Raw genomic sequence first — 127,096 nt, 5'->3', positions numbered from 1 at the left:
CCCTTTTATTTAAAAAAGCCAGGAAATATTAAGTGTAGCTTCAAAACGGTTGGGGGGGGGGGGGGGGGGGCGTAAAGTGAAAAGTATATTTGCCCTGGGTGGGGGGCGGTGGGCGTGGGTGGGATGGGGGGGTAAAACTAGGAGCCGGACAATCTGTTCCATATGCTCTGCCCACTCGTGCCCTTTCCGATATAATTGAATCACCGCTGTACAAATATGGAGACGTGTAACGGCGAGACGTTCGGAGCCCGCCGCTAGCCGGAGTGTGTGGAGGAATGAGAAAACAAACCAGTGTGTATGTGTGTGTGTCCTCTCTGGCGTGCTCCACGTCTCCAGCTTCCCTCTGGTCCGCGCCTGGATGTCCGACAAGAGTCCAACACATGGTTTCCCGGTGCAGCGGTTAGCTTAGCGCTTGGCGGCGAGAAGGTCCCGTGTTCTCCATGGGGGCTCCTCAGGGTTGCCCGGGTTCCTCCAAAAAGCAGGAGTCGTCCAGATGTGTGAATGAGAGGTTGAAAAGTCAGCTGTCTCTATTTGACATGTGAATGCGTGACTGAGTTTCTGTCAGTGAACGGTTGCGCGTCTCTATAACAGGCTCTGTGATTGGTCGGGGGTGAACACTTACCCAATCACAATCACTGCATACCATTTCTACCACCCTGAGTGCAGATAGATAAACAATAAATGAACGAAAGAATGCCATGCCAACAGTCTGAACCGGATTGTCTCACCCACACACACACACACACACACACACACACACACACACCTGTTAAGGCCATCACACACCTCATCCCCAAACAAAGGGGCCCTTCAACAAAAAACATCGACCACCCCTGGGGTTTGAGTTAAGCCATAAAACCCGATGGGCTGCACAAACTCTTGTTTGATGCCCCCCCCACACACACACACACACACACACACACACACTTCCACAGGAGCCCTAATTGAGCGAAGGATTAGCTCTTTGAAACGACGGGACGCAGGATGACGGATGGAGTGAGGGTTCAAATCCCTCCTCCGCCATTATCCCCTGCTCATTGAATGAGGAGGCGAAACAATGGCGGGGGTTTGATTTGCCCTCAGTGTTCCTGCCCCGTGGAGGGGGGCCAGGGGGCAAAGGGGACAAAAGCACAGGTGTCTGCAGGTGTGGAGGGTCGGAGAATGCGGACCAACCCAGGAGGGCCCGGGGCCACGAACGGAGATAAGCTTTTGAAGCAGAAGGGGAAAAAGGCAGGGCGACCCCAGTGACCCTTGGAGGAGGGGGGGCCAGGAGGAAACAGATAAGAAAGGTCAAGAGGTGGACAGGTCAACCTCCTGAAGACAGGCTCCACGTCTGCTCCTTGTCATTGGGAAGCCAGAATTGCGTCGGGAAGCGGAGGACACCCACCGCGGAGCTGCCGCTCGCCCGACCCCGTCTGCGCCGCTTGCATCAGCAGCAGCTCGCCGGGCCACGGCGGCGGCGGGGGAAGGGGCGTCTTTTAATGTTTAAAGGGAGTCCTCCCTCGCGGCCCGACGCACCGAACCCGGCTCTAAATGAGGCCATTTTGTTTATAGGGACTGTGGGAGGGTTGCGGGTGCCTCTGCGCCCCTTTAAAAAGATAATGTGCTTCCCATTTAATGGCCTCCGGATGACAAATTACTTCCAGGGGAAAATGAAGTGGAGAAAAAACGGCTAAGTGGAACACGCCGGCGCAAATCGACTCCCGACGTCCGCCGGCCAATTAGGCGGGGCGCTACCGAGGTGACACCGGGATTTCGTGTGTGCGTCCGTATTTGCCCGCGGAACATGAAGGGCGTTAGCGCTTAGAGGTCCTCGGTGTGGTTCCAGGCTAGCTCCCGCGGACCAGATATCACCTATATCTGGTTCATCTATCCCGACACGTGAATGAGAGGGTGAATGGTTGTCGGCCTCGACGTGTCTTGCGAACAGTTGAATATCTAAACTGGGCGTGTGAATGAGAGTGAATAGTTGTGCAACTATATATAGAATTTGAATGCGAGAATAAAAGGGTGAATCGGTTGTATGTCTGTATAAAGTTTGAATAGGCTGGTGAATGAGTGAGGGAGAGGGTGATGGTTTTGTATCCACTGTCTATGACGTGTGAATGAGAGAGTGAATAGTTGTAAGTTTCTCTAAGGCCTGCGAATGAAAGGGTGAATGCTTGTTGCATTTCGTCTATATTAGTGTGTGAATGAGCAAGTGAATGTATGTCCACATATGGCAGTGAATGATTTATATAACATGTAAATGAGTGAATGGTTGTTTGTTTATATATGACATGTGAATGACAGGATGAATGGTTGTATGTCTCTACATGTGAATGAATGAATGAATGAATGAATGAATGAACGTGAGGGGGTAAAAATGAACAACTTTCCCTTTCCTTTCAGATTGGAGTCAAAACCGACGACACAACGGAAAAAACCCAGTGTTTGTTTTCTGTGTTCCCTGTTGGGTAAAGCCCTAGGGCTCTTACACGTGGTCGCTAATGTCAAGCTAACGCTTGCACATCTCCAGCCCCAGTGTCACCTCCCGTCCGAGAAATCAGCGTCAAGCACACGATCACGCGTGAAAACAGAAACTCGCAGCTCTCGGGAGAAACCCCAGTGTCTGTGAAATCTTCCTCCGAAGGCACTATCTTGACGGTATTCCTGCTGACACAAAGCCCCAAATTGGTCTTGTTTTCTTTCTTTCCTTTTCCCTCCCTCTCTCTCTCTCTCTCTCTCTTTCTCTTTTTCTTCAAGCTTAAGCCACAAAATACTTCCTTGGAACATTTTAAGCGAAGAAAAAAAAAACAAAAAAAAACAAAAAAAAAAGAAAAGGATTTCAGCAAGCCCCGTCGCGGAGGAAAAGGAGGGGTGGGTGTAAAAAACTGCAAAAAAAAAAAAAAAAAAAAGGCCTCGCGGAGGAAAAGGTAGAGTAAACACAATCAGCCGGGGCCTTCGCCTGGAAGAGCGCGGGGTGAGAAGCCGGGAGAAGAGGCCAAACGGCAATTTGGATCAATTGAGTGAATACGGGAGCCGGGGGTTGGGGGGGAGGAAGAGGAGAAGATTTGGGTTGGAAGCCGGAGCAGGGAGCTAGGGTTGGCAGGGGTTTGGTGGAGGAGTGTGGTGGTTCAGAAGTCCTCCAGCGAGAGGCGCCAGTGTGTCCGGCGGGGGCCCTGACCATGAGCAGCCTCACCCCCCCTGAGCCACGGCCACAAACCCCCCTCTCGCTCCTTCCTCCTCCTCCTCCCTTCACCACCAGCACCGCCACCCATCCAACCCAAAACCCACTGGCAGGCAGCGCTTCACTATGGCTGCTGCTGCATGTTTATTTAATATTCTGAAGAAATATCTTTGCGGGTTAACACACATACATACACCATTACATATCACTCACCCACCCAGAACACACACACACACGCATGCACACGCACGCACACACACACACACACACACACACACATATGCCGCAATATATAAATAAATAAAAGTGGAGCAATAACGTTTTCTTGATCCGGGTCCAAGAATAGAGTCGGAGAAAATCTTTTTCGAATGATGTTTTCGGAGGCGGGTCCACGTCTGACGTTGCGTGTTTCCTGCGCGGGTTCGACTCCCCGCGGCGGTAGGGTTAGCTCCATGGAAGGGCATTCAATGTAATAACTGCGCAATATATAGTAGAACCCGGGCGTACGAACGCCCTTAACCCACTGATAAATCAGCCTAAGAACAGAGTTAGCGATCAAATTTAGAGTGGAGCTGGGAACACAGAAGAACTCTCCGTTCTGTGGCATTGTAGCATAGCGGCAGTCGTGCGTGCTATTCCGCATTGTTTACATCGTTCATTGTTCATTGTAACCGTATCCTCAGTAAGCTAGCCCTCATTATGGCTCCCAAAAAGCGAAACATGCTAGTGCTGGCCAACCATCTGTACCATCTTGAAGAGCAAAAATAGGTTAAAGATGGCTGACGTGGCTGAAGGGGCGACTATACTAACTTAGCAAAGGTCTCAGGTCTTGGAAGAAGTAGAAAACTGATTGTTAGCTTGGATGAATGAAAGACAGCTTGCTGGAGATAGCGTTAGCGAGGGTCTCATATGCGAGAAGGCTTTACTTTTGATGATTTAGTGACGGAAACGCAGAGTACAAGAGCTGGCAAGAAGAGAAAGAACAGCAGAAACACAGCAGTAATTAAGTTTATCTTATTCCTTTCTTTATTTTTGCCACAAATAAAACCATGACAAAGTTTCCAAAGTTTTTGGGGCTGGAGAACAGACTGGAATGGAGCTTACATTTATTTCAACGGGAAAAAGTCGGGGTTCTCCTGTACTGTATACCCATTTGCTGATGACACTGTGCTCTGTGTTCATGTGTGTCGTGAGCGCGTAGCAAAGCGCGACGCGTTTCCAATCGTTGCAAAGCAATTCAGACACCAGTGTCTAAAACGGCCCCTTTTTTAGGGGGTGAGGGGGTGTATGCTTCCCCTCCTCCTCCTCCTCCTCCATCTCCACCTCCAGTCTCCTCTCTCTCTGCCGCGGTGGCCACCAAACCGCCGCTGCTGCCAAAAATAATACAGGAGCGCCACTCGAACCCGCGCCTCGCCGCGGCGCAGCGCCGCCGCAGCGCAGGGATCAAAACACACACAAAAAAGGAAACACATCATATTGTGGAAGGAGGGAGAAGGGCGGAGGAGGAGGGGTGGAAGCGCACTCATCCGGCCCCACGCTTGAAGATGACTTTGGCAACATAGGAACCACACGTACTAATGCACACACACACACACATACACAAACACACACACACACGCGCGCTTGTGTGTGTTTGGACGTTTTTGGATCCTATTTGTTCCCGATTTTAACTCATTATCACGTTAGGTTTCAGCAAATTATAGGCTTCGGCTGACAAAGGGGTGGCGGTGGCGGGGGTGGTGGGTGGCGGGGGACTATGGTAACTGATAAATCACGATGCTGAGATGAATGGGGTGGGGGGGGGGGTCAAATGTGAGACCTACACACCCCCACCCCCGAACCCCACCCTCCTTGTCACGGCCGGTTAATCCTGTGTTGCACTTGGCGCGTCGCTCCTTCCAATGGAGTCCAGGCTCCGGTTCAGCGGCGTCCAGTGGGTTTCTTCTTTTTTTTTTTTTTTTTTTTTTTTTTTTTTACTACTAAACCATCACGGGATTCATTGCGCGACCACAGGCCCGGTGGGGAGGAAATGATGGAAAGGTGGAAAATGTACTGAGATCTTTTATGGAAGGGGCTGCTACACGAATTTGGACCAGGAGGCTCTGACCGTTACGGGTCCCCTGGGGGGGAATATTCCCCAAGTGAGCTGGGCCTCGAGTCGGCCATTCAATCTACTTGGAAAGAAACAGAACAATAATATTGAAATGTTCAGAAAAGCAATAAGAAAAGCCTGCAGAAATAAGCCTCACATGAAAATAAAATTTGAATGCCACTCTTCCAACTGTTTAAAAGGTTTAATAGTATTAATTTAGGAAACACTCGAGCGACTTCTTTCATTTCCAATGCAGTTTAATCACCACTTTCATGTGGTTTCGGTTGCTTCTCGCAAAGATTTATTTTCATTTTTTTATTGTGGAATATAAAAGGGGATTCAACGTCCGTTTTCATGACCGTGACGCCATTTCCGAGGGGGTTTTTTCCCTTTTTTTTTTTTATTTTCGCAGGCCGATGATTTGTAGTCATTTTCTCAGCCGTAAATCCCTCGTAAATATGTGTGATGAAGATGACAGGTGGCCCCCGCTCTTAGTCGGCCGGGGCCCCCTTAGTGACTGACGGACGCCCTCTCCTGGATCGGATCCATCACTAAAACCCGGTCTCTGCCACGGCAGAAAACCTGGATGGCTGTTTGTCTGGTTTTTATTTGTTATGCAAAACGCCACTATTTAAATTTGTGTTTTATTCCGATGTCGCCTGTAGACAGTAAACACCAGAACTCACAGAGGCAGCAGCACCAACTGCTTTGTTGGGATTTTTAAAAGTGATTTTTAAATGATTGAAAATCAGTTGAGATATAAATTTTTAACGTCTTGTGGTGGAAACTGGAAAACATAAATCTGTTTTATTTTCACCACTTGTGTGGTTTTTGGCGAGGAAGTTAATTTTTATTTGTGCCTTGTGATGTTTTGGTTTTAAAATAAATCACAGAGGGGAAAACTAATTTGCTTGTTTTATGTGCAATACTGGAAATAAATACATCGTTACCCGTTACTAGTTTTACTTGAAACTAGTTTAGTTTGTGTCAACGCAAAACAACGTTTCTGTTGTTTTTTTTTTAAACATAAAACAACGTCCGCGCCTCCGCGTCGACGTGATGACGTCGTTAAACGTCCGGGTCGCGTTTAACCAATCAGCCGCAACCCTGGAAATCGATTTCGGCCAATGGGAGCTCGGGGATGAGCGAACGGACGCCGTACGTCATAAGTGTGCTGCGGGCGAGCGCGGATCCACGGCCCGGTCCAGCCCCCTCCCGCCGCGTCCAGAGCAGTCGGAGCGGACGGAACTCGGCGCTCTTCACATGTCTCTTCCCCGTTGTTCGTCCGCGAAAGCACCGTCTAATGAAAGCTGTTTCCGGCGGGGGGGGGGGGACGGCGGATTTTTTTTTTATTTTGTTTTATGTTATTTTCCCTTTTTTATTCCCCCCCCATACGAAATCGACCGACCGGCTCCGTCTGCGTGAGATAGGGAATGAACGACGAGACAGCATCGGACAGCTGGAAGAGAAACTCCGGGTGCTCCAGGTAGACGCTGTCGTCGGCACGGAGCCTTGTTTTCACGCATTTTGTTTGATTTCCAGCTTTGTTTCTCACTAAAATGCGGGGGGTACTATTTCATCCCGTAGCTAGCTCGACGAAACGTTTTTTCTCGGTTAGCCCAAAACAGCTAGCATCCCTGTTTGCGTTGAAACACCATCCTCTGCTGTGCTAACTCCAAAATAGGACGAATGACAAGAAAATTAGCATTTATATCAGCTTCTAGCCAAACGGTTCAGTTAATAAACTCATGTTGGTGTCTTAGAAGCAGCCCTCCATCAGAAGTATTTCCTGTAATTACTCAAAAACGTTATCGTCGTCCTCCGTTATAGTGATGTGGGAGTCGTGAACGAATCGTTCAAAACAACAATTTTAATGACTCACGATTCCTCGTCTGATGACTCGCTCCTGCGAGCCTGTTCACTGCAATTAAGGTGCCAGACAATATGTAAAATACTGTCCTCACTGTGTTTGTGTAATTATATTAAGTTAATAACTGTATTAGCCCTGTGGGAAGAGCATCATTTTTGTTTCAACTCATGTCCCCCCTTTGGCTTTTTCAATATGAGCTGAAGAAACACACTACGCCCCCCTTTTTTAACAACATGAACGATTCCCTCAGTAACTCGAATCACTAGGTATCTCAGAGCAGTCTATCTGGTCAGAAACAAGATTCAAAACGTTCCTTGTCATATGTACAGTGTGGAAATGTGTTTCCCCCTTCTACTGAAATTCTTACTTTACAAACACGTCTGCCGCGGAGGGCGTCATGTTGTGTAAGAAAAGAGAGGAAAGGGGGAAGGAGAGGGGGAAAAGCCACTCCCAAACTAGTCTCCTGTAGAGGAGCGCAGTGTGGGATTAGGAAAAAAAAGCCTCAGCACATTAGAAACAAAGTAATACAGTACAAATAAGACATTACAACAGTACTGAAGATTTACACGTGTAGGTGGGGGGTGGCCAGGTGTTGCAGCACAGACACTGGAGGCCATGCATGCTGCCTAACAGGTGTTCGCACTGGCCTCCTTATTGTCAAAGAAGGAAAGGGAAAGAGAGGGGGAGGGAGCCAAGAAGGTGTTGAATTGAGAGGGTGTCTGCATTATGTGTCTTCGTGTGCATGTATAAGTGAGCCCACGGACTTCAGTCTCCATTCAGTCCCTCCCAATTGCCTGCTGCCCGACAGTGATGCAGAAGACGCGGCCGTTGCCGTGGAGACGATTTCGGAGGGTTCTGATTCAGAGACAAAGTTCGCAGGTTGAGGGGTATGGAGGCGGTTGGGCATCTTTTCTGCGTAACATCAACGTCAACTTCTCCCAAGTTGGCATCCGTCCTCAAAACGTCCATCCTGTCTTCAACAGTGCTTGCTTATCATTTGAATCGGAGTGTTGACAGCCTTGCACATTACATCAAAATTTTGCGATAAATCAGGAAACCGCTAGCTCCAAACAGCAGCATACCTCCGGTTATGTAGGATGTCTTTAGTGTCCTCCACGGAATGGATCGACAGGCACACGATCCTCCACTTCCCCAGGAGTCCATCGTGTATCTGGCTATAAACGCTCCGTCCGCGTACGAGGACTCACTTTTACCCTGTCCACACGTGAAGAAAATTTGGTCAATTACATTGAGAGACCAGTTGATGAATTCCAAACAAGGTGACTGACTCAGTGACTCAATCAATACCAAAACACTATTCTCTTTGGTGGCTTGTTTTAAATCTTTAACTGTAAAAAGAATCAAGTTAGCGCATTAAAAATGAGGGGGAGTCCTCCTTCGAATGACCTCAGGCATGTGACAGCCCCATCTTAATTTACTGACATGAATGTACTGAGAAAATTGTGTTGTTTTCCTAAATGATGTGCTGGGATTCTTTCCACCATTTTGGAGAATCACCAGCGACTCACTGAACTGCGTGTTGTTGTGCTTTTCTTGTCCTACTCAGTATTGAGCAAATGCTGGCTGTGAATCCCGGAAAGACGCCGATCAGTCTGCTGCAGGAGTATGGAACGCGGATAGGCAAGACCCCAGTTTATGACCTGCTGAAGGCAGAGGGACAGGCCCACCAGCCCAACTTCACGTTCCGCGTCTCCGTCGGAGAGATCAGCTGCACCGGCCAGGGGCCCAGCAAGAAGGCAGCCAAGCACAAAGCAGCGGAGGCTGCTCTGAAGATGCTCAAAGGGGGCCTGGGGGGTCCTGCCGGAGTTGGAGTAGACTGCTTCACTGGGGTCGACGTGCCGACCGATGGAGACGGGTCAGTTTTTAAATTTTTCTCAACGTTGATGTTGCTAGAGGAAACAGATTTAGCTCCACATTCCAGTCTAGCAGCAGTTATCTGTCAGTACAGTGTCTTAGTTTCCTGTTATCACATACGATTGTCCTTTATTAGGCCCACCATGGGGCGGAAACCCAAATATAATCATAGTAATGATAAGCAGCAAGTGAAGAAGCAGCATGTACATCAGGAATTTTAAACTGAAGTGCCAAAAATATCAGCAGACATGCATCTTTGTTGACATAAACAGCGAATGATCTATGTTGGTGAAGTAAAGAAAGGTGCGTGCAGGTCGTTTACAGTTCACATCTCCATGTCTTTTGTCTTCTCACCATCCATGCAGCTCCCAGCCAGAGATGAAGACCTCTGGCAGCTCGCAGCAGTCTGAGTGTAACCCAGTGGGAGCTCTGCAGGTGATGAGGCAGAGCTTGAAGGGCCGGGACGAATGTCCAAACGCATGTATTCCTGCTGCCGATTCGCTGTTCTGTCCCATCGCAGCGGCGCTCAAGGCTTCCCTCTTTTCTGCCGCCCTTGCAGGAGCTGGTGGTGCAGAAAGGGTGGCGTCTGCCGGAGTACACGGTAACACAGGAGTCCGGGCCGGCTCATCGCAAGGAGTTCACCATGACCTGCAGGGTGGAGAGATTCATGGAAATTGGTAGAGCACATCTCGTCGGTTCCTCTCCCGGAGAGGGAGAGGGACGAGTTTTATCTCTGTTTAAGTGTCTAAATGTGATGGTGGCAGGACCGGTGATTTCCCATCTCTGCCCAGGCAGCGGCACGTCCAAGAAGCTGGCCAAGAGGAACGCGGCGGCCAAGATGTTATCGCGCATCCACGACGTCCCCGTGGACCTGAGGACCAGCAACGACGCCGACGCAGAAGACGACACATTTGCCATGGTGAGCTGTCGATAGTCGCTGTGGAAAATCCCGCATCGGGATCGCTCTTGTAGAACCCTGATTGATTTGTTCCCAGGTCCTGAAAGCCGATCGAAGCATGAGCGACGCTGAAATGTCAGATCTTATCTGTTGAAGTAGAAGGTGAAGATTGATAAAATGCTCTCAGCTGCAATGAAAAGTGAGCAAATAAGGGCTACTAAAGCTACGCTAGAATGCGGTCAGATTCCCACTTTTCTGCGTGGAGTCTTCCCTCGGATGCTTGGGGTTCCTCCCCCTGTGCAAACACATGCAGGAGGTTCTTTGGAGGCCCTACATTGTGAGAGGGTGAATGGTTGTATGTCTCCATGTGACATATGAATGAGTGAGTGAACAGTAATTAAACACGTCTTTGGTCCAAAGAGCTGCTAGCAAGTGAGGAGGATCTGCTGGTATTTGAAGAACAAAGCAGACAAATGGAAGGTAAATAAATTGACCATCCGGTGCCGTCATTCCGCCTCCCTTCCAGCACACGGGAAGCCGGGCAGAGTCTGGGAAGAGCAAAGGCTTCAGCTGCACGTGGGACTCTCTGCGGAACTCGGCCGGCGAGAAAATCCTGCAGCTCCGCAGCAGTCCGCTGGGCACGCCGTTCGACTCCAACTTCTGCTCGCTGCTCAGCGACCTCTCCGCCGAGCAGTGCTTCGACGTCAGCTATCTGGACCTGGGTGAGTTGACGCGCCAGCAGTAGCGGCGTTCCCAAGAAAAGCTGCCTTCCAAGAGCCAATCGGGAGTTTGCGGCGTAATTCAAATGTAAATGAACGCGTGATCAAACTTCACACTAACTTCTCCATGGAGACAGACTCCATTTTACTAAACCTTAGAATGAAATACGGAGGAACCTTGACTTACGTGCGCATCAACTTACGAGATTTCCAAGATCTGAGCTGCGTCAGTGGATTTTATCTTTGTGATTCGAGCTCAGATCAGAGTTCAGAGCGAGCGGGATGAGCATTTGACACCGATATGTCGGTCACTGTCCATAAAGTAGCGTTAAAAAAAAAAACGACAGACGCACCTGTAAATACTCCTGTGAAAATCATCAAAAAACACAAGCGAAGTATGCGTGGTGGGAAGAGACGGAGAAGGAGTGAGATACGGTGAGGAAGAGTATCGTCTGTGAGAAGGCAGGAGACATGGATGGGGCATTCGGTGCAGTGGACGAGACGTCGAAAGAGTCGTTCACAGCCGGTTGGGGACGGTTTGATGGTTTTAAAAAGAGGAGCCCTCCATCAATATATGGCAGTTTAGACATAAAGTGTAGAAAAGTGTGCGAGCTACATTGTAGCATTAAGTGTGTAGCCAGTAAGTTAAGGTAAGCGATTGAGGACCAAATGAAAGCTCCTCTCCCCATCTCACGTTGAACCAAGTAAAGTCGTAAGTCAAGATTTTCCCCTAATAGCCTAATTGGGGACAAAAAAAAGACGTTTCCCGAGTCTGCCGTATGACGGTATGTCCGACCGGACCGGATCATCTTCTTAACGGGTTGTTGTTCCTGCTCGTTCCAGAAGAACGCAGTCTCAGCGGTCTGTGTCAGTGTCTGGTGGAGCTTTCCACGCAGCCCGTCACCGTGTGCCACGGCTTCGCGACCAGCGCCGACGCCGCCCGGGCCAATGCGGCGCACAATGCCCTGCAGTACCTCAAAATCATGGCGGGGGGGAAGTGACGGCCGGCCGCCACCGCCGTGGTTAACTTCCTGCACACGGACTGCGACGTCGCGCAGCTGCTAAAGGCCGTCGTGAGTTCCATCACCTGAATTACCTCAACCCTTCGAAATGAAGACTTGTTTGTTTTTACCGTCCCCGAATCGACCCCGCGAGCCCCGAATATTTTTATCGATAAAGCCTCCGCACTTCTTAGCGCTGTACCTAGAAATACAACATCTAGCCAGAGCTGAAGCAGCCCTTTCACGGGGGAGGAGGAACTTCCGGCCTGGCTGCTCACAGGTGGAGAGACAAGGACTCTCGGCTAAATCCCGGTTTTTACCTCTGAAATTAATAGTCGTTACAAACAACGGGTCTTTAAATATACATTTTATCGTCTAAATGATGTTCAATTAGATCATATTAATCCCTTTTTTTTTTTTCTAAAATGTGAATGAATTTTGCTGGATGCTCTCAGAGTGTCCGATTTTAACCCCCCCTTCCCTTCAAGTTGCTGTGAAATGTCCGTGATTACAAAAATAAAGAGTTAAAAATCGCCCGGTGAAACACCTGACATGAATACTTCCCATGATGTGTCTTCTGTCTCTGTTTTCTTTCTCCTGTCCAGGGTTCATTAGTTAGATGAGTCTCTATAACCTAGCAGTTAGCGCTTCCTCCTCACAGCGAGAAGGTCCTGGGTTGGATTCACACGTGGGGGGGGTTCTGTGTGGAATGCCCATGTTCTCCCCGTGTCTGGATGGGGTTCCTCAGGGTTCTTCAGGTTCCCCCCACAGTACAGAAATATACAGGAGATTCATTGGCGACACTGAATTCTCCAGGTGTGGGAATGAGAGAATGAATGGATGGATCTCTGTTTATGACCTGAATGATGTATGTCTATGACGTGTTTTTATATAACTTGAAGGAGAGAGTCCGCGTTATGTGCCTCTACGACATGAATAAGAGGGTGAATGGTTGCATGTTTATATGACATGTTTGTGAGCGTTGTTTCGCTATAACTTGAATGAAAGAGTCAATGTTATGTGTCTGCATGCAGGTGAATGAGAGCCAGAATGGTTGTATGTCTACATGAGGGTTTACTGAGAGTGAATGTCATGTCTCAAGGATGTGTGAAAATAAATGATTAAGTGCCTCCGTTTGACGTGTAAATGAGAGGGTGAATGGCTGTAGGTCTCTACGGTGTGAGTGAGACACTCAATTTTTGCTTGTCTTATGCATAAATGAGAGGATGAACAGTTTTGTGTCTGTGTGACATGAGTGAGAGTGAATGGTTGCATGTTTCTGATGTGTGAATGAGTGAATGTCGTGTGTCTTAAAAAGTACGAGTGCAAATGCTTTATTTCAATATGACATGTGAGTGACAGAGCGAATGAGGTCACAGTTGATGTTTCGTGGCATGACCGCGGAGAAGTAACCCCTGTTCAAATCAAAATGTTCAGCCCTTCATCTTCAACGCACTCATGAGAACATGAAAATAAAATATTGACTTCTAACCAGAACTAATGAGATCCCGGGCGAAAATAAATTTGATGGATGTTCTTCTGATAACGTTGGTGGTTTTGATCCAGAGACCTCTTCGGCAGGGAATGGGTTTGTTTGACTTTGCGGTTCCAGGTTCTAAGTGGGTTCTTAACCAGTGCCAACTGTCCTCGGTTGGAGGGACGTGTTCTTCACTTCACCTCCTACTTTGTTTCTGGAGCGTGAGCAGGTGCCTTCAAAAAAACCTGTGTTTCTCCATGAGTTCTCTGCTTGAAAAGAGTCCACATTTTATTTTGAACATTAATTCAGAAGCACCACAGAATTGATGCTTTACTTTGAAGTCTTCCAGAAGAATCCAACCTCCAACCCTTCCATCGAGGCTTTCATTCCTTCTGGAAGTTCAGCCCATTGTCAGGGAAGCAGATGTTCCTTCACATGGGCTATCAGTCCTGGTTCTTTCAGCCGGAGTTCTTCAACCATGTACCTCCTGCACGCCGTCACCTGGGAGAAGAAAAGTCCCCCTTTAGTTTTCTTTAGAACCTTCACTTAGTATTTTAGGTTCTCATAATGTTGACGGAGAACATCGGAACAGATAGACATTCTACCTTTGCACAGCTGGTTGATGGGAACCAGCGAAGTTCTCGTTCTCGCAGCCTCTGGTTGACCGGAATCGGATTCGCCGGCACTCTGCACCTGCTGCAGTACACAGATGATTAGATGATTGATCTGTGAGGGTCAGACAACTAAGGTAGAACCCTAAGCAAATGAACATGGACAGAACCCAGTTGGGAGAACCTTGAGAGAACACACAGGGAGACTCCAAGGAGAGCATTGAGAACCCAGGCAGGAGAACGTTGAGAGAACCCCATTGAGAGTATGTCGAGAGAACACTCATTGAGACCCCCAAGGAGAACATGAAGAACCAAACCTTGCTGCGGGGCGACAACAGGTCCTTTCGGTCCTGCCGTCGGCCAATGGTCACCTTTGGGCCGAGAGCTGAGATTCCATGTAACCATAGGAACGGGCTCGGGATAATCTGCTGAGTCACCCCCCTGCAGGCGCGAGTCCAAATCTTGGTTTAGCGCAAGTTGGCGGCGGTCCATCCCGGTCTTGCTTCCCGCCAATAATGGTGAGGCTCCAAGTGACACGCTGGGGTTCCCATCACCATTTTGTCCAGTGTCTCCAATCTTTGTAACCTTCTTGAAAGCTCCTTCGGTGTCTGTTCTCTCATCGCCGCAAGCTGAGCCTGACTCTGTTGCCGCTTTCGCCAGGCAGCCCTCGGCGCCATTAGTACTGCTCAGCACTGCCTCAACCACATCCGGGAGGGTGGACCTCCTCCTTGGCGAGGGCTGGGGCGAGTTGGAGTCCGACCCCCGCGGCGACCCCGTATAGAGGCACATTTTTGACACAGTGTCCTTCAGCCGCTCAACGGGGGAGCGCGGCTCGGCTTGGGTGTTCCTGAAGCGCTCCATCCGGTCCACCGGCGAGGAGGTGAGCGTGAACTCGGGTGCGGCTAGCTTCTGGAGCGGTGTGCGGGACACGTGCGAGTACAGGGAGTACAGGGCGTTGGCCATCGCTGTCAGCGCTTCCACCTGCTTGAAACGACCTGTCCGGATGACAAGCATACAAGTTATCAGATCCTTTTTGGTGCCATAATCCAAGCTTACAACTGGGTGCAGACAGAGGAATTATGGTATTGTATGAGGAAGTCTGGAATGGCAGAGAAGTATGTTAGACTGGTGCAGGACATGTATGCAAGCTGTGAGGCAGTGCTGAGGTGTGCTGTAGGTGTGACAGAGGAGTTGAAGGTTGAGATGGGACATCAGGGATCAGCTCTTAGCCCCTTCTTGTTTGCAAGGGTGAAAGACTGGCAGTGAGGAGGTTAGACAGCAATCTCCATGAACCAGTGTTTGCAGATGGCATTGGGATCTAGTGAGAGAACAGGGGACAGGTGAAGGAAAATCTAGAGAGGTGGAGGTACGCTCTGGAAAGGAGAGGAAGCCTCAGCAAGACAGAATATACATTATATGAGCAAAAGTATTGGCTCACCCATCCAAATAATCATAATCAGCTGTTCCAATCACTTCCAAGGCCACAGGTGTATAAAATCAAGCACCCGGGCATGCAGACCGTTTTTACAAACATTTGTGAAAGAATGGGTCACTCTCAGGAGCTCCTTGAATTCTAGTGTGGAACTGTTAGAGGATGCCACCTGTGCAATAAATCCAGTCGTGAAATGTCCTCGTTCCTAAATATTCCACAGTCAACTGACAGCTCGATTATAAGAACAGGGAAGTGTTTAGGAACAACAGCAAGTCAGCCACAAAGGGGTAGGACACGTAACCTGACAGTGGGGTCAGCGGATGCTGAGGTGCGTAGGGTGAAGAGGTTGCCAACTTTCTTCACTTCATCTCCACAAGCAGTGGAGAAAAAGAAAGTGGAGGGTTTTAAGTGATCAGTGTCAACAGTCCAGAGCAATGGAGAATGTGGAAGAGGTGAAGAGACGGGTTCAAGCAGGTTGGAACTGGAGGAGAAAAGTATCAGGCATGATGTTTGATCAAAACATATCAGGCAGAATGGAAGGAAAGGTGTAGAGGACAGGGGGCGAACCAGCTATGCTGTATGGTCTGGAGGCCGTGGCACTGGAGGGAAGATAGGAAGCAGAGATGGAGTTAGCAAAGATGACGATGTTAAGGTTTTCAGTTTGGGGTGACGAGGATGGACAGGATCAGGAATGAGTCCATCAGAGGGACAGCAGATGTTATATTTTTCGGAGAGAAGGTCGAAGAAGCAAGACTGCGTTGGTTGGGTCATGTACAGAGGAGGGACGGTGAATATATTGGTAGACGGATGCTGAGGTCTGAGCTGCCAAGCAGGAGGTCTAGAGGAGGGCCAAAGAGAAGATCTGTGGATTCAGTGAAAGAGAACATGGAGTGAGAGAAGAGATGTTAGATGGAGGAGGTTGATTTGCTGTAGCCTTAAGGAAAAGACGCCCGCCGTTGATCTTACTGGCAATGGACAGACGAGGATCTTCCTCTCGGATCCGCCGCAACTGCGCGTCCAGGAATAGACGAAAGTTGATGCCTTGAGCCTGCGAGGGGAAGTTGAAGAAGCGCAGCGGGATGCGTACGGCGGGTTGCGGCTCCTCCCGGCCGAAACCCAGCTCGTACAGGGTCTCCTCGGCGTCCTCTGTGCGCAGCTGCAGCACCTCGCACACACTGCTCCTCACACACACACACACACACACACACACACACACACACACAATGATCCTGTCATAAACCAGACTTAAGGTGGTCACCTCCTGCATAACACTGTAATCCCTGCAAACTGGGCGGTGCCACCGGAAGGCGTCAGGGTATGCTCTGCAGCGGTATGCTCAACCAACAGAAGGAACTGAGGAAGGCAACATGGCGCTAGTACAACCAGGAAGAATTCTCTGTCCACATGCCGCCACGGCGTCACCTCATTCTGGGTATTTAAATAATCACCAGCTCCTCCATGGCCACCATGTTTTTTTATTAGTAGCTCCCTGACAGAACAGTTCTAGAAATTAGCCTCGTCCTCCATGGGTACCTCTTATTTCTGCATTCCTGCAGTTGGCAAGACACCATGGAAGGGACCATAGTGTGCACCTCAAGCGCAGCAAGAGGAAGATGACATGAACAACGTAGAGGCGGAAGCTTCCACAGCGTTCATGTTCTCCATGGTGGGAATAAGAACTGTGGATTATCAGATGGGTGGAAGAGTTTTATCCTCTCCTTGCACCACGAAGAACACATGACTCATTCAAAGATGGCGATCCAGAAGAAGTGACTGGTAACGGGCAGGGCTGATTAGCTTATTAGCCAACTTGGACTCATTTAAGAATGGCAGTCCATAAAAAGTGCCTGGTAAGTGGGCGGGGTTTATGAGATCCACAAGCACCCTGCCTCAAAGTAGAAGCTTAGATGGTTCTAGAAACTTAAGGCTTACGGTCCGCTGTCCCCGTGTTGTCCAACTGCAGAGAAGGAACGGACTGCTTCTTGAGAGGCTTCCAAGAACTGCGAGAAGTTCCTCCAGCATGAACGGGTCCATTCTCTGAAAGTGAACTCTGCACTGTCCTCTAGTGGACGTACTGGCGATGAAGCGCACGCATTGAAAGTAGAGTGTTCTCACCCTTTTTGCGAGTGACGTTCCAAGAGACGTGATAATTTTGATGGTATTTGCAGATATGTTAACCCTCAACGAACCGCACTCAACCCTTTACTAACTGTTATTAACCCAACATTGACTGAAGTATTACTGTCGTATTTCGCTTCCCACACTCTTATACGGTACGCTAATCACTTTTGGATAATTGTAACGTACAATAAACATTGAAACACAACACAAAATTTACAGTCATTAAGTAAATTAAGAATCATAAAAATGTAAAAGTAATTATTTATGGAAATAAATCACATTTTATATTTTTAATAAATCATTTTATAGGGTACTCACCATTGGAAATAATTTGCTGCGCCGATACTTGAATGATGATGAATTTGCTTTGCTACACGGCCAAAGCAATTTCAATTTTTACAATTAATTCCCCACCCCCCTCCAAAAAAAAAAACTACAAACAAAAAAAACTAAGAAATTAATGTTTGTATGTATATAGTTCTGAGATGGCTATTTGGTAGAGTGGTCACTTCTGATTTCCAACTACTGGTACTTTGGATCTTTGGTGACTGAATTGCACTTTTTGGGAGTCGCTTTGGATAACAGCGTCTGCCAAATGACTAATTTAATTTAATGTAATAAATCGTGAGAACCGAATTACAAAAAAAATCCGCAAAGTAGCGAGGGCACGAAAGCCCAACGGCAAAGTAGCCAAGGTCCACTGCATCACGGCAGTAACATAAGCATGAATGAGCCTTAAGACAGTCCCAAATCCACGGGTGTGTTTATATTTATCTATATATTTCTATCTCCTTTTGGGACGGCGAGGCCATCGTCACCTTGTGCTTTTGGACTCTGAGGACAGGAAGCTGGAACTCAGACTGCGGTCGGCGCTCAGGGACGGCGGGCGCAGCTTGGGACACGGCGTCCTGTCGGGAGCAGCCGGACGTCAGCGCTCGAGCGAAGACAGTTAAATCGCGGCGGCCATGTTTGTAGTCCCAGCTCACCCTACTCCCGTTGACGCCGTCCCAGATCTCAGCGTCGACGCTGGAGAAGAAATAAATAGTTGTAGGTGAGTCTTGGCGTTCCTCTCCGTCCAAACAGGGTGTGAACTAACCCTTTCATGATGTCATGGGTTTTTTTTTGGTTTTTTTTCATTAGTCCACATTCATGTCCGATCATTACGCTGATGCGCTAGTGATGGAGCGCGGCACTGACGCCCGGTGGCTGAGTGTGGCAGCGCAGCTCGATTTCGCCCAGAGGTCCAACATCCTGCTTGGCTTATTTACTTATTATCGTTATTACTATACATTTGAAAAATCACCATTCGGCTGAAGGTCGTAGGTATAGATGTACTTATCAGAGCTTGAAGGCCAAACAACATTTTGCCAGCAACACTCAAACTCGTAAAGTAGTCATTTTTACGTTTTCGGGCTCATCCATATTTACAAATGTTTATATGGAGTGCAAAAATATAAAGGGAACACTTAAACAACACAATGTAATTCAAAGTGTTCCCTTTATTTTTTTTTTAGAAAAATATATCATTTGACTCCAATCATAAATCTTTTTTACTACTGTAGAATTAAACACGAATGTGGATTAATTGGTTGGATTGATTCATCTAAATGTATCCACTATGATTAATCTGATTTAGAAAATATAATCATATATAGATATACATAATTACATATGTGTGTGTGTGTGTGTGTGTGTGTGTGTGTGTATATATATATGTGTACACATACGTAACTATATATATATATATAGTTCTGGCATATGTATATATGTATGTATATATTCTGATGGATAAGAGGGTGAAGTAAAGCTGTAAGATTGTGTGTGTGTGTGTGTGTGTGTGTGCCTGCAATTCCGTTAAAGTTAAAGGATGAAAAATTTGTGTTTCCTTACCGTCAGCACCGAGGCTCAGCTCATCCTCAAAACTGTTGGCTTTCTGCATGAGATCTGAAGAATGCACACACACAAACACACACACACACACTAAAACTTCATAAAAAATCATAAACATAAGTGCTTTTACTTTGAAATCCACTTGACTCTTATTATATTAACCTTATTATTACTTTATGCCATCAAAAAAAAACACGCTCTCCAATTTCACCCTGAACCCGTGTGACGAGGTTGTCGGCGGCAGACGGATCCAAGAAGGTCACATGGGACAAATCGGGGGGACATTTCACTGATCATTCGATTGATAATCCAGACAATGTCGCCTTTGTGATTGTGTGTGTGTGTGTGTGTGTATGTGTGTGTGTGTGTGTGCGGCCAAGAAATCTTGAAAAGCCTTGTCAGTCTCACGCGCAGGACTGGATTTGCACTAATTACATGTTAATAATGCTGTAATAACATAGTATTTACTATTTTGGGTCATACGTACCCAAAGCCCACTGGCCGCCGGCGTTCTCCGGCCCGGCCTCCTTCCTGCAAGACATGTGCGTGACATGAGTACAGGCCCGATGCACGTTCAAGTTCAACCCGTCCCGATCAGAAAGGGAGAGTCGCTCGGCCGCTCCGGCGCAACTTCCTCCTCGTGCGAACTCCCCGATCAAGATAAACACGGCCGATCTGATCGTCGTCGCGATTCTAGGAATTTTCCGACGCTTCGTGCTTACACGAACTAAGTTGACCTTACTTGAAAAAAAAAAAAAAAACAGCAATTGAGCGCCGCCGCCGGAGGAGGATATCAGAATTATCTGCTCGTCTTGGGTTTCCTGCGAAGAAGACGGAGCCTTTATCACAGTTTGCATGAAGGAGCTGAGGGGAAACGCTAAAATAAAAAATAAAAAGAAAAGGCTATCTGAGAGCAGCGGCCACTTTGTCATTTCGCCGTTTTGTTTTATTTCTGCAGCACCTCTAAAGCTGAAGAACAACTCCGCGCTTTTGTTTCTACTTTCCCGCTCACGTCGCAACCCAGATAGCATTTGTTTGTCCGATGCTTTCTTTTCAACCATTCATTCATTCATTCGTTCTCTTTCCCAGTTTTCCTGCGGCTTCGGGCTGCGAGGGGCGGAGCCTAACCCAGCGCTCGTTGGCTCGGAGACGGATAGAGACGTGCAACAATTCACCCTCTCATTCACACATCATTTAAAAATTCAATTCATCCTGTCACTTCCACATCACTTGGAGAGATACAACTATTCATCCTTTTGTTCGCATATTATATTCACCCTCTCATCCATACAGCGATGATTTCGGCATACAACCCTTCACCCAGTCATTCACGTGTTGTTTTGAAATTACAACTATTCACCCTTTCATTCATATATCAGATAGGGTGAACAAGGGCGGGCAATTATTTTGGCTGTTTTTGATTAATTTTTATGCACGGGCCAACTAGTTAATATTGAAAATTGCAATTGAAATATTGAAATTTTAGGGCATATTATTTCAACTTTAAAATCAATAATAATCATTTAAATGTACCGGCATTATTTTGTATGTAATCATCCATACAAAATTTAAAAAAAGGAAAAAATAAGGATTTTTTACAATTCAAACTGATTGAAAATACTTATTAAAATATTCAAAGAAAATAGTTCGGCGGGCCGGATAAAAAAGCAAAATGGGCCGTAAAACGCCCAGGTCTGATCGAGACACACTACAATTCACCCTGTCATCCGTACGTCGATCATATCGACACACAGCCCTTCAACAAATCATTCCCACGTCGCTCTTTCTTCCTCTTCACTGGAAACATAACAGCTGGTCCGAGGCGTCCGTCCCCTTCCACGAACCCCCAGACTTTCCCCCTTCAGGTCTTTGGGGTGTCTGAGCTTAAACCTGCGGCACAGCGAGGCGCGGTGACTCACCCGCAGCTCTGAAGCCAGCTCTCGATCTTCCCCGGGACGCATCCTGTGGTGGTCACAAACGCCTACTTCACTTTTGAGTCACCGCAAACGCTCAGGAAACATATGTACTGTTTTTATAAATGTCTCCAGAGCGGGTGGCGTTCACACTAACCCTCTACGAAGACGTCGTCGTCGGCCACGGAGGCCGAGCCCAGGCCGCACTCGGGCGCCCCGAGGTCCGGGCCCTGGAGCGAGGGCCACCGTCTGCAGCTGTTGATCCAGGCACGCCGCCTCACCGCTGAGGACGGGCTATCCATCGCGGTGTCCGCACAGAATCGCGTTCAGATCCGGGACCGGGAGGCCTGGGGGAGCGAGACGGTCTGCTCCTGCACAGCGGAAAGCAGGGCCTTATCAACGTTCCGCAGGGGGCACGTGCGCATGCGCACGTGTGGTAATATTCATTGTAAATGTCATGCATGCGGGACGCAAAAGAACCTCAGCTTACGGACTGAAGTCATTCTTTGACTCCGTTCGCAAACCGAATCCATTTTTCCCGTTGGAATCAATGGAAGCCCCATTGATCCGTTTTCGAGCACCAAAAACTTTTTTTAGTCGAGTATTTCTTCTATAAATTATCAAAATGTTGTGTAATGCAAATGCATACAGTACATACATGTATGTATATATAGATTTATATGTGTATTCATATAGAATCGTGTGTGTGCACATAAAAAAGTGCATGTATATAGCCATTATTATATCTATGGTTACTGCCATATATCTCTATCTATACCATATCTTTGGTTATGGAATATGTATACATATTCATGTATACATACACATTTATACGTGTGTGTGTGTGTGTGTGTGTGTGTGTGTGTGTGTGTGTGTGTGTGTGTGTTGTATAGATGTTCTATCACTGGTGATTAACATACATGCACATAAATGTGTATATTGACATGACATATATTTGACATGTATAGTCAAATATATTTGTATATAAATTGATGCACAACATTCGTAATTATACATATATATTACATAAATGCATTTTAAGCTTCATAAACATATGTGCATATACAGTAGATTTTACATATTTATATTAACATGAGTTTGTAAGTGTATATGCTCATTGTACACATGCAAAAATATGTACTTGTGGATGAATCCAATGTGTGTGTTTAATCACACACATATATATATATATAAAACGACAGTCATTGAAGAGTGATATACATGATATGTTGTACATATACAGTTGTATTCAAAATAATAGCAGTTCAACATGACTAACAATCACTGTTTTTAGTATAATCATATTGTTTCATGGTAAATAATTTAGCATTGAGTGTAGCAGAGTCAGCATCTTGGTTGCAGACCAACAAAATGAAGGTTATGGAGTGGCCGGCCCAATCCCCAGACCTGAATCCAATAGAAAACTCATGGGGTGACATCAAAAATGCTGTGTCTGAGGTAAAACCAAAAAATGCAGAGAAATTGTGGAAGGTTGTTAAATAATCCTGTGCTGGAAAACCTGTTCAGTCCATGCAACACAGATGTGAAGCAGTTCTCAAAAACAACTAATAGTACTTTAGTGATTCACAAGAATGCTGAATCTTAATGTTTTTGTTTTTTGTTTATTGAGTAAATATTTGACTTCTAATGAAAAATCCAGACACTGTAATTTTTTTGAACGGCTCAATATCATGTGTTCCTTTATTTTCTGTAAAACAATTAAAATAGGGATACTTTTTTTCTTCATGTGTTGATGTCAAATATAACGTGCAGTGTTCCCTATGAATGGAAATAACAAATATAAGGATTTTGTGCTTTACTCACATTAAAAAAAAACACTATAGCTGTTATTGCTAACTGCTGTTATTTTGAGCACAACTGTATATATTTAATAAAGATCATTTGTTTATATGCTCATAGTAAAGCCACACACACATACTGTGTATTCACATATTAGTCCATTTATGTATTGCATGTATACATATATTTATATAAAGATAATCGCTGAAGAGTGATATATCTATATATACATACGCGCACACACACATCTGTATAATGACGTATCACGGACGTGTTTTGTGCAAACAGCGGAAGCTGCACGGTGAAGAAAATAAAAAAATCAAATAAGAAATGAAAAGAAGCATCTGAGGAGGTGCGTTCAGGTGGAGACCCGCGTGGACGCGACAATGACGGCTTCCGCTTTTGAGGGATTAAAAACTCACTCTTTGTATTTATTAGTTTTTTTAAAGTCGAATAATAAGAGGCGGGAAACTTTTAGATGGGATATGGAAGAGGAAGAAGAAGTTTTACCTTCATCGTCTTTGCTTTCACTTCGGGTTTCCGGTTGGTCGTCTCGTCTGCAGGTGCTCTTCCGCTTCTGCGTCCAAGCATCCACGCGTCCACGCGTCCACGCGTCCTCCTCCCCCTCCTCCCCCCACGGCCGCTCGCCCCGGCCGCCTCGATGGCGCGCGGAGCATTGCGTGGGCGCGACAAAAATGCGGGAAGTGACTGCGCATCTCTGGTGACACGCACGGCGTAGAAAACTGCGTGGGACGCGCATCCTGCGGGGAGGGGGAGGGGTGAGGCAGGTCCGCGCACTGCCTCACCTGCAATTATTTGCAATTTGAAGTCACATTTCATGACATATGTGGTTCTCCTATAAGTACTACTAGTAGTAGTAGTACTACAACTACTAGTAATACTAGTGCTATTACTGCTACTACTACTGGTAATGATGAACTGTTGTTATTGTGTAATACCACCAATATTGTGTAATATGAGTGCAAAATCATTTTCTGGGTTTTCCCATTTCACTGCACAGTAATCTCCACTTTATTGACATTTTAACCACAAAAAAAGAAATATATGAAAAAATACACAATGTAGCATTTTAGTCAAGGAAACACCCGGGTGACAGTAAAACGTCTTTTTAATGAGCAATAGCTGTTGTTGGCCATATGAGCCTGCAATACAACTAAATGCTCCAGCTCATTTCATGGTTAAAAAAAAAACCAGAATTCATTCACCCCAAACCAGACTCCAAAATTCCAAGCAACCCCAAAATCACACAGAAAACAAGCATCAACATAAAACCCAACATTCGTGACTCACTACAATATTATATATATGTGTATATATGTATATATGTATGTATATGTGTATATGTTTGTGTGTGTATACATAAATATAAGCATACGTGTATATATTTAAAATTTATATAATATATATTAAATATGTATGTACTCGATATATAAATATAAACTATATGGCCAAAAGTATTGGCTCACCCATCCAAATAATGGGAATCAGGTGTTCCGATCACTTCCGAGGCCACAGGTGTATAAAATCAAACAGTCAGGCATGCAGACTGTTTTTTACAGACATTTGTGAAAGAATGGGTTGCTTTCAGGAGCTCAGTGACGTCCAGCATGGAACTGTGATAGGATGCCACCCGTGCAACAAATCCAGTTGTGAAATTTCTTCGCACCTAAATATTCCACAATCAACTGTCAGCTGGATTATAAGAACATGGAGGTGTTTGAGGACGACAGCAACTCAGCCACGAAGTGATAGGATACCTAAACTGACGGTCAGCGGATGCTGAGGCGCATAGTGCACAGAGGTCCCCAACTTTCTGCAGAGTCAATCGCTACAGACCTCCAAACTTCATGTGTCCTTCAGATTATCTCCAGAACAGTGCGCAGAGAGCTTCATAGAATGGGTTTCCATGGCCGAGCAGCTCCATCCAAGCCGCACATCACAGTGTGCCATGCAAAATTGTCTGAAGGTGTGAATGACATTAGGTGCAGCCCCTGTGATTGGTGGAGGTGGAGGTCACTTGTTGCTTCATACACCTCATAGCACTGCTTCCAATGGATACGGGCACTGGCTATTTACTGGAACGAAGCTGCAGCTAACCCCCACCCCTATCTAATGTGTGTGTGTGTGTGTGTGTGTGTGTGTGTGTGCGCAAGGACTGCTAGCTTTCCTTTTAAGCAAATTTACCCACTTTGATCGTAGCTTCGCTTTTGCTTTGTAAATATTTGAATTTGTTAAAACTCTCTTTTCAGGCACCCAGGCAAACATAAATGGAAGATTTATGAAATAAAGAAACAGTAATGGAAGTAATAGTCATAATTGATTATAATAACAATTTGAAAAATCCCCCAAAATCTTTGATTAAAATTCAAGAAAATTCCCCTCAAATCTATTTTTCTTGATGACGTGGATCAACGACATGTAAAGCACTTAAGCCTTTGCACTTTCTAAATAATAATAACAATAATAATAATAACTGGGTGTCTGCTCTTATTGGGGTTGGCCGTAATATGTGACAATATGTGTGTGGAAGTCCATCAGAGCGACAGCAGACACTAAATGTTCAGGAGATAAAGTCACACTGAGATGGTTTGGACGCAGACAAGTGGTGAAGATCAGGGTAGAAGGATGCTGAAGTTGGAGGACATGGAGAAGAAGACCAGAGGTTTAGAACCAGGAGGTCCAAGGATGAAGGGACAGAGGACAGGAAGTTAGTTAGCGTGAGAGGAGAGGGAGGTAGCTGATTGGCTAGGGGTCAGGTGGAGGCAGCTGATTGGCTGGGGGTCAGGTGGAGGCAGCTGATTTGCTGCGGAGACCCCTGAATTTGTGTTTATTTGTGCAAAACATACCTCATACAATCTGGGAAACCTTATATTATACATATTATATACCTTGTATCGTCAGTGTTTGCATTTCACTGCAGTTTCTCCACAGTGAATCCATCGAGGCAGATATTAATCTTATAAACAGGTCAAGGGTGTGCAGATAGAAAGAAAGTACTTCATTTCCGCTGAGGCCTGCATTCAGGTGGTTCTTTGGTTGATTTATTGAGATAAGATAGACTTTAATGATCCCTCAGCACGGAAATTCACTTGCACAGAAACATTTTAAATAGTGCAAATGGTAATAACTGATTAAAAAGTGTGCAAGTAGGGATAAAGATGCAAATTAATCGGGCTCTGTACGATATAAATAGGAGGGAAAAAAATAACTACATGATATACTCTCGTAAAAAAAACGTATTACTGTCGAATTAATTTACCTGACGATGAAGTTTTAAAAATGTGATTTAATTATTTCTCCAATTGTTTTTAAAAAGTCGGATACGAGGCCACGGCCGGAGCCCGGACGCACCACCGCTCCGACGTGATCCCTCCGCCGGCGGGGCGCGTTGGTTAGTCCCCCTGCCGCGTCTTGCCGCCGCGGAGGTTTCCCGCGGAGCCGGGCGGATGGAAGTCGGGCTCCACCCTCCGTGCTGTTTACATGGGCACATGTGCGGCTCCACTGACAGCCCCCTCGTACATCCCCGATGAATACCCTCCCACACCCGGGCCATTTTCTCCTCCCCGATCTCGCTCGGCGGGCTCCGTGTGGCTCTCCGGCCCCGCCGCCTCCGCCCGCCTCCCCGCCGTTTCCCAGCCCACAAGGCGCCACCAGGGAGTGGCCAGCGGCCACGGAGGCAAGACTTCCAACACCAAGCCCGCCTTCCAGAACATTGTAAATACATGAGAATGGGCGGGATGCCTCCGTATTATCAAAATAAGGGAGAAATATCCGGGGAAATGAGGGGGATTTGAACGTTTGCGCAAGGGGAGTTTATACAAATGGCGCCTTTTAAGCGGAAAACAGATAACCGGACGTCAATCATGCTCAGGGCTGCAACCTAGCTTCGCTCAGCCCCGCCCCCTTTTTCGCTGTGGACCATTGAGCGAGCGGATCTGGCGCTCGAGGGCGTAAAGGGCCGCTCCCATTGGAGGAAAACCGAAATCCTGTGCAGGCCGCTCTCGAAATGGTGCGCTCCATTTTGACGCCGGGCTGCCCCGGCAAGATCCGCCGGCGTGGACGTCTGTTGGTCGGGTGCGCGGATAGATCATGGTCACTTAAAGGTGACCGGACCGATACTGAGTGTAAAATTGATGAAATTAAATTCATTATGTGTGCTTTTTCACTTATGCCCTCAAATGCAATCGCATAATCGAGCCACACGTCCGCATTACAAATAGGACCGGTACAGGAATTTCGCCGTCTTATTCAACTCCGCAAAAACCCGCAAACGGCGCCACTCCGTCAGTCAAGAGCGACTTGTTCCACCCCTTTTACCCGTCCAGGGTGGTCGTTGGGGGGGGGCGGTTCCGGGCCGGGCGGTGCAGCAAACCGAACGCTACCTCCCGTCTTCTTCACAGGGGGAGCTCGTCAAGTTTGTGTGAAGTTGTGAAAAGTTGTCAAGCCCGAAAAAAGAAAGGGAAGAAACTCCTCCCGTCTTCAAATTATGAGCAGTAAGTCAACTTTTTTAAACACGGCCGTACGCCGAGCAGACTAACCCGCTCGCGGTTGAGTCGATGTGCGCTGTATTGAAGGTATCCTCCGCGGAAGGAGCATGTTGGCTCGGCGGGGTCCCGCGGCTCCCGTCCGGGGCAGTTTAAAAAAGTAACGTCGCCAAGTTATTTAACCGCTAACGATAATTGTCGCGCATTTAGCTTACTCAATCTCAGGTTAGCCCGCTAGCACAAGCTAGCTTACTCGCTCGCCGGAACGTATGTTGTACTTGACACCGCCGGCCAGTGTGTAGGTATCAAAACCCCTTTTTTAGTTTATCGCACCCCCGTAAGTTTTATTAATTAATATTAAAGAGTTCCCGGGAAGCTCCCTCCCTCTCCGGTCACGTCGAGGATGCGGGTTTTTTTGAGTGATTCCGCCTTAGCTTAGCCGGCAGCTAACAAGTACCTGTGGCACGGGAGTATGTTTTTTTTTAGTTAGTTTTTTTTTTTTTTTGTGATTCGAAATACTTTTGTTTACTTCCTTTTCTGCGCGGCTTGAGCTGAACGTCAAACCCGGTTGTATGAAGAAAGTTTTTTTTTACTTTTCTCTAAGTCCCCCCCCCTTCTTCTCCTCTTCCCACGTAAAGAGAAGTGATCTTGTGGCTCTCTTTCCGCAGACCAGCAGCAGAGTGAAATGGCCGCTGCAGAGAGCAACAGCAGCGGCGGCGGTGGCTTCAGTCAAAAGCGAAACACAAACACACAAGTAGGTCAAACCGGACACAACTCCTCGAGTTATCCCCCCCTTTGGAGGTGTGTGTATGTGTGTGTCGGGGGACGACAACCGTGGACCTCGTTTTCCCTCCTCCGCCCCGGTGATCGAGGGGTGGGAGGACCGGGAGTTTGTTGATTTCCCTCTCCGAGCACATGTCGCTTGGGTGGGGAAAAGGGCAGGTAGAGATGGCCCACACGGGGTGTTGCCTGCGAAACCGTCGCTCGGCCCATTTGGCTGGCACCGGAGGGGGTGGGCCGGAGGAGTGTGCGAGTTTTATAGGGCAGGGATAAAGTGTGGGAGGGGAGGTAGGTGGGTGGGTTTGGGGGGAGGGGAAGGCGGTGCAGCGGGCGTCCCTCCCCTTCCTCTCCCACCCTGCACACAGACACCAGCCCCGATCCTAGATATGTCAAACATGCTTTGTTTAACACTTTGCAACTTTGTTTTACACATAAACGCTCTTACGCCATGGGATTTTCGCAGTCGCAAACTTGAGAGTTTTACTGGAGTTGTGGCTCACGTCATCTTGGTCATTAAGTACCAGATGCTAATCTGAGTCTTGGGATTACAACAATATCAAACTCTTATTAAAATCATCTCGTCATGGCAACTGGACTTAAAGTTCTGAGGAAGCCTCTGGGGGAGGGGAGAACATCTTTAAGTGAAGACATTTAAGTCCAGTTGCCAAGACAAGAAAAGTTCGACAAGAATTCATCATGACCTGGATGACAGAGAACCTCCGCAGACACGGCAATATCCAACGTGTTTGATACTGCAAGTCTGTCAGTCTTTACAGTGACATAACACAATTAACAACCTGGTGGACAAACAATACCAGAGATGGTATTTGTCTCCGGTCTGGGTGAACAGGAACGGGAAGGGCGTCCTGGTCAGTGTGAAGTGACCAGGAAGAGGAGCGGGTGGTGGAGTTGTGGACAGAACAGCCCGGCTTGGACAATGTCAACCCTCCGGCGTATCACAGATAATTGCTCAGCCTAGTCTAAGACGACTCCAAACTCCAAACTATATTTTAAATGTAAGCGTGTGTGAGATGATGGTTTTCCACGAGTCTTTTCAAAGTTTTTAGATGTAAGGGTGGTATTTGTCAAGGAGGAAACATCCTCCTCTTCAACGTCAAGTCCTGATTTGCCCCAACAAAACTGCACTCAACGTCAAGACCATGAAGAGTTTCTTCTAAAATGACAATACACTTTGAATCTTCTTCTCTAGTCTGCTGCCTTCAGAGATTCATCGTTGCACTTTCTTCTTCTTTGCACTTCCACTTAGACGCTAAACTGCATTTTGTTGCCCTGTGCTTGTACATGTAAAGTAGAGATACTTTACTGATCCCAAAGGGAATTAAGGAAATTAATGTGTTTTGACAACATTGAATCTCATCTTCCTCCATCCAAACCTCACCTCTCACACTAACTTACTTTTTCCCCACATTCCCTCATCCATATCTTGCTCAACAGCACTCAGCCTGTGGAGGTGTTGTTGAGCAAGGCACCGAACCCCATCTTCTCAGTAGCTGCCACTGCTCAGTAGCCGCCGCCCTCCCTCCTCTGCCCATGTCCAAACCATCTCCAAAACATCTTCACACCTGCTGTACCCTCTGATCCTCCTCATTCTCCAAAGAACCTCCACATTGTCATCCCTGCTGCCTCCTGTCTTCTCCTCAGTGTCTCAGTTCTCACCTTTCACCTCAGTCCTCCACATGTTTCCTTTCCTGGTGCTCTTCTCTCACCCCTGAGACTTTCCTCCAACCTTTCGCCGATCAAATCAGCTTTGACGTTTGCTACGTCGTGACGCTCGCCAATGTGTTAACGTTTGACTTCTCCCTGTACCTCCTTCCAGGATTCACAGCAGCCTTCCCCCCTCGCCTTGCTGGCCGCCACATGCAGCAGAATTGACACCCCCGGAGAGAACGACTCATCCACTGATCCCCAGCAAAACCAGCAGCAGCAGCTGGATATGAACCCAGGCGTTTTCACCACCGGCGCCAACGGCTGGCAGGTCGTGCCCGTGAACGTTCAAGGCTCGTCCTGCACCAGCACCGTGACCACTGACTCCCCGGAGGGGATGGGCGGCGGGGACGCGGGCAAAGGCAGACAGGTGCTGTCGCCGTCGGCGGCCGCCGTGAGCACTCAGGGACAGCAGCAGCAGGCTCAGCAATACGTGGTGGCTCAAGCGCCATCGCTGCCGGGTCAACAGATGCTCACCGCCATCTCAGGTGTGATGCCCAACATCCAGTACCAGGTCATCCCTCAGTTCCAGACGGTAGATGGCCAGCCCCTGCAGTTTGCACATGCTCAGCAGGATACCAGCGCCGCCGCTGCCACCGCAGCACCGGGCCAGCAGTTTCAGATCGTGTCCTCCCCCAACGGCCAGCAGATCATTGCTGCCACTAACAGAGGCAGCGCAGCGGGCAACATCATCACTATGCCCAGCCTCATTCAGGGTGCCATTCCCATTCAGAATATCAGCCTGGGCAATGGCTTAATACAAAACCAGCCACAGTTCCTGGCAAATATGCCTGTGTCCATAAACGGCAACATCACTCTGTTGCCTGTCAGCACCGGAGCGGGTGGCGCTGCGGGAGAAGCCAACGGTGCAGGGGATTCTGGAGGGAATCAGCTCCTGCAGCAGCAACAGCAGCAGCAGCCGGTGTCTTCAAACGCCGGAGCCGCTTACATGACCAGCGTGTCCACGGTCACAACACCGACGTCCTCCTCTTACGGATTGGCTCAGGGACAGAACGGAGGCGGCGGAGTGCCGGCGACCTTCCAGCAGACCGCGGCATCTTCTCTGGGCGTCCCGATCCAGCCGCAGCCAGACAACAGAGACGGGCAGCAGCCGCAGCAGATCCTCATTCAGCCGCAGCAGGTCCTCCAAGGAGGAACGCCCCTGCAGACCATCCAGGCCGGCACTGTCACGACTGCGGGCGGTCAGGTGTTTGCCGCCCCCACCCTCAGCCAAGAGGGGCTTCAGAATCTACAGATCATGCCAAACGCAGGTCCCATCCTGCTGCGCACAGTCGCACCCAACGGCCAGGTGAGCTGGCAGACCATCCAGATCCAAAGTCCGACCGGGGCGCAGATCACCTTGGCCCCCGTGCAATCTCTCCCTCAGCTGGGCCAGACTCAGAGAGCCCCTGCTCCCGGAGGGGTGTCCGTCAACACCGTGCAGATCCCGGGCATCCAGACCATCAACCTCAACAGCCTGAGCAGCTCAGGGCTGCAGATGCACCAGCTGCAGAGTGTTCCCATCACCATCGCCAGCTCGGCAGGTCAGTCCGCCACGGCTTGAAACGCATGCGCGATGAAATAAACTGGTGTTGCCTCACATATTGAGCTGCGCACGAAGAAAGGTGCTCACAGGCCATGTTGGCGCTTATAGATGGATCGATTTATTCTAGAGGTTGAGTAAAGAGGGCTCATTTATTTTGTTTGAGAAGAAAACGGGGTTGAAAGAAAAAATCAGACCGTAGCAGTACTCCAGGTCGCATCTTGCAGTATGTCAGCATGTCTAGGTGTTTCCAGAATAAGGTATGTACGAACACCTTGGAGTTGTTTTCTTATTTCCCTCCCACTCCGAGCTTCTCCCTGTAAAGCAGACTGACCTGAATATCTGGACTCGACCCCTTTAAGAGTGTGTGTGTGTGTGTGTGTGTGTGTGTGTGTGTGTGTGTGTGTGTGTGTGTGTGTGTGTGTGTGTGTGTGTGTGTGTGTGTGTGTGTGTGTGTGTGGTGTGTGTGTGGTGTGTGTGTGGTGTGTGTGTGTGTGTGTGTGTCGGACGTGCACAACTGGTTCAGCCAGCTCCACTTGCTTAGGGTTTCCCAAAGTTGTAAACTTAACCTGAGGCCGCTGGCAAACCTGCCCAGTCTGTTTGATTGGCGTCTGTCTGATGTGTGTGTGTGTTCTGTCAAATGCTAATATTTGTGAGAATTAGGCTCCCCCCTTTCATCGGGAAACAATGCACAGAATTATCATTTATGTTGTACAATCTGGATTTCTACTTTCTGCGTGTGTGTATGCTTTCTTTTTTGTGGAATCAACATAAGTCTGGATAAAGGACAAAGGATTGATGACAGTTTTTCCTCGCGGCCTCCTATCTTCTCCCAATAGGGGACCAGACGTTGCAGACGGGTGGCGAGAGTCTGGACGACAGCACGGCCATGGACGACGAGGACATCAGCCCGCCACAGCAAGGCCGACGCAACCGTCGGGAAGCCTGCACCTGCCCCTTCTGCAAGGAAGGCGAGGGACGGTGAGTTACCTGACCGCGACGACCCTTCAGGGGGCAAGCGGGCTCCAGCAAGCCCTCGCCACTGAAATCAGAGTTTGAACGGCGGCGGCAGTTAACTCTGAAATTTAGTTTCATCCAAAGGTGTTTGCGGCGGATGCTTTCATAACCTTGTCAACAGTTGGAGCTGCTGCTGTGATGATGTCGTGTTACACGTTTGCGGGCTGATGCCACCTGACTGACTAGATCGTCAACAGAGCGTGGTGCGCACCCATCAACGCACGCTGAGAGCCTGGGGGGCGTCTGACATCTGACAGTCTTTGTTAACTTAGTTTGTATGGAACACAGCAGGTCTCTGACCGTCTGAAGTTAACCACCCGGGTCAGTTCCTCCATTACCTGGCAGGGCCTCGTCGTGGCTTCGTGTCCTTCCGAGTAAAAAGGAAGTGTCGATCAGCAGCGTGAGCAGAAGTCATGTTCTTCCTGTGGTGTTTATGAACAGTTCACACCACCAAAGTCATGCCAGCCACAGATGTGTGGGCGGCTGGAGATCCAGAAGACCTCCCGGTCTTTGTCAGTCGACATGCAGCACCTCGCGGTGAAGGGAGGTGTGAACATCCGGTGTGCTGCCAGCTGCAGGTTGCAATGTCAGATTACGCCTTCATGGAACTTTTATTTACTATATTTAAAAAGTCAGAAGGGCACAATGTATGAGGCACGACATGTTGCGTTCAGCTGAGAGTCCAAACGAGATCTTTGCCCTTCCAACCTCACAATGTCCTTCTCCCAGTAGGTGCTGCTTCCAGAAAGTGAGCGATTTTGTTGTTCCTAGTCGTTAGGTGGTGTTTGCGTGGCTGCTGATAGAAAAAACACACGATGCAGCTGAGAATGTGCAGACCAGCTTTCCTTCTCAGGCTTCCTCGTGCATGTCGGTCGTCTTCCCTGTTCCCCCCGACACAGTTCAGAGGCGAAGCTTCTCCACCTTGTACCACGTGACCACCGACCTGCACAGGTGGGGTCAGCGCCTCAGTGAGAGGCGGGTTTGCCCTGGTTGCTGGTGGCTCACATGTCTGCAGGATTCAGGGTCTCCAAAGGACCCTGGCGTGTTTTTGGCCGGTGGGAGGAGCCCCATGGAGACTCCACACAGAGAGGCCCTCCTTTGGGAATCCACATTTGAAAGAGAATCTGGCTTCCCGGTGTTTGGTCTGTGTCGGATTCATGAACGGGCTTTAGGTTATTGAGCCTTATTAAGATGAAAGGGTTGCAGCCCAAAGCTGTCCCGGATCCATCTTATCGTCAAGATAAGGGTCAGCATGCTGCTTCTTTGATCAGCTGCTCCAGGAATGTGCGGGGGCTGTCTGATTCTTGCAGGAGGTGATTTGTCCCTGCCGTCCGCCTTTGACCATCCTCACCTCAGGGCGAATCTGGTTTTTGTGCATCTAGCAGCGACCCGTCCAAGAAGAAGCAGCACATCTGCCACATCTCTGGATGTGGCAAGATCTACGGCAAGACGTCCCACCTCAGAGCCCACCTACGCTGGCACACCGGAGAGCGGCCCTTCGTCTGCGGCTGGTCCTTCTGCGGCAAGCGCTTCACCCGCTCCGACGAGCTGCAGCGCCACAAAAGAACGCACACAGGTAGCGCTAGCGGCCGCTCTCGAGATTCAGCGATCTGACATTTCCCGGTGGCGTGCAAGACCTTTCTGTTCCAACACTTTCCTGCTTCTGTGTCCCCACCCTTCCAGGCGAGAAGAAGTTTGTGTGCACGGAGTGTCCGAAACGTTTCATGCGCAGCGACCACCTCTCCAAGCACATCAAGACCCACTTCAACAAAAAGACGGCGGCCGGCAACAGCGCCGTCGCCGCCGACACCTCCTCCCCTGCGGCAGGAACAGACGCCAGCGCCGAGGGGGTGTCGGCCTCCGACCAGCACACCATCGTCACCATGGAGACCTTGTCCGCAGAGAGCATAGCCCGGCTGGCCAGCAGCGGGATCAACATGGTGCAGGTGGACCTCCACCACATCAACGGCGGCAGCTACTAGCAGGCGGGAAGATGGCGGCGGCGGATGTTGCGTTCAGGCGTCGGAGGGGTTAAAGAGGACGCGTCTTGACTGGCGGGAGGAAGAGGCGTCCGAAGGCTCCGGGCAGCTGAGGGGGTCCACGAATGCAACACGAGAGACACGTCTAATCCCAGAACTGATGCCGGAGCACAGGTTTGCCCCACCGGCGCCACAGCCACGCCATCTGTGGACGAGGTATAATTTGCAGGGAAGGATCCTGGAATTCGCCCTGTTTTGGAATCCTCAGCACACTAATGAACATCCTTCCCGAATCAACAGCCAATCAGACTTGATCACGAAGTGGCAATAAATGCTTCAGACTCGACGGCGAATGGTAAATCATCTTCGGGAGCGAGCGTCCCATCTCCGTCGGCCCGCTCGCCCTTTCCAATGCGATCCTGCGTCTCCGCAGCCGCGCCCTCCTCCATAAACCGCCACGCCGAGTGGCGGGGTGGGACCTATTCTCCGTGGAGGGGGATATGTAGGACTCCCGCGTTCTTTTCCCAGGAGAAACCTGGAAGGAGGGGCTCTGCCATCCAGAGAGGAAAAGTGTGTGTCCTGCACGCACACACACACACAAGCCATCATGCTCTTTCATAGCAAGCAAAAAAAAATTTTTTTTTTTTTATTGTGTAAATATATTTGGTAAAATATAAAAGGCTGGAGAATCTTTGCGTCGTCCAGATTGACCCGATCCAGGAGAACCAGTCTTAATCTTATGGTATCACTTTTATATATGTAGATTAACAAGAGCCTTTGTCCTAGAATCCTGTTGTATAGTCTCCATCCCAGTACTCCTCTTCTTTGTGGTACAAAATACTTTTTGCCTTGCAGTTTTGTTTTTTTCTTTCAACGCAATTTTTTTTCCGTTTTATCTTTATTTTTTCTCGGGAGTGAGATGTTCAGTCACGGCTCAAACCAAAGGTTCGCTCTGTCGGTAAATACAAACAAACTTGGAATGGTCATACATACTCGTGTGTGTGTGTGTGTTGAAATTGTAACTGGAAACTCCATTGGATGCGTGTCACTTTTTAAAAAAAAAATTACTCAAGGAAAAAGGCTGTCCTAGGGAAAGAAAAGGAAAAAAAAAAAAAAAAAAGGTCAAGGTTAATTTTTTTTGTAAGATGTCTCCGCTCCTTTCAAACAAAGTCATTTTGACAGAAGTGCTCTTAACGGCCGGTTTTTATATTGTAAACCACTGCAGACGCCAACAGCTGGATTAAAACCATGAAATGGACCCTCTGGTGTTTCCTTTTCCACGCCACTGGCTCTTGGATAAAAAGCTTTATTTTTAATTAGATAAAACAATTTCAGTTTAAAAACATCAAGCGTGTTTGTGTGTCCGGGTCACGTCTCTTCATCGCCATCCTCGCTCTTCAGTTTGTTTCGGAGGCTTTGGAAGGGACAAACTGGTTAAAATACACCAGATTTTCAAAATAAAAGTTCATGTGTACTTTTAGTACATTTACTCCTGTATTGTACTCAGAGGGCAGTTTTACATACCAAGGTCACTCCAGTTGGCACGCTATACTTCAGTTGTACGTGTGTCAAGTACTTCCAAATTCTGCACTAACTGCTCATAATCATTTCTCGAAATCTAAGAGTTGAAGTATTTTTTAGTCTAGAATTATTATTTTAGTCTAGATTAATTGGATGCACTTAGATTAGATGCATTTAAACTGCGAAGTACCTTTCAGTCATTTTTTTATTGTACTAAAACTTCCACTTAGGTGTTTTAGTTAAACCTGTTGTGCCCTTGAGACACAGTGGTGCGTTCACTGACCTCTGTGGGGAAAGTAGTAGTAATTTTTGACAAAAATCGAGAAACAGCGGGCGTACGTGTTTTTGCACCGCCATTGGACGGCGCCTAAACGCACCTGCTCAGGTAGGCGTGCACGTCGGAGAAGCCGTGGTGCTGGGCCAGCGGGAAAAGGATGCCGGTTGGGCAGCGGCCCTCGCGCTGCCGGCAGAAACTGCAATTGCAGATGCCCCGGCAGGGGGGGCAACGCCATTCCTGGGAGAAACCAAAAGGAAATGTTACACATCCGGACCCTTTCAAAGAATGGCAAAGGAGCAAACAGGTAGGCGACCTCATACTTTAAACTAAAATGCCGGTCAGCCACCCACAGGGGGTGCTGTTTGAGTATGCAGATCTGAGCATGACGCGAGTGAATGGTTGCATGTCTCCTTACATGTCCTGGTTGAACCCCTCAGTGACAGAAAGGCCGAAATAGGCTCCAGCCCCGCTTCTTACCGGATCGAGCAGCGCCTTCTTGACGTCCTCGCCGTAGCGATTTCTCAGGCACGGCCCGCAGAACTGGCCCTGGATGCCACGGCAGCTGTCGTTACGGCAACAGGTCTTTGTGTCGACGGTCTTCTGCCGGCACTGGTGGCAAGTAGAACCCTGAAAAATAAATTACTCAAACTATAAGAGGGGAGATAGTGTCCAGTGTGACCAGCAGAGACTTCCTAAAGGGATGCGAGATGTTGAGAGAAGATAGGCTGCCCCCCTGTGGTGACCAGAGGTTATGGAAGTTGTTGCCAGTAATGACGAAATTATGTGATTAAAAAGCAAATGGCGGACACGCCAACAAAGCTTATAAACCGGACCTACAGTCACTCGGTCGTAGACTTTATCCGTCATGTTCTCTGCGACCAGTAGCAGCTCGTCCTGAGTGATTTCCTCCACTGTCCGGATCACATGGGGTTTCCCGGGATTGGATCGTGGGGCGGCGCGGCACGACGGCGCGCGTCGCACCTGGTGGGGTTACCGAAACAGATGCGGTAAAAATCGGATCCGTGCAGAACCTGAAAGCTCGGACCCGATCTCACCTGCAGGAGCTCCTCCTCCAGGCTGAGCTCCAGCTCTGCCTCGCCCGCCGTGGGAGGGGTTTCTCCTCCACCCATGGAGCGGGTCACCCTCCTGGAGGCCCTCTCCGGGTTCCTCCTAGTCCCCTCAACCACAGAGCGCGGTGGACGCTGCTGGAGACGACAAACCCCGGAGTCCGCCAGAACGTGAGCCTGCAGACCTGTCCGAGTCCAAGCCAGGACAAGTCTCCCAAGTTTTACTCACAGATCCTTTCTTTTTGGGCGGCTTTGCCGGCTGTTTCTTCAAAAGGCCAGCACCTCCTCCAGGCATGTTCTGCAAGTCAGCCATCAGCTGGGCCAGCTGTGGGTGGAGAGAGGAGAACCATCAAAACTGGGGAAGAGCTGATCTGCTCTTTAGACCCCTGGGGGTCAACCATGTCTCCATGGAGGATGCGTCAGAATTTAGACCCAGAGCAGACATCTGGGGTTCCTCCTCCGGGGTCACCAGCCCCAGCGTCTGATGTTTACCATCGCTTTGTTGGCCCTGATGTTCTGTTCCCTCTTGGCCAGGAAAGAAGAGGAAGCATCTTCAGCCAAATCTGATCCACGCTCCTCAGGTGGAGAGAGCAGCAGCACCTCCTCCTCCTCCTCCTCCTCCTCTTCTTCTTCTTCATCTTCATCTTCCTCTTTGTCCTCCTCCTCCTCCTCCTGGAGGTGACTCCTCCGCCTCCCCCGAGCCACCTTCCTCACCGCTCTCTCGTGCTTCCTGTCTTCCTCTGGCGCCGAGCCCTCGTCTTCCCCAGCCGGCTGGGCAGGGCGAAGCATCACCCTCAGCCTAAAGGCGCGGGCAAAAAGTCCGGGTACAGGGTTTGGCCGGTGCTGGGCCTCGCGCTCGTCTTCATCCGATGCATTTTCAGAGCTTCTGCACTGAAACGACGTGAAATGTTCAGGAAATGGAGCTAGGCTACATCTGCGTTAACTAGAAAAGCCCCATCGACTGACAATGGGAAGCAAAAAAACAAAAGTTTGAAGATGGATCAGAGATATTGAAGTCACCTCCCGGCCGGAGTCACTGAGGTCACTGTCAGAGAAGCCGTGAAACGTCCGGTCGCCGTCGGACTCCTCGGCGAAGACCTCGGCCAGCTCCCTGGAGAAGAAGCCAGCTCCCTCTCCTTGCGGCGCAGCTGCTCGGCGGCGCGCCATACCGGACTGGGAGGCGGAATAGCGCGGGGACGTAGCCAATTAGCCTGATTGAACTCCGGGGCCTGCGCTGATTTTTAAACTCCACCCTCTGCCCTGATGGGCCGGGTATGACGCCTGGGTGGGTCCATGTGCAGCAGCTGTGGAAATCCCTGATTGGACCGAAGAGCCGAGCGAGGAGGGCACTTGTCTGCAGAAGAGACTACAAAAACAAACAAGAAGACCTTGTTGTGGGAGCGAGAACTTTAGGAATCTTGGCTAATGCTACCCTTATGTCAGGAGACTCATGGAGACACAAGTTTTTAGAGTTTTAAATGTCAGACTCAGATCTTACAAAGACGGGGAATTTTTTAAACCGTTCAATGTTTTCCCCGGTTATCTGCAAAGCCTCTGCTGTTTCGCTCCATGGCTTCATCGCTCCACTCGTTGGTGATACTTTGGAGATACCTACCGCCGACAAACACCGTCTTTTGCGGCACACACCTGCCTCTCTTGCCACTCTTGTCAAGATGCGTGTACTTACGCTTCTTTTGATTTAAATCAAGGCGGTGCGATGGAAACTTGCTTAGCGCCTCCACCTCACAGCAAGAAGGTCCCTGGTTGGATTCCGACAGGGAGCGTTTCTGTTCGGAGTCTCCTCGTATCTGTGCAGGGTTCCTCCAGGTTCCAAAACAGTGAATGGTTGCATGTGTCTATATGACGTGTGAATGAGAGGGTGAACAGTTTTGTCTATTTCAGGCGTGAATGAGAGGGTGAACGGTTGAATGTCTCTATCTGTGGCCCTGTGATGGATCCAGGGGGAACCTTGCCGTCCACTCACACCTGGGATAGGCCCCCAATCCTGAGCGCAGGGTTAGCAGTGTAGAAAATGAATAAATGACTGAATGACAAGATGAATATGCTCACGCATTCACATTGCAGAAAACATGTCATCACCCCAAGCTCACGGGTCGTACCTTCTCCGACTACATTCCCTCATCGGACCAGTTGGGGCAGGTTACCAGGGGCGACGGGAAGGACTGGAACATAAACAAAGCTGTGACGAGAGGAGATTTTCCGAATCCACCCATAAACACACAAGTGAGAGGTGATTCATGGGTTCTTCTTCCCTGGATCCATCACAGGGTCACTTATAGAGACATTCACCCTCTCATTCAAATGTCATATGAAAATGAACAGTCACTCTTTCATCCACGTCACGTAGAGATATACAACCTTTCACTCATTCATTCACGTCATCATCCAGACATACAACCATTCATCCTGTCATTCACCCGTCACACGAACAAACAACCATTCACTCATTCATCCAGACTTTACTTATAGAAACTCAACCATTCAGCCTCTCATTCACACATCTGGACAGTTCAGGTTCTCCTGCATGTGTGAGGAACCCAGAGAACCCTGAGCCTCCACACAGAGAGGACACCTGTGGGAATTGAACCAGGGACCTTCTCACTCAAACGCAGAATCCCAAACCATCATGCGAATCATTATTATTATTATTATTGTTATTACTATTAGTTGTAGTAGTCACAGTAGTATTACCCAACATGGCTCCTGTCAACAAACAATGGCGCCTCTTATCATATTTCCTCGACAGTACGGCGCATGCGCACCCCCCTCAGGGCGTGCACTGTAAACAGTTTCCTTTGCGTATGCAAAAAAAAGGTGCGTATCCTTTAAAGGCGGGCGTGTCTTCCTGCCATATTCTGCGACGCGGAAGTGCCTCTGCGTCCCAGGACAAGCTTCTCCAGCTTCTCCTCCAGCTTCTTCTCCAGCTTCTCCTCAAAGTTGTCCTCCGGCTTCTCCTCCAGAGGTCAGTCCCTCCGCTGCCTTCGACGGGAACCGGAAACCTACGCTTGTTTTGTTTTTATTATTTCCTTTTTTTGTTTGTTTGTTTATTTCTATGACACTTTTATTATGAAGGCGCTGTCAGATTAAGTTCCGGATGGCCCGTTTTGTGGGTTTCCTCCGTGGCGTCTCCGGGGGGCCCCAGATGTTTCGACTTCACTAACTTTTTTAACGTGTGTGTGTGTGTGTGTGTGTGTGTGTGTGTGTGTGTGTGTGTGTGTGTGTGTGTTAACCCTTTCGTGCCACTGGCTCTCAGAGCCGTGCTGTGACTTGTGTACATTTACTTCACAGTGTATTCTAAGTTTTGTTTTTTTTTGCTGCATCCACTCCATTCCCCCTGAAGTAACTAGTTACTCACTTTGATTACAATACTCCAGTACCCTGTAGATCTTGACAGTGACCCCGGCATTGTCCCCTAAACCGCAGCCACCTGCTGTAGCACTGCATCCCAAAAGTATTTCATGTTTGAGTAAAACACAAAGAGGAAATTGAACTAACTGACAAAAAAAGGAAAAAAACAAGTAATTCCCACAGTTTTCACTCTTGTTAAGAAACACTGCGGGATGAAGAAATGACAGACAGGTTTGTGAGTTTGTAGCTCCTCTCCATGATTATGCGCCACGACAATATTACATCCATCTCTTTCCTTATTTTGTCAATATATTTGACAATCAATTAAGTTCAATTGTGAAATTGATTTTTTTTTTCCCCAGTCGGTGTATTAGTTAACCTTCACATCGATTATTGACTGACTGTTTTCCAAGATTTGAAGTGCACACGTTGCCGTCCATGCATGTATAACACAATAATATGCAGCCACTCACCATTTAAGAGCGTTTGAATGGAATATGAATGGAAAAACTACATCTTCACATCCTGCTGAGCTTTTTCTGAATGTTTTTCCAGGATTCTGCGTGACGTCCGAGGTCTTTCCCGAGGGAAAGGAGTCATCATGTGGCCAAATCAAGGTGGGATCTATTGCCATCAGACTTACGCTGATACTTACATGTTCATAATGTGTGTTTGGCAGAATTTAATAGGTAAAAATGTGTGTGTGCGGATTAGGTCCCCCGCCAATGGGTGTACAGAATCCTGCTTACCCTCCGGGCTACAACCCCGCCTATCCAGCCCCCCCTGTGGCAGGCGCGTATCCCCATCCGCCGCCGCCGCCGGGCTACCCGGCCGGCCAGTATCCAGCCATGGTGCCCAATGCCCCCCCGGGGGCGATGCCTTACAGGGCCCCGGGGCTACATCCCTATCCCGCAGCCCCGGGCGCGTACCCTGGAGCCCCTCCTGCTGGTATGCACCCGGGTCCTTACCCACATTCTCCAAAAGCAGGCCACCATAAGGGCCACCACAAAGGTCATCATAAAGGCGGCAAGCATTCCATGCCTGGGGCGGTGTGTGGGGGTTTGGGGGGGATGGCAATGGGGCTGGTGGGACACAAGACCCACAAAAAGATGAAGAAGATGAAGAAGAAGGGGCACAAGCATGGACACCACAAACATGGCGGCAAGGTGAGGTGGGGTGTTCAAGCACCTCCTGTTTTTGAAATGAACAAATGGTTTGGTCTGGTTGCAGTTTGGTAAGAAAGGCTATCACACTTTTTGCTAAGCTAACGAACAGGTTGACCCATTTCATGGTGAAGCCGTAAATGCACACATGCTAATATACCCATGCACGTCCTGTCTCCACAGTCCTCCAGCAGTAGCAGCAGCAGCAGCAGCAGCAGCAGCAGCGACTGAGGCTGGAGGCCCTCACAAGTGCAACTGCACAACTTTACAAGGGACGACGGGCAACCTGATCAATGTCATTGTCACATGTCATTCCTTTATGTACCCAGGTTATTTAGATCTGGGATGACTTGCTTTGTTTTATCGTTAGATAAAATCGAATGCATGATTACATCCATGGTCAAGCCTTAAGGCTTTATTACTCTGCTTGATTTTAAATTGCATCCTTTTTCGGTGTTTGTGGAGGATTTATATGAAATAGAGCACTTTCAGATGGGACAGAAACACGATAGTGTCTTAATGTATAAGCCCAGATGTTTAGCGGACCTAGCACATTAGCATTCCTGCTTATCTAAACATCTGTATGTTACTCACACTTCAGTCTTTCCTGTATTAAACTGTGCTGCAGTACAATTGGTGTCCACTGGTGGTCATAAGACTCGGTAAATAAGCAGGGTAGTAGAAACAAATATTACATTTATACCGTGCGGACTGTGATGTTTATGTTAGCTCTCAATAAATAACTTATCTGATCGTGGCCTCCTGGCAGATAGAAAAGTAAAAAGAAAACGACCTTTTTTTTATTTACAGTACAACTTGCTTATATTTGCCAACATCGCGTCTCATAAAGTTGAGTAATACTTTTTATTTCATTTTTAATTTTGTGGGGGGGTTCTTTTTTCGGGAGGCGATGTGGGGGTCACGCGCAGGCTCGGGGGTGAAAGGCTAAAGTTCAGAGGTCACGGTGTTGTTGTCTTTGTGTAAAGGAGTCGAGCTCGATCTCACATCACTCTTCCCTCCTCCTCCCCGAGTCCTCTCTAAACTCTCCCCCGGGTTTCTACCCTCCCGAACCTCTCCCCTTCTACCCTCACAACCCCAACCCTCCCCCCGGTCTCTCCGCGGCGCTGGGATCGGGTAAGTTTCGCCGAGGCGGACCGGCGTTGTTACATTTGTTGTGGTGATCCGAAGTAGCGGAGAGAAAATTGCGCCCAAGCTAGGAGCCGCCAGCCCAGCATGCTAACAGGCCGCACGATGGTGAGCACGCAGTCTCCGTTCAGTATCTCCTAGCCGTGTTAGCATGGCTAGTCAATGGGTGGGGGGGCTTTCCAGTGTTTCCCGCTTTCCTTTTTAACTCTCCGCCGAGTTTCGTTTGACGCCCGTCTCCGTGAGGTGGAAGAAACCGCGTTCGGACGCGCGTTTCCGCCCCTCGGCTTACTTTAGTTCGTAATGCTAACAAGCTAGCCGCGCCGAAGCAGCGCACGCATGCCTCATTCATTTCCTCGGGATCGGCTAGCTAGCGGCATGATAACTCAGAGCTAGCTATATGCTAACTCGGAGGTAGCGTAAGTAGTTAACGTACTCTCTAAAACTAAAACTCAAACATCAATTGAAGTCGATCCCTGTTATTCAAGTCGAATGGATCTGTAGACAACAATTGAAGACCGAGGTTTCTATTTTTACCCATTAGGTAATTTTATACGTACATCTGCCTAAAACTTGACTCAGCTACTGATGACGGGTACTTTAGCCGATAAGCTAACGGTCCACACAGTGGCCACCTAAAGGCATCAGAGATTGATTTATTGGACCAAATCTTGTTGTTAATCTGGAAACACAAGTCAGAGAGTTAGCCATAATGAGATAAAACTCTCCGCTTTGCCTCTGATTTGTCTAAAACTCTGCCATTTGGCTCTTTTTTCCACGTTAGCGTAGGCTGTAATTCCTTTTCCTCATTTAGCACTCCCATCCTCGTGGACAACCATACACACCGTCATGGTGAGGCGTTGTTGTAGTGCGATCCACCATCTGGTAACATACACTCGAAATGGGTGTTTTTTTAGCGTAAAGATCAATAGCAATTTACCGGAAATGTGGACATTTTGGTTCCCGTAGTGGCGTTTAAACCTAACACGGATTTGTGAGTCATGTAAATATTGTCAATATGCGGAAAGCCTCTTTAACCTATATGTGCCTTCTTAATCTGTTGCCCCCCCACCCCACCCCCACCACCACCACCACCAGCAGCACAGTTCAGTCATGTTACAATTTCATCATGATAAGAAACTCAACTTTTATTGTCTCCCACTTCTAGACCCACCTCTGTGACCAAATCCCCCAGCTTCTTGAAGACCACTACGATTCAGTCGCAGTGATGGACTCCGGTGTGATCGAAGGAGGACTCAACGTTACCCTAACCATTCGGCTGCTCATGCACGGCAAGGTGACGTCACCCGTCTGGGTTGTGTGTGACGCTGTGTTTGCGGCCATCGGGTTCCCCGGGGAATTCGGATTTGAAGGCCCCGAGCGAGAGTATCGACATGGTGATCGGATCCCGCGTCTCTGCTTTACAGCGTCTCTTCCCCGGCACGCTTGCGGGAGACCTCATATTTAAATAATTTATGTCTCAAGATAGACTCAACATGCTTAAATATTTACAACCTTATCGTGACTATTTAGGCTTGTCAGATGTGATGCTTGTCAGTGACAGCGTCTGCTCCCATCCAACTGATGGTGGTGTCGGTTATGCTTTCAAAACATTGGAGGTTTTCAATTGTCCTGAAGCTGGAGGAGAGATGTTGAATAAACGTGGTGCCATTTCTACAGCACTTCTTCAGCCACTGATCAACCCCTTGTGGACAAATTAAGCTTTTGTTGTCCAGGGTTCATGTCTTGATTATTATTTTACAGGGGGTTTTGTTCATCTTCTTTGACACCAAGGCGCCTTTCTATCATAGTTCCCCCTTTCGGTGCGGAGCCTCCTGCGTCCAGCATTGACCCCGCAGAGTGTGCCAGAGGCCTGTGGCAAAAAACACTTTTTTTTTTTTTGCATTTGACGCAAACAGCGGCAGAGGGCTCGAGCCCACGCACAAGCGATGCTCGAACCGGTGCTAACAAAGGGAGCTCGCTCCGCGATTAAAGCAAAGTGCCTGCGGCGCTGACACGCCAGCCCCCCGTCCCCGTAAAAGAATTTTGAGCGGTCAGTGAGAGCTCCCGCTTGCTCTGAGCCACGATGGTGTTCTCTCATTGTTCATTTGACACCTGTCAAAACGTGCGTTTACTGTGCGTTATTTGCTAAATAAGTAAAATGTTCCCTTTTTAATGTAATTAGTAAATGCCCCTTCAGTTTGGCGCACAATCTTATCTAAGGCTGTAAGAGGAAAGGATGAATTTCAGCTTCCTGATGAAACCTCAAGTCGAAATTGAAGCCATAATGAGTCACGGGCACTGGTATTTCATAACACCCCCCGAACAGTCTGCCGACTGATATGTAATACATGATGGTCGCATCCCAAAAAAGCCTTAACCGTCCACAGCGTTTTCAACCACATCCTGCATCCCTGTGGTCGTCCGGCGCCGGCTCATGTCAGCGAAATTCCACTGAAACAAAATGTTTCCGTTATCTGGCGGTGAGGGTGGGAGTATTTTCCCAGCGCGTTCCCTAAATTTGCTTTGAATTTCCACAATAAACATGGGTAATACTTACATAATGTTATCCAAATAATTAAAGGAGATTTCTTATAACGTGATTTTTTTTTTTCATGTTTTCAGGAAGTTGGCAGTATAATTGGAAAGGTAAATAAAGTCTCGTAACTTTTTTTTTTATTGTCAAAGCATACCTGTCTCCCAAGTGATGACCTTGCTCTTCCTCCCTGTCAGAAAGGAGAATCTGTGAAGAAGATGAGAGAAGAGGTGAGACCCAGACCTTTGTTTTTGTTTTGCTGACACTGGTGCGATTGAACCGTCGTTGACCTCCCCCATCCTGCGCAGAGCGGGGCTCGCATCAACATCTCCGAGGGCAACTGTCCGGAGAGGATCATCACTTTGGCGGGGCCGACAACCGCCATCTTCAAAGCCTTCTCCATGATCATCGAGAAGCTGGAGGAGGTGGGTCCGCGGCCCGATGCCGGATAGTTCTGCGGGATGGGCTCGCCGAGCCTCATCCCCCGTGCTTTTTTTTTGTCGGCCCTTCCAGGATATCAGCAGCTCGATGACGAACAGCACGGCCACCAGCAAGCCCCCGGTGACCCTCCGCATCGTGGTGCCTGCCAGCCAGTGCGGCTCCCTTATCGGCAAGGGCGGCTGCAAAATCAAGGAAATCAGAGAGGTGCGTATTCGCTGCGGTGCGGTGAGGAGAACCTCCCAAGAAGATCCTGCCATCATCCTTGTGTGTGTGTCCTCCTTCCAGTCAACCGGTGCTCAGGTACAAGTGGCAGGAGACATGCTCCCCAACTCCACGGAGCGCGCCATCACTATAGCCGGCACTCCGCAGTCCATAATCGAGTGTGTGAAGCAGATCTGCGTGGTGATGCTCGAGGTAAGTCTCCCGCACCCCCCCCCCACGACCCTGGGGGGGTCTGACTGGTGACATAATGGCTCGTTAATATTATAATGGCGTCGCGCTTGGCCCGTCCTAGTTTTGCTCCAGATGAAGATAATTATAGAGCATCACATGTAAGAGGAGCAGCTGTCTTGATACTTGCCTCTGCAAGTTCTGCACTAGCGCAAAGTGCTTGCAGTACGAATATACTGACCTGACTAATAGCTGCTTCCCCCTCCATATGTCCCATGCAGTCTCCCCCGAAGGGCGTCACGATCCCCTACCGACCCAAGCCATCAGGATCTCCCGTCATCTTCGCAGGCGGACAGGTACGGCCAGCAATGTGTTTGTTCATACTGTGATACAGCCTGTGTGTGTTTAAAAGAGAGAAAAGCTGCAAGAAGCTCATTTTTAGGTAGCCAGTTCCAAGTTTTATCATTTCCCTCGCTGTGCCGCCGTGCGCTCCACGTTCAGACTCCTGGTCGCAGGTACTCTCCTGCAGGTATCCCCATCACTTCACCATGACGTCTGTAAAGATCTCCTTTGTTTTTCTGTAAAACCTGGCAGACTTTGGTTGCGCCGTCTGCTTCGGCGTGATTTGAATGTTTGTATTGTGGCTCAGAAGTCTATCCAACACAGACAGCCCACGAAAGCTCTGTTCTTATTTGTTCCAGGCATATGCCGTACAAGGACAGCACGCCATTCCACAGCCAGATGTGAGTGCAGATGCCATCTTTGCACAATCTCCTTTCCCCGACCATGCTCAAAGCTAACCCCCTTTGTAGCCCCAACGTTAACGCCAGGGTTATAGAAATCAGCCAGCAATATCAATATTTACAACAACCATGTCCCAAAATATAGCCCAGGTGTACCCTTTCTTGCTAGCACTTCCTGCCGAGATGAATCTCGTCATGCCAACACGTGAGCCAAAAGTTTTGCTAGATGCCCAACACATCTTCCTACATCAGCACAATTACTGTAATAGACTCACCCGCAGTTATAACTCTGTTGTGTCCCAAATATAGACGGTTTATAAAATGGTCCAGCTGTAATTTGGTCACAGGAATTAGCCTCCTGCTCTCAGGGAACCTTTCAGCTTAGCATTCCCACAGGCAGCGGGGGAACCACGGTAGGGTTCGTGATGCTAGTGCTGCTACATGCACTTTTATCTCCACGCTTAAAAACAAACCTCCAAAGACGGAGAAGAGAAAAGACGCCATGGACAACATGGAGGTGGAAGCTGCCACGGCGTTCATGGACTAACAACCGTGGACTAGCCGATGGTTGAAGTGTTTTTATCCTTTCCCTGCACTGTGTGAAGACCCCCCTCTTAGCCGTTAGCTAACGCCACACTTATTTTGGCTAAAATGTAGATGTTCTTCTGTGAGCCCTGGAAACCCCTCTGAGGCGTAGCAGGCCAGAAGAGCTTGGACCTGTTCGTCGCTCCATTTCTCCCTGCTTCTGTCTATTTTGTCCCCAGAAAACATCTGACCATTGACAGCAGTGGGTTTTAAAAAGGTTTCCACAAGGAGTATCCAGTAATGGGCATGGTTTAGGCGTTCCGCAAGTCACCTATGAGTTCCCATGGAACCATACAAACCCTGCCTCAGAGTAGGAGCTCAGATGGTTCTAGGAGTTGAGGTTAACTGTCCCTGGTTCCTCTGCTGTTCCAATGCACGAAGGAACAGACTACTTCCTGGAACGGAGCTGCAGAAGTTCCTGCGTTGAGAAAGAGACAATCAAACGCAGCTTTTTTCGCCGTTTTTATTTTCACCGCATGTTTTCGCTCCTGCTCTTTCACTAACTATCTGGAGAACATCCCAGAGATGTTTGCCATCAAGGGGTCAAGTCGAGCGTGATCATCACACACACACACCTGTCAATCTGATGAATCTAAACCTCCTATAATTGTATCTCTTAGTCCTTCTGCTGCAAGCTGACTGATTTGTTTTTGTTCTCTCTCTCGCAGTCTTCCTCTGCTGCTATCTCCCCACAGCTCACCAAGCTCCACCAGCTGGCCATGCAGCAGAGCCCCTTCCCCATCGCCCCCAGCAACCAGGGATTCACTGGTACGTGGCGGGGCGGGGCTTCCTGGGCGCTCAATCAGGAAAGGGCGCTATTTCTTAGCAAACACCCGACGGTGCAGGTTTTAACGGCGTCTGCGGCGCGCAGAGGAACAAGAGGATTCCTGGTTCGGTTCTCCCAAGCTCTCCCGTCCGTCGTGATTGTTAAGCTCCGCCTCCATCAGCTACAATTCTGTTGCGTGCTCATGTAACGTTACATAATTGGGAAGTTTCACGGAAGAGACCTGCAAACTTGTGGAGACGCCGCCATCGTGCACCCGCTGCTGTGTGACTCCGTCTCTCTCTGCTCCCCAGGGATCGACACCCCGGCCCAGAACAGCTCTCACGAGATGACCATTCCGAACGATGTAAACCTGGCTTTTATTTGTTTTTATTTCTTCTTGTGATTTTACAAAAAAAAAAAAAAAAAAAGGCTCCTCACCTCCACCCTCCCCTCCCCCCCGCAGCTGATTGGGTGCATCATTGGCCGCCAGGGGTCCAAGATCAACGAGATCAGGCAAATGTCGGGCGCCCAGATCAAGATCGCGAACCCGGTGGACGGATCGACCAACCGGCAGGTCACCATCACGGGCTCGCCGGCCAGCGTCAGCCTGGCAGAGTACCTCATCAACGCCAGGTGAGCGCGGCATACGCACACACCCACATACATACACACACACACACACACACACACTAACCATTGCTGGTCGATTGCGGTGTTGACACACTTACGAGAGGATGTTAAAATAGTAATGCCCCTCCCCCACCCCCTCTCCCCCGAGCTTTTCGCCTTTCTGCTATTACTGCTAGCAACTAGCAGCTACCGCTATTTCCGGCCTCCATCTCCGCTCCTCCTCCCCCTCCCCACTAGAAAGATGTGCATTTCTACTTAAAAGTTATCGTCCTGTGTTTTAACCAAACCCCCCCCCCACCCACCCACCCCGAGCGACCCTCCCCCCCACCCGACCCTTGACCCCTAACCCACCCCCCCATTGCTGCCCTGTGACCCACCCCGACTGTGTTGTCCCTCTCTCCTTGTCTCTTCTCTCTCTGCAGTGTAGAGTCCTCTAAACCTCCTCCCTCCTCCTCCTCCTTGAACTCTGAACAGAGCAGCCCGTGCCCCTCCTCCACCTCTACTACTACTACTACCACTACTACTACTACTACTACTACCACCACCTCCTCTGCTGCTACCTCCTCCTTCTCTTCCTCCTCCTCCTCCTCTTCCTCTTCCTCCTGTGTGGTGCCCCCCTCAGCCTCCATCCCCCTGTCCTTGTTGGCTCCAGGGCCTCCTCCCTCCACCTCCTCCTCCTCCTCCTCCGCCGCCGACCCCCCGCTCCCCAGCTCAGCCGCCTGCGTGTCGAGCCTCCTCAGTCTCAAGCCGCTCCCCCTGCTGGCCCTCCACGTCGTGGGCGGGGCCAGTAACCCCGCCCACCCGCTCCCGCCCGAGCCCAAGCTCGCCACCGAGCTGGGCTCCAAGTCCAAACGGCGGCGGCTGTCCCCTTATTAGCGGCGTACGCGACGGCCGGGAGGGGAGGGCCGGGGGTTCCTCGCCGGGCGCCGCGCTCGCTTCGCAAAAACAAAAAAACGATAACGCGCCGCCGCCGCCGGGCGCCGCCCGTCCTCCGTGTTTGCAGCCGCCTCAGCATGGCGCCCCCCCTAGGCTCCGCTCAGGACGCCGCTCCTCTCTGATGTCACGCGCTATCAACGTTTGTTATTAATTTTAATAATAACTCCCAGCCCCCACCCCACCCCGCCCCAGTAGTGACTTAAGTGATCATAGTTCAGTGTCATGGCAACGAGTAAGTTTTTTTTTGTAATTATTATTATCACTTAGCTTCGGGAAGGACAGCGGTGGTGGTAACGCCTGCCCTCAGGTATCTTAGGTGTGCTGTGTGGCCTCTGCTTCCATTATTATGGGATGTCACTTTCTTATCGACGTGTTTTGCGATTTCCATATGTAGCCAGAGCTGGCGGCCTAGCTTAGTTTCCATGGTTACGGGGGGGGGGGGGGTTATAAGCTGTAACAGGTGTTTTGAGTGACAGTAGCCAGCCATCTATTAGCACCCCACACACGCTAACCAGTCGCTAGTTTTGAAGAGCTAGATATGAATGTGTGTGTGTCAGTGTGTGAGCGTGTGCGGGCAACTGCCCCCCTCATACACACACACACACACACCATCACCACATGAATTAAGTAGTAACTATAAGATTTGCGATGAGGTCCACCCAGATATCCAGCACATCCTTTGGTAGCGTGACCTCTGACCCGTGTGTGTGCATGTGAGTGTGTTTATGTGTGTGTGTGTGCGCGTGTAGAAGCGAGGGAGCCCAAACATCCCCCCCACCTCATCCCCCCCCACCCCACACCTCCCAATCTGGCATCTTATTGTGAAGTGTGACAGGAAAAGGGAGCCTGACGTGTGCGTGTGTGTGTGTGTGTGTGTGTGTGTGTACATGTGCGCATATGTGTGTGTGTATACGTATGTATGTGTGTGTGTGCATGTCTCTCGTTTCTCCAGGCTCTCCTCTGAGGCCGCGGGACTGGCAGCCAACTGATCAGACACTGCATCTGCACTAAATCTCACTTTTTTTCTATCCGCGGCCACCGAAAAGCAGCCAACGCCACCTTTAGAGAAAAGACCTCAAAAAATGGATGAAAAAACAGCAAAAAAAAGGAAAAAAAAAAAAGTTTATATATCACGCCGTCGTTTCCCCTCGCCCCCGCTGCCTATCTGACCCTTTGTTATTTATTTTGTTTCGGTTTTTAGTCCCAAAAGGAAAAAAAAAAAATCAAATTAAATTTTTAAGTCCTTTTCTTTGAACACAAGTGGGAGTTTTAAATGAGTTTATTCCTTTTTTTTTTGTGTTATTTTTGAGAGAGGTGGGCAGTCACATCCCTTCCTCCCACCCCCTCACAGTCACAGAGGAGTAAAAAAAAAAAAAAAAACCCTGAAATGGCAGATAGATTTAGTTCTATTTTTATTTCTATTTTTTATTTTTTTCTTAAAATCAAGAGGAATAAAACCGGTATCCAAGAGGACGTGTTTTACTGTTTCCCAACTCGCTCCAGCCGCCACGTTCAACACTTTAAATCGAGCGCCCCCCTCAGAGGTTCGCTACCCCCCCCATGAATTTACCCGGACGTGCACGGCAGCGCATGGAACACCCCCCCCTCCTCCACCTCCACCCGCATCATTCCCGTCGCCCTGCCCTCCATCGGGTGGGGTCGGTGGTTGGTGGGGGGGGACGGGGTCCCCGCTCTCCGCTCTTTCTTTTGTATAAAACAGGGAAAAACAAAAATATGCTCAAAATATTGTTGGAATATTTGTTTTAAACTGATGGTTTTTTTTTTTTTTTTTTTTTTTGTTTTTTGTTTTTTTTTAACTACTAAAGGAAGGCGGAAAAGGGGGGTGGGGCTAACTCCCACACGCCGTCTTGTTAAAAATGGAGAAACTCATTTTTAAGCTCTGCAAGGAGACAAATAATAAACGGGGAGAGGGGCGCCCAGGTTTTCGCGAGTTCTTCGCTTTCGCCCCTGTTCGTATTAGTTTTTTAGTTTTTATTTGCAGGAAAAAGGGGAAGAAGAAGAAGAAGAAGAAAAAAAAACTTTCTTGTGCACGTTTTCTTTTCTTTCTTTTTTTTTTTTTTTTTTGTTTGTTTTGAGACTGTTGACCCGGGTTCCACGATATTGTTTAAAAAAAAAAAATTGAAAAAAAAAACAGAAATAAAAGCTGTGGAATGCTCAAACCACAAACGGTGTAGGGTTGTCGTCATTGAAACGCCGACCTTTTACACATTTTATTTTTATTTTAAATGTTTTCTCAATATATTTATGGTACACATAGAGTAACGGTACAAAACAAGGTCATTCCAGACAAGCACCTCCATGGCTGAGACACTAGAGGGCAGTATTTAGGCTTTTTGGCAACGGTTCCTGCCTTTTTGGGTCAATGGTTGGTGGGAGGGGGCCATCTTTTTTTTTCTTTTTTTATTCAAATAAAAATAAAAGCTCCTAAAGCTGCAATTTCATAACAAATGAGATGTCAAACACCTTTTCAAAAGGGTGGGTTTCAAGCTGCCGTTTTTAGCTTATGAGGGACCCCATCCATCCATCCTTGGAGGGGCTCCTGAACTTTGAGCTGGTGAGAACGCAAAGAGGGCGTGGCCTTCTTCTGTGGGGGAACAATAATAGTCGGTGAGATGATGGACGGATCCGGTGCGGTGGTTACAGCGAGAAGGTCCCCGGCTGGATTGCGATGTTTTTGTTTTTTTTTTTTCTGCGTGGGGTTTTCCGGTTCCTTCCCACAGTCTTTAAATCATGCAGGAGATTCACTGGAGAGCTTCTAACCCCATCATGTCCTTCACTTCAGGCAGATGAATGAATGAATGACGCATTTGATGGAAAGTGCTCTTTATATATGTTATCTCCGGTCCTGCTGCTCCTTTCAGAGGACAAAGCTAAGCCTTCCGCCTCTGTCCTCGTCAGCATCCGAAATGGTGGCCGTTTTTGTTTTGAGTTTCGGACGTGCCCCCTCTCCCGTTTCCCCCCGGACGACTGAATAAAGGGACGGGGAGTCTTGGACTTGGATGCTAACATGAGCGCCGCGAAACAGGATCTGCGTCTAGAATCAGCGGACATATTGCTTTTTGTTCATGTTCCTCGTGTGTCTGTGTGTGTGTGTGTGTGTGTGTGTGTGTGTGTGTGTGTGTGTGATGCTCGGACGCCAGTGGCAGCTACAGTACATTCCACCGCTAGCGTTTGTATTGTTTTGTTTTTTAAGAGGTTGAGCTGGAATGGCGCCACGTAGCATCAGCACCTTTGTTATACAATCTTAAAAAATAATAATAACATTGACAGAACGGTGCGTGTATATGTACGCGCACACACGTAGATCATCATCTACGACCCGAATATAAACAAAGCATGTAAACAATAAAATTGAAATGTAAACATTATTTTTAAATCGTATGGAAACATACCGTTTACAGGAAGTCAGTGCCTTTTTCAGAGATGGAGTGCGAGGCGACGTGGGCCACCGCCTCTGTAATAAATTATATAAATTATATAAATAATATAAATCATAATATAAAAGCCCTGATAGTTTGTTTAGTTGATATCAGTGTGAGAGAACGTGACACAAAATCTGTCCAGCTGGACGTTAACGGACAGGCAACTGAGGTCGCCGATGAGTCAGTAGGGTAGTTCTTAGGGAGCCTCGCCTCCTCCAGACCGCTGCTGCTCGTTCGCCCAAAAGTGTTGCTTTTCCATTTGTTTTTGGTCCTCTGAGGCGCTGAGGAACGTCACAAACCGCCTCCAGATTAGGGGGGGTGTTGAGGGGTCCATCTTGGGTTTTCTGCGTTGTCACCTGAACTGTCTGCGATGGGATTAACGGTTAGGGACGGCGGCCCGAATACAGGTTCGAGCCGGCCGAGGCACCACATCGTCCTCACCAGTTGGCCGGGGGCTGGCCAGGCGACTGGTCCAGCTCGGTGCTGTCGCAGTCTGAGTCGTCATCCAGGCCCTGGTTTGGGAGCAAAAGCACAAATGTGGGATCACTTTCTCGAGCGCTCACCAGCCGCACCGCTGGGTCGCCGCCTCCCTTTTCCTCACCTCGTAGCTGTTACTCGTCAGATTGGTCTTGACCTGTCGGAGGGCGGCCTCCTTCTCGGACAGGCCGTCAGAGCCCAGCTGGGCCGGGTCCGAGGGGTCGGCGGGGATCTCCGAGCCCTGGGACAACAGGTCGTCGCTCTTGTAGTCCAGGCGCTCGTCCGTGTTGGTGCTCACCACGTCCGGCGTGCCGCTGTGGGAGTGGTCAGTGGTGTTCCCTTCCTCGCCGTCGGAGACCGACAGGTTTTCTGAGCTGAAGGTGGACAGGGACTGGCACTTGGTCATGCTCACAGGACGCCTGTGGGAGTGATGGAAACAGGAGGGACCGAAAAGACATGAGGAAGGGTACTCTAGGAGTACTGGTGTGCTCTGACAAGCTTACGACATTGTTTTGAACATCCAACTTGAGGCTCGTGGATGTGGACTTGGTTTTGCCCTTCATGGACTTACTGGAGATCTGTATCTTTTATCCAGAACATCTGGGTGACCCGATTCCTACTACCGTTATTTCCGAAGCCAGTACTTTTTGATAATCTTTGAACACTGCGGCTAAAACAATGATGGGGCTAATTTATGGATTTTTTTGGAGTTGATGTGCTTCATGCCGCTAAAACATTTAACCCCGTCACATCACATCTGACCAATTGAATTACAATGAAATTCTGCAGCCGTTCAATTCCAAAACTAAAGAAGACGACATTAATGGTTTTGGTGCGAAAGAGGACGGCAATAATAGCGATAGGCTGGAGTAGGACAAAGCGGGGGTAGAAAATGGATGGACTTTTGCTTGTGTTATTTAGTGTTAATCTTTTCCATCAGCAGTGTTACGAACACTGTTCTGGAAAAAAGCCTTTCCGGTGCGTATCTGGAAGTCATCGACGTCACCAAATAAAAAAAATGTTTCTGTGTAAATATCTCATGTTACAACATGGACAGCTGCGGCTTTTAGCTGGTAAGGCTTATATTCAGGTGCGCTCAATAGTCCAGAAAATACGGTACATTTTTTTTCTGCAAGAACCAAGGGTTTCGCCTTTTCGACTGACTTCATCATGGGCCCCCGCCGAGTGCCTCAACCACTTGGTGGGATCTTCACACCTGGACATGATCTCTTTTCTCCGGCATGGACAAGGGCTCTGTCCTGGGGCCATTACCACTCTCTGTTAGCCTCCTATTCTTACAGTTACACCTCACCTTCCCTTCTTTGAGGGATGGTGCTGTGCTTGCATTAAAGATGTCCTCCTAAACCCGCATGGGTCTGTGCACCAAACAAGCTAGATCCTGAGAACCTCTTAGAGGACCTCCGGACAAGGAGCTGGTCTTCTCAGGTCAAACGACAGTGAAGGCTGCGCCCCTGTGTGCTCTCCTACTCCTGTGTCCCATTACATCATCCTTCTGCATGGCCTTCTGGCCCTTGCTGTCTGCCATTGAACCTCTGCGTTATTGTTAGAAGGCCGTAGCGGACGCCATGCTGTGGACTGAACCGCTTAACGACGGGTTTAAAAGTGACTCACCGTCTCCTTGGCAGCTCCACTTCACTGTCCACCTCGCCCTCCTCTTCTTCTGAAGACACCCCCCGTCTCTGCGGAGGGTACCAGCATTGAGTTGCAAACTCCACACCCACAGGAGCCACAACCCCCCCGCCCCCCAACCTCCCACCCGTGTCACAACCAAGATCCGAGGGGAATTCAAGATGGACCGTGGTTTCGTTACCTGGCTGCGTGTGACCGCCGCCCTGTAGAGCAGCGCTGCCGGCGTTAGCCGCTGACTCCTCGGTGAGCGCGTGACCACCGCGCCCTCCTCCTTCTCCTCGCCGTCATTGGGGACGCGGGGATTTCCGATGGCGGACCCCCTCCCCGCAGCCGCCCCCCGACCGCACGGTGAGTCTGGGCTGCTGGAGAAAGGGATGGAAGCGGCGTCTTCACTCGGCGTGTCGCTGCGCGGCGGCGTCTCTGCTAGGTCGTCATTCCCCGCGCCCACATCGGGACCTTCTCCGGTCCCGCCAGTCCTGCCCTCCCCCAGTCCGGCAGAGGCGCTCTGACTCCCCGCTCTGTCCAGCCCCGCCCTCAGCTGCCCCTTCCTGCGGCCCTCGGCCTCCACCGTGGTGGAGATGAGATCCGGGCTGGAGGAGGACATCTTCTTCAGCAGCAGGTCGTGCTGCAGGCCCCTCAGGGCCGCGCTGGGGTCCAGGCGCTGCTTGCTGCTGGGAACGGAGGTGGTGACGTTGACCATGGCCAGGGAGGACGAGAGGGTAGCTTTCAGCTGAGCCAAGTCCCCGCTGCTGCCTTTGCCGGCCTTCCTGTAGCGAGGCTTCCCGCGGCGTGAGCGGCCAGGCGACGTGGAGCCCTTGTTCGGTATGGTCACCTGGGTCATGGACGAATCCAGCTTTGGAAGGATGACCTCTGACTTCAGCAGGTCTGGCCTGTGGGACAGACACGATTAGACAGAAGGCTCTGGACCGGGAAGCTCCTGCAACTCTTGGCCATGAATCTGCTGGCTTGCCTCTTGCTGTGTGACGGCAGCTTCTGAGGTATGTTGCGTTTCTTCATCAACTTCTCCATGGAGTTGGAGGAGGCCGACTGTCTGGAGCTGTAGTGCTTGAAGCAGCCTGGATACTTCTTGTCCAGTGACTGCTCCCTCCTGCTCCATCAAACACACAGGAAGTACTGCTTTAACGGACGGTATAAATTAATCTCATACATGCAATTGCCGCAAATACACTTTTCTCTTTATGTTACCCACGGAGATGCTCGGAGTAGTACTTCAGTGTAGTGCACCAGTCGAGTACAGCTCTGTCATTGATAACGATGAATACTTTCATCCCCTACACTGCTTACCCTGCAGCCTGTCCCAGCTGTCATTGGACGAGAAACAGGGCTCACCCTGGATGTATCCCAGGGCCTCATACAAAGACATACAACTATTCAACCTCTCATTCACACGCCTGGACTGGGTCTCCAATGAACCTCCTGCACTTTTTGGACTCTGGGAGGAACCTGAAGGAACCCTACACAGACCCAAAGAGAACATGGAGCCTCCCCACAGGAAGGCCCCACAACCAAGGACCTCCTTGCTACCCGCCATCGCCCTTATGACTGTAACACAAACAAAACACAGAAAATACCCTTGGTGTCTCAGAGGAGCACGACCTGAGGAAGCTCTCCAGCACGTTCCACATTGCTCCTCCTTGGTGGATCATGAGGTTCTCTGGGTTCTTGGGAGCTGAAGGAGCTTTTGTCGCAACGTCAGACCCAAGTTTTCCTGCTCGAACACCTTTGGGAACTTCTCACGACCAAGCCGACAACTATCAAGTAAGTGGCTTAAGCTAATTCTTTGTGTAGAAGAACTATATATGTGATTGTTTTTAAGGAGCAGTGGTGGACTGTCTGTCTCTGCCGGCCTAAAAAAATATCTGAATTACACACTGATTTTAATTATATTTTGTCCATGAATACTTATTAAATAATTCCAAATGGTCTGACCACTTCCTTTCATAGCTTTTTCCTAGGCTGTGCTGCCAACAGACATGTATTTTCATATTAAAGCATTCAACCAATCACATTTCAGCCATTATTTGTTGCCAGGCAGGGTCAGAGTCAAAGAAATCTCCCTGGAGGCCTGCAGGATCAGATCCACAAAATGTGTCGATGAAGCCATTGCTTCAACCAATCAGATTTTGAGTTGCGACACCAAGGCCTTCTAGAAGGCTACGGTAACGTTGGGATATCACACGCCCTTTAACTGGATAGTCAGAGTGGAAATGGATTTTTCCTTTGCGGTTGCCCCTGGCTCACAGGTCCCGACAAACACTGCAAATTGTATTGCTTTATGTGCTACTTATTTGCCACTCATCGGCACGGTGTTCGGAGCCACGTTTGTAAATTTGACTTGCCTAACTGAGGCAGCAACGAGACACCATAGCACTGCCGGACACTTACAAGCGACGATGCTGTCCAAAAACTTTTGGAGAAACCATAGTGGATCTACAGCTGAGTGAGCGAGTGCACAGGGAAACAGAGCTCCGCGACAAAAAGGTGAAGAAAAATAGGGACTTGTACACTACTTGTACACTTCTTCAGGAACGGCATTCCTTGGGGCTACACGAGTTCTCTCTGCGATGTAACGGCTCTTTAGACTGCATTTCTGCATCATAAGATGGTTTTTATAACCATAAAACAGTTATTGAGAGGTGGATTGATAAATGGAGCACTATAGAATGCCTTGGTGTGAAATGCACAGCCCGCCAAGGATAAAGAGTGTATGAACATGGTTTCCGTACTTGACCAGCTCCTTCTCTTTGATCTCCAGCTGCAGCATGATGGCGTTGAGCTCCATGTAGAGGTTGTTGGCTCTCTCCAGCTTCCTCTCGTAGTGCTCCCGGATGTCCAGCGCATGTCTGAGGTGTGAGAAGACAAGCAACACACACAGATATTAGGTCTTGCACTATTAGCTTGTCGTTAGCTTGTTTTATCCAAGTCTGTGTCCGGGGGCCGAGGAGCCGTCCGGTTCCTCTCAGGATTAACGTCCGACCTGAGCTCCTCCCTGCGCCGCTTGATCAGCTCCTCGTCCAGCCGGTGGAGACACGTCCCCTCAGACTTGATCTTCTCAAAGTGGTGCCGGACCTCGTCCCTCCACTCCGCCTGGGCGGGGCAGAAATCACATTTCTTTGGTTGAAGATGCTGCCTGTCAAGAACCTTTATCCAGATTCCGATCTGAATCTAGACACAGATTCATATCAGGATCCAAATTTAGGTCCTGATGCTGATTATGATCAGGATATGGACGCAGAGTATTGAGATCCACGTTAAGATCCAGATCCAAATCCATATCCAGATTCTGGTCCAGGTTCAGATCCAGATCCAGATTCAGGTCTGAATTCAGATTCACATCAGCATTCGGATCTGAATTCAGATACAGGGCCGGATTTGAATCTTGATATGGATACAGATATTGATATGATATGGATACATATCAAGATTCAGATCCGGATCCAGAAAAACCTTCTTGGCACATCATTCAGAGGTTTGGGGTTTTCTGAGCGCTCAAAAGGACGTCGCAAAACAGATTACACACATACTGTGTGAGGCGTGACAGTGGTTTTCTGATACCTGCCATTGCAGAGGACAAAGGCAGTCATAAGTATGTGTATAAACGTGTGTGTGTGTGTGTGTGTGTGTGTGCATGCACGCTGCTGTCTGCATGACTGATGGTCTCCTTATTAAGCTAATGGACTGTGTGCACTCTTCAATATCTCCCTCCCTCCCTCTCCTGGCTCTGCTGCCGACCATTAAAGAAATCGATACACTCCAGCAACAAATCCTTCTCTCTAACGTCACAGGAACGATCCATTATGGGGCAAAAAAGGGGGGTGGGGGGGGTAAAAGAAGGCCCAAGGGTTGGAGGAGGGAAACGGAGATGCGCGACTTTCCACCCCTCGGTTCCTGCTTCTGGACCGCGACCTTCGCCGCCCCCACCTGTGACTGGAAGTAGGTCTCCTGCGGCGTGGACAAGATGTCCGCCGAGGCGATGTCCAGGTGGAGGAGGATCTGCCGGAACGAGGGCCGGTTCCTCGGCTTGCAGTTCCTGCCGAGCGTGGATTAAAAAGGCGCATTAGTTCTCCTTTAGCGCCCCCCCCCCCCCGGTTCCCGCCCCGCTCCACCAACATCTACCCCGTCGGCTCACCAGCACTGCCTCAGCAGCAGCTTGAAGCTGTCGGGGCAGCTGTCGGGCACCGGCAGCTGCAGGCTGTTGTTACCGACGCCCCAGATGATGGCGGACGAGTCCACGTCCTTGTAGGGCACCTCGCCCGTCAGCATCTCCCAAAGCACCACGCCAAATGACCTGCACGAGGGAGCAAGGGCAGTTCTTATTCACGGTCGGGCGCGGAGATTCAAAGGCCTCCAGCGCTTTCCAACGCTGTGACCTTCATCGTGGTCACGCGGTGAGCCAACCGCGACGCAGATGCTCGAATACGTTTACGCTTTGCGTGGCATGTTCATGCTCAGAAGAAGCAAAGTGGCGGCGGCCGCCGATAGCACTCCGTCTGTGATGTCACCGGTCAATACCCGGGTTTGCTCATTGATCGCCACTCATGTTCTGCAGAATAAGGTCTAACAAGCCCAGGGAGTCCCAGGGCTTTGCCCCGCCCCCTCCCCGCGGGACCTTTGGGTAACCACGGAGAGCCTGTTGTCGATGACTTCCCTCGGTTGCCACGGTGACCAAGTGGCGCTGCGGCGCCAAGGGGAGGAGATGCTTCGCTCCGGATAGTAAGCTTACACCGCTCGCACATTTTAAGGTGTTAATGTAAGTTGCCGATTGCCATGGCGCCCCACCCCAACCCACCCGGTGGACGTGGGTGTGTCCATTTCCCGCCTATAGCAACAGCTTGGGGGCGGAGTCACGCTCACGGATCTACACCTTTGATGGATCCGGTGAGGTTATCTAGATATGATCACAGGTACGATGGGCACGGCGCGAATCACTTCTTAGCCCACTCAGCCCCACGCCCTTCTCTTTATTTTTCCCGCTCTGACGCGCGTCGCTCCGAGACTGGGTTTTATATGAAATTACACAACCAGATTTTCCCCTATTGATATTATTAGCGATCCAGTGAGTCGTACCAGCTGTCATAGCACGTTAGCACGAAACAACGCAGAGCGCGGCGTCGATCGCCCGCTACCCCGTGTTTCACGTATATTTAAACAAAAAAAAAACAGTCACTGCTCCTTCCACCGCCACAAACGGGCTTTTTATTCCGCGTCAAAAGCTTTTTAATCCCATTTTCACATCTCGGCTAATGCAGCGCTGGCTGGCGGCCAAGCCGCCCTGCAGCGCAGGAAGGTTACTCCGGCCCCGGAGCACTGCAGCATCTGGCGGATCAATTATTAAATTAGCCAGTGTTCCTTTCAGGACGGGGGAGGAAGAGTGATGGAGGAGAGGAGGGTGGAACGTCGCAGGCGGAATGCCGGGCGAAGCATCAGATACGGCCTTATACGATTTCACGTAATGAGATCCTGAACGTAACACCGAATAGATTTTCTTGTAACGAGATCCCATTCTCTTGTACGGTAACCGGATTCCTTGTTGATCTAATGGCCAGGGGGAAAATCGCAGAAGTTCAAAAAGTCAGAAGGCCTTGGAGGTTCGGGGTTCGGAGGAAAGGTCTGCGGCACCTACCAGATATCCACCTTCTCCGAGACGGGCTCGTTGCGGATGACCTCCGGAGCCATCCAGGCCACCGTGCCGGCGAACGACATCTTGGTGCTCTTGTCGCTCAGCTCTTTGGATGTGCCGAAGTCGGAGATCTTCACCGAGTCATCGTAGGTGATCAGCATGCTGAAATGAGAAGACGGGCGGAGGGTACGACTTCCTGGTTAGTCAACGGGAACAGACGGAGAAGTGTTCGGTAGCTCCTGGCATGCTGAGGACGTTTCAAGCAGCTCCTAAATGGAGTACCGGTTGGGAAATCTGATGGAAACACCTGAAGCCAAGTTCAAATGTGAAGGTCGTAGTCCTGGTACGTTCTCACCGAACCAGCATTCCTTCTCCGTGGGTGATTGCGCACTAGCTTAGCTTCTTTACTCAAATTTGGACTTAAGTGAAGGTCGAAATGCGAAAAAACTCACTTTGGTGACTTGAGGTCCCGGTGGATGATCTTGTGGAGGTGGAGGTAGTTCATGCCCCCGGCAATACCCATTGCCCAGTCCATCAGCAGGGAGGGCGTGATCTTCCTGCCTGCCCTCAGCACCTCGTACAGCTGGCCCTGGGCGCAGTACTCCATAATGATGCAGTAGCACGGAGCCTGCGTGCAGATCCCCCTGGAATGGCGACGGTCGGTGAGGACAACGTGGAGGTATCTGCGCAACTTCTACTTTCTCATAATCTGACATTGGTTCTCATGGAAGAGTGTCTAGAAAAAGCACCGAGTACGTGCTAATATGCTAGCAAGAGTAGACGAACCACATCGAAGTATGCGGCATTGCAGCGGCGAGATGTTGCCTCCTACTCACTTGAAGGTGATGATGTTCGGGTGCTTGAGCTTCCGCAGGTGCTTGATGTCCGTCTCCTTGATGTTGCGCACCTTCTTTACGGCCACTTCCTGTCCGTGCAGTTTGCCGAGGAAGACGGCGCCTTGGGCGCCGCTGCCCACCCACTGCAGGTCGGAGATCTCCTCGAAGGGCACCTCCCACGCCTCTGTGTTTGGGGGAGATGGTTGAGGCGGATGAATTTTGACCATTTCTTACACGAGAACCCTCTTCTCTTCAGGGAACATCTGACGCCTTCCAGAGCTCAAAAGCTCAAACTACCACAGATTACTTGCTTTCCAAGCCAAGCTTGTTTTATTGCTTCCCGCGGCAACCGGGTAGCACATGTAACACCCCAAGAGGACCATGCTATCGCGCCGAGTAACAGGAAGCAGCATGAGCACTTCGATCGCTTTCTTCTTGTTGTTTTGCCAAAATTTTCCAGCGTGGCTAAATACACAGGGGCTGGAAAAGCGAGAGCGCTAAAGGCTAAATTGCTAATTGGCCCCAGCCCCAAAAATATGACCAATGTGATGGTTTGAGTCACTGGAACGACAATTGTGTCCGTCAGAGGGACAGGACATGCAAGATGTGCAGTAGATAAAGTAGGGCTGAGATGGTTTGGACATGGACAGAGGAGGGATGGTGAAGATCTGGGGAAGCTGAGGTTGGAGCGGCCAGGCAGGAGGTCTTAAAGGAAGACCAAATAGGAGGTTTATGGATGGAGGGAAAGAGGACAGGAAGTTAGTTGGTGTCAGAGGAGAGGATATAGAAGAAGAGGCGCACCAATCATGTACAGCGTAGTACGTCCAAGGAACATGTAGTAGCTAAGCTATCGGCACATCTGCTTATTTGTTTTTGTTGCAGTTGTTTTCCTTCGGGCTAATGTTAGATATTATTACAGCAAAGGTATCATTAGTTTTTGATCAAAAATGCTATTCTATCTCGTTGCCCAACTTTTGTATTGAGTGTTTTGTGCAGGCAATCCAAGTGTCATGAGGAGACAAACATTCAGATAGCGCTGCAGTGCTTTAGCAACATACAGTACAGCTTGAGTTAACTTGATTTGACGCAGCTAACGACAGCTAACCTGGTTCATTAGGCGGGTTCCTGTCCGTCCAGTGTTGGAAATATCAGCAACCTCCGCAGAGATTGACCTTTCTTGCCGGTACATTTGCCACTTTGCTTTGCGAGCTGTATTATTGTTGCTGTTGGCAGATACTGCGGAACTGCATGCTAGGGAAACGATCCAATGTCGACGGAAAGCATGTACTACAACTACGAGTGAACCGCTGCAGCTGTGAAGATACACGTACAACTGAGGTTCTACCACACATTAGTCGCTTTCAGACAAATAAGTGTCCCGCTCCAATATGGCTCCAGGAGGTAGCCTCCTCCAGGGGAACCTTTCAGTTTTGCATTCGCACAGGAATTAAGGAACCACGGTTGGGACCGTTGTCATGCTAGCATCTGCTACATGCACCTCAAGCTCTACTTCAAAAACAAACGACTAGAGAAGAAGAGCGGGAGATGACACGGACAACATGGACATCAACATCAACTTCTTGCACTGCTGAGAACGCCGTTAGCCATGAAATAACTCTTATGGCACTTGATGCACTCATAGCCAAAATGTAGACGTTTCTCTGCAAGCCCTGGAAACCTGTCATATTCATAGCAGGCCAGAAGAGCTTGGACCTCCTCAGCACTCCATTTTAAGTTGCAAGAAAATACCTGACCAGTGAGTACAATACATTTTAAAAATGGCACTCCACAAGGTGTATCTGATCGTGGGCGTGGTTTATGAGTCCAGCCAACCGCAGAGCACCTACGGAACCGTAAAAAGCGCCTGATTCGGAGTAGGTGCTGGAACGGTCCGAGGAGGTGAGGTCCAGGTACCTAGAACCTGTGCTGTCCCAATGCACCAGAGAACACACTACTTCCTGGAAAGGTTCTAGGAGCTGCCGAAGGGCCTATTAGCACTGAGCCTGTTGTAATTCCCAGATCTTAGAATAAGCGCAGACGTCGCCGGCGATATCTCGCTGCCGAGCTCGACCCCCGGACGAGGGGTGACGGGGGGCCGGGGGGGGGGGGAGGTTGTAATCTCCTGCGGGTAATTCTTCCTCGGCATGCTAAATCCCGCTTAGCGAGAAAAAAAAAATCAAGGGTTGCGGAGCTCAGGTGGAGGAAGGCGGGTGTGGGTCCACTGTGAATAGAGGGGCGAGACGGTATTTAAAGGAGGGGTATTAATATATATACAGCCTGGCAAGCTGCGGGCTCGGACGCATTCGTCATAATAATAAGAATGAGTAATGCTCCTCTGACGCGATTGGCTCGGGTCCCTAACGAGCCAATCAGGCCCCGCCGGGCACCAAACACCCCCCCCTCCCCACAGAGCAGCCATGGTTAAAGGTCTCAGGGACACTTTTAAAGGACGCCGGCGTCCATCTTTAGGCCTTATTACCCCTCGTCCATCTTTGACCCCCCCTCCCCAGGATGGGCCGGGAGCGATAACTGCCCGGGATTGAAGCAAGATGGAGACAATGCAAGGTGGAGGAGGGGGGTGTGGAAGGGGTCAGGAAATATCTGAGCGCCATAATGGTGGCGAGTGGCGCGTCAGGCAGCGCGCAGGAAGCGCTTCTATTTGCGGATCTGTGTGTGTGTGTGTGTGTGTGTGTGTGTGAGAGGTTTTAATAGAGATGAGAGGAACAGGGCGGCAGCGGGTGGGTGGGGGGGTCAGAGCGCGACCATGCATTATTCATGAAGCAGATTCGGCTGGAGGAGTCCCGGGGGGGGGCGGTGTGCGTGTGTGTGTGAGTGTATTATGTGTGTGTGTGTTGGGGGGGGTCGCTATTGTAGTGGCTGCAGACATAAACAACACTGCGTCAGAGGGAGTTTCATTAAGGGGGGCGGAGCATGACGGATGGGGGGGGGGGTATCTGGGGAATATAAGTCCTTTGCACTTTGATGGAGTCCCGTCCCCGCCCCCCTCCCGCCCCCACGGCTGGATCTATTTCAGGTCAAAGACAGCCTTGTTTACAACCAGGCCTTTTCTTTATTAGTGAGACGCATCGTGCAATTAAGCCGGGGGCGTCGTTAGCATATCAAAGCTCGGCGCCGGAATCGAGCTGCCGATGGCAAGCGGAAACCCCGCGAGGAGTCGGCGTGGACTCACCGTCTAGGTCGTGCTTGTGCTCGGTGGAGTAGGCTTTGCCGATCATGGTCCAAACGGGACGGAGGCAGCCAAAAAGCCCCTCCAGGAAGCCGCCGCCGTTGGATTGGCACTGTAAGCGGGCGTCGTCCGCCTCGCTCCGCACCACGCCGCCGCCGCTCGGGTCTGGCCCCTCCCCCTCCGTCCGCCTCACATCGTGGTCGTGCAGCTTCAGGACGCTGTTGGCAAAGTGATCCTGCTGCTCCTCGCTGGGGGTCTGGTGGTGACCGCCGTCGCTTTCGCCCCCGCCGACGGGCTCAACGGCGCCCCCGGTGTCTATGGAGAGGACGTTGCGGAGAACGCACTGGGTCGGGGTCAGGTCCATTTCCGGGGTGCAGGGCGTCTCGGCGTCGAGCCGGCGGAAGGACGGCGGGTCGGACAGGGGGGTGTTGAAGCCGGAGAGGGACGGCGAGGGGGCGCGGGGTTCGTGGATTAGGGCCATCGGGGGGCTTCGGGTCGTCCTAGCAACAAGAAAACTGCCTTCAGACAGAGAGGGAGAGGACATGAGGACGATTATTATGTGGATTATGGTACTCTTCTGTTGTTTCCATGGTACTCTTTGCTTATTACTATAGTGCTCTTCTGTAATTACTATGTACTATTATGATATCACCAAGATACTCTACCATTATTGCCACCGTAACGTTTATTTCCCAGGTTCTCTTCTCTTGTAATCTTCAGTTATTGCCACAATACTCTTCTGCTATGACCAAGGTACCATCCCACGGTACTCTTCTGTAATTACCATTGTACTCTTCTGTTAATACCAAGTTACTCTTCTGTTATTACCATAGTACTCTTTTGTCATTACCAAGGTACCATCCCATGGTATTCTTCTGTCATTGCCATAGTACTCCTTTTTTATTCCAAAGGTACTATCCCATGGTACTCTTCCGTGAGTGCCATAGTACTCTTCTATTCTTACCAAGGTACTCTTCTGTAATTACCATAGTAATCTTCTGTTATTGCGAAGGTACTATCCCATAGTACTCTTCTGTAATTGCCCTAGTACTCTTCTGTTTTTACCAAGGTGCTCTTCTGTAGTTACCATAGCACTCTTTTGTTATTACCAAGGTACCATCCCATGGTACTCTTCTGTCATTGCCAAAGTACTCTTCTGTTATTATCAAGGTACTCTTCTGTAATTACCATAGTAAAGTTCTGTTATTACCATGGTACTCTTCTGTAAATGCCATAGTACCCTTGTCTTACTACCACTGTACTCTTCTTTCTGGTTTGCAAACTTCACAAACAAAAATGGCGCCACAGGCAGGTACGCCCCCCCCCCCCCCCTCCCATCCCCTCACATCTGAGTGAGTCACCACGGCGGTGGATTAGCCCAGTAGCCTAATCTGGACGCCTCTACCAGCCTAGTCCAAGGATGGCGAGGTCCATCGGGGATGAAGAACGCGTTTCTCCTTCGGAGGGGAAGTCAAGTGGACCAATGACATCGGCATACAACCGGAGAATAGATGCTTTCCTTTTTCGTGTTTTTTTAGCTTCCTTCGGCACAACCTAAGGAACCCTTAGGTGCAACCTAAGGAAGCCTACCCAAGCCTTAGGTACAACCAGGTGGAATGGAGTAATAGAGTAATAACGTTGTAATAACACGGTAATAATCTAGTAATAACGGAGTAGTAACGCAGTAATACAGCCGGGGCTGTTGTACAACGTCGAAGAAAATCCATGCATAATTAATGGTGTCGGAGACAGATATCATCAGAAACAGCTTCCTGTCAGAGGCCAAAAACCACCGGGACACATCTGGACTGCGAATGTGGACCAGCATCGTCCACGTCCTGAACCCGGCACCTCCTTTATTCCACGGGATTGGGGGGCGCGGTCCGCGGATGGGACCAGGAGGAGGAGGAGGAGGAGGAGGAGGGCGGCTTCATCCTCCACCTTCTCCTCCATCAAAGACCCGCTGAGAAAACACTGACTCACGCCGCTGCGGGCATCGTGGAACCGTCACGCCGACCCAACGCCCCCACTCCTCCCCTTCCCTCCTTTCCCCGTACGTCTCACCTCACGGCCCACGACGCGCCTCCATCTCCCACCCGCGAAATTCCACTTCCGTTCGTGGGGGATTCGACCCGACGATCTCGGCGGCGTCCACTCGTCTTCGGCTCAGACGCCTATCGTCAGGATCCACGCTTCTTCTCGGACTCCTCCTCCTCCTCCTCCTCCTGCTGCTGCTCTTCTTCCTCCTCTTCCTCCTCTTCCTCTACCTCCGGCCGCCGTCGCTCCCCGCGGCGCGCTGCGTCTCCATTCTCCTACGAGGACGCGCGTCTGCGCACACTCAGGAATTTATACGGCCGCTGCGGATCGCATGGTTGTAAACAGGACTGTGTGTGTGTGTGTGTGTGTGTGTGTGTGTAGGAGGGGGTGCTGACCAATCAGAGGAGGAGTACGCGGTGACGCGCACGGTGGGTCCGTTGATGGAGGAGAGGCCGCAGGTACGCGGCGTTTATGCGGGAGGAGGTGATCATACATGATGTCACCGGCCAGGCACGCTGCGTTTGACCGGACATGTAAATCCCCTCAAGCCCTATTAACCCCCCCCCCCACGGCACACACACACACACACACACACACACACACACACACTCACACACTTGCAGTGATTGGCGCGTAATCTGTGCGCGTCCAGTCTGCCACCCAAAAGGACATTATTATTATTATTATTATTATTATTATTATCTTTCACAATTATTATCATCATCGTCATCATCATTATTATTGTTATCAAGATTTTTTACTATTATTACTATCATTATTATTATTATTGTTATTATTATGTCATTGGAATTATACGTTTCATCATTGTCATTATTGTTTTTAAAAATGATGATGATAATTATATTATTTTATTATTGTTGCTATAGTTGTTGTTGTTGTTATCGTCGACATTAATGTTATTAAATAGTTTCGTTCATATTATTTTATTATTATTTATCGTTTTACTATTATTGTTAAATCATAGTTTGTTATAAATTAATTCATAATTGCATCATTACCTCTGCTACTATTATTATTATGATTAATATTATTATTATAAATGGATATTAACACAACCATGTCTGAAAGATAAGTGGTTTAAATAATGGACCACAACACTAATAACAACAACAACAATAATAATATTGCTGTTGTTGTTGTTGTTGTTGTAATTATCATTATCATTAATATGATCATAAATCGAAAGTAACACAACAATGGCTGCGGGATAAGTGGTATAGATAATAGTAACAACAGCAACAATAAAAAAAGATAATAATATTATTATAATTATTATTATTATTATTACAACCAATCATGGTTGTAGGATAAGTGGTAAAGGTCATGAACAACAACAACGATAATACTAATAATAATATTATCATTGCTATTGTTGTTGTGATTCATATTATTATTCTTGCTGCTGGTGTTGTCATTCTCTGCACCTCTTCCCCCTGCAGTGGGTCGTTGGGTTTGTGCTGGGGGGGCGGAGCCTCTCCCGGCCGTCATCGGGCAGCGGGTGACTTCACCTTCTCATTCACATGTCACACAGGGACCTACGAGCGTCCACCCTCTCATTCAACCGACTCCAATTAACCGGGTTAAATTAGCTGGTGAGTTTGGGTTTGGCGGTCTGGCGGTGGAGCCGGCGCTCGCTCCCTCCAGGGAAGGACTGCCGGCGTTCCAAGCCTTTGGGGGTTTCCCGGCAGTCAAAAGTCGAACCCCTCGTCGGCACTCCCGACGGCACGTTGACTCACCAGGATCCCATTGCAGCCCCCAACGTGGATGCATGACCCCCTTTTTTTTCGCCTTCCAGATACTAAATCCAAATCCGGCCCTCAGCTCCCAGATTAAGCCTGCGTCGGGTTTAAATCCCAGCGATGACCTCATCCCGCGCCTCTAAACCGGCGGTGGGGGGTGGAAACCCTGAGAGGAACGCCGACAAGAAACAAGTGCTCGCAGATCCTTCTTACAATTTGCTGTGCTTGTTAAAACTGCAGCGTGTGTGTGTTTGTGTATGTGTGTGTGTGTGTGGGGGGATTACACCGTCTGAGTTCTAAACCTGGGAACAAGTAAATAATCTTTTGACCCGTCGTCACGGTCTCATGGAGACCTGACAGTAATCGTCGTCTCCTCGTTCTTCTTGTTTTCTTTCCAGCCAATCATCTGCCTCCGCTTGACCCTCAAACACTCCAACCATAAACCACCGCTTGAGTTTTCCTCCCTCCTGATCCCCTCCATCCTCCTCACTCCTAAAGAGGAGTATCTTCATCTCTGACGCCTCCAGCTCCTGCCTCTCCACTGCTCTGGACTGCTGACCCTCCCTTGCTTAAATATCCTCCACCTTCTTCATGTCCACTCCCAGTAGTCCCACCGTTCCAGTTGGGTTCCTCATACATGTATTACAATTGGGTTACTCATACATGTATTCTGACATGTTGCAGCTAACCTTTGTTCCTCCATTCCAGGTCATACCTTCACCTCTCTAGTTGTCCATCACCAGCTCCCTGCTTTCACCATGTCATCTGCAAACATGGAGATTCCTGTTAAACCTCATTTGTCCGTCACCGTAGCGAACAAAAGGGGTCTCAGAGCAGGTCCCTGATGCTCCTCCTTTCTCCACTCTGAACTCCTATGTCACACCTCAACACTGTCTCACATTTGTCATACATGTCTTGCACCACTGCAGAGTTCCTCACACAACCCAAGCTCCTCTTTTTGGCACCCTGTTTTATGCTTTTTTTCTAGATCTACAAAGGCACAGTGCAGCTTCTTCTAATCTTCCTTGTACTTCTCTATCAAACAAGTACAACATTTGTAGTACTCCCTCAAAGCAAGTACTGCATCTGTAGTACTCCTTCAAAGCAAATACTAGATCTGTAGTTCTCTTTCTTGGCCCAATTTAGGACTCTTCAGGCCCAACGCTCCAATAAGTTAAGATTCAACCTAAACACCACTCTGTGCACGTCTATCAGCGATTGTCTCATTAGCATAGCATTAGCATGAGCATGCTACCCATCGTTCGTGGTCAAAAGTCAATGGGGTGTTTACTGAACGGGAAAGAGGAAGGTTCTTCCAAAGGGGGAAGTGGGACAGAACCGGAAGAGGCGATTGGCTCTTGGTTATGCAGAAGGCGGGCCGGAGGGCCGGGCCAAATGAGTCAAATTAGCTTTCACGACAATGTGTGTGTGTGTGTGTGTATGTGTGGAATCAGTCACTCCATCTGAGTTGTTGACTGACGAATTCATTAAGATCGGCGCCGACCGGTGGCGCCTGGCATGAGGGAGGGGGGGGTGGTCTCCATTAAATTGAGATGACCTCACCTCCTGTCTGCAGCTCAGGAGGAAGGGGTTTCATTCATAAAATCCCTGATTTCAAACACAACATTACAGCCCAGAAATTTTTGGTCAGTGACACAAGTTTTGTTATTTTAGCTGTTTACGAAAACATATTCAGAATACAATTATATAATCAATATGGGCTTAAAGTGCAGACTCTCAGCTGTAATTTGAGAGCATTCACATCCAAATTGGAGCAAGGGCTGATGAATTACAGCTCTTAAATACGTAGCTGGGATCAAATTTGATTGGACAATGGACTCCGAAGGCTGCAAAAAAAAAAAAAAAACACAACTGCATGGGCTCTTCCCTCGGAAACCCTTCATCAATTAAGCAGTTAAAAGGTCTGGAGTTGATTCCAGCTGTGGCGTTTGCATTTGGAAGCTGTTGCTGTGAACACACAACATGCGGTCAATGAAGCTCTCAATGGAGGTGAAACAGACCATCCTGAGGATGGGAAAAAGAAGAAATCCATCAGAGAGATAGCAGAAATGTTAGAAATGGCCAAATCAACAGTTTGGTACATCCTGAGAAAAAGAGTGTACTGGTGAACTTGGCAACTCAAAAAGGCCAGGACGTCCACGGAAGACAACAGTGCCAGATGATGCCAGAATCCTTTCCATGGTGAAGAAAAACCCCTTCACAACATCCACTCAAGTGAAGAACACTCTCCAGGAAGTAGGTGTATCAGGGTCTGAGTCTACCATAAAGAGAGTAAATAAATGATTCACCACAAGGTGCAAATCATTCATCAGCCTCAAAAATAGAAAATCCAGAATTGCCAAAAAACACCTGATGAAGCCAGCTCAGCTCTGCAACAGCATTCTTTGGACAGATGAGACTAAGATCAACCTGTACCAGCATGATGGGAAGGGGAAAGTTTGGAGAAGAATTGGAACAGCTTATTATCCAAAGCACACCAGATCATGTGATGGCACGGGCATGCATGGCTTCCAGTGGCACTGGCTCACTTGTGTTTATTGATGATGTGACAAAAAGACAGAAGCAGCCGGATGAATTGTGAAGTATATAGGGATTTACTTTCTGCTCAGAGTCAGCCAAATGCAGCGAAGATGATTGGCTGGCGCTTCACAGTATAGATGAACAATGACCCAAAACATACTGCAAAAGCAACCCAGGAGTTAGAAGAAGTGGAATATTCTGCAATGGGTGAGTCAATCACCAGATTTCAACCCAATCGAGCATGCATTTCACTTACTCAAGATAAAACAAACAACAACAGAAGACAGCTGCAGTAAAGGCCTGGCAAAGCTTCACAAGAGGAGGAAACCCAGCGTTTGGTGACGTCCATGCGTTCCAGACTTCAGTCAGTCATTGCCTGCAAAGGATTCTCAACAAAATATTGAAAAGTAACATTTTATTCAGGGCTATGTTTATTTGCCCTATTACTTTTGAGCACCTGAAATGAGGAGCATTTGTATAAAAATAGCAACAATTCCTGCATATTCGAATCAAACCCTAAAGTCTGCGCTTCAATTCCGTTGTAGTTTCATTTCAAATCCAGTGTGGTGGCACGCAGAGCCCGAAGCATGAAGATTGTGTCACTGTCCAAATATTTCGGGGCCTAACTGGATACATATACATGCGCTCTACGAGGCTCAATGAGGCACCATCCGGGTGAGGTCACCACCTCCACCTGGTGGTAGGTCACCTTCTGACCTCCAGTGGCGAGAGAATACAACAGAAAGTACAACATGTACCTTCAGAGCCTCCTGCGCCTCCTGCAGAAGTTACTGGAAATGCAAATGAGCTGCTTTGATTTTTCCAGGGTTCGCAGGTGGGAGGGGGTGAGGGGGGGGGTCGGAGAAGATCAACGTTCCCTTTGAAACCTCTGATGCATCCAGGCTGCAAGGGGGGGCGGGTCCAGCCAGGAGAGGGTTAACAGCAATAAAGGGGAGGATGGAGAAGCCTTCCCGACAGTCACATGGTCTGTACCGGGAACAGGCGTGGGGGTGGGGTGGTGGTGGTGGTGGTGGTGGTGGTGGGGGGGGGGGGTAGATGGGGGAGGAGTCTGGAGCATGTTGCCGTAGAAACAGAATCCTCCGTTGGCCGGCGTGCAGTCAGAGGCGTAATGCTGGATGGCGCTGGTGGCGTGAGGCGGGCGGATGGATGGGTGGGGGCTCACAGCGGACGTCAGGCTCTGAATGCTAATGGGTGGACACACACACACACACACACACACACACACACACACACACACACGATCCTTGAATCTTCCTGCGAGCTGCATAATGAATTTATTATTTAAACGTGAAGGCCTTCATGGTGGAGTCACAGAGGAACCCCCACACCCCCAAACCACGCCCGTGCAATTGGTGATGCCGGCGTAATTGGCGGCGGCGCACGTGGCAATTAATGCGGCGATATGTGTAAACTATGTTGCAGATTATCATGGGATTAACTGCACTTGCCAAGCGCCCTTGAGCGTGGCAGCTGCTATGTGTGTGTGTGTTATTATATGGATGATTATCAGGTGCTTGTTTTGGGGGGGTCGGGGTGGGGCGGGGTCTTCTAGCTGCAGGGACCGTGACCCCCGAACCCCCCGACCAGGGACCCTCTGGCATGCTAATCTGGGACTAGCTCCCGGGTGCCTGTCCCTTTAAGAGCACACGGATTAATCATTCATTCATTATTGATTGTGAAAGATGGACGCCGCGCGTGAGGGGTAGGTTTTTTTTAAGCGACCTTGAGGGGGCGGGAAGAGGGTGAAAGGGAATTTTTTTGAACAGAAGGCGGAGGGCGGAGCTTAGAAGGACACGGCATGAACTGATTGGCTCAATATTGGACTGTGTCGCATTAAACTGTGTTCTTGTTGGCCATCCTGAAGCTCCGGCCCCTCCGCTGGCCACACCGTCGGTGTAACCCTCTGGTGTGTGTGAGACGTCGATGCAGTTTCCCGTCATCCGGGTGGGGGGGTTCGTCCTTCCTACGTTTCCTCCTCCTCTTCCTCAGCTGCCTCTCATGGCTGGGGCTAAGCCAATCAGGAGCGGGCTCTAGCTAGGGGGGGCGGGGCTAGTCAGGATTGAAGATGGCTTTAGGGTTCCTCGTTTATATCCGACAATGGGTCCCCCCCTCCTGCCCCCCCTTACGGTAAAAGTAACACCTCGCCCTCACATCTCCAGCCCCCTGGAGAAGGTCCGCTGTCCGCGGTGCTGAATCACATCTGCAGCCCGTCCGATCACATCTCCATCCACACATCCTGGTGTGATTCCCCGGAGGGGGAATGGATACACATATCTATATGATGCTTGAATGAAGGAGTGAATGGTCTTATGTCTTGGTAAAATGTGTGAATGAGAGGGTGAATAGTCACATATCTATATAACGGGTGGGTGACCGAGTGAATGGTTGAATGTCTTTATGATGTTTCAATGAAGGAATGAATGTTTCTATGTCTATATATAATGTATGAATGAGAGGGTGAATGGTTGTATGTCTTTACATGACATGTGAATGGCAGAGGGAATGTTGTATAACTATAATAGTCGTATATCTCTCTATGTTTGAATGAAGGAGTGAACGGTCCTATGTCCTGATATGATGTGTGAATGAGAGGGTGAATGACTGAGTGTCTATATATGGCATTGGAATGAGTGAGTAAATGCTTTTATGATCACTGGATTATAATATTTATCATATTTGGGTGGCAGAGTGAATGGTTGCATGCCTCCACATGTGAATGAGAGGGTGAATGGGTATACATCTCTATATGATATTTGAACGAGAGGATGAAAGGTTGCATGAACTTCTCCCCACGCCATCATGGATAAAGCTGTGATGAACCTTAACTCTGAACACGATGGCCGGGTCTTTTTATGTTGAGGAACAGAAGGGGGTCTCTTCAAGCGAAACACGACACTTCACCCCCTCAGGAAAAACGAAGACCCCCCCCCTTCAACACACACACACACACACACACACACACACACACACACACACACACACACACACACACACACACACACACACACAATGTCGGTTGTGTGCAGCAGAAATACAGTTTACAGACTCCATGCGAGAACTTGTCTTTGGTGCCACCTGGTGGCCAGGAGTGTAATTGCAGCCCGCTCAGGTTCCCGGATGTTAATTAAATATAAGGACGGGGTGCAGCTGCAAGTTAAACTTAAATTAATCTACGATTAATTAATTGCCACGGCAATTTCTGCAATTAAGGACTCGAAAAATCATAAAGGGTGTTCAGATAAAGCCATGTTTGCCTCTGATCCCCTCCCAGACTGGTGGGTGGGGGGCACCAGAAGTAACCGTGTGTGTGTGTGTGTGTGTGTGTGTGTGTGTGTGTGTGTGTGTGGGGTGGGGTGTTATTCATCTTTGTCACCGGCAGGGCCCCATCTGGCCTGTTACCCGGTAGATAATGTAGTACCGGCAGAAGTGGAGCGAGGGCGACCCCCCAACCCCTCGCCAAGACATGCTCTCACACACACAGACACACACCATAGGGAATTAAAACAAATATAATGAAGTGCTTAACAGCTGTGATTATTTGTGTTGGACTGCGTGTAGAGTAAAGAAAAAAGTAGTAATATGGACACACGCTATCAAAGCAGAACGTAAAAAAAATATTTGAGATTTATTCTTTTTTAAATGAGGCCACATCACAACCCAGTATGCGAATGAGTCTTTCCATGTGTAGCGGGTCTGGACCACACTCTCCATTAATAGCTGTAATATTCTTAAAAGAATCCACAATGGTGGACGCCTGTCGAGATGCTGCCCTATAATGAATAAATGATTGAATATATCAGAGCTCTGCAGAGTGACAGCCCTTGCTCATACATGTCCAGGGTTTCTATGTGTTACCGAAACTTGAATGAGTAATTTCACGCATTATTTCCATGCTGTCCCATTTTATTCTGAACACTTCTGCAATGCAATACTAGCACTATGAGAGGAGAATGAAACAGGGGAAACATAGCAAATTCACCTGACATCCGTAATTCTGATTTTGTTCATATCGAGAAAAACTGACACTGCACTTTTTTTTCATTTTTTACTTAATGTCAATTTTATCCATTGCTGTTTTATCTGTGTGTGTGGTTTAATCCATTGTTCTTTACTGTAATATATATAGTTTAAATAGGAAATGTACATATAGTTTGTCTTTCAGTTTTACCAAAAGTGTTGAGAAGTTTTCAAGACAAGCGTTTATCAATAAAATCAATTACTATTATTTTTATCAAACAAACAAAACAAATAAATCACTGGCACATCAGCGCCTTCTGTCGGTGTATTGTGGAAAGTTGTGGAAAACAGCCAAATCTTCCGTTTCTGACCGTTTGTTTGATGCTTACGGCAAAGAATAATTTAAATGAATTAATCCAAACAACAAGGTGGAATTTAGAAAAATAAAGCCATATGTATTAAAAGAAAAAAACGTATGTATTTCAAGGATTTATTACTTGTTTCACTCGGGTCAACAAACGGTGACGCACCAACATCCGGTCCGACCCATCAACTTCCGGTCCGACGCATCAACATCCGGTCCGTCTGCTGAATCCGTCCGCTGGCGGGAGCCCTGCGTGTGTTGACTCTGGATTCGGATGCTTCGTCTCTCGGCTACTTTCAGGGATTTCTTCCGAACACCATCTCTGCTCACCAAAAGGGCCCAGCGCCTCGTCGTTCGACCTCGAACGTCGGAACCCGAGCGGCTCGCCTCGCCGCCCGCAGACCCGCTACTTTCCCGCACCGCCGACGGCAGCATGACCGGCAAGAAGATCGGAACCCATAACGGAACCTTTCACTGCGACGAGGTTCTGGCCTGCTTCTTCCTCCGCCAGCTACCGGAATACAAGGTAAGTTAAGATGAAATAAAAAAAAAATCTTTGTTTTTGAAAAAGAATGGAATAATTATTAGTTATTTTACCGCGACTAGCCAACAAGGGGCGCTGCCGCTATGCTAAACCCAGGCTCTTAGAGCGATGTCATAATGCGCATGTGCAAACAATTCCGCTTTAATCGAAGGGACTGAGGATAAAATAGATAGATAAAAAATATTCTTCACTTTCTCCTCCTGTCCCTCCATCCATAAACCTCCTCTCTGGTCCTCTTCTTGACCTCCTGCCAGGCAACTCCAACTCTCAGCGCCTTTCCACCCAGATCTTCACCGTCCCTCCTCCGTCCATGTCCAAACCATCTTGGTGCGAGTTTAGGCCGCAGTAGGTGGAGATGAAGGCGGTGAAGGATTTAAAGTGCTAAGGGTCATCAGTTTATTGCAACGGAGAGAGTGTGGAGAAGGGTTGGAGGAACGTGTCAGGGCAGAGGTGGAGAAAAATGTCCAGAACGAAAGGAAAGGTGGAGAAAATGAGGTGAGAGCAGCCAAGTTTTCTGGTATGGAGAAAATAGGTGGAGGTTCCTTTTTTTTTGGAGCGAAGAGGATAGGGACGATCAGGAACTGATCCAAAGAGGGACAGCACATGGAGGGATGGAGAAGATCTGGGCAGAGGACGGTGGGAGCCCAAGAGCAACATTAACATACGGCGGGGAAAGAGAAGGGAATAGAGTTTGGAGGGTTAAATGAAGGAAGGTGATAGTAGAAGAAGAAGTCCGCGTTTGGTTCATCATTAAGCCCTAAATAGAAACGGCCCTTTAATTAAGTGTCGCCAATGAGGTCGACAAATAAGTAGACGACCTTTTTAAAGGTCAGCGCCCGAAGCGGGCCCAATCAGGCGCCTCATTGTCGCTGTAATTACCGGCGCCGGGGATTCACTCGCCTCTCTGATCGAGCCAGTTTCCAAAGTGAGAAAACGCGAGGTGGGCATCAGGCGCCGCTTCGCATTCATCCCTCCCTGTCGGTCCCACAGGATGCGGAGATCGTGCGCACCCGGGACGGCGCCCGTCTGGCTCAGTGTGACGTGGTGGTCGACGTGGGAGGGGAGTTCGACCCGAAGATACACCGCTACGACCATCATCAGAGGTACAGCGCCGGTTACCGGGGTTGGTTTTAAAGATAGCCGATGGCGGCTCGCCATTAGGTGGTTTCGCCGTCCGATTGAAATGATGGCTTAATGGACCCGGAGTGGCGTTTGCCAAGCGAGGCGGTCGCTCCGCTGCCGTCTGCGGTCACTGAGAAAGCTGACGGTCTGGCGCAATATATAAATGGGTGACGGAAGGGCAGGATGACGGTCACCATACATCAGAGAGCGACAGCAGGTAATGCTTCCTCCTCACAGCCAGAAGGTCCCGGGTTGGATTCCCACAGGGGGAGCCTTTCTGTGTTTGGGGGCGCCATGTTCGCCACGTGTCGGCGTGGGGTTCCTCAGGGTTCTCGGGGTTCCCTCGCACAGTCCAAACACATGCAGGAGGTTCAGCGGAGACCCTATGTTGCCCGGTCGAGTGAATGACTGCAGGATGTAGAGCATGGATATTGAGTGAATGAATGAATTTAGCTGTCGCGTAGAAGCTAATGTTTACATTAGTTGAAGTTGATGCTTGCATGGAGTCCAGTTGCGCACGACGTTTATATTCATTTCTCAGGTGATCACCTGGACCGGATCGGGTTTCGCTCTGTAGATCGTCATCATCTGTGGAGAAACATTCGAACCTAAAGATGTTTCCAGCTTCTGTTTGCTGTCGGCGTGGATTCCATTCAGGATGTAAAAACGTGACGGAGGGTGCCGGCACCTGGTCGGCCCCGTGATATGCAGACATGATCCCGGCATAAATATAATCCCGGCTTCTCTTCCCGGCAGGCGGTCGGGGATAATTAGTGGTTCTTCAATTGAACGCCAACCCCCTGCTGTTGGTTCACGAGGCACACAGGCTGCCGCGGTGCCAGTGGGGGTGGTGAGGACAACCTGGCTGTCACTCACAGGCGCCTTCTGGGTGGGGGGGGGGGTAAGGAAGGAGCAGAAGTGGAGTGGTCATCGACAGGAAATATTCCAAATCTGCAGGCCGTTGGGATGTCAGCCTTCTGAACAGATTGTACCACCCGGGACAACCTGGACCCCCGAGGAGTCCCTGCGCCATAGTTTCTTCTTCTGGATGTTTGGAAAGCATTCGCCCTTCCCAGATCTATCAGGAGTGGCTGATGGACACGTAGGAAACAGATACCGCCCACGTTCTGTTGTGGAACATCTAACCCCGTGCTTGTGCACTGATGGCAAAACAAGATAAAGCTCATGCTAATGAAAATCTGCATCTTGTGCTAATGCGTGGGACTGTTTTCTAAAGATTTTGCAAGTATAATCTACAGGGAAACCAGGCCTAGAAGGACAGGCCTGAAAAGGCGCGGGTCTTGTCTTGATCTTGTCGGACCGCTAAAGAATGCTGAAAGGCCTCAGATACAGCGATAATCACAAGTCACGTGAATTTTCATGTTGATTCTTGCTGGATGGTAACTTGCATTGTACCCAGATGTGCACCCTGCGGTACTCTGGACATTAACGGGACATCTTTGAAAGCGATTGCTAGCGCGTTGCTAAACCTTCTCCTTATATGTGCATGTTTTGCGTGATCCGACCGGACTTACGGCATCCGCTAACATCTGCTGCTCGAGCGTCACTTCCCCCTCGCTAACATCTCCCCCTGACGATCGGTGGCGGAGAACCCACAGCTTGGCCAATTAGCCCCGTTAATGGCTGCGATCACCCCCCGCCACACACACTCTTCGCCGGCCTGTCACTCAGGCGTCCGACAGCCTGCCAGCCGCTGCGCTGCGGCCCGAGCGTCCTAATTAGGGCCGGATTAAATGGCCGGCGGAGCACGTGGCTCGGGAAGGACCTCTGCCGGTTTGTCTTTCTCAGGTCAATGGGAATGCGGCACGAGGTGGAAAAAAAGGACGATTACCGAAGCAAAACGCTTTTATGGATGTCCGATTCCAACCCTTGGGTGTGGGAAGGCATTTCACGCCGGATTCGGTGTCTTCGCCCTCGTCATCCCCGAGCTCTCGCCGCGCATGCGTCCAGGAGACGGCCGGGGGTTTATCTTATTCACGACTGTTGTGTACAACTTTAAACAAAACTCGATAACCCGTTTTTTTTTTAAAATGTGAAATGGAGTGCCCTTGAAACGGCTTTCACGCCGAGCCTGTCTGGGGAAAACATCCAGAGGGCGTTTCTGCTTATCGATCGGAATCATCATAATTATAAAATGAAATCACATTTATTTCACCCTGAATGATGTTCCCGGGTCGGACTAGTGTGGGAGGCCCGGCCCCAGCAGGATGGATGCCTTCGGCGCCGAGGGCCGACCTAGATTCCCTCCGGCGGAGGGAGGGGGTGGGGGGGGGGCGGAAGATGGTGGGAAGTTAACTTGTCACCATTCATCAAGGGAATCCATTAAGACCGGAGGTCATTTGCGTTCGGCTCAGAGGCGGTTAGTGTTTCCTCTCCGGTCAGGAGATGAGCTCGTGCCTTGGATGAGATTTAACCCGTCCATGGGACAAGGAGACCCGGAGGTACCCTGAGTGGTTCCAACCTGGCCTGTGGCCTCCTGGTGGACCCACAAGTCCCATTTGTCACCGTGGGAGCTTTTTGCAGCTTTCCAGGAAATAGTATGTGCCGCGGGTGATCGGTGGAACTCCCAAGCCACGCCCGTTACCGGATGCTTCTTGTGGACAGCGCAGCTATGCTGGTCTCTGGTCAGATGTTTTGTCCAAAATGGACTGAAACGGTGAGAAATGGAGTGACCAAGAGGCCCGAGCTTTTCTGGCCAGAGGTTTCCAGGGCTCACGGAGGAAGAATAGGGATCGAGTTAGCGAACAGCTAAAACACCTCAAGCGTCTGATTGTCCATTGTTATTATTCCATGAACGCTGTTGCAGCTTCCACCTCCATGTTCTCATCTTCCTTGTCTGCAGCAGTTTGTTTTTGAGGTTGGATCTCAAAGTGCACATCGCAGATGTTTGTCCCTCACTGCCCGTGGGAATGCAGAGCTCAAAGGTCCCCCTGGGGGAGACCACTTCCTGGAAGTAGACCAGTGGTGCTACCAGGTTTCTTCTCCGATCACCCCCCGTGGTTTCTGACCCCGTCTTCTTGTTCCTGCCCCAGGTCTTTCACCGAAACCTTCCACAGCCTGTGCCCGGAGAAGCCCTGGCTAACTAAACTGAGCTCGGCCGGCCTGGTGTACCTCCACTTCGGCCGGCGAGTGCTGGCCCAGCTAACGCAGCTGAAGGAGGACGACAAGCGGGTGGAGATCCTCTTCGACAAGGTGAGTGGACTTTGAATGTCCACCGTAATATCATCTGAAGTAGTCAGGGATTCAGCTGGTCGCTGAAGGTCCAGCAGCTGGATGTGGGGACGCTTTAGGCTAGCAGTACAGAACCAGGCTAATCCTGAGGCTCATCAGATGATGCATAATGACCGGGTGATGCGGTAGATATTTTGAATAAAAACCAAGCCGAGTCTTTTTTTGAAGAGTGTGGCGCGGAGATGTTCCCCTTTGACCTCCTGGCTTTGAAAAGCCGAGATGCTGTTTCATCCACGGGTTCCTCCAGAGCTCTGGGGGGGTCGGCCAGAGGGGCGGCATAAAGGATTAGCCCTCGGGGGAACAAATGTGGCCCCCTGGACTCGGCTGTTGATCAAAGCGGCCCAACGGCCAAAAATACGATCTCCATTAGCTTGCGGGCGTCGACATGTCAGTTCTCTCAAAGGCCGGGATAATCCACTCGCCGAGCTTTTCTCGGGATGCCCGTCTTCATGTCCGCTTTTGGATTAGCCGCTAAAAGCCTTCAGCCCCCCCCCCCCTTCCTCCAGCTGTACGAGAACTTCGTGGAGGAGGTGGACGCCGTGGACAACGGCATTTCCCAGTGCGACGGCGAGACCCGCTACGCCGTCTCCTCCACCCTGAGCCAGCGCGTGTCCCACCTGAACCCCCGCTGGAACAGCCAGAGCCAGGACACCGAGGTGAGACCTGCACCCTCTCCTCCGGCCTGGGTAGGACTACGATGGCGTATTCCATGCAGGAATACTGTTACTGTTGTCACGGCGACCAAAATACTATCATTGCATCACCGGCTCTGGCCGTTATCTCAATTTTTTGGGGGTTTTCTTTTGTTTTTTCGAATGATTTTATCGTGAAGAAGGGCGAGTCGAGATCTGGCACCATCTAGTGGTGACGTTGTCTCATTCCCGTGTTCTAACCCAACAGATATATACATATATTTCACATTTAAGATTTGACTTATGTAACCCAATTCTTCACACCAGGCAGATAGTAATTACTATATATATCTACACACACACACACACACACACACACAGTAGAACCCCTGCTCACGAATTAAATTTGTTCTTTGACTCCATTGACGAACCAAAACGTTTGCGAACTGGACCAGTGTTTTCCGTTGAAGTCAATGTAAACCCCATTGAGCCGTCCTCCAGCCCCCAAAAACAAACAGCACTCCTTTAAAACTTGTTTTTTATGGATTTATTTGTGTCCAAAATACAGAAATACATTAAAGTTAACCTTCATTGCTGTGTTTCTGGTGTTCTTTCACTCCCTGCCAGTCTTCCTGCATATTAGACCCTCTCTAATACTATCCCCAACCAGTTGTCTTTCGTTCATCCAAGCTAACAATCACTTTCCTACTTCTTCTAAGACTTGAGACATTTGCTTTGTTAGCGTAGCCGCGCCTTTAGCCGTCTTTAGCGCATCTTTGTTCTTCAGGATAGTACAGATGGTTGTCTTAGCCGTGTTGTAGTGCTCGGGGAGATCTGTAACACCAACACCTCTCTCACCTTTAGCTATTATTTCCTTCTTCTGATCCCTTGGAATTCTTAACACCGCTAGCACTTTCAGCTTTTTGGGCCATAATGAGGGCTAGCTAACTGAGAAAAGCACAAAAAAGCGTTACAACAGAAAACAACAATGCTGGGTATAAACAATGAGGAGTAGCACGCACAGCTGTTGCTATGCTAGAACGCTAAGATGCTTTGAACCCTTAACCTTCACAGTGGTCGCAGTGATTGTGCGGAGCCTCAACGTGTTCTTCTCCCCCTCAGGAGGGCTTCAGGAAGGCCCTGCTGATGGTCGGTGAGGAGTTCCTGGACCGACTGGATTTCTACAAGACCTCTTGGCTACCGGCCCGCACCGTCGTGGAGGAGGCGGTCAAGGAGAGGCACAAGGTATGGGACTGTTGGATGGACGTTTGGAATGAGTTCGGATGTTCACCCCATGGAGCCGAGAGCTTCTCCTTCACTCGCCTCCTCCTCGTCCCCCTTGTTCCTCCAGGTGGATCCCAGCGGGGAGGTGGTGCTCTTCGCCCAGGGCGGCTGTCCCTGGAAGGAGCACATGTTTGCCCTGGAGAAGGAGCTCCAGGTGGAGACGCCCATCAAGTTCGTCCTGTATCCGGACCAGAATGGCCATTGGAGGGTGCAGTGCGTTCCCGCCGGCCTCAACACCTTCCAGAACAGGTGGGTCGGGACGGGTGCAGATCCGGGGGTTCCTGATGGACTCGGGGTCTGATCCCCCCTCCTCCTCTGCCTTCTCCCGCACTTCATTTAGCTTTTCGCGCTCAAACAGCGTGTACGTCCAAGAGTTATAAGACATGGAGAAGCCACCTTCATTCACACATCTCATCCAGACATTCACCCTTTCCACATTTAGAGAAACACAGCGTTTATCCTGTCATTCATATGTCCTATAGCAACATATAACCATTCACTCCATTTAACATGTCAAAAAAAAGTTTCATTGACAACCAAATAGAGAAATACAAATGTTCTCTCATTCACAAGTCATATAGACGTGACATGAAAAACCTGTCATCCCCGTGTAAAACAGAGAAATACAACCATTCACCCCGTTATTCATACGTCCTCTGGCAATATACAACCATTCACACGCTCACACACTCATCAAATAGACATACAGCTATTCACTCTTTCATTCAGGTGTCATGAGTTCTATAGCTAGCTAGGCTAGCTATCGATGCAATTACACATCCTTAAATCAGGGTGTTTTATTGACACACACACACACACACACACACACACACACACACACACACAGTGGTGGGTGTGCCCGATGCAGCGCCACCTGATGGTGGGTGCAGGTACTGTCTCGAATCCCTGCTCTTTGATTACATCTAAACCCCATGTATAAGCTAATAACTGCACTTCTATTTTTCCTCTTCTTCCGCTTTGATATCCGAACCCTTTGTACTCTTCCTCTTCTCCCGCTTTAATGGGTTTCATGCAAATCCGTGCCTGACGTCCTGGTCAGGTCACGTGACCGCTCCTGTGGCGTCCCCTTGTTAACTGGGTGACGCGGGTGGAAAGACAAAGTCCTTCGGTGTGGAATTGTCAGGTGATTAACACACTTCCAGTGTGTTTGTCCTCTCTCTCTCCATCTCCCGGAGGTGGTTTGTTTTTCACACTCCGGTTGCACGTTGCCGACGGGGCCTCGGGTGGGCGTGTTGTCGCAGGCGCCGCCTTGGAATCCCAGTGAGGGGTGGCGGTGAGCGCTAGCACACGGCCAAGGAGACAGAGGCTGGTGAGAAGGCGTGGCGGGTCAAATTCAAGGGTGTGTGTCCCGCGCCGGGTTCATTCTTCGCAGGAGCTCGTGCTAGTTCATTCATTTATTCGTTAGCTGTATTGCTAGTCGTGCACTCAGGGTCGCGGGAGGCTGCTAGAACCTGTCCCAGCTGTGATTGGACGAGATGTGGGTTCAAGGATCGATCACATGTGCATACACTCACCCTTTCACTTTACACAGACATGCAGAATGCAACTTTTTCACTCACTCATTCATAAGTCATATAGAGACATGCTACCTTTTCACCCTCTCATTCACACATAGAGGGATGCTAGCATTCACCCTTTCACACATCATATTGAGACATAAAAAAATTCACCGTCTCATTCACACTTTCTCATGGACTATGCTAACGCTAGCTCACGGCCGAATATGTCTTATAGCTGTTCTTTTGTTTTTGGAATTGAAAGTACAGATGATCTTTGGATTATCATGTTTTTCATCGTCAGCCAGGGAAACTGGACCGGATCAGACCAGGTCCATCAAAGGATTGGGGTCTCTGTTTTTATGGGATGTCCTCCCGCCCTCCCGCCGGCCTTATGGAGCGGCTTTTTTTAATGCCTGTTTGAACAAGTCGGCGAACTGAGCGTGTTTAGCGGGGGGATTATTGACACACTGACGGGAGTGTTACGTATGTGCCTGTGTGTGTGTGTGTGTGTGTGTGTGTGTGTGTGTGTGTGTGTGTGTGTGTGTGTGTGTGTGTGTGTGTGTGTGTGTGTGTGTGTGTGTGTGTGTGTGTGTGTGTGTCACATCGCTCACAATCACCTTTTTTGAGGAGCGATAATTGTTAATTTGACCTTTTCCCAACTGCCATCACTGCTCCTCAAAGCCTGTCCACTGAAGACCCTCCCATTCCCTGACTCACACACTCACACACACACACACACACACACACACACACACACACGCACACACACACACACACACACACATACACACACAAGCACATAGGCAACACTCCCATCAGTGTGTCAATAATTTAAGTACATGTGTGTGTCTATATATATGTACATATATATTATTATTATTATTATATTATTATTATTAATATTTTTTTGCGTTAGCCAGCTCCGCTCTGCACCGGGCGGAGGATTTCGGGTTCCCCGCTCCTGTTGAGCTCTGGCGCCAGATGGCGTGAAGCGCTGGCAGCAGCTCTCATCAGAGCGGATTTGGGTCGTCCACGTCACCAACCAGTACTCTTATTTTTTATTTTTTTGTGGAGCCGCTTTTAAAGGTCTCGCTTTTGTTGACGGCATCTCTGGACAGGAGAACGAGGAAGGAATCTAAGACCTGGTGATACAAGTCCTAGACTTAGCCTGAGCGCCAGCTAAACTCCGTGAGTGCTAGCTAGCTCCGTGAAAGCCATTTGCCTTCACATGCCTTCTCCACCGCCGACCTCAATGACCTCGCTGATGCCGTTGCTTTTCAGTCGGGTGGCTTGAGAGACTCACAAACAAACACACTCACAGAACCCTTCTATTGTGTGCTCTGTGTGTGTGTGTGTGTGTGTGTGTGTGTGTGTGTGTGTGTGTGTGTCGATGTGCACAAGAGGGAAAGCAGGGATTTGAAGCTCCCATCTTCCCATTTGGTGTTTCATTAGCATCTTTCTGCCTTCTCCACCTCCCCCTCCATCCTCGATCTCTATCTCAACCTTTTTCTTCAATTCCTTTGCCGCCGCCACCCTTTCCCCTCCGCGTCCTCCTCCTCCTCCACCCTCCTTTGGCCGCAATGTCGGGCAGAACGCCGTCGTGTGGCGTCTCTTTCAACACGGAAGAGGCGCCTTGATGATGTTGGCGAGACACTTCAAAGCTCCGCGGCCATAATCAGGCTTCGGTAACACCGGCCTGGAGGGGGGGGGGGGCAAAAATGGGCAAAAGGGTGGAGGTGTGTGGGGAGCGGAGGCGGGGGTGGAGGCTCCAGATGGCTCCGTCTCTGGGTGGCCGTCGGTAAGCTTGTGCCGACTCTGTGAAAAGGGGGTGTTGTTATCACCTGTGTCCCTGCCATCGCACCTGTGTGTGTGTGTGTGTGTGTGTGTGTGTGTGTGTGTGTGTGTGTGTGTGTGTGTGTGTGTGTGTGTGTGTGTGCAGGGGCTATTATTATCCCTTTGCTGCTGAGACGTGAGCGGCGGGGGAGTAGTGGGGGGGTCAATGCAAGCCTCCCCCCGCCGCCGTCACCACCCCACCCCACCCCCGCCCCTGGAGACGTGATATGTAGGTTAATAAGTAGTTTTGGTGACATGTGCGCTGCAGTTATTTACGGAAATATGAAAAGCGTAACAGGAAATGGTGCGAAATGTTTAGGAAAATAAAAGCCTCCACAGTGGGATGGTGGCTGGGATGTGGGCGGGGCAGATTTAAAATGGAGCACTGATGTGAAGGGAGATGGTTGAGGGTGGAGACGGCGGAGCGATCGATTAGTGGGTTTCATTTAACGGGGATTAGGGTTCCACCAGGATTGGGCACCGCAGGATCCCTCATTGGTGTGTGCGTGTGTGTGTGCGTGGGTGCGTGCATGTGTGTGTGTGTGTCATCAGCTGCTCAAACTGCTCATCTCCGGTGCGGGTTTCCAGTCCACATCAATGTTAAGGTGTGGTCCTCTCTCCTGAATGGAGACTGGACTCGATGTTCACACCGGGAAACGGAAATTGAACCCAAAGCCGGTGGCCGTCGCCGTGGTTACCGGCGTTGAACAGACGCTGGGTTCACACCTGACACGGTCGGGCGAGGGATCACGTGCTACGTGATCATTTGTTCACCCTCTGCACCGCAGCTTTGGAGACGCCTGAACGCATTGCCCGAACCGCAGTGCAAAAGGTAAACAAACATGGCTGACAAACATGGCCGCCATCCCCGATGACCTCTGACCCGACTTCCCATGTCCCGCCTACTAGTTTGCAAAATTCTAACTTGTTTGATTTAGAGGTCAGTAAGCTCCGCACGCTGAACCCGACCATATCACAGTTTGCTCTAGAAACTGCTTATTACTGCATCAATTAAAATTCATAAAAATTTAATCCTCAAAGCTTCTTCAAAACCATCGCCTCCACTTTCATTCCACTTTTTCATTGACTACCTGAGCAGGAGGAGGAGGAAGAGGAGGGCCGACCAGGTTTTTGTGGGCGAGCGATGATAAAGCCAGATTAAGATCAGAGCAGGAAAATTAGCTTAGAAGGCAAGCTAGCAGCGCACACACACACACACACACTCTCTCACACACCCATACATACATACACACACTCAAATGCACGAACCTACAGCCTCCCATGTTCTTCATCATCTTGTTGCAATCAGTTCACAAGCCCTTGTTGAATTCACAGGCCAACACACACATGACCACACACACACACACACAATATGCTAACATGAAATGAACAGCCGACCGCCGTGCGGCCATCTGTAACCCCTCCTCGCCCCCACAGGCTTTCGCTGCTGGAGGAATGGCGCGGTGTCCGTGACGAGGCCCTGTCGGAGCTCAGCGGCATCCGGGACTGCATCTTCGTCCACGCGGGGGGCTTCATCGGCGGCAACCGCAGCCAGCAGGGGGCGCTGGAGATGGCACGCCGGACCCTGCAGGCCGCCGCCGCCCCAAGCTGATTGGCCCTTGTGGGTCAATCGCCGACTGGGTCAGTCTTTAGCTAGTACTTTTACTGCATCCGAACCTTCTTGTTTGAAGACGTGGAGATGGAGATGTCAGTTTCTAATAAAAAAAAAAAGGACTGAACTCGGGTCTTTGGTTTTTCTGTACGAAGCTCCTTCCACTCCGCCGCCGGCTGTTGACGGGCTTTTATTTTGTTAGACACAGGAAGTGGCTACGCTGCTGACGGGCCGCTGTCTTTGTTTGTTTGCTTTTTCCACCCGCGTCACTGGTTCTAATCCCGCCGGGGACCCGACGATCGGCCCTCGTCAGGGTTTAACTGCAGACTCCTAGCGCCTCGGGTCCCAGCTGGCCCCCACACACACACACACACACACACACACACACCACCACCTGTTTTCCACTCCCATGACAACTACAGGGGCCACCAAACTTTTTTTTTTTTTTTTTTTTTAAATCACCTCCTGCTTGATTGCATTTTGCCACTCGGCTGCATACTCCAGGTGATCGTCTGAGCCTACGCAAATGCCGCACGTGCACTCCGACCCCCACCGAGTCCCCTCGGAGGTCGCCGTCCTTGCCACTCCGGATCACCACACCGCCCTAGCTGTCTTTATATTTTTATTTAATTTGATTTTTTTTCCCCTCTCCAGCCGTCCTTTCTGTTCAAGGGCAAAGACGCCTGTCAACAGACCCCCTCCTCTCTCTCCCCGTCCATCTTTGCATAGATATATATTTATATGAAAGCCGTTATGTGTTTGTCAGGAGTGGAAAATGTCACGTCTCCTACAAGCTGATTGGAGGATGGGGTGGTGATCGCCGTCACTCCCCCGCCCCTCCCCCACTTGTCTTTGCTTTTTATTTTATTTCATTTATTTATCTGTTGCTGCCGCAGGTCCAGTGTGTGTGTGTGTGTGTGTGTGTGTGTGTGTGTGTGTGTTGGGGGTGGGGGTGGGGTGCTCATCCCAGCAAAGGACATCCAATAATATGACGGTCGCAGTCATCCCTGTCCATTTGTCTTATTTAAATGGAAATCTGGAACCTGGTGAGGCTTTTTATCGACGCCGCCACGTGCGTGTGAGTTTGTGTGTGTGTGTGTGTGTGTGTGTGTGTGTGTGTGTGTGTGTGTGTGTGTGTGTGTGTGTGTCAATCATGTGCTTGTCATTTGCAGCTGAGGTTGTCTCTGGGGCGACATAGGGAACGCAGTCATCCACACCTGCAGTTATTACACCTTGATAAAGGTGTAATAACTGGAACCATTAAGAAAACGTAAATGGAAAACCGCAGTAAGACTGTTTATAACTGCGTAGTAAAGTTTATCATTTGTAATTAATGTGTAATAACCACGTCACACGTTAGCTAATGTGTATCAAGTGGGAAGGGATTATATACATGGTAATAATGGCTTTTCGCAATTTACATGTGACACCATGAAGTTATTTTACATCCATTAACCAGTGAGACCCGCACAGGTATTACATGTAAATTAATCTGTAACAATTGCAAGACAAAGTCATTTATGTTTACAATTAAATGTGCAGCTATTACACATTAATAAACGTGTAATATCTGCACAGTTTAGCTAACGTGCGACACCTGCGTGGTTATTATACATTAATCACAGATTCGAATAATTCATCCGCAGTTACAATCTAACCGCCATTAACAAAGTTTTATTGATTGGTTTGTTATTGAATAATGGCAATAACACTAATAATGCAGTAATAACCTGGGAAGTGTCGCTGCTTCTCATAGAGGGTGAATAATAAGGTGAAGGGTGGTGCTTGTGCACGCCCACTCCTCCTCCTCCTCCTCCTCCTCCTCCTCCTCCTCATATTCCTCCCGACGTTTTCCCCCGGACAGCATTTCCACCTGTTTCCTCACATGATCGAGTCGAACGCCTCATCCGGGTCCCTTTGATTGATCGGCTATCGGAGATTGATGTCACCTCTGGTGGAAGGGAGGGAGGAGAAAGAGTGAGAGGGAGGAGAGAGAGCGTGCCCCACATTTCCCTCCGAAGTCCTTTTTCCGCCGCTGCAGACGGTGATGAAGAGCAGCCTCGGACCTTCCTGTCCTTCTGATCTTTAATCAAAGCGTGTCGATCTCCTCTGGGGAGGAACGGGAAGAGGAGGACGTGAAAACCCGCGGAGGAAGAGGAGCAACTGACAGATAAGTAAGTTATCGCTTCCGCTTTTTTAGATCGATTCACAAACTTTTCTCCCTTCGCGTTCCTCGTGGAAACGCCGCGCAAACCACGCAATCTGTCGCCCCCTCGGCGAAACCGACAATCATCATCGACGATTATTGCTAATTGATTATCACCGCATTCTTGTATTTTTTCGGGAGGGAAACACCGGAAAAGGAGCCGCCCGTCAATACCAGATCAATAATGAGCCGTGACCTCTGACCCCGCCTCTTCATCAGTTATTTCCCCCTTCCCTCGGGATTGATGTTGTCACCGTACTAACGGGGTATTGATCCCCCCTTCCCTTCACTCCACCCCTGGAATATGATTGATGGGCGGCGTCGCGGGAGAACAAATAATGTGTATTGATGGGACGGCGGTGGCGTAGAGGGGCGTGTAATCACATTTAAAGCTTTAAAAAGCAGAGAACACAAACCCGACCCTTCCAGATAAACCGGCTTAAGAGCGTTTCGTCGTAAACGCCGTAATCCCCCCCCCCACCCACCCACCGGCTCTCCCTCACTTCCTGTTTCCCGCCAGATCCTCCGGCGCCGTGCTATGGTGAGGCCATGCCCCCCGGCTCGTGGCTCCGGGCGGCGCTCCTGCTGTCGACGCTGATCGGCCGCTCGGCGCCGCAGTGCCCCGGCGGCTGCCGCTGCGCCCCGGACACCGACACGGTGCTGTGCGCCGACGCCGGCCTCCAGGAAGTCCCCGACGGGATCCCGCCGGAAACCGTGTCGCTCCACTTGGAGCGCAACGCCATCCGGAGCCTCCCGGAGGGCGCCTTCGCCCGGCTGCTACGCCTGCGCGACCTCCACCTGGCGCACAACAGAATCGAGTCGCTGGCTTCCGGCGCGCTGCTCCGCCTCGGCGCCGAGCTCCGCCTCCTGGACCTTTCCCACAACAGCTTGAGGCACGCCAGCAGGGAGGAGTTCGGCGCCACGCGGGCCAAAACCCGCCTCTACCAGAACCCCTGGCACTGCGACTGCGCCCTCCAGGAGCTGATGGAGACCCTCAACCTGGAGCCGGAGACCGTCAACGGGATCGTGTGCGAGAGTTCGGCGCGGGGGCCCGGCGAGGGCGGGCGCTGGGACGGCGCCGCGGCGCGCGGCGAGCACGCCGGACAGCCGCTCGTCAAGCTGCTGGACTCGGGGGTGAACTTCTGCAGCCTGCAGAGGAAGACCACCGACGTGGCCATGCTGGTCACCATGTTCGTGTGGTTCTTCATGGTCATCGTCTACGTGGTGTACTACGTCAGGCAGAACCAGGCGGAGGCGCGCCGGCACCTGGAGTACCTGAAGAGTCTTCCCAGCCCGAGGAAAACCCCCACCGAGACGGACACCCTCAGCACCGGCTTTTGAGGAACACCTCTTCTTCTCCGTGGCCCCTCATCCCAGAGGTTTCTTCTGCCCTGAGATCCCTTCACCTTCTCCTCCTCCTTCCATCTTCTCCTCGTCCTCTTACTCACCGCCGTCCTTTATCTTCCATTTAGCTCTGATTACGAGTCTTCGACCAGTTGACCCTTGACCAACACTTGAAAGACTCTCATCAGGCTGAGTGTGCGCGCGTCTATGTGTGTGTGTGTGTGTGTGTGTGTGCCCTTCTCGTGCGCTGACTCTCGGGAAGCCGCGGGGGCATCTGAGGGTGATTTTTTTTCTTTTCCTGTTCACGTGTTTACCATATTTGGGTGTGACTCCATGACTCAGAGGTCAAAAGGTCATGATGTGTGTGTGTGTTTGTGGGGGGGGGGGCAGTTGGGCAGTTTAAATTTTTTTCTTTTTCTTTTTAACTTTCATTATGTAGATTTTGAAAATAAGAAAATATACGGCAGAGTCGGGCTTTTATTTTGAAAAGACCCTGAAAAGATTGCAGGAGAAAGAACCTCAGAGTAGGTCAGCCGGCTGTGTGCTGTCACGTGTTTTGGTGTGTGGGTGTGTGTGTGTGTGTGTGAGCATGCACTCCCATGTGCTTGAGTGTGTGTGAGTGCGTGCACGTCTGAGAGATCTGACAGGAGGAGGTGGTGTTCACACCGGAGTGGACCTCCATGATCTCCGTGACATCTGACCCCTGACTTGTGACACGCCGTTGTCATGGCGTCGCAGCATCGTAGCATCATAGCATCGTAGCATCGTTGCATCGTAGCATCAGACCATCGTAGCATTGTGATCGTTCTGCTGTTGAATACTTTGACGTGACCAGAAACATCTGTTGACTGGGCTTTATTTTCCAATATGATTATCCCTGGAAAGGATGTTGGGGCAGATGGGGGGGGAGAAATATTTCAGAGAATAAAAGAAACAGGGTCGATAGAAATGCTTCTGCCCCTTTATTGCCATCGCACTTTGGACGTGATGAACGGGGGAATGTTGTCAATTCACAGGCTAAAGGGATTACTCTGTAACCACATGGTAACTACAATGAAAGTACTCTGTAACTACTCTGAAACTACATGGTAACTACTCTGTAAGTATCCTGTAACTACATGGTAACTACAATGAAAGTACTCTGTACCTACTCTGTGAGTACTCCGTAACTACATGGTAACTACTCTGTAAGTATCCTGTAACTACATGCTAACTACAATGAAAGTACTCTGTACCTACTCTGTGAGTACTCTGTAACTACATGGTAACTACTCTATAAGTACCTTGTAACTACTCTGTAAAGACATGGTAACACCACAATGAAAGTACCCTGTAGCTACTCTGACTACATGGTAATGATGAAGTAAGTACTCTGTAACTACATAGTAACTACACTGTAACTACATGGCATGGTAATTATAATGTAACTACACTGTAACTACTCTGTAACTACATGGTAATTATGATGTAACTACATTGTAACTACTCTGTAACTCATCCGTACATGTAATTGCACTGTAACTACATTGTAACTTCTCTAGTTGTAGGGTAACTACACTAAGGCTGCTGTAATTACATTGTAATTACACTGTAACTACATTGTAATTACACTGTAACTACATTGCAACCCCATTGTAGCTACAGGGTAACTACAACTACACAATTATTACAACTGCGTTGTAACCACACTTTAATTTCAAAGTGGCAGAAAAAACAATCGGCAGATGTTGTTTCAAAACAAATCATGGGCTGGACGTTTTGTCTTATTTATTCATTTATTTCTTTATTTTAATTATTTTTTTTTACATACAAATTTAAAAAAAGCAACTGGACGCCCGTCACCTTGTTTTTGTCTTTTATTTTCCAATTTACATTAATTAAAAGGTAACAAAAAAAACAAACCAAAAAAAAAAAACAAGTCACGATCATAAAATATTAAAAAATAATTATAATAATGCTATTATCAATAATAATACTATTATTAATAATAAAAAATATACACAACCTCACACGAGCGAACCCTCGGAGATCTGGGGGGGGCGACCACGTCGACCACACCTTTGCGTGTCATCTATGTGTGTGTGTGTGTGTGTGTGTGTGTGTGTGTGTTTGCGTGTGTGTGTGTGTGTGTGTGTGTGTGTGTGTGTGTCTGTGTGTGTCTGTGTGCGTGTGTGGGCGTGCTGAGGGCCTGTGCGAGGAAGCGGAGAGGCTGGGGTCAAAGGTCACGGGGGCGGAGCCATCCAGGGGCGGGGCTAGAGAAAAGGCCTTATTTGAATTCTTTTATCTTTAAGCGTGAGGTAGCTTCAAAACATCTCAAAGTGTTTTTTTCTGGAAATGGGGGGCCTTTCGATATTTTTTTTTCTTTGAGAAAACATGGAAACAAAAAAAAAAGGGGGGGCGCGGCTAGAGCGGGGGGGGGGGTATATATACACGTATACACGCGTATACACACACACACATACACACACACATACACACACACACACCTATGTACAAGGCCGCTTTAGAACAATAGCACCATGAAGGCTTTTGCGATTTATTTTTTCACCCGCGACACACACACACACACACACACACACACACACACACACACACACACCTTCGCCTTCCGTCTGTCGGTTTGTTTGTTTTTTTTCTTTTCTTTATTTTTGAGGGAGGGAGGGAGGGAGGTGGCGGGCGGCCAGAAGAGGAAGCGGCGAGAGGAGAAAAAAAAAAAAAAAAAGACAGCGGATGAGATTTTATTTTTCTTTCAAAAAAAATAAAAATAACGGGATTTAAAAAAAAAAAAAAAAAATTATTATAATTATTATAATTATCATTTTTGCAGCAGACCAGCAGAGCCTGGACCCCCGGACCTGGACAATAAATAAATAGCACCGACTGTTATTCTCTGTGGGCGGGTTGGGGGGACGGCGCTGGGTGCCATTCAGTGCAGAAATCCAACTGGAAAAGCACCTTCTCCTCTTTTTATTTCTTTTTATTTTTTATTTTTCCTCGTAATCTCTCTATCCCGCCCCCCCTCCCTTCTTCCTCCCACCTCCTCCTCCTCCTCCATGGGTTCTTTACAAGAAGCACACCGGGCCCACGTCCACGCCGAACTCCTGCTCCGCCCCGCCGATGTCCATGGGGGCCACGTCCACCACGGGCAGGCGCGAGGTCTTCTGGGATCGGTACTCGATCACCGTCTTGCCCCACTGGCCCGTGTGTTTCTGCGTGCACCAACACACACACACACACACACACACACACACACGTTAAATCCAGAAGAAGCAGAGAAGGTCATCGGCGGCGGAGGTTCTCGTGGTCTCACCGTGCAGCCGTCCTCCATGACGCTGTAGGTGAAGCGGCTGTTGCCCTCGGCCCGGATCTCCACGTCGTTGGAGCCCTGCAGCAGCAGCGCCTTCTTCAGGTTGCCCGTGGCGGCGTCCATGTAAGCCACGCTGTTCTTACAGTGGTAGGTGAGGTTCTGGGACGCCTCCGTGGACAGCAGCCGCAGGAAGGTCATCTGGATGGCGGCCGTGTTGGGCGCCAGCAAGTCGTCACCGTAGCTGAACTGCACGGGAGGAGGTCACGTTTTTATGAAATGATCAAGGTTATTACACAACTATAACGATTATTAAATGATTCTATAGGTTATTACACAGTTATAAAGGTTATTACACTGTTTTTAAAGGTAATTCCACATTATAAAGGTTATTACAGTTATAAGGGTTATTCCACATTAAAAAGGTTATAACAAAGTTATAAATGTAATTACCCTATTATAAAGGTTATTCCACAGTTATAAAGGTTATTACAATTATAATGGTTATTCCATGTTATATAGGCTATTCCACGTTATAAAGGTTATTAGACAGTTATGAAGGTTATTCCACAGTTATAAAGGTTATTCCATGGTTATAGAGGGTATTAGACTGTTATAAAGGTTATTCCATATTGTAAAGGTTATTACAAAGTTATAAATGTTATTACCCAATTATAAAGGTTATTACAACCTTATAAAGGTTATTTTACAGTTATAAAGGTGATTCCATAGTTATAAAAGTTATTACAAGTATAAAGGTTGTTCCATGTTACATAGGTTACTCCACGATTTAAAGGTTATTAGACGGTTATAAAGGTTATTCCACAGTTATAAAGGTTATTTCACAGGTGTAAAGGTTATTCCATACTTAGAAAGGTTATAGAGGTAATTCCACGTTATAAAGGTTACTACAGTTATAAGGGTAATTCCACATTATAAATGTTATTACCCTATCATAAAGGTTACTCCACGGTTATAAAGGTTATTCCATAGTTATAAAGGTTATTCCACATTATAAAGATTATTCCATGTTAAAAAGGTTATTCCACGATTATAAAGGTTATTTCACATTATAAAGATTATTCCATGTTATAAAGGTTACGCCACAGTTATAAATGTTTTCCACATTATGAAGGTTATTACAAAGTTATAAAGGTTATTACACAGTTATAAAGGTTATTAAAGTTAGTGAGGTTATTACAAAGTTAAAAATAATATACAACACTGTTATAATTTTTAACTTTGTAATAACTGTGGAATAACCTTTATATTAAAGTTATTAAGGTTACTACATGGTTATAAGGTTATTACGCAGTTACAAAGGTTATTCCAAGTCATATAGGTTATTCCACGTTATAAAAGTTATTACACAGTTATAAAGGTTATCATACAGTTATGAAGATTATTACAGTTAGTAATGTTATTACACGTTTAAAAATATTATACAACACTGTTATGGTTTTTTAACAGTGTAATAACTGTGTAATAACCTTTATATTACAGTTATTAAGGTTACTACATGGCTGTAAGGTTACTACACAGTTCTAAAGGTACTCCAAGTTATAAAGGTTATTCCAAGTTATAAGGGTTATTCCACAGTTGTAAAGGCTATTTCAGTTCTAAAGGTTATTCCATATTATAAAGGTTATTACACAGTTATAACGGTTATCGCACACTTATAAAGGTTATTACAGTTATTAAGGTTATTACATGGTAAAAAATAATATTCAACAATGTTATGATTTTTAACTGTGTAATAACCTTTGCATTACACAGTTATTAAGGTTATTACATGGTTATAAGGTTATTACGCAGGTGTTGGTGTTATGACAGGGTTACTGATCAAAAGATGTGTCATATATTTGATGACGGGAGTCTGGACGTACGTGGAATCCTCCGTTCATGGTCTCTCCGAACCAGATGTGCTTGCGCTCCTTGCTCTTGCTGGACCACCAGTTCTTGCGTGGGATGCTGGCGGGCTTGGGGTAGACGCAGGACTCTCCCGTCTCCATGTTGCAGAAGACCTTGATGGCGTCCACGGTGCAGCCCTGGTTGGGGTCGATCCAGTACTCTCCTGCGGAGACACCGTCTGAGGTCATCACCTCTTTCGGACGCCAACGCCGCCGCCGCCCCCCGGTCCCCCCGCCGACTCACCGCTCTTCCAGTCGGGGTGGCAGAGCTTCAGGTCCCTGCAGGTGCGGGCCGGGTTCTTCCTGGAGCCTTCGGGGCTGCGGATGTTCTCGATCTGGTTGTTGAGGGACTTGAGGGTGGCGTCCACCTCGGCGTCGTGCTGCCGAAGGTTCCCGGAGGCCTGGTCGGCCCTCATGTACCGCAGGGGGTCCGGGGACTTCTCGGTCTGGCCCAGGCCGGCGAAGGCGGACATGTCGATGCCGGGGCCGGGCGGGCCCGGGGGGCCGGGGGGGCCGGGGTTTCCGGGGGGACCCTGGCGATCAAACGTTGGATCCTCAGCACACAATATTTCAACACAAATTCAACTATCTATGCATGCAGTAAAATCCAGTAAAATGGATGTATTTGGCTGTATTTTTTTTACTAAATATATTTTCAAAAAATATGTATAAAAAATAATATAAAATGTGTATTTTTTTTTAACTATTCTAATTGTATTCCCTGAACCACAAACTGAATTTTTCATTAAAAATTTTGATTTTAATTTTGCTCTTCAGGAGGTCGATTTCTTTTGAATCTTTGTCGATGAGAAAAAAATTTCAAAGGCTAAGAATAATATATGTTATATTTATATAACTATATATATATAACTATATATATATATATATATATATATATATATATATATATATATATATATATATAAATATTCATATAACTATATACATGTTTTTTAGAATTTTTTTTTTATTTCCACCAAGTAGAAAAAGGGAGGTTCACAAACATGAGGAATATTCTGATTCAATAATTTTCACAAGATTTTGAATGGATTGATATTTCCATTTTTTACAACAATACAAAAATATGAAGAATACTTTGGCTATTTTCGATGTTTATTTTAATTCAAGACCACAATATATGAAAATAATCATTATGATTTTTTTCTTAAAAACCAAAAAAAAAAAACACTGAAGTACAGATTTTTTTTGTATATTATACGTTTTTACTAGACTGTTCTTTAATTTCCTTCCCGTTTAAATTATTCTCTCTTGATTATTTAATCCAAACAAATGTCACTTATTTCTAAATGTTACTTCTGTGAATTTCAATCATCTTATCCAATGAAACTCATAACGGGGATTTTTTTTAAGATTTTTTAAATTTTCCCTTTGAAAAAAAAAAAAAAAAAAAGGTAATGTTATGGAGAAAAAACTAAATTAAAAAAGAAGGTAAAATCAAGAAAAAAAAGTTAAATAAAAAAAGGGTTTAATTACAATGAATTAACAATTAACAATTAACAATGAATAAATTGAAAAAAATTGTAAAATTGAGAATATATTTTTTTTAATAAAGAAGATCAAATTAAGAATAAAAAAAAAATCATTGGAATTTTTTTTTTGTCCCATAAAACTTTCATTTTTAAAAAAAAATAATTCTCTCATTTCTGGAAATGTTCCCCGTTTTCATTCGGATGTGACTCACAGCTGGCCCGGTCTCTCCGCCGCGTCCTCGGGGTCCGGGGGGTCCGATGGGCCCCGGCATGCCGTTGGAACCGTCCTTACCGGCAGGGCCTATGGGTCCGGGAGGTCCCTGCGCACACACGCACACACACACCACAGGAAATGACGTCCTGTGCACGCATGCGTGCACGTCTGCATGTACTGTGACGTGCGCTCACCCTCTGTCCGGATGGTCCAGCAACTCCGGTGGCACCCTGGTCTCCAGCTTGACCCTAAAAACACATCCATATACTCTTCATCTGTTTACATATAAAGCAAAATATATCAAGAATATATATATAAATGTAAATGATATTTATTATTTGTCATCTTACCGGGGGTCCTGGCAGACCCTGCAGACCCGTGAAGCCTCTGTGTCCCTTCTGTCCTCGCTCGCCTGACTCTCCGGCCTCACCCTTGTCCCCGCGGGGGCCTTGGGGTCCCTGAGATGGCGCACAAGCACATTTTTTTAATGATATTTTTTATTTTGAAGTTTGTTTGTGTGTGTGTGTGTGTGTGTGTGTGTGTTCGGACAGATACGAACAGGCATTCCTCTGGCTCCGGCGGGTCCCGGGGGTCCGGCAGGTCCTTGAGCACCCTGAGGAAGGGGAGCCGGGTTACTACTTCTCAGGACTGACAGATATTAAAATATTTATGATTAATTTTTTTTTTTTAGTTATAATGAGCTAATTTTTATTTTTTATTCTATTAGCTCCGGTACATTCAAATCTTTGTTATGACAAAGGGATATCAATTTCGAATTAGTAAATACTTATAACCGTGTCATATCGTTGAAATAACAATGTAATAACAGTGTCATTTTTACGTAATAACAATGCAATATCTATATATCAACAGTGTATTAACATTGTAATATGTATGTTATAAATGTGTCATAGCAGTGTAATATTTTATCAAAAAACAGTGGAATATTACATAATAAGAGTGTAATAATTACAATGACAGTGTATTAACAGGTAATAACAGTGTAATAACTGTGTAATTTCTAGGTGATAACAGTGTAATATCTTTATATTAACAGTGTCATTTTTATGTCATAACAGTGCAATATCATGTTATAACAATGTAATATCTATATGTATGTGTAATATGTATGTAATAACTGTGTCATAACAGTGTAATATCTTATGTAAAAACAGTGTAATATTTTATGTAAAAAAAAAAAAACAGTGTAATAACTATGGAATTACAGTGTATTATTTTACGTAGAAACAGTGGAATATTATGTAATAACAGTGTAACAACAATAATAACAGTGTAATAACAGTGTAATGTCATGTGATAACAGTGTATTAAGGGCATGATGATATTGACCTGGTCAGCGAAATTTGTTTATTCCTTTATCATATGATGCTGTATCTAGTTAGCCCGTTTTGGCGTTTTTCGTGGACGCTTTCCCACCACCATACTTACGGCCTCTCCCCTGTCTCCTTGCTTTCCAGTGGGTCCGACGGGGCCGGAGGCGCCGGGAGCGCCCGGTGCTCCGGGTGCGCCTGCGGGGCCGGTGTTGCCTCGATCACCCTGCGACCAAAGAGAGGAAACGTTACGAGCCGTGCGCGGGCGAGGACAAGGAGGGCGTGCGTCCCTGCCTCCGCAGAACCCCCGCAAATAGAAACTGTAATTTGTTTTGCAGGAGCTTCCTGGAGCACACTGGATTGGATTAGGCCGCAACATCGGGACAGGCACGTCCATCTTCTGCCTGTGCATATATGTATGTGTGTGTGTGTGTGTGTGTGTGTGTGTGTGTGTGTGTGTGTGTGTGTGTGTGTGTGTCAGCGATCCAGCCATTCGCACCTTGATTCCGGTGGAGCCGTCCCGACCGGGTGGGCCGTCGGATCCGGGGTTGCCCTATGGGAAAAAAACAGGGCTGATCAATCGCACCAATCGATCGTATAGATTGATGATATTGAAATATAGATGAGGAAAAGAAAAAAAAAGCAGCACATCAGTCTGATTGGTCGGTTATTACATGTTAATTACAAAGGTGAGATGCGGCGCCTGACCTTTCTGGTCAACAAAATGGTAATAATTGTGAGTTTAAATCATGATTTTATTCCATTTCCCACAAACAAAGGAATTTTTCATTTAAAAATATCTATTTTTTTCCAGATTTTAATTTTGCTCTCCAGAAAAAAATCCACTTTTTTTTCTTCAAGACTGATTTTTTATTCCCAGGAAGAAGAAAAAAAAATGGCAAAGGTTAAAAATAATCTGAAAATGATACTGGTTTTAAAAGACAATTTTTTTTTCCATTTACATCCAGGAGAAAAAGAGACTTCCTTTTTTTAAATTTACATGAACATTAGGAATATTTTCATAAAATACTTTTTCACGAGATTTAAAGTTATCGATTTTTCTTTTTTTACTTTTTTCTGAAACAATACAAAACATGAAGAATATTTTATCTTTTTTTCAATTTGAATTTTATTTCGGGAAAAAAAAATACAAATTTTATAATTTGTTTTTTTTTCGTCATAAAAATAAATGGAAAAAATCGTAATTTTTTGGGGGGGGAAATGATCCCTTTTTACTAAAATGTTTTTCTTTCATTTTCTCCCCATTTAAATGTTTTTTTCTTGATAATTTAAAAAGAGCGTGAATTATTTAAACAACAATAAAAAAAAAAAGTTCTGAATTTGGCCCGACCTCTCTTCCGGGCTCTCCGGCGGGTCCGGTGAGTCCAGGGGGTCCTACGGGCCCTGGGGGTCCGCGGTCTCCGGGGCCACCAGGAGCTCCTTGCTTTCCAGGCTCACCCTTTGTAGAGAAGATGGGGGGATAAGGAATTATGAACAGGGCGCCACTGAGCATGCTCAGAGCACACTTAAATTCACACTTAATGAAACTGACTTTTTTGAAACAAAGCCTTGAATAAATAAATGTGCAAAGTTACAATATGCACTTGTGATCCTTGGTGGGTGTCGCGCCCCCAAAGCGTGAATATGAACGGTGAAACGCATCGACGCCATCAAACCCGAAGATAATCCACAATTTTGGCGATCCCTTCGAAAGACGCGGTGAGGATGAGAGTGGGGGGGCCTAGTGTGTTGCCATGGCGTTCACAGGGTCACGGGGGTCACCAGGTGTGTCTCGGCGCCCGTTCCGCCTAAATCTGGCCTCGCCTAAATTTCAAGCATCCACCTTTTGGTTGCCACGGAAACACTACTTTCAAAGAAAGCAGAAAAAGGAAAATCACACAGGCGACCGTTTCAAAGCTGGGTGTGACATGGAGTGCGCCTTTCATGCCGGACAATCAATAATTGATGGCACGGATCCGTTCGCAGATCAGAAAGGAGTGTGAGATGTGGACGCGGAGTGTGTGTGTGTGTGAATGTGTGTGTGTGTGTGAGACCGTCAAATAGAATCAGCTTGAGCGGTGACCCGAAGATGGCAGCCGGCTAATCGCAAAAGCTTAGCAAACTGCTAGTTCACAAATCGAGGAGTCCGTCAGGTGTGGTTGCCGCGGGTGATGTGTGTGTGTGTGTGTGTGTGTGTGTGTGTGTGTGTGGCACTTACCGAGGGTCCGGGCAGACCAGGGAAGCCCCTCTCGCCGCGCTGACCCGGCAGACCCACAATGCCACGCTGTCCGGCCAAACCCTGGGGGCCTGAGGGACCTAGGGGACCCTGGGGGTGGAACCAATCGATCAGGAGGGAGGTGGATATCAATCAAATTGATGTAAAAACCCCCCACCCTGCCCGTGCACGCTGCCCCCTGGTGGTCGGGCAGGGTAAGAGCTGGAGATGTCATTGTGTGACAATATGAATGTTTCTGCTGCCCCCTACTGGTGGGGAATATTATCATTTTATGACCTTATATTTCTATTATTATTATTAAATCAATCATGTGAAAATAGCAACTTAAATATGCTTCAGGTGCAGATTTAACTGGTTAATGAAACACCTGATTTAGACACGATGTAATAACTAGTTTATGAGGTGATTTTATTTGTGCGATCAATCAGAGCGTGTCTTCTAAAACCGAATCAAGATGGTCGCCAACTCACCGGGGGCCCGTCTTCTCCGGGGTCGCCCTTCTCCCCGGGGGTGCCAGCTGGGCCGCGGAGCCCGGCGTCGCCCTGACGTCCTGGGGGGCCGCCGTCGCCTCTCACGCCCTTGGGGCCGTCTTTACCTGGAGGGCCGGCGGGACCGGCGGGTCCGGGGTTACCCTGCAAACACGGACGGCGGTGAACCCGTGGAACTTCACACGCTTGGGAACACGGTGGAAGCGGGTGAACTCACGTTGGGGCCGGGGGGCCCCACTCTCCCAGCGGCTCCGGGGAACCCGGTGGCGCCCTGGAAAGAGGGTCACAAGGTAAGGGGGCGTCCACTGTTTTTGAATTGATATGGAAGTTTAAACTAGAAAAGAGGCGTCTTACTGGGGGTCCCTGAGCACCGCGGGCGCCTTTGGGTCCCGACACGCCGGTCGGCCCCTGCAACAAGACGGCGGGTTAACGGATGTTGACGGGGAAATCGGACGACAAAGGAGCTAAAGCTAGCGGCCGTTGGTACTTCTGGGACTCACAGCGGGTCCGGGGGCACCGGAGGGTCCTTGGGGTCCCGGGGCGCCAGCGTCACCCTTCTGCCCGGACTCTCCTTGCTCTCCTTTGGCTCCGGCTTGGCCGTCAGCTCCCTGGAGGCGGCGGGAGGTTAGCCGGCGTGCTAGCATTAACGGGGTTAGCGAGCACAGCGCTCGCCGGATTCATTCCACTTCCTCGCTTTTCGAAATGACTTGACTGTGAGCTAGCTTCGAGTTAGCATGAGCACGTAACGCTGATTAACATCTGTTAGCTTCCATGCTAGTCGCCTTTTGGTCATTTTTCTCATCCCAACACTAACTGTCTAATCAAACATGACAAATATCATGGGATGGCTGCATGGAGGTTGTTCTCCAGGCCAATCAGAATCTGTTTTTGGCACGGCGCTAGCGACTTATGATGAGGAAACAGCGACGGTTGCCGTTGACAACGGCCGGTCCAGGGGGACTCACAGGGGGTCCGGCGAATCCGGCGGGTCCTGGGGGTCCGGTCTCGCCTCTGTCACCCTGGGGGACGAAAGCAAATCAACTTCCCGTCTGTTTGGATCACCCGTTGCTAGGCGACCCCACCCGGTGTACTTACAGGAGCGCCGCGGGTACCGGGGGCCCCCGAGGGACCAGCGGGGCCGGATTCACCCTGCAAGAGACGGATGGCGTTGAGAAGAGTCGGGGTTGAGGGGGACCGGGATTTGGACTCACCTTGGCGACGCAAACACTCACCTTCTCGCCGTTGGGGCCGCCGGGGCCGGGGGGCCCGATGGGGCCGGTCAGACCCTGCGAACACAGAACACCCGGTTAGAAAATCCAACCCTCCCCCGACCAGATCCAAGCGCCGCGATGACGAGGACTCACTCTGGCTCCGTCTTTGCCGGGGGCCCCTTCTGGGCCCTTCTCTCCTACGTCGCCCTGCGAGGAGGTGAAAGGCACATCAGGTGACCCAGGAAGTATGACCCTCAAGGACATCCAGGACGTCGACGTGTCCCCCCCCCCCCCTTACCCGGTCTCCTTTGGGTCCAGGGATGCCTGAGGCCCCCCTCTCTCCGGGCATCCCCTGCAGGCCGGGGGGCCCCTGAGCGCCGGCGGCACCGGCGGGTCCGATGGCTCCCTGTCGCAAAAGAAGGGGGCGGAGTCAGGAGGTGTGGGCGGGGCTAGTACTCAAGACATTTCGGTGGTAACCCAATTCATGCATTGTCTACAGGGAGGGGCGGGGCTTAACCAGCTGTCAGTCATCCAGACGTTCGGAACAGCCGATACTAGGTCGGAGAACGTGGAGAGAACGTTGAACCTTCGCTCTAAGGACCTTCCTGTCCTCCCGGCTCCATGCGGTCCCAGAAGGTGCTAGAAGCTAATCCGGGAACTCGGGTTTCTGTTTCCAGATCAGTATTAATTAACTATTATGGTCTGTAATGATCTCCCATTCTCCTTCTGAGTTCATCCGTCCCCTCTCGGCACAGGGAGATGATTGACAGATGGATTTCAAAGAATGCGTTTTATTTGAATTTGATTTTATTTGTGATTTGGCGGCGCTTTCATCTGCTAATTTGACTTGCGACCCCGGCGTTTGCCTGTCAATCATCTGTCCTGTCAAAAAACATTTTAACATAGAATTTAATTCAAACAAGAGTTAAAAAAAACCTATCTCTAGTTCCACATGTTCTGCTCTCTGTTTAATCCCAGCGTAATCTGGCTTAAATTATCAGGGAACAAGGGAACAAATGTGTGTGTGTGTCTGTGTGTGCGTGTGTGTGTGTGTGTGTTCAACATCACACACTGTCAGTAGATCAACTTGTGTTTTTTTTTTTTTTTAATCCCCCCTCAGAACCCACCCTCCTCCTCGCCATTGCCGTAGCGTCTGATCTATAATCCCCTCTGCCCATTCTGCTCCTGTCTGAACTGGGATTAAAATCTGATGAGATAAGAGCAGGCGGTCACCACGGGCTCCGCCGCCACCGGCGCCGTGGCGGGCAGAATTTTTTTAAGAAAGCAAGGGACTCCATCACCTTGCAGGAAGTTGGCAGTTTTTTTCGATGGCAGTGGATCAGGATTAGGATCAGGGGATTTAACCCGGGATTCCTCACCTTGGGTCCGTCGGTTCCGGGGGTCCCGGGTAGGCCTCTGGGCCCCTGCAGTCCCTGGGGGCCGGCGGCGCCCCTCTCCCCGGGGAATCCGCGCTCTCCCTGGACAAACGGACATTCTGGTCGAATCAGTCGGTCAGAACGACGGCCGATTCATCGGGCGGCGCCGGTCTTACCCGGGGTCCGGTGGCACCGGCGGCTCCGCCTTCTCCTGGAACACCCTGAAAAAAAAAAAAAAAGATTTGGAAGAATTAAAAAATGACCCCCCCCTTGTTGAGGTAATGGTACGATCTGAGCTAAAACAGTTTACACTCCGAATATGGATTGAAAATAAAAGCACCAACCTGATCTCCGGGCTTTCCTCCCTCTCCTGGGGGACCAGGAGGACCGGGCAGACCCTGCGGCGAGAAACGAAATGTTTTTACGGATAAATATAAATATTAGATATAAATAAATCTTAAACTAGTTCTTGAGCTGTCAATCAAACGCAGGTGTGAAGGGTTACCTGGAAGCCGGAGGGACCGGGCTGACCTTGCTCTCCTCTCTCTCCTGCACTGCCCTGGAAGGAAGAACATTAGCTCCGGGTTAATTAGCTCGGGCGCTAACTGGAATCAATGTCGCGCTCTGTATGGAATACCCAGGGGGAAACGCGATTCGGGTTTCGAGATTCGGGAAAAAAGGGTTTTCGAGTCGTTTGAGTCACCGGGAAGTTTGCTCGCACACAGGCCCCGCCCACTCCCGGTGCACGCCGATGATTCGTTTCATTGTGAGCTACTGTTTGTTGTGTGAGTGAGTCGGGCGGGCAATCATCGTTTGAGTCATTCCTTTTCCGAGCAGGGAGGGTTCTCTGAGCGACTCCTTCATTCAGCTACTGAGTGATTCGTTTGTTGAGTTACACAGTGAGTCATCTGGTTTGAAAGCGTAGAGAGCTACTTTTCCTGACGGAATGATTTGTTTGATGAGTTACTGAGTGAGTTGTTTGCTTTGCAAGTTGGGAGAGTTGCTGTGAGCTACCGAATGTGTGGTTTATTGAATAATCGGGTGAACTGTTCATTATGCTGGCAGAAGGAGCCATTCTCAGCTTCTAGGGGATTCGTTCACTCAGGCTATTTTAAGGTAAGCTACTAAGTGAGTGATTCTTTTGTTGAGTTACTGACTTGGTTGTTCATTTCGCGAGTGGAGAGGGCAGCTCCGAAGCACTCACTGATTTTCTGAGCGAGTCGTTCGTTCAGCAGTTGTTCGTGCTAAATTGAGCTATTGTGATTCCTTAGTTGGGTTACCGAGTCGTTCGTTTTGGTGGGCGGGGGGGTTTACTGCGAGAATTGCGATTCCTTGTTCTGCTCGTAGCAGGTACGGAGGGAACATGTTCTTCAAAGTGGCTAAGTGATGATAGAGTTAACAGAGACGACAAATCACGACTCACGAGTCGGTAAAACAGTTCACGACTCGCCCGTCACTGGAGAACAACGCTAATCGTGGTGGAGGAGAGCGCTCTGCGGGCCGGAGCCGTTTCCCCGCGGACGCCGTTCGCACCGAGCGCGGTCTGGAGGATTGAAGATACCGAGAGCTATTTTTTTACTATTTTTTTTTTAAAGAGAGCAGACTGAGAAAAGGCAGATATAACATCAGAGCAGAGGCCTGACGGAGTGTATATATATGTGTGTGTGTGTGTGTGTGTGTGTGTGTGTGTGTGTGACACTTACGGCGGGGCCGGGGGGTCCAGCGGGGCCGGTTTCTCCATCTTTTCCTGGCAGACCCTGTGCAGAGGGAGGGGAGGCGGGCGGATAAGGCCAGGTTATTACCCAGATAAACATCTGATGGATGTTGGCGGGAAGGGGGGGCGGAGCCTAGAGACGGCAGCCGAGCCGCCGCCGCCGCGGACGCAGGTTTGAAGATCAGACTCACCCTCAGGCCGGGGGCTCCGGCCAGGCCTTTTTCGCCGGGCTTGCCGCCCTCACCCTGTCACGGGAGACGGAGAAGGCGGTTAACGTTGAGGCGTTGCCATGGGAACAACTTTTTTTTTTTTTTTAGAATCAAAGATACGTACAGTGGCCCCCTTGGGTCCGGGGAACCCCATGACTCCAGGCTGGCCGCGAGCTCCTTGGGGGCCTGGGGGGCCGGGGCGTCCGTCCTCGCCGGGGGCTCCCTGAAGATTTACCAGACCGGACGTTTTATTCGGGTTCAAGACTTTTGATGGCGGCGTCTTCATTCATCCGTTCATTCACTTATATATGTTGTGTTGATAGAAATAAAATGGCGGCATGTACTCACTGAGGGTCCAACTTTGCCTTGAGGCCCAGCGTCACCAGGGCGACCAGTCAGGCCCTGAACACACACACGCACACACACACACACACACACACACATGCACACACATAGGAGAAACATTATTGGAAACTGGGAGGGTCATCTGGCGCCCCCCGGTGGCCGGGTGTAGATACAGCATTTTTAGAAAAATGCATCAAAACACTTTTGTTTTGTAAATGTCTGAGGTGATGAGATTATTATTGTGTTATTAAAGCTTTAAAATGTTGAAATAACCCTGTTCTGGGAGAAGATCTTAAGTAGTAGGAGCTGGAAATCGACCTTCAAAAGGAGTATATTTGAGCGTTGGCGTGGTTGCGTGAGGGACTAAGAGATTTATTTTTAATTTCAACAATGTGGAATGCAGAGGGCGGCCATTAACCCGCTCAGAATGACCTTATTACTCCGGCGGAAACAAATTATCTAAAAAAAATATATAATTTTCACGATGACGTGGAATTTGTCGGATTTCAAGGGCTCAGTGTTATAACAGTAACACGTCCACAGCGACGCACATCTAAATGGGAAAAACATATATTCTCATTTTATAGATAAATGGATAGACAAAAGAAGGCCAGCATGGCTATAAAGATACATAGAAAGATACAGAAAAACGATTGGGACATAAAGACAGACGCACTATATCGATTATGGGTACCGACAGATATAGAATATACATAAATGATAAATATATGTGTGTGTATTTATATATATCATATGGATGTGTAGCTATAAATAGATTGTGTTTAAATAGAAACAGAGGGGGATATGGACATATATGGATGCATGGCTATAGATACAGAATATATATGGATATTTAAATGGAGATAGCTATAAGATAGAGATAGATGTAGATTATATATGATATATAGATGGTACAGATGATGAACAGACATATGGCTATAGATGGAAATTGAATATATATGTATGTATAAATATGGCTGGATATTAAATATGTATGCGAATGTATGAATATAGATATAGCGGTATATGGATATTTATAAATGGATAGATAATGAGTATATGGACGCATGGATAGAGATGGATGTACACTATATATAGATGTATACATTTATATAGATGGTACATAAATATATGGACCTATAAATATAAACAAATTTAGAATAGAATATATATGGAGTTATAATATAGAATAGACTATGTGATATGATACATACACGATATATACATAGAGATGTACATATATATAAATGCATACATAAATACATGAATGTACTTATATAAAATATATATGGATTTATAGATATTATTGATATACACAATGTATAGATGTATAAATATATTTATGGATACATATGAAAATGAATGTATAGTGTCTTCAAATACATGAATGAATAGATATGAACAAAAATATAGAAACAGAATATACAGGACTGTCTCGGAAAATAAAAATATTGTGATGAAGTTCTTTATCTTCTGTGATGCAATTAAATAACAAAAATTACTTTTTAATGATATTCTAATATTTTGAGATAGGATTTTTGAGTTTTCTTAAGACGTAAGCCATAATTAGCAATATCAAAATAATAAAAGGCTTGCAATATTTCAATTGATTTGTAATGAATCCAGAATGTATGACATTTTAGTTTTTGTAATTGCATTACAGAAGATAAAGAACTTCATCACAATATTCAAATTTTCTGAGACAGTCCTGTATATGACATATAGACATACAGATATTGTTATAGGAGTTAACAGATAAATTTGAATATGTAAGTGTCTCTCAGAGGTTGCAGATGATTGGTGGAGCAGGCCATCTTACCCTTGCACCAGGAAGTCCAGGCTCTCCAGGACGCCCAGGGTCCCCGCTGGCACCCTTGGGGCCGCTGGCGCCGGAGGGCCCGCGCTCGCCGGGGGCTCCCTGGTAAATCACAAGAGGAGCCATAAGTTCAATCCCGAAACCCCGAGCGGCAAAGTCTGCGAGGCTCGGTGGTGTCATCTTGTGGGCACCACCACCGCCATCGCTGAACCCACCCGCTGGCGCCCGCTGCCGGCCGGGACCCGAAACACTAAAAACTCATTATTTTCAATGACCATTTTAATGCGTGTAGGAGTTTCCCTGAGCAGCTGCAGGGTTATCATGGGATGCGACCATGTTATTACACATTGCGGAGCTCCACACAAATACGACGCTGACATGCAAGTCGATGTTATCTGGTTTCCATGGTAACGATATAAGGAGGGCGGCGCTCACCTTGGGACCGGCCAGGCCGTCTTGACCGGGGAAGCCTCGGTTGCCGGGGGAACCCTGCACGCGGAAAAAAAAGTCCAAGTTCCTGGTTGCAAAGAAATGCCCGAACCCACGTCGGGTAAAGAATAATATGGGATGGACGAAGGAGGTCTCACTCTCTCCCCGGGAGGTCCGAGGGGTCCGGCAGCACCGGGTTCACCACGAGGTCCTCTCTTGCCTTCTTCTCCTTGAGGTCCAGGTGCTCCCTGAGACCCGGCTGGTCCCTGGAATGAAAAAAAAAAGAAAGTCAGACTGGAGCCGGGGATTGGATGGGATGAGAAGATCCGGGGGCTCCTCACAATTTCTCCTTTGGGTCCGGCCTCGCCCTTGAATCCTGGGATCCCTGGGTCTCCCTGGATGGATGGACGGGGGGGAGGGGGAGGGATAATCCCGTTGTTATTAATATTTCTGGGATATGAAATTCTGCATACACACACACACACACACACACACATACACACACACTTCTGCAGGATTACGGAGTGAGTACATACAGATGTTCCTTTTGGTCCGAGTGGCCCGGTGGCTCCTTGGGGCCCGGGAGGCCCACGGGGTCCAGGGAATCCAGGAGCGCCAGCAATACCAGGGGCACCCTGCAGGGAGAGGGGGGAGGGGGGTTAATTCACATGCACGTACACACACACACACACACACACACACACACAGAAGCGAGCGCCATACTCACAGCAGATCCTTTGGCCCCGGGGATCCCGTCGGTTCCAGGGTTCCCCTGCAGAGAACAAGCAATATTTGTAAAGTACTACTTCATCCTGGATGTGTGTGTGGGTGTGTGTGTGTGTGTGTGTGGGGTTCACTCACGGAGGCGCCAGAGGGTCCTGAAGATCCAGGGGTACCCGACTCTCCACGGGGTCCCTGGGGGCCCTCGGGTCCACGAGCGCCGGTGGGTCCGGCCTCGCCCTGAAGCGCAAACGGAAATATCAAATGCTGTCAATCGCGCAAATAGTCACCGTCCGGCGACGGCGGCGTTTCTGCAAAGCAGGAAGTTCTCGGAGTCAAACGCGAGGAGGGAGAAAGTACTTTTAAAAAAGTTTTTTAAATCTCAAAACTTCAAATTGGCGCAGAGAGAAAGGGAGGTGTCGGTTGCGGCCACAAGGGGGCGACGGCGAGCGAGACACTCGGATAATTCTTCTGGGAATGATTGAAATTACAGATGGAGGGGGTTAGGTTGCCATGGGAACAGGGGTGAGGGGGTGTCGCTGTCCAGAGACAACAGCGATGAAGCCGGCCGGGATGCGTTTGCTGCCCGTGCACCCAGGCGCTGCCCCCTGGTGGTCGGGGGAAACCAAGATGTCTGCTTCCTGCTGCGGCCAATCACAGCTCAGGCCAGGGCGAGGGGGCGGGGTTTCACCTTGGCGGGTCAGCTGTCAATCACACACATTCACCCTCTCACGCGATTGTCTTCAGTGAACCTGCCGACCGTTTGGATCGAAGATGGAGAACCAATATAGAGAGAACCTGGTGGACCAGCAGATTAGAGCCTGCCGACCAGTGAAGTGGCGGCGGCCATGTTGGCGTCCGAAACCGTCCACAGGAAGGTGATGTCTGGCCTCACGCCTCCTCGCCAAGCTCATCTTCAACCAGTCAGCTGACTTCCTGCCACCCCCCCTCCCCACACACACACACACACACACACACTTGGAGGACCAGCTGTGGTCGGCGCCCGAATGAGGGACGTTAACCATTTCCTGTTTGGTGAAAGAGCGGTGCCTGCTGCCAAAATGTGTAACGCTTTCCAGATCTCCTAGGAGACGTGTGGCGCCACCTTCATGGAGCCCAGGTCGACACTGCGACCGCCTCCAGCACACACAGATTCTATTACTATGTAATAAAACTACGCTTATTACACTGTAATAAACTGGACAATTATTGCACTATAATAAACTCCAGCTTTTAATAGGGCTGTACTATGCTGTATGCTTATTACACTGTAATACACTTTCCAGCGCTTCCACTGTAATAAATATGCATATTGCAAAGTAATGACTCTACAGATATTAAAGTGTAATAACATTGTAATACTCCCTTTGCTTATTGCACTCAATACTCTGTACACCTATTACAATGTAATACACAATTATATTGCAATATATTGTAGTTCTACTTCACCGTAAGATCCTTCACAACTTCTGCACTGTAATACACTACTGTTATTACAATCTAATACACGTAATACACTCATTGCTTATTACATTGTAATACACTGGAATACACAGACTGCTTATTACACTGTAGAACTATGTAATTAGCTGTAGGCTGTTTCACTGTGATACAATGAATGCTTATTACGCCGAATTACACTGTAAACCTATTACAATGTGCAACTGTTATGCTGTAATACTCTGTGCGCTTATTACCCTGTAATACATGTGTGCTTATTACACTGTAACACCTTGGTAATAAGCGGCAAAAACGGGCTAAAGCCTCCTGCAGGGTTCTGCCATCTCACCTCAGCCCATTGCATGATTTCACACACACACACATACACACACACACACACACACACACACACACACACACACACACACACACGTCTTTTTTTCAGGGGGGGGTTAAGTTCTGCAAGCCGACACTGAGCACCAGCATATTTCCTCACCCCGCTTCCCCCTCCTGGGAGTGGGGGGGCTCCTGGATACAGTGCTACCCCTCTTTAATTTCTTTGGGGTAAGTCAGGGCCGGAAGTCCCCCCCCCTCCCAAAAAAAAACCTCGCACCCCCCGTGAAATCAGACGCAGAGAGGAAAAGCTTTAACACTCCCCTCCGCTCCCCCCGCCCTAACTTTCCAAACAGATGGAGGTTTAAAGCACTTTTCAATACTCTCTCTTCCTTCGCCCCGTGCGTCTTGACTCCCCCCCACCCCCCGAACCCCCACTTCCTGCCCCCTCCATCCCCCCAACCCCGAGAACAAACGTTTGATTCAAAGAAAAAGAAAGTTTGTGTTTTTTCATCTCTTTTATCTCACAAAACCCACACTTCTTTTTTTTTTTTTTAAGGAAAAACTTTCTGCAGCCGGGAAGAAGGGGTGGTGTGCGTCGCGCACACACACACACACACACACACACACACACACACACACACACACACACGGATTTAAGAAGAAGGAGGACGCCCTTTTCATGCGATTCGTGACTTACCTTTGCACCAGGAGAGCCGGGGAAGCCCGGGGCGCCGGCGGGACCGACGGGGCCCTGCAGCAGAAGAAAGGGGGGTTAAAACCATGGACTTCCAGATGTGGAGCTGCAGACACAGTCTGTGTGTGTGTGTGTGTGTGTGTGTGTGTCACCGTCAAAGAAAAAACATTTTTTTTCAATCTCCTGAAAGAGTGTGAGAGGGTGAATCGGAAAGAAGGGGGTCACTCACCGGGGGTCCGGCGGGGCCGGGCAACCCGTCGTTTCCACGTGCACCCTGAGGAGTGAGGAGAGCGCACGTTTAGGGTTTTCATCAGCTGTGTGGGAGAACCTGCAACACCTGCAGCCGCCGGATCGACCCCGCGGCCTTCGCTGTCCGGCGGACAAAGCGGCGTGGGAGCTGCGCTGGCGGTTTTGCCGTGGGTGAAAGGGGGACTCACCGCGGCGCCGCTGGGTCCGGGGCGTCCTCTCTCGCCGGGCAGACCGCGAGGTCCCTGAAGGAGGCAGGAGAACCATCAACTGGCTGTTTCATGCCGCCCGAATTCTAAATTTCCCCGGGATTGAACTCACCATTGGTCCGGGGGCGCCGTTCTCCCCGGGAGCGCCGGCCTCGCCCTGAGGAGGGGAGCGGTTAGCGTTAGCCTAAGCTGCTCGGAAAGTGGCGAAATCAACATTTCAAGGGTTCGATCGTGTGTTTTCCGAGGGTGCGAGGCGCTCACCTTCGCTCCTAGGGCGCCGGTCTCTCCCTTGGCGCCATCCAGACCTGGGTAACCCTGGGGGGGACGGGAAAAAAAAACACATGTCGGGAAAACGGTTCCGACTGCGGTGGTGAAACCACTGACAGGGGGCGGGTGTGATGCGTTCACTTACCCGGTGGCCCTTGATACCTGGCAGGCCGGGAGTTCCTGGGAATCCACGGGCGCCCTGAGGGTGTGAAGGAAAGGTTACCATGGAGACTCATACGCCATACTCATCCTCAGCTGAAAGCCATAAATGTTTAATCGCATTATAAGTGTAATATATGTGTTATCGTTATTACACGTGTATAATATGGTTATTACACAGGTTCAAGGCTCTGGAAAGGGGGTTGTTCCAGCTGTGAATGGACGACGACTGGGACATTCGGGGCCCCGATGGGGGCGGGGGGACTCACCTGGGGTCCGGCAGGGCCGCGCTCACCCGACTTCCCGGGTTTTCCGGCCTCACCCTGCAAGCGAAGCGCGACCAGGTGATTAGAAAAAAGGACTAAGCATCCGGTTTCCCATCACACCGCTAATTAGCGACTAGCGGCTGCAGGGCCAACCGTGGTGTGCGCTTCCATCCAGTGGTCGGACGGGAGAATTACACCCATGTCCGCGAGAGAAAATATTAATTCATTCACTCTTGATGGAGGGATAGATGGAAGGAGTCTATCTCTGCTGTGATTGGGCGAGATAATCACACATCACACGCAAACTATAAATACCCAAAAGGTACAAATGACACTTGGTACTCCGTCGTGCGGCACTTCTTTGCTCGGGGGGGTGAACTTACGTCGTCTCCTGGTTTCCCCGGGGGTCCGGCGGGGCCGCGGGGTCCCATGGAGCCCTGGCAGAAAATGAGGGGGGAAAGAAGCAGGTGAGGGTGCAGTAACCATATGTGGCCACAAGAGGGCGCTACAGCTGCACGCTTCCAAGTGGAGGTGGTGATTGACAGCGGCGATTTTTCGTTTCTTTTCACCGCCAAATCTGTTTACGGAAGTTCGGGCGGTGTATCTCCGGAAACGCTGCAGATGCTGCAGTCCCGGGATTTATTCCAGTTCCTCCAGCGCCATTTAAACCCTCGAAATTCCAAACATTACATTACATTACATTACATTGCATTTGGCAGACGCTTTTATCCAAAGGGACTTACAATAGAGGACATAGGGACTGCAAATACACTTGCAAACATTCCTGATTTTTTTCCACACTATTTTTCTCTAGCGCTCGGCTACAGATAATCCCGTTTTTGTTTTTTTTTTCCTCCCCCCCTTAGAAGGCGGTGGTGGTAGCGAGCTGTCAGGTTGGTGTCCGGCGGGGCGCCTGATTTTAATCGCACATAACGACATTCTGGAGAAGGGCTGATTTTTTTTTTAGAGGAAGGCTCATCGGAGCGCTGTGGGGGCAGATTAGCATGGCGCTATACCTGCTGGGGGGGGGCAAATCTGCATGCACCCCCTCCCCACCACCACCACCATCTTCTATCAGGAGGCCAGAAGAGAGAAAGGAGAGCGGCTTATGTGTCGGGGGGGTCAGAAGATACTCACACTTTGTCCGGGTTCTCCCGCCTCCCCTGGGTTGCCTTGGAAACCTTGCGGGCCCTGGAGAAAAAAAAAAGAAGGGGGGGGCAGCTTCCGTTAAATCCAGAGGCGACTCTGGGAGTTTGATTGACAGGTTGCACTACGCGTGTGTGTGTTTAGGCACTGAAGGGAAAAAAACTACAAACATGGCCGCCTGTCAGAAAAGCACTCGAGAGCTAAATTACTTCTAGCACATCGGCTTTCAAGGGTCTCGTCCCTCCTTCTTCTTCTGACCCCCCCAGCCCTCAAATCAGGGATCCCAGCCGAGGAGCCGACACACTAAATGCCCCCCCAGGGGTAAAATGTGTTCTGGGGGTAGCGAGTCGGGGCAAGTTGGCGCCGTCAACTTAATGGCTTTGCTCTGAAGAGCTACGAGGGGAAAGTTGGGGAGGGGGGGCTGCACACCTGTGTGTGTGTGGGGGCAAAATTGCTAGACAGCTGCCCCCCCTCCCCCCCACACCCACCCATCGGCCTCCAGGTAAACAGCTGAAATGGAGCTGTAGGTTAGCGGCGTGGCTAGCTAGCTAGCTTCAGGTGGAGGGGGAGGGAGGGGGTGATGATGTGCAGCGTGTGTGTGTGTGTGTGTGTGTGTGTGTGTGGTACGTACAGGAGATCCGGTGGGGCCGGGTGGTCCTCTAGGTCCCATCGGGCCCTGGAGGGAGGAAGGAAAGGAGACAAGGGAGCGTTAGAGGCCGCAAGCACCAACACTGGTCTCCTTGCCTGGAGAGGACTTCCAGCAACTCTAAATCATCTGGGATTCCACAGTGGCGTTCTTCTCCACCTCCTTCTCTCCCTCCCTCCCTTCTTCACTCAGCTGTTTTGTCCCCCCCTGAGGTCAAAGGTCACCAAGGTTCTTGAACTCTCCTTGACTCCTCGCTGTCTTTCTCCTCGTCTCCTTCGACACAATTCTTCTTCTTCTTCGACCCAGAAGAAGACGAAGAGGAGGCGAAGCTCTCACTCCCGCTGAAGATCCTTTCCAAAATCATTTCCGACTTCACGCTTCGCCAACCGACCGGGAGGAAGTCACATTCTGTGTGTGTGATGAGCCGTTCACACACACACACACACACATGCATACACACACACACACCCTGGTGGCTAAGGACTTCCACAGCGAGTAGGAGTGGGCGGGGCAAGCAGCAGCCAATCAATGAACTCTAAATCCACTGAGCGTGTGCACGAATGTCTCTTAGGTGTGAGTGTGTGTGTGTGTGTGTGTGTGTGTGTGTGTAACAGCAGTCCTGATCAATGCATCCCCCGTTGGCTCAGAGTGGTTTGGTCCGGTGGCGAGCTTTCACATGGGCAGCCATGTTGGCATCTCCTGGATGTGAGTGTGCTCAGTACTCCACGTGCGCTCCCCGCCTTCTCCAGATCCATCTTCGACGCCGCCACTCCACTTCCACTCCCACACACACACACACACACACACACACACACAACAGCTTCCCCCCGGACGCTCGCTCACCATTGGTCCTTGCATGACGCCCATCTGGGCGCCGCCGGCCTTCTCGTCGAAACCGCCCGCCATCTGGGCGGCAAAGTTCTGCGAGCAGAAGGAGACCATATCATGAACATGAGTGTGTGTGTGTGTGTGTTTGTGTGTGTGTTCAAAATGGCGGCGGGTACTCACTCCACCCAGGCCGGGGGGTCCATTGGGCCCCGGGGGTCCGGGGGGTCCGGGGTTCCCTGGGGTTCCGGGCTCGCCGTCTCTGCCACGGGGGCCGGGAGTTCCCTGAAGGGGAAGGTGGGGGGATTTTCATGATCGGTGCTAATCAATACCTTGATCGATCGGGCCTTCTAAGGGAGCCCCCGATCCATTACGATACTGTCTATGGAATTCCTGGGAAAGTTAGAGGGTCGGGGGGGTGAATGATCACATCATCACTGTTGCTGATCAGCTGATATTGGGATCGATCGATCAATCGATCGCTTGGTGATCAATTAATCTGGACTTCCTCGCTCAGCCCATTCCAGAACTGCACAGGTGAGTGAAGACGCAAACTATGCTTTCTTTGTTGGATATGACACACATAGACACACACACGTGCGCGCACACACACACACACATACACACACACACACACACACACACACACACACACACACCGGGCGTTGCTCCCTGAGCGTGTAGCAACAAATTACCCCATAAGTCGATCCCGCCTGAAGAATGCGCTCGCAGGTTCAGCGGCGGTGAACGTTCCAGGGCGGAGGACGTGGCGCACACCCGGACGCCACCGCCCGGCCAATCAGACACCACCTCACACACACACACACACACACACACACACACACACACACACACACACTGACCTTCTCTCCCTTGTCTCCTCGGGATCCACGGGGTCCCTGCTCTCCTGGTGGTCCCTAGATGGAGGGGTGAGGGAGTGGGGGTCAGACAGGAAGTCACGGGTGTGTCGTCACCATGACGACACCTTCATCACTGCTTCCTTGCCGGGACGTACCATTGGGCCAGGGGGTCCTCTGGGTCCTACCACCTGGGCGGGGGGGAGATAACATGCCAAGCGTCAATGCATTTGACACCGTACGATAAATGCCACATTTTTTTTCTGCCCCCCCACCCCAGCAGAAGGGTAAAAGATGGACGCCCCCTCCCTGCATTGTGATTGGTCCACAGAGCGGCGTGGGGTGGACTTACATCAGTGATGTCTCCTGGCTCGCCTTTCTGACCCTGTATTGGGAGAGAGGAAAACATTTGTGAGGTCCAGGTGTATGTGTGTGTGTGCGTGAGGGGGGTAATTCCCATGCGAATAGATCATGTGATAGTGGAGGGGGTGAAACCCCGCCCCCTTTCCCTTAACCCCGCCCCCTCGCCAGGCAAATATGGCTCCCAGCGGCGGGAAGGGATCCCCCTACTACCACCCCATAGGAGGGTTTAAATGGACATTTATGGCGCACGTGCACGCGTCCAGCGCCAGCAGACATGTGTGGCGTCTCACCTTAGCTCCAGGCGTCCCTGGCGGCGAGCAGGAAACGGCGTGAAGGAGAGAGACAGCGCACAGTTAGCACAGCACAACATGGATGGATAACACAGGACAGTCTCCACCCTCCCCACCACCGCCCGCCACCGCCCGGTCACATGACCCCCGAAAGCGACCACCCTCTCTGAGTGTTGCAGCGTCACCATCTTCCCGCCATCTCCGCAGCGAGGATATGCACAAATATATTCTCGTATATGTCAGAATAACTGCGGCCAAAACACCCGCTATTCTGAAATACACTCTGCAGGAATCTGCTTTTGAAGGATTTTAGCAGTTTAGAGAGGTAAAAAAAAAAGAAGAAAAAGCTTTGCCGCCGACACTTCCTTCCTGGGTTCGGAAAGCGCCGAGGAGCAGGAAGTGACGTGCGGCAAATCGGACGCTCCATGCTAACAAGTAGCATCAGCGGCGTCTCCGTGCCCGGGTTTGACAGCCAACCTCAGATTCAAAATCTGGAACATCGTTTGTGAAGAAACGTTAATTTAAAAGTTTTCAATTGAAGGTAAGCCAGGTAAGCATTATTACATGCGATAAAGCGTTATTAAACTGCAATAAAGTGTTATTACATAGTCATAAAGCATTATTACACTGTTATTAAGCATTAATTGCACCGGCAGGATGTGCAAGCAATGACACATTTGATGTATGACACGTTCACCTCGGTTGGTTTTCCACGGCCTGTTCTAACACAATGTTTGTGCGTGTGTGTGTGTCTGTGTGTGTGTGTGCGTGTTATTGAAAATAATGGATCGATTCTCAGCGCTTTCTCCTCTCTGCACCGGGACAGTCGCTGAGGAGGAAGGTGGTGGGGGGAAAAATGTGAGTCTGCCTGGCTGAAGGTATTTCCTTAATGGCTCCCACATGTGTTTATGAATCTCGGGGAAAGGAAAAAGTTTTCGGGGAGGGGGGCCAAGGTGAGCCGGTCCGTGGAAAAACACTCCGAGGTGGCGTCGGTGCAGAAATGTGTCACGGCCGCGCGTTTGCTCCCCGGGGACGGGGACGGGGACGGGAGCTAGCATCCCGTGCTAACTCTCCAGAACCCCCGGAAACAAACGTCCGATCCGGTGGGGTAATTTATTTGTGGGAGATAAATAAATTACAACCGATGGGCGGAGGTGCGTCGGCGGCGCAGATGGGACAACACTCCCCGAACGGGATCTCGGGCTTGGGGCAGTCTTTCAGGTCCTCGCAGACGATCTCGTCGCACAGGATGGTCCCGGTGTCGCACACGCAGATGCGACACAGCTCCGGCTTCCACACGTCCTTGTCGCTAAAGCGCTCGCCATCTTTGAAACAGCTAAAGGGATCCTCCGCTGGAGGGGGTGGTGGAAATGGGAGGTTAGACTGCGGCGTTTGAGGAGATGAAGAGCTGGAAGGGAAGAAAAGATGCACAGGAACCGGGGGGGGGGGGGTTGCTAAGAGCTATGCTAACTCACACTGCTAATGCTACATCCTCCACTTATATGCTACATGCGCAATCAGATCGTATATGGAAGTGTATGTATATACGCTGCACCTTTTACCGCATTGCAACAATAAAGTATTTGCATGTACGTGCACTAGTACTACGATACTCCGAGCACTCATTTCTTTCGTGCACGCAGCAGAGTCTGCTATCCTAGCGGCCCTCGTCTAATCTGACTTTCCAGAATCACCCTAATCCGGTTGTCTCCGGTTGGACGTGTAGTTCCACCGGCAGCCACTAGACGGGGACGTGTATTTGTGTGTGTGTGTGTGTGTGTGTATGTGTGTGTGGAGAACCTGCTGCAGAACCAGGCCTCCAGAGATCGGAGAAAATTTGGGGATTATTTTAATCATAAATTAGAATCTCCCTCGAGCCTGAGGGCCGGGAATCTGGATTCAAAGGAATGATCGACCCGCGGGTTCTGGGGGGGGTTGGGGGGTTACAGTAGCTATATTTACCTCCGTGGAGGTAACCTGGGCCATGAATGGGGTCTTTCTGGAGGAGGAAGGGGGGACAGAGTGGCCGATTCACAAACCGCCGCCTTGGATAAACACAGGGTGCGTTTCTTAAACCCCCACCTGGACGCCACAGCCGGGTGGGATGCCAGTACAAACACGCCGGAGGGGGTGCGTGGGGGGGCAAAATGGTGGGCTTTCATCAGTATACCTTCAGGGTTGTGACAGCGGCGTGGATGTGGCGTCCGGGGCAGGGGGGGGGGGGGGGGTGCACCTGCCCCGACGGCGGCCGCGGCGGGGCGGGGGGGGGGGGGGGGGTCTGTTTGTCATCAAAACTAACTGGCTTTCCAGAACGCTGTCAGAAAAGTGGAGCCAGGTGTACCTTGGAGGACATCATTCCACTGGTTTCCATTGGGGTTCAGACCAGAACCTCCCCAACACACACACACACACACACACACATGCATTCCGACCCACAACAACAGAAGATCTGCTCATCTCTCACGTGAACCTGGACGTCCTCCTCCTCCTCTTGAAAATAACCCCCTCTTTTTATATGCTCTTTGATTCCCATCTCAGGAGTCGGACCAGTGACGCCCCCTCCTACCTCCTACCTCCTACCTCCACCCCCCCCCTCCTCCTGGCTCGCCGTCTTTCTGGGCTCAATCTTTTAAGCAGATGGAAAAAAGAAAAACAACCTTGAGCTCTCGTCGGCCCTTCTGGCTATGAAAAAAAAACCCACAATGGCGGCGGAGAGCGGCCACGTTCACCCTTTTTTTTTTCCCCACAGCCGCCGCAGATAAGTGTTTTTTTTTTTTTTAAGGGGGGGGGGCATCGTCTCGGGGTCGGTTGTCCTCTCGGGCCGGACAAGCCGGGATTCGCCCGTCCGGCCTCTGACGGCGCAGGAATGCGAGCGCTTTGCACCCAAAGGCCTGACCGACGTGCACTTTTTATCCCCCCCACACACTCAAAACGGAGAAGGGGTTAAAAAAGAGGGGGTTTGGGGGGGCAGAAGGAGGGGGGGGGCTGTCAATGCCACTCAAAGGTCCACAGGTGCTTGTGGGGGGTGGAAAGGTCAAGGCATGGAGGAGGAAGGGGGGGTGAAAAGAGGCAATGAAGACAGAGTGCACCCCTACTTTTGGTTTTTTTTTGTTTGTTTTTTATCAGACCTGGTCCTTCCATCCTTTCCACACATCATCTCCATCATCACACACACACACCACATCTCCTCCACCCCCCTCCCCTTAAAATAAGAATAAAAACCAGAGCATCCAAAGCGCATCTAGAGCTTTCCACATTCTCTCTCAGCTGGGTTTTAAAAGGAAAGGGTGAGGGGGGAGGGGGTGGTGGAAGGAGGTGGGGGGGGGAGAAGAAGCGAGATCTTCCGAGAACTTACGTTCGTCTTGCTGACATCTGGCGACGGCGATCAGGCAGAGTTGCGCCGCCGCGACGAGCAGTAAGGTCCTTGAATCCAAAAAGCTGTACATGTCTAGATATCAGACATGCAGGCCTTGGCGTGCGTGTGCGTGTGTGGGGGTGCGCGCAGCGGCCTTCTGACTGACGGCGTGCGTGTGCGCGCACGCGTGCGAATATAGGGTCCTCCCAAGGTTAGCGGAGCCGAATCATGCACCCCCGTGTCCGTGGCGTGTCCTCCAGGAGAAGAAGAAGAAGAAGGAGAAGAGGAAGGAGAAGAAGAAGGGGGGAGAAGAAGGGGGGCGATGGAGGGAAAAAAAAATCCAGCGGCGGGATTCGCACCTGCAGCCGGGAGAGAGCGCGCAGTCCGCGGCGGACGGACGCTCTAGTTTTATGTCCCGGTTGCCTTCAATGAAAGCGGGTATATCCCCCGAACCCCCCCCACACACCCACCCCACGCCCCCCCCACGGCCCCCCGCCGCCACGAAACCCGAGCCGCGCTCCCCTCCCACCCCAGTCTGCAGGTCCCAGACCACGCCCCCCCCACCACCTCCGCTCGCACACACACACACACACACACACACACACACACGAAAACTTTCCCCTGCACTTGAGTGTTGTTCCGGATCCCTCTGTGCACGTGGGTACTAGTTAGACAGATTAACTTTGCTAACTAACCCCCCCCCCCTTCCCCGCTCCCTTCCCTTGAGGCAGGTAGATGAAGTGGAAAGTTTGGATGTCCCAGTGTGACGTCATGGTGCGAGGAGGAGGTGGTCGTGACGTCACGAGACGGGAGGGGTGGGGGTGGGGGGTAAACGCATCTGATTGGTTCCCCGTCTGAAGGGTGCTTTCAGGGCGCTTGAGCAAGGGAAAGTGCAGGAGGACATGGATTCCATCTAAACCTCATTAGTTCATTAATTCGCTCAGTCGTTCATTCATTCATGACCTTTGCAGCTCATCCTGCGCTCAGGGTCGCAGAATGGAGCCTATCACAGCTGTGATTGGACGAGAGGGATCATGTGCAACCATTCACCCTCTCATTCACACACCATATAAAGACATGCTAACATTCACCCTCTCATTCACTGACCGTATAGATACATGCTAAATTTCACCCTCTTATTTACGTCATATAAATACATGCTAACATTCACCCTCTCATTAACTGACCATAGGTACATGCTAACATTCCCCCATTCACACGTCATATAGATACATGCTAACATCAACCCTCTCATTCACATCATATAGATACATGCTAATATTTGCCCTCTCATTCACATCATATACAGGACTGTCTCAGAAAATTAGAATGTTGTGATAAAGTTCTTTATCTTCTGTAATGCAATTACAAAAACAAAAAATGTCATACATTCTGGATTCGTTCCAAATTAATTGAAATATTGCAAGCCTTTTATTATTTTGATATTGCTGAGTATGGCTTAAATCTTAAGAAAACTCAAAAATCTCAAAATAATCTTAAAATATAATGAAAAAATAATTTTTGTTTTTTTTTAATTGCATTACAGAAGATAAAGAACTTCACAATATCACAATATTCTAATTTTCTGAGACAGCCCTGTAGATACATGCCATCATTCACCCTCTCATTCACGTCATATAGATACATGCTAACGTTCACCCTTATTCGTGTGTCATATAGAGAGGTGCGAATGTGAATTCAAGCTTTTTGTTGCTACCGTCTTGTTAGCATGCTAATGGGTAATGCACGTGGGGCGCTGGGAGGGGACCCAGACAGACCCCGGTCCGACACATGGGCCTTGAGTGAGTCATAAAGGTGCCATTTAAAGCCCGCCCCGCCGCCCCTCGAACCCGGACCCCCCTGGCAGGTTGTGACCGGTTTGCTTTTTGACCTTTGACCCCTGTCGCTGTTTATTGGAAACAGCAGCAGCTGCCAGGTCCGGCGGCCCACGCCTCTAATTCCGTTCCCTGCTACGTCGGCCGAGACAGTCTTCCCTCCGGGCAGTGTAGCTTAGCTTAGCTTAGCGGCGCTACGCTGACACCTGTGGGCTCAATCATGAGGAATGCATAGTTTGATATGTGTATCATGCAGTGCGTGTGCAAGTGCGCCAAGCGACATTGCCAGATTATTTTGTGCTCTCACGGTGTGTGTGCAAGTGTGTGTGTGTGTGTGTGTGTGTGTGTGTGTGTGTGTGTGTGTGTGTGTGTGTGTAGTTAACCACCGTGCTACCGTTGGATCACAGCCTGGAAGCCTGAGCTAGCAATTACCCAGCCCTGCAATCTGCTACGGCCTTTAATTTAGCCTAGCCGGAGCGATAGCGGCGGCGTGACCGCTTCTGCCGCTGGATTTACCTCCTCGAAGTTCTGGCATGGCCTCCTCTAACCCTGTGGAGAGGCTAAAGGTGACCTCCGACCCCCCCAACCCACCCGCACAACTACCTTGCACCCTCCAATGCTTCAGAGCGTCTGAGAAAACGAACACTGGAGTTATCAGACGTTAGCCCGGAGGAGATGTGGCGTTCTGATATTTTTATTTTATTGTATTCATATATATATATATATATATTATTTATTCTATGGCGCTTCCATTGAACTCACCACATTGGACTGCAGTCGTCTAGGAATGAAAGTCTGGAAAGATAATCAGGGGCTGGGAGGAGTCGGAGGGGTGGATATGGAGGTGGAGAGGAGCTGAAGAATGAGAGAAAGTGAGAGGTAAGGAGGGTGGGAGGGCTGGAATGCAGGAGGTGGAGGGCTGGAGGGGTGGAGGGGTTGCTGAAAGTGGAGCAGAGGGTGGGACGCTGGGAAGGAAGCTGATGATGGAGAGAGGGAGGGAGTGAGGGAGTTGCATAGCGGCATTAGCATTAGCGTTAGCTGTGAGATACGACAGGATATGACGTCATCCCCCGGATTCCCGAGTCCTTGATAAACCTGGGAGAGCTGAAGAAGCCTGGAGACCCAACAGGTCTCTCGGGTAAACTGCCCCGGGGGCATCTGGACGCCCGGTGGTCGAGTGGTGTAACTGCAGGCGTGGTGATCGCAATGGAACGCACCGCAGCAGGGATGGATCTCCAGAGGTCCGCCAGAGCCCCCGCGGCGCTGGAGACGATCCCACCTCACAGGGAGAGGGCGGCGGGGTCTGACCTGTCAGTCGAAGGCTCGGCTATCGATCGCAGGGGGGGTCACATGAAGAGGCGTCCAACCTTCTCCATCTCATTCTCATACATTGGATGCTTCGGTGAAGGAAGGAAGGAAGATGGAGAACCTGTAGAGAGCCCCATCTCCACTCCTGTCCAGAGAACCCCAAGTCACCCCCCCTTCAAGCCCCGTGCACATGCGCCTTCCCCTGTGCACGTGAAGTCAACAACAGGGGCCTGACTGTGTTTGCAGAACCCCCCCCTATGAATTAGCAGCACTTTACACTAGAGCGCCAGGATGGGGGGGTGGGGTGGGGGGCAGATGAGATAAGGGGGGTAAAGGGGGGGGTGTTGTAAATCGGCACGACGAGGTATAAAAGTCGTGAAGAGAGGGGAGGATTGGTGGCGGCGAGGGGAGTAAAGGGGGGAGGGGGCAAGAGGGAGGGAGGGGGGGCAGAATGTGGCAGCATCTGTGGAAATCTCTTCAAGAAGGGGGGAGTGGGGGGGGGCACAATGATATTGTCCAAATATCTGGAAGAGCTTGGTTTCAGCAGTGTGTGTGTGTGTGTGTGTGTGTGTGTTGAGCGGTGATGATGAGGAAAAAGGGAGGGGGAGGAAGAGGGTTGGGGGGAGCAATGGAAAGTTCTTGAGTGTTTGTGTGAATGCTGATGTACAGATGACTGAGCTGCTTCACATTTTTTATTCGTCTCAAGAGAAGAAGACCTTCTCTTTGTTATTTGAAAGGAGGAGGAGGTCACCTGAAGTAATATCCTCCAGGGTGTGAGCTCCTCGGAGCTTTCTGTGCAGAGAAGGTCCACGGACGCCACGGCAGACGCCCCAGGTACCCTTCTACTTCCTCCTGGTTTTCCCATCAGCCCCAGGGTTCCCGCTCCTTCTCCTCTGCGCTCTGCTGGTTTTACCGCCCTTGTCTGGAGACGCCGGGTGATGGTCAGACGCAGCCTTACTCTGTGCACTTCCTGTTTCCTGTTTTGTGTCAGCCAATCAGCATGTGGCGTTCATATGAATGAGTGAGTGAATGGTTGTATGCCTCAGTGTGACATGTGAATGAGAGGATGAATGACTGCACGCGTCTAATTGTGGACCTGTAATCGATCCAGGGGGAACCCCGCATCTCGCCCGATGACGGTGGGGATAGGCTCCGCCCCCTGTCACCCTGAGTGCGGGATTAGCGGTGTAGATGATGAACGAATGAATGAGCGGGGCGGGACGATTGGAGACACGAGCCACCGCGACGAGCAGCTCCCGTCACAGCTGGGCAAACAAACGGTCCAGACGCTGACGGAGCTCCTTGCCGGGATCTACAGGGATCCATCTGGGATCCATCTGGGATCCATCGGCCCCGCTCTGATTTCGAGTATCTCTTATCCACATGGACGTTTTTGTTTTTTTTTCCCAGAGAGAACAAATCCTTTCATCGCTTCACGTCAAACACCGTTGCCGTCCCTTCACAGGAAACGTATCCTACCGCTCCCGTTGGACCCTGTGTTTCCTCCATCATGGCCGTCCGAAAACGCGGTGCGACCGCCGTCCGTCCGCTATTCATTGAGAACCTCTAGGTTTGGACCTCATTTCTTGGAGCAGTGCGGTTGGGGGTTCGAGGTATACATGGGGCAGTTCTGCAGGAAACAAAAGAAAATGCAACATCATTTTATATTAAGACCGCTAGGCAGGTTTCCGGTCATGTGACAAGGAGGAAGGTGCAAAGCTAGGTGTGACATTAAGCTTGGCGCGACATAGAGCTAGATGCACGCGCGGCTAGGTTGGATGCCGAGCTAGGTGCGACATGGTGTGATGAGCAGCTAAGTGCAACACAGAGCGAGGTAGAATGCGGTGTCAGGTGCGACATGCGGCTAGCTAAGATGCAGCTAGGTGCAACGAGGAGCTAGGTATCATGTGTAGGTGAGAGGCGCTGCTGGGTGCGAAATTGAGCTTCGTGTGATGCAGAGCTAAGTGTAGCTCGGAGCTAGGAGTGACACAGAGCGAGGTGAGACTCACTAGGTGCGACAAAACACCCTCCACAGGAAGTCACTCATGAGAAACGGCCGTCGAAGGAAGTGATGCGTTCAGGTCGACCTCTCCAGGTGGAGCCTTGGGACACAGCTGTCGCCTCCTCCTCCTCCTCCTCCTCCTCCTCAGCCTGGAACATCTTCTCCATCCCTCCTTGTGTTGCTTTCAAAATAAGAAACACATGATGAAAAGGAAACACATCAAAGTTTGCCGGCTGAATTTCCAACCCTGGAAAACGCTCATCAAAGGGGACGTGACCGCGGTCTTTGAACTCACCACGCCTTCCGCCATTATCATCGGTGTCGGGGTGCACGGCGCACAAACCTAACACCACCTCAAACACACGAAAACAGCCAATTAGCCCTGAGAACTCAGAAGTCCAATTTTGAGAAAAGAACACGAACACAACACAGAGCCAACTAAAATCTGAATTATTTTGCATTCATTAACATTATATTTTGATTTATTTAAACATAGACAAATGCTTTATTTGTGTAGCTAAATATCAGTCGGTGTGAAGGGTTGCATAATCGTCCCCCCGCTGCCGCCGCCACCGATGGAATGTTCCACGTATGTACGACTGGCAGTCGTGGCCAAAAAGCATGAATCACGGCAGAGACATACATCCAGGGAGGAAGAGAGGGAGACGGAGAGAAGGAAGAGAAGGGGAGGTGGAGGATGAGAGGAAGAGAGAGGGAGAGGGAGGGGAGGATTCCATCGCCCTCTTCTTTTTCAAAGGTGTTCGAAAGAAATAGACTCCGCCCCCTTTGTGAGTGTGTGGAGAAAAGATAAG

At 49.4% G+C, this 127,096-nt stretch overlaps 10 protein-coding genes across 17 annotated transcripts; 6 read left to right on the top strand and 4 right to left on the bottom strand.

The window, feature by feature from the left end:
• The first annotated feature begins 6,446 nt into the window (after window positions 1–6,446).
• tarbp2 (TAR (HIV) RNA binding protein 2) lies at window positions 6,447–12,181 on the top strand. Its single transcript, XM_086149723.1, has 7 exons — window positions 6,447–6,747; window positions 8,699–9,007; window positions 9,372–9,441; window positions 9,566–9,683; window positions 9,798–9,925; window positions 10,431–10,626; window positions 11,467–12,181. The coding sequence occupies exons 1-7, from the start codon at window positions 6,695–6,697 to the stop codon at window positions 11,622–11,624; spliced, it is 1,032 nt and encodes a 343-aa protein (XP_086005849.1). The 5' UTR covers window positions 6,447–6,694; the 3' UTR covers window positions 11,625–12,181.
• Window positions 12,182–12,942: 761 nt separating this feature from the next.
• tespa1 (thymocyte expressed, positive selection associated 1) lies at window positions 12,943–23,506 on the bottom strand. 2 transcript variants are annotated; one of them, XM_086149719.1, is made up of 11 exons: window positions 23,379–23,506; window positions 21,226–21,439; window positions 21,075–21,117; window positions 19,643–19,686; window positions 19,156–19,209; window positions 18,252–18,291; window positions 18,084–18,173; window positions 16,111–16,319; window positions 14,030–14,707; window positions 13,707–13,797; window positions 12,943–13,602 (listed from the first exon to the last, which is right to left on the bottom strand). In XM_086149719.1, the coding sequence occupies exons 2-11, from the start codon at window positions 21,368–21,370 to the stop codon at window positions 13,599–13,601; spliced, it is 1,398 nt and encodes a 465-aa protein (XP_086005845.1). In that variant the 5' UTR covers window positions 21,371–21,439; window positions 23,379–23,506; the 3' UTR covers window positions 12,943–13,598. The 2 variants fall into 2 exon arrangements, with proteins under 2 accessions (XP_086005845.1, XP_086005844.1); XM_086149718.1 differs by having other exon boundaries at window positions 16,111–16,322; window positions 23,379–23,504.
• A 3,718-nt stretch (window positions 23,507–27,224) lies between these two features.
• On the top strand, window positions 27,225–35,675 carry sp1 (sp1 transcription factor). 3 transcript variants are annotated; one of them, XM_086149706.1, is made up of 6 exons: window positions 27,225–27,382; window positions 28,042–28,127; window positions 29,991–31,422; window positions 32,261–32,402; window positions 33,821–34,014; window positions 34,122–35,675. In XM_086149706.1, exons 1-6 carry the CDS (start codon window positions 27,376–27,378, stop codon window positions 34,418–34,420), a joined length of 2,160 nt encoding a protein of 719 aa, XP_086005832.1. In that variant the 5' UTR covers window positions 27,225–27,375; the 3' UTR covers window positions 34,421–35,675. The 3 variants fall into 3 exon arrangements, with proteins under 3 accessions (XP_086005832.1, XP_086005834.1, XP_086005835.1); XM_086149708.1 differs by having other exon boundaries at window positions 27,285–27,382; window positions 33,824–34,014; XM_086149709.1 differs by lacking the exon at window positions 27,225–27,382 and adding an exon at window positions 27,413–27,463.
• Window positions 35,665–40,106, bottom strand: LOC147232694 (cell division cycle-associated protein 7-like). Its single transcript, XM_086149721.1, has 9 exons — window positions 39,995–40,106; window positions 38,303–38,648; window positions 37,775–38,173; window positions 37,512–37,607; window positions 37,271–37,420; window positions 37,053–37,196; window positions 36,693–36,842; window positions 36,316–36,452; window positions 35,665–35,831 (listed from the first exon to the last, which is right to left on the bottom strand). Exons 2-9 carry the CDS (start codon window positions 38,447–38,449, stop codon window positions 35,786–35,788), a joined length of 1,269 nt encoding a protein of 422 aa, XP_086005847.1. The 5' UTR covers window positions 38,450–38,648; window positions 39,995–40,106; the 3' UTR covers window positions 35,665–35,785.
• Window positions 40,105–42,447, top strand: prr13 (proline rich 13). Its single transcript, XM_086149725.1, has 4 exons — window positions 40,105–40,265; window positions 41,207–41,268; window positions 41,366–41,817; window positions 41,998–42,447. Exons 1-4 carry the CDS (start codon window positions 40,105–40,107, stop codon window positions 42,043–42,045), a joined length of 723 nt encoding a protein of 240 aa, XP_086005851.1. The 3' UTR covers window positions 42,046–42,447.
• Window positions 42,448–42,738: 291 nt separating this feature from the next.
• On the top strand, window positions 42,739–52,171 carry LOC147232692 (poly(rC)-binding protein 2-like). 4 transcript variants are annotated; one of them, XM_086149713.1, is made up of 13 exons: window positions 42,739–43,068; window positions 44,126–44,254; window positions 45,583–45,606; window positions 45,691–45,723; window positions 45,802–45,918; window positions 46,007–46,138; window positions 46,220–46,348; window positions 46,606–46,680; window positions 47,026–47,067; window positions 48,321–48,420; window positions 48,730–48,782; window positions 48,882–49,051; window positions 49,471–50,929. In XM_086149713.1, the coding sequence occupies exons 1-13, from the start codon at window positions 43,048–43,050 to the stop codon at window positions 49,922–49,924; spliced, it is 1,479 nt and encodes a 492-aa protein (XP_086005839.1). In that variant the 5' UTR covers window positions 42,739–43,047; the 3' UTR covers window positions 49,925–50,929. The 4 variants fall into 4 exon arrangements, with proteins under 4 accessions (XP_086005839.1, XP_086005842.1, XP_086005840.1 ...); XM_086149716.1 differs by lacking the exon at window positions 49,471–50,929 and adding an exon at window positions 50,937–52,171 and having other exon boundaries at window positions 42,741–43,068; XM_086149714.1 differs by having other exon boundaries at window positions 42,803–42,948.
• A 33-nt stretch (window positions 52,172–52,204) lies between these two features.
• Window positions 52,205–67,570, bottom strand: LOC147232691 (mitogen-activated protein kinase kinase kinase 12-like). Its single transcript, XM_086149726.1, has 14 exons — window positions 67,283–67,570; window positions 65,222–65,737; window positions 62,032–62,215; window positions 61,648–61,839; window positions 61,199–61,357; window positions 59,705–59,863; window positions 59,497–59,605; window positions 58,553–58,662; window positions 58,302–58,418; window positions 56,525–56,662; window positions 55,736–56,444; window positions 55,537–55,604; window positions 54,029–54,323; window positions 52,205–53,939 (listed from the first exon to the last, which is right to left on the bottom strand). Exons 2-14 carry the CDS (start codon window positions 65,697–65,699, stop codon window positions 53,865–53,867), a joined length of 2,793 nt encoding a protein of 930 aa, XP_086005852.1. The 5' UTR covers window positions 65,700–65,737; window positions 67,283–67,570; the 3' UTR covers window positions 52,205–53,864.
• Window positions 67,571–76,103: 8,533 nt separating this feature from the next.
• On the top strand, window positions 76,104–87,824 carry myg1 (myg1 exonuclease). Its single transcript, XM_086149688.1, has 7 exons — window positions 76,104–76,424; window positions 77,433–77,545; window positions 80,618–80,777; window positions 81,323–81,472; window positions 82,571–82,693; window positions 82,800–82,981; window positions 87,523–87,824. Exons 1-7 carry the CDS (start codon window positions 76,173–76,175, stop codon window positions 87,695–87,697), a joined length of 1,155 nt encoding a protein of 384 aa, XP_086005814.1. The 5' UTR covers window positions 76,104–76,172; the 3' UTR covers window positions 87,698–87,824.
• Window positions 87,825–88,636: 812 nt separating this feature from the next.
• LOC147232689 (leucine-rich repeat-containing protein 3-like) lies at window positions 88,637–92,190 on the top strand. Its single transcript, XM_086149686.1, has 3 exons — window positions 88,637–88,743; window positions 89,562–89,871; window positions 90,424–92,190. Exon 3 carries the CDS (start codon window positions 90,453–90,455, stop codon window positions 91,242–91,244), a length of 792 nt encoding a protein of 263 aa, XP_086005812.1. The 5' UTR covers window positions 88,637–88,743; window positions 89,562–89,871; window positions 90,424–90,452; the 3' UTR covers window positions 91,245–92,190.
• An 898-nt stretch (window positions 92,191–93,088) lies between these two features.
• col2a1b (collagen, type II, alpha 1b) lies at window positions 93,089–121,489 on the bottom strand. Of its 2 annotated transcripts, XM_086149684.1 has the most exons (54): window positions 121,140–121,489; window positions 118,927–119,136; window positions 117,785–117,801; window positions 117,484–117,516; window positions 117,290–117,322; window positions 117,138–117,191; window positions 116,458–116,559; window positions 116,293–116,370; window positions 115,435–115,479; window positions 114,795–114,848; window positions 114,041–114,094; window positions 113,661–113,714; window positions 113,378–113,431; window positions 113,227–113,280; window positions 113,078–113,122; window positions 112,948–113,001; window positions 112,740–112,784; window positions 112,514–112,567; window positions 110,182–110,280; window positions 110,048–110,092; window positions 109,857–109,955; window positions 109,662–109,715; window positions 109,479–109,586; window positions 109,327–109,380; window positions 108,895–108,993; window positions 107,079–107,132; window positions 106,855–106,953; window positions 106,713–106,766; window positions 106,511–106,564; window positions 105,313–105,366; window positions 105,152–105,205; window positions 104,984–105,028; window positions 104,811–104,909; window positions 103,730–103,837; window positions 103,585–103,638; window positions 103,453–103,506; window positions 103,316–103,369; window positions 103,186–103,239; window positions 102,721–102,828; window positions 102,575–102,628; window positions 102,438–102,491; window positions 102,203–102,364; window positions 101,715–101,822; window positions 100,848–100,955; window positions 99,996–100,049; window positions 99,615–99,722; window positions 98,725–98,778; window positions 98,516–98,623; window positions 98,360–98,413; window positions 98,164–98,271; window positions 96,706–96,994; window positions 96,438–96,625; window positions 94,558–94,800; window positions 93,089–94,456 (listed from the first exon to the last, which is right to left on the bottom strand). In XM_086149684.1, exons 1-54 carry the CDS (start codon window positions 121,228–121,230, stop codon window positions 94,310–94,312), a joined length of 4,473 nt encoding a protein of 1,490 aa, XP_086005810.1. In that variant the 5' UTR covers window positions 121,231–121,489; the 3' UTR covers window positions 93,089–94,309. The 2 variants fall into 2 exon arrangements, with proteins under 2 accessions (XP_086005810.1, XP_086005811.1); XM_086149685.1 differs by lacking the exon at window positions 118,927–119,136 and having other exon boundaries at window positions 121,140–121,488.
• Window positions 121,490–127,096: the final 5,607 nt, after the last annotated feature.

Source organism: Fistularia commersonii, chromosome 7 (genome assembly GCF_037954325.1).
Source record: "Fistularia commersonii isolate RoL2024-O1a breed Wild chromosome 7, RoL_Fcom_v1.0, whole genome shotgun sequence".
Classification (NCBI taxonomy): Eukaryota; Metazoa; Chordata; class Actinopteri; order Syngnathiformes; family Fistulariidae; genus Fistularia; species Fistularia commersonii.
This window is presented reverse-complemented; position numbering and strand designations above follow the sequence as displayed.

Bases quoted from the DNA above. Each gene is read 5' to 3' on its own strand.
- tespa1 (XM_086149718.1), bottom strand. From the start codon at position 21,370: ATGGATAGCCCGTCCTCAGCGGTGAGGCGGCGTGCCTGGATCAACAGC. The intron at 19,210-19,642 runs GTACGTATGACC...TGCATTCTTCAG, and splicing joins CGGCGGCCAGTGGGCTTTGG to ATCTCATGCAGAAAGCCAAC. The intron at 18,174-18,251 runs GTGAGCTGGGAC...TGCTCCCGACAG, and splicing joins ACGGCGTCAACGGGAGTAGG to GACGCCGTGTCCCAAGCTGC.
- LOC147232691 (XM_086149726.1), bottom strand. From the start codon at position 65,699: ATGGCCCTAATCCACGAACCCCGCGCCCCCTCGCCGTCCCTCTCCGGC. The intron at 59,606-59,704 runs GTGAGCCGACGG...CACGCTCGGCAG, and splicing joins CTGCTGCTGAGGCAGTGCTG to GAACTGCAAGCCGAGGAACC. The intron at 56,663-58,301 runs GTACGGAAACCA...TTGATGGAGCAG, and splicing joins AAAGAGAAGGAGCTGGTCAA to GAGGGAGCAGTCACTGGACA.
- LOC147232694 (XM_086149721.1), bottom strand. From the start codon at position 38,449: ATGGCGCGCCGCCGAGCAGCTGCGCCGCAAGGAGAGGGAGCTGGCTTC. The intron at 38,174-38,302 runs GTGACTTCAATA...ACGTCGTTTCAG, and splicing joins TCAGTGACTCCGGCCGGGAG to TGCAGAAGCTCTGAAAATGC. The intron at 35,832-36,315 runs GTGCGTTTAGGC...TCCCTTCCAAAG, and splicing joins GTGCACGCCTACCTGAGCAG to CCTCCGAAACAAACTGAAGA.
- LOC147232692 (XM_086149713.1), top strand. From the start codon at position 43,048: ATGCTAACAGGCCGCACGATG. The intron at 45,607-45,690 runs GTAAATAAAGTC...CCTCCCTGTCAG, and splicing joins TTGGCAGTATAATTGGAAAG to AAAGGAGAATCTGTGAAGAA. The intron at 46,139-46,219 runs GTGCGTATTCGC...TCCTCCTTCCAG, and splicing joins AAATCAAGGAAATCAGAGAG to TCAACCGGTGCTCAGGTACA.
- tarbp2 (XM_086149723.1), top strand. From the start codon at position 6,695: ATGAACGACGAGACAGCATCGGACAGCTGGAAGAGAAACTCCGGGTGC. The intron at 9,926-10,430 runs GTGAGCTGTCGA...CCTCCCTTCCAG, and splicing joins AAGACGACACATTTGCCATG to CACACGGGAAGCCGGGCAGA. The intron at 10,627-11,466 runs GTGAGTTGACGC...TGCTCGTTCCAG, and splicing joins CGTCAGCTATCTGGACCTGG to AAGAACGCAGTCTCAGCGGT.
- myg1 (XM_086149688.1), top strand. From the start codon at position 76,173: ATGCTTCGTCTCTCGGCTACTTTCAGGGATTTCTTCCGAACACCATCT. The intron at 77,546-80,617 runs GTACAGCGCCGG...TTCCTGCCCCAG, and splicing joins CGCTACGACCATCATCAGAG to GTCTTTCACCGAAACCTTCC. The intron at 81,473-82,570 runs GTGAGACCTGCA...TCTCCCCCTCAG, and splicing joins GCCAGAGCCAGGACACCGAG to GAGGGCTTCAGGAAGGCCCT.
- sp1 (XM_086149706.1), top strand. The intron at 31,423-32,260 runs GTCAGTCCGCCA...TTCTCCCAATAG, and splicing joins CACCATCGCCAGCTCGGCAG to GGGACCAGACGTTGCAGACG. The intron at 32,403-33,820 runs GTGAGTTACCTG...TTGTGCATCTAG, and splicing joins TGCAAGGAAGGCGAGGGACG to CAGCGACCCGTCCAAGAAGA.
- prr13 (XM_086149725.1), top strand. From the start codon at position 40,105: ATGCAAAAAAAAGGTGCGTATCCTTTAAAGGCGGGCGTGTCTTCCTGC. The intron at 40,266-41,206 runs GTCAGTCCCTCC...ATGTTTTTCCAG, and splicing joins CTCCGGCTTCTCCTCCAGAG to GATTCTGCGTGACGTCCGAG. The intron at 41,269-41,365 runs GTGGGATCTATT...TGTGCGGATTAG, and splicing joins CATCATGTGGCCAAATCAAG to GTCCCCCGCCAATGGGTGTA.
- col2a1b (XM_086149684.1), bottom strand. From the start codon at position 121,230: ATGTACAGCTTTTTGGATTCAAGGACCTTACTGCTCGTCGCGGCGGCG. The intron at 113,123-113,226 runs GTGAGCGCCTCG...TCCCCTCCTCAG, and splicing joins CCGGCGCCCTAGGAGCGAAG to GGCGAGGCCGGCGCTCCCGG. The intron at 103,838-104,810 runs GTGAGGAATCCC...CTTTTGCGACAG, and splicing joins CCGGAACCGACGGACCCAAG to GGAGCCATCGGACCCGCCGG.
- LOC147232689 (XM_086149686.1), top strand. From the start codon at position 90,453: ATGCCCCCCGGCTCGTGGCTCCGGGCGGCGCTCCTGCTGTCGACGCTG.